We start from the raw sequence: 144,179 nt of genomic DNA, 5'->3' as shown, positions 1-144,179 counted from the left end.
TTGTACACTCTCTCAGGGCTCATTTGTGTATGTACACTCTCTCAGGGCTCATTTGTGTATGTACACTCTCTCAGGGCTCATCTGTGTATGTACACTCTCTCAGGGCTCATTTGTGTATGTACAACCTCTCAGGGCTCATCTGTGTATGTACACTCATTCAGGGCACTTCTGACTATGTACAATATCAGGGCTCATCTGTGTATGTACACTCTCTCATGGCTCATCTGTGTATGTACACTCTCTCAGCGCTCATCTGTGTATGTACACTGTCAGGGCTCATCTGTGTATGTACACTCTCTCAGGGCTCATCTGACTACGTACACCATCTCAGGGCTCTTCTGACTGTACACTATCAGGGCTCATCTGTGTATGTACACTCTCTCAGGGCTCATCTGTGTATGTACACTCTCTCGGGGCTCATCTGTGTATGTACACTCTCGGGGCTCATCTGTGTATGTACACTCTCTGGGCTCATCTGTGTATGTACACTCTCTCAGGGCTCATCTGACTACGTACACCATCTCAGGGCTCTTCTGACTATGTACACTATCAGGGCTCATCTGTGTATGTACACTCTCTCAGGGCTCATCTGTGTATGTACACTCTCTCATGGCTCATCTGTGTATGTACACTCTCTCAGCGCTCATCTGTGTATGTACACTATCAGGGCTCATTTGTGTATGTACACCCTCTCAGGGCTCATCTGTGTATGTACACTCTCTCATGGCTCGTCTGTGTATGTACACTCTCTAAGCGCTCACCTGTGTATGTACACTCTCTCAGCGCTTATCTGTGCATGTACACTCTCTCAGCGCTCATCTGTGCATATACACTCTCTCAGCGCTCATCTGTGTATGTACACTCTCTCGAGACTTATTCTGTGTATGTACACCCTCTCGAGACTTATTCTGTGTATGTACACCCTCTCGAGACTTATTCTGTGTATGTACACCCTCTCGAGACTTATTCTGTATATGTACACTCTCTCTCTCGAGACTTATTCTGTCATAACGTACAGCGCACGCAACAGCAATCAGTTTCTAATTTGGGAAAATAGAAAAATGAAAATGGATAAACTTTTTTTGTCTATTTGTTTTATTTCATTTTTTCCCTTATTTGGCTTTGATTTTTAATTTAATATTTTTGTTGTTGTTGTGTGTGCCCCCGTGTGGGCTTTCATGTTAGCTAACAAACGTATTAATATAAAAAGCTTACAACTAAAGGAAATTATCCATTTTATTGATATCAAAGTATCCTTTAAATTTCTTTTATTTGCTTTATTCAAATATAGATTGTTAAATGCATTGGAGTTGATGATGTATTATACTGACTGTAGGATAACCTACAGACTTTTACATTAACAACCGTTCACTATGATTCCATATATAACAAGCATGAAAATCTCGAGATAAGGCAAATCACAAGTCTCCAAAGTTGACAAATACAATTAATGGTGCATTAATTAATTGTAAGACAATACAATTATAACAATTAATCATTCTGTTTATTAAATATTATTATCTGCCCTGCTAAATTATCTGACATGGAGAAGCATATTGATAAAAAAGATTTGTTGAGAATAAAGATTTTTATCATAACAACTAACAAATAATAATTAAGAAACATTTCTTTGAGTAATGACTGAAAATATAGTAATATAGCTTTACATTAGCTGTATCACACCGGGAAAAGAAAACATTACTGCAACGAAACAGAGAGAGAAAATATCAAACCATGGGGTCAGAAATGGTTTTATAGTGTTTAGTAGCTGACACAGTTCCACAATGGACGGGTCTAGTAGAAATGAAAAATTCGGTAGAAATGTGCTGTATATATTGTTTCGTTGATATAGCCGTCTATTAGAGGACTGTTAGTATGTGTTATTTTATACTCGTGTGTAGAAAGCTTTCGCTCTCAGAAGCTGTTAGAAAATGCGTATTTAAACTGATCATACTTACTACAAACAAAGCTGACAAAGCTTTCGATAACCCGGCTTAGTACCTCACTAGATACCGTTACTTGACACATAAGTCATAAAACACTAGTTGTGTGACCTTCCTTACGCCTACAAAATACGGCCATACCGAAGTCTGTAGTATGTATACACTGTCAGACCAGACGCGTCCCGTCGAAACGTCGCATCCATCACACCATGACGGCTCCCTTGACTAATGAGTGTTTTATTACGTATTTACAGGTTTCCTATTCAAAAGCACCTGAGCAGAATGCAACGGTCAGTCTCTGTGGCGGAAGGCATGCCGATGGAACCTGGAACGAACGGTCGGAACAACCGGCGCTCTTCGTGCCCACCCGTCTCTGGGCAGGAGAGCACGGTTTTCGTCAAACGTCCCCCCTATACCCAGGTGGCTTTCGACAACCTTAATCTGCGAGAGGACGTTCCTAGCAGTACGACATTGGGCCAGAAACTTAGAAACAAATGTGATTGTTCCGCAAAATGTGTATTCAAACAGCTCAGTGCGTTTCTACCAATTATTAAGGTTCTACGATACTACAACTTCAAAGAAAACCTTCTGATTGACATTCTGTCGGGAATTACAATTGGGATCCTCCATATTCCTCAGGCGCTTGCTTTCGGTTTGCTCACATCTGTTAAGGTTGAAAATGGCCTCTACACTTCGGTTTGGCCTGTGATCCTGTATGTGTTTTTCGGAACGTCCGCTCATGTTTCCATGGGAACGAGTGCCGTGATATGCATTGTGACTGCAAGTGTTGTGGATCGGCAAGCGGAAGCCTTCAAGGAAATGAACATGCATCTCATGGTTGGCGGAGGCGGAAATGGCACATCTAATTCTACGATCGAGGTCTGGGAAGATATTCCAGAATTCATGGATTTTAAGGAAAACGTCGCTATAAATGTTGCGTTGTCTGCAGGACTCATTATGATGTTGATGGGGCTTTTCCGGCTTGGATTTGTCACTGCCTACCTGTCCGAGTCGTTCTTTAGTGCCTTTACCTCTGGTGCTGCCGTTCACATCGCAACCAGTCAAATCCCAGCACTCTTGGGAATCAAGACACCCCGTTTTGGCGGCGTGTTCAAAATCATTTATACCTACGAAGCCATCTTTGGAAAGATCACGGAAATGCAGCCAACCACGCCGATAATAGCAGTAATCAGTATTGCGATTTTGTTTCTCGTTAAGGAGTGTATAAACGAACGGTTTAAACACAAACTGTTCATCCCTATCCCTGTAGAACTATTAGTGGTCATCTTGGCGACGGTGTTATCTTTTGCGATCGGGTTTGACGAGGAAGCTGTACCGGACAAGGACAAAACTTTCCACGTGGCGGTAGTCGGTCAACTGACTTCAAGCTTCCCCATGCCAGTATTTCCTGATCTAACAGGTATACAAAATTATATTGTCGACAGCTTTGTTATCGCCATTTTGATTTTTGCCAACACCATTGCTATGGCAAAGATCTGCGCCAAAAAGCACAATTACCAGATAGACGATAGTCAAGAACTTATTGCCTATGGCATGTGTAACTTTCTGAGTGCCTTCATGTTGTGTTTCCCGTCCGCTGTTGCCCCGCCCAGGTCTATGGTGGCTTCCTCCATGAACACCAAGACAACCTTTACCGGAGTATTTGTCACTATCCTGATGTTGCTGGTCATCTTAGTAATAAGTGCTCTGTTCAAACCTCTACCTAAGGCTGCTCTGGCTGCTATCATAGTGGTCGCCCTCAAAGGACTTTTTGTTCAGATGCTGGATTGTAGGAAGTTCTGGAGAGTCAATAAGTTCGATTTTATCATATGGTTTTTCACCATTTTCAGTGTAGTGTTCCTGGATATCGACCTCGGTTTAGGAATCGGTGTTGTAGTATCCCTTGTCACTGTCGTCTTCCAGACTCAGTTCTCGCGAGGATACCGTTTGGCTGTCACTTCAAATGAAGGGTATCATGGTAGAAAACAACAAGTACAAAAACACACGCGAAGTTCCCGGAGTAAAGATCTTCCGTTTCCAATCAAACCTTTACTTTGCCAACGCAGAAATATTCCGGAATACTCTGTACAGTAGGACGGTCAATCCCAGGATATATCTCAAAATGTTGAAAAAGCAGCAAAAACGCGACGAAAAGTCTGGAGACGTAGAGAAAAACGGCAATCTAACAAGCAGTTATGTTAAACCAACGGACGGGAAAATGAAACAGGAATTACCATCAATTAGTCTCGACTCAAACGGAAAGGACCTGAGACAGAAAAAAGAAAGTGTAGTGTCAACCATATCTAACACTAGTGCTGACAATCCAGCTTTCTGTGTATCGGAGGAAAACCTAGTTCCTCAAGAAGGACATGGGAAATTTAATGGCAATAATGGAACTCCGTCTCATAACTTCCTGACAATCAGTAACTACCCGCTATCGAGCCGGCGATTCAGTGTCGCCTCCAGCATAAGTATGATCACAGAGCTGGAAATCGACCCAGCTGACGGAGACGCTGTTGTCAGCGTGGAGTGGTTGGAACGGGCGAAGAAAACTCATCATATTATCATTGACTGCAGTACAATGAACTATTTGGATATTTCAGGTGCAAGTGTTCTCAGTCATATCTACGCCGAATACCAGCATGTGAACATCACCGTTTTCCTTGCCGGTTGCTCGGCAGACATTCGGAACACCATGCAACATGCTGGCGTATTCGATAAAATCCCCAAAGATAACTTTTTTATTGATCTCGAAGACGCCATTTCAATTGCTAAAAATATGGCTGTTCAGACGATACCAATTAATCTGGAAGACTTTTCTGATGATGAAGCAGCTGAAAACTCTTACGTTACCCGGATGTAAAATTCATGCTTACGTTACCCGGATGTAAGATGCGGAATGGTGAATGAGCTGTTACGTGTTGAGGAAATAACTTTTATTTTTGTATGTACATAAATATACATATACCATTATTTGAATCATATTTATCTACATACCATTGTCAGTTCATTCACATTTACGTATCTACAGGTGATTTCATATACTTGTGTACTTTGTTATATGACTGTAGATTTTAGTATATTGTTATGTACAGTGTTTACCCAAGGAACATTATCTACCAAACTGAGAGAGAGACCGAGAGAGGGAATGAGAGAGAGAGAGAAGGAGGGAGAAGAGAAAGAGAGAGAAGAAGAGACAAAGGGTGATGGGGTGCGGGATGGGGTCGGGGAATCTCCTACATTACTCTCCGTTGTTACACAGGCGGTCCTTAAACGCATACAACCTTGAATTTATCATTTGGATAGGGACAAACTGTTGATGCCTATAGGTGAATACTTACATTCTAAATTATCTTTAGGAGTTATCGTCATAATTCATATTTGTGAATTATCGTTAGCCTGGACATCTTAACGCTAGCTAATGATACTATTAATACGTATACCATGACGTCATCACGACGTGCGCGTCGGTAAACACAAATTTCGGGTTTATGTGATAAGATCCCGGGGGTAAAGGTGTAAGGAGAAGGGAGGGACGAATTTCCCGTACTGTCATAGACACAAATAATATCAATGTCATAATGGAAGTTTTGAATTAATTTAAGTGATTTAAAACATGATTAAGGTATACTGCTAATAGATATTAATGACAGCCTAACCTTGTTTGTCTGGGATGGGGGATCAGACATTGCCAAAGTAGAATAGTTCTACCCAAGTGTGCGAAAATAAATACATTGTATGACCGGAGAATTAATTATTTCTTCTTAAAAAAATCGCATTTTGTTACGAATGAAAAGAGAAAATGGTTATAAATTTCACAGCAAAAACTGTATAAGAAAATGTATATACAAGTGATATTTTGTATTAAAGGCCTAGAACTTCCGATGTTTTTTGTTCATTGTCTCTTCAGCGTTCACAAGGCATGTTCCCAGACGTAGTCATAACAACACAGTTCTACTGACAAAGAACACGTTAGTCCTGTTATTACAAAACCGATACCTCAAAATACAACTCCGATAACTCAAAATACAACACATACCTCAAAATACATCACCGATACCTCAAAATACAACTCCGATAACTCAAAATACATCACCGATACCTCAAAATACATCACCGATACCTCAAAATACAACTCCGATAACTCAAAATACAGCACCGATACCTCAAAATACATCACCGATACCTCAAAATACAGCACCGATACCTCAAAATACAACTCCGATAACTCAAAATACAGCACCGATACCTCAAAATACATCACCGATACCTAAAAATACAACTCCGATAACTCAAAATAAAACTCCGATACCTTGAAATACAACTCTGATACCTAAAATACAACTCCGATACCTAAAATACATCACCGATAACTCAAAATACAACTCCGATACCTCAAAATACAACACATATACCTCAAAATACAACACCGATAACTCAAAATACAACTCCGATACCTCAAAATACAATACCGAAACCTCAAAATACAACTCCGATACCTCAAAATACAACCCCGATAACTCAAAATACAACTCCGATACCTCAAAATACAACACATATACCTCAAAATACAACACATACCTCAAAATACAGCACCGATACCTCAAAATACAGCACCGATACCTCAAAATACATCACCGATACCTCAAAATACATCACCGATACCTCAAAATACAATACCGATACCTTAAAATACAACTCCGATACCTCAAAATACATCACCGATACCTCAAATCAACTCCTATACCTCCAAACTAATACACTCCGATACTAAAATACAACTCCTATATAACCTTACAATACAGCACCATACCCTCAAATCAGCACACCGATACCTCAAATACAAATCGATAACTCAACAAACTCGATAACCTCAAAATACAGCTCCGATACCTCAAAATACAATTCCGATACCTCAAAATACATCACCGATACCTCAAAATATAACTCCGATACCTCAAAATACAACTCCGATACCTCAAAATACAACTCCGATAACTCAAAATACAACTCCGATACCTTAAAATACAACTCCGATAACTCAAAATACAACTCCGATAACTCAAAATACAACTCCGATAACTCAAAATACAACTCTGGTACCTCAAAATACAACTCCGATACCTCAAAATACACCACCGATACCTCAAAATACAACTCCGATACCTTAAAATACAATACCGATACCTCAAAATACAACACATATAACTCCAAAAACAACACATATACCTCAAAATACAACATATACCTCAAAATACAGCTCCGATACCTCAAAATACAATTCCGATACCTCAAAATACATCACCGATACCTCAAAATATAACTCCGATACCTCAAAATACAACTCCGATAACTCAAAATACAACTCCGATACCTCAAAATACAACTCCGATAACTCAAAATACAACTCCGATACCTTAAAATACAACTCCGATAACTCAAAATACAACTCCGATAACTCAAAATACAACACCGATAACTCAAAATACAACTCCGGTACCTCAAAATACAACTCCGATACCTCTAAATACAACTCTGATACCTACAGTGTTACAATCCCACCAGACCAACCAAGCACCGACTACTTTACTGTTATAAATAGTGTTGTCCACAGACTGAAAATTAAATATCAATGAAAGAAAAAAAAACTGATGGAAAGTATCATTGTTGTCAATAGTAGGTCGAAATAAGCTTTAAAACAAGTCAAAGACGACGACACCAAGTAAAATCGACTTATCCGGTGGTTCGACTAAACCGTGTTTCTACATACGGATATGGGCAAAGACATAAATGATCCGAATTTATCAAATCCAGTGCAGAATTTAGGTTAAGTGAATACAAATTGATTTTTTATCAGGTGACAAGTATGAATCACATCCGGGCACTGTCTAGAACGTCTACAGTAAGGATTATTTTGGCAATGTTCTGTTATTGAAGTAAACTTTACATATTAATATTTACTTTATTAATTACTGCGTACCTGTATTTCGGACATAAGAAATCGACAGAATGATGACTAATGACCACGGACCTGCAGCAGATCAAACGGCCAAAGGACCGCGACTTCGTTAATGGAAACGTCCAATGGACCTCGATTACGTTAATGTTTTACAACCAATGCCGCCATGTTCGAATGTGTGTCAAAGTATTAGGCCTCTATATTTGGTGTGAATTAAGTATTTGACTGTTTAAATGGGATATGTAATACCTAAACTATAAGTTCACGTTGTTGTCGTCAAGTGTATGTTTATAAATAATGATACAGTGTATTATTGTCTCTTTCTTTCCGGCCGAGTCAATGCGGATCATGCTCAGTGTCAAATAGTGTTCGGTTTCTAAAAGTCAGTTGGCGTCAGAATCCAAAAATAGCCAGAGACTTTCAGCTAGCTGAAGCAGAGACACGTCTCTGGTTGAAGTAGATAATCGACAAATATTTTTTGTGATTGTTCAATATTCTGAAGCCTCTGGAAATCCCCTGTTATCATTGATAACCGAGGTTAACAATTTGTGATGTTCACCTCTCGTAAAAGAATTGGCCAGTTTCAGATTAATATTGCATCTTGTCACGTCCAGTCTGAGATGTATCGACAAAACAGAAAACGGCAAAAATAACAGTCATATAACTATCATTTGATAAACATGTATGAGAAAAGGTGAATAAAGCTAACTCGATCATTGGAATTTACGGAGAACAATAGAATAATATATGAGCCTGGATAGGTTTAAGTTGTTGTACACAACTTTGGTTAGAACACATATCGTATATATGCGAATCAAGTTTGGAACCCTCATCTCGAAAAACACATAGAAATGATACACACGTACCTGGGCTGAAGGACCTACCTTATACCGCAAGATTACAAAAATAAGATCTTAAAAACAAAACAAAAACTACCAACACCAGCATATAGGAGATCACGTGGTCATATGATAGAGGGGCCCGGGACATATGAATGTGAAGTGTTAGTTATTTTTAAAATCAGCACGGGGGCATGGCCTCAAGATCAAACTTCGAGAATAAATGTTAGAAAATATTCGTTTACACAGAGAACTGCTGATGTAATGGTACACAGACTGCAACTACTTCTGAACTACTGTACGTGTGAAGGGGCATAACTCCAACATGTATACACCGCAGAAGATGTTTTTTCATGTAACTTGTCAATTCACGTGTTTATTTATCACGGCATATTTTTATTTACCTTGTTAATTAACGATTTAATAGATTGATTAGCAAAAGATGCAAGCGATATACGTTACAACTGGTTTTTATTATCAAATAGAACTTCTTTTTTAATTTGAAATAAAATAACGTATTACTTTGAATGTCAAACATGTGACCGAGTTGTTGAGGTGTATACCGATACTTAATCATTGGTATTGACCGTAGGCCGTTAATTTTTCTTCGGGTACTCCGCCTTTCCTCTACTTCCAAAACCTAGCAAGTTCTTAAATGACCCTGGCTGTAAATAGGACATCAAACAAAATAAACAAAAACCAAACCAAACCTATTACAATAAAGTATTACCTAGATTTAGATACGTCAGTGCCAAACTTGAGTTATTTTATCCAGTTCACCTGTCCTACTGTATCTATTGCTATAAAGATAAACAACAATTAACAAACAATAACGATAAGGTTTTAGATGGTGTTATGATTGATCACCCTAACCAAAATCACGGAGTCTAGAAATGGAGGACTGCCAAGAATCGCAAACCTTGTAGTAATGTTGTCTGGTATTACCTCGGCAAGCAGATTACAGAACTGATGCTGTAGCACATCCAAATTAACACTATTTGTCCTTATCATGTTTATTTTCAAAAGCATTTAATTGCATAAGAAGTGCTCATCGTTTGATGTTTTACATTTTCAACTTTCAATGAAAGTTATTATTTCTTTGGCACTATATTATACATGCAGTATGGTCATTTGTAGCTAATTTCTAATTGGGTTTTAGATGTGATTCTATTCACCTGAGTCAAGACACTGTGACGAGCATTCGCCTAACCTCGGGTAATTTGTACGGAAACTGTCGAATCTGCCGAGATGTGTCGAGTGCGTGACAAGATGCCGAATCCCAATCGTTGAGAGGCGCGTGCCTGGCCCGTGCCTGGCCCGTGCCCGGTACTTGACAAGAATTTGTGGTTCCGGACACAAATCGGTCTAAAAGAAGGAGATAGTATATTGTACTTCATTTTCATTCGCAATGTATCTTAACAATTCGGAGATTTTCTTATGGAGCAAAATGTTTACTGCTTGATAAAAATCAACCAGTTATGTTGAGATACTATTGGTGTTTTTGTAAAAATGTTTGTTACACTGATTGCTGATGATATAGCCTTATCGTCAGAAACATTTTTTGATTTGATTTAAACATATTTATTGCCCTCAAGTTAGGCAGAGGATTAGGCACAAGTTTTTTCACCTTATCAACGTCAGAAACACCAGATGAGTTACAAAATTTGCTCAATAAGTTCCAAGTATAGTACTGTCAAAATTGGAAACTTGGAAACTAAAAGAAAGAATAAGTCCAGAGGCCAATTTACTCTGTATAACAAGGAACATGATATTCGGGACTCGTTTTCATATTTAGGTGTTCTTTTTAATTAGAAAGGTAGTTTTGCCATGGCAAAAAAAATCAACTTTATTCATTTTACCACAAATTGCGAAACAAGTTATATCAACGTATAAGAATCACGCTTGTTTACCAAGATGGAAGCTTACGAGGGGTCTTACTGTGGGAGGAAACCGGAGTACCCGGGGAAAACCCACGTGGTCAGGGCAGGTTACCCCATACCTTTTCACATCCGATCGGGGAATCAAATCCCGGCAGCCTAGATGAAAGGCAAATATGCTACCAGTTTCCCATCCGACCACGCATTATCACAAAATTAAAGGAATGTTTACCATTTTCCAGAAAAAGAATCGTTATAAAAGCGTCATTACTTCGTTCGGACACTAGAAACATGCACACTTTCTATTGATGAAATACTGTACTGTATATGTATGTGTAGCTCGTGTGTGTAGCTAGTGTGTGCTAGGCAGATAACATAATTGTTGTGTAGTAGGGAAATAGTAGAAATTACATTTTATTTATATTTTGGAGTTATTTTTCAAGTGTTTTGGGATATTTTTGGTTTTGAGGGGTATTTTTGGTTTTGAGGGGTATTTTGGGTTTTGAGGGGTATTTTGGGGGTGTTTTGTGGGCTATCCCGGTAATAGGTTTCCATCATCCCACTGTTGCCATTACTGTGACCTGTTGAGACATTATTGTCAAGGTATCTCTATTTGTATAGTCTCGGACCAGAGTTCTATTTCCGAGTGGTACGATAGTCCTTATTGAGGATATTAATATGGTTATACACTGGGATATTAAAGATGTTACACTGGGGTGATCAAGACGTTACAGTGGGATGTTAGAGACGTTACATTTGGGTGTTAGAGACGTTACTCTGGGGTGTAAGAGATGTTACACTGGGGTGTTAGAAACGTTACACTGGGGTGTTAGAGACGTTTTACTGGGATGTTAGAGACGTTACACTGGGGTGTTAGAGACGTTACACTGGGGTGTTAGAGACGTTACACTGGGGTGTTAGAGACGTTACACTGGGATGTTAGAGACGTTACACTGAGGTGTTAGAGACGTTACACTGGGGTATTAGAGACGTTACACTGGGGTGTTAGAGACGTTACTCTGGGATGTTAGAGACGTTACTCTGGGGTGTTAGAAACTTTACATTTGGGTATTAGAGACGTTACACTGGAGTGATAAAGACGTTACACTGGGGTGTTAGAGACGTTACTCGTGGATGTTAGAGACGTTTTACCGGTGTGTTAGAGACGTTACACTGGGGTGTTAGAGACGTTACACTGGAGTGTTAGAGACGTTACACTGGGGTGTTAGAGACGTTACACTGGGGTGTTAGAGACGTTACACTGGGGTGTTAGAGACGTTACACTGGGGTGTTAGAGACGTTACACTGGGGTGTTAGAGACGTTACACTGGGGTGTTAGAGACGTTACACTGGGATGTTAGAGACGTTACACTGGGGTGTTAGAGACGTTACACTGGGGTGTTAGAGACGTTACACTGGAGTGTTAGAGACGTTACACTGGGTGTTAGAGACGTTACACTGGGATGTTAGAGACGTTACACTGGGATGTTAGAGACGTTACACTGGGGTGTTAGAGACGTTACACTGGGGTGTTAGAGACGTTACACTGGGGTGTTAGAGACGTTACACTGGGGTGTTAGAGACGTTACACTGGGGTGTTAGAGACGTTACACTGGGGTGTTAGAGACGTTACACTGGGGTGTTAGAGACGTTACACTGGGGTGTTAGAGACGTTACACTGGGGTGTTAGAGACGTTACACTGGGGTGTTAGAGACGTTACACTGGGGTGTTAGAGACGTTACACTGGGGTGTTAGAGACGTTACACTGGGGTGTTAGACGTTACACTGGGGTGTTAGAGACGTTACACTGGGGTGTTAGAGACGTTACACTGGGGTGATAGAGACGTTACACTGGGGTGTTAGAGACGTTACACTGGGGTGTTAGAGACGTTACACTGGAGTGATAAAGACGTTACACTGGGGTGTTAGAGACGTTACACTGGGGTGTTAGAGACGTTACACTGGGATGTTAGAGACGTTACACTGAGGTGTTAGAGACGTTACACTGGGGTATTAGAGACGTTACACTGGGGTGTTAGAGACGTTACTCTGGGATGTTAGAGACGTTACTCTGGGTTGTGAGAAACTTTACATTTGGGTATTAGAGACGTTACACTGGAGTGATAAAGACGTTACACTGGGGTGTTAGAGACGTTACTCGTGGATGTTAGAGACGTTTTACTGGTGTGTTAGAGACGTTACACTGGGGTGTTAGAGACGTTACACTGGAGTGTTAGAGACGTTACACTGGGGTGTTAGAGACGTTACACTGGGGTGTTAGAGACGTTACACTGGGATGTTAGAGACGTTACACTGGGATGTTAGAGACGTTACACTGGGGTGTTAGAGACGTTACACTGGGATGTTAGAGACGTTACACTGGGATGTTAGAGACGTTACACTGGGATGTTAGAGACGTTACACTGGGATGTTAGAGACGTTACACTGGGATGTTAGAGACGTTACACTGGGATGTTAGAGACGTTACACTGGGTGTTAGAGACGTTACACTGGGGTGTTAGAGACGTTACACTGGGGTGTTAGACGTTACACTGGGGTGTAAGAGACGTTACACTGGGGTGATAGAGACGTTACACTGGGGTGTTAGAGACGTTACACTGGGGTGTTAGAGACGTTACACTGGAGTGATAAAGACGTTACACTGGGGTGTTAGAGACGTTACTCGTGGATGTTAGAGACGTTTTACTGGGGTGTTAGAGACGTTACACTGGGGTGTTAGAGACGTTACACTGGGGTGTTAGAGACGTTACACTGGGGTGTTAGAGACGTTACACTGGGGTGTTAGAGACGTTACTCTGGGGTGTTAGAGACGTTACACTGGGGTGTTAGAGACGTTACTCGTGGATGTTAGAGACGTTTTACTGGGGTGTTAGAGACGTTACACTGGGGTGTTAGAGACGTTACACTGGGGTGTTAGAGACGTTACACTGGGGTGTTAGAGACGTTACACTGGGGTGTTAGAGACGTTACACTGGGGTGTTAGAGACGTTACACTGGGATGTTAGAGACGTTACACTGGGATGTTAGAGACGTTACACTGAGGTGTTAAAGACGTTACACTGGGGTGTAAGAGACGTTACACTGGAGTGTTAGAGACGTTACACTGGGGTGTAAGAGACGTTACACTGGAGTGTTAGAGACGTTACACTGGGATGTTAGAGACGTTACACTGGGGTGTTAGAGACGTTACACTGGGATGTTAGAGACGTTACACTGGGGTGTTAGAGACGTTACACTGGGGTGTTAGAGACGTTACACTGGGGTGTTAGAGACGTTACACTGGGGTGTTAGAGACGTTACACTGGGGTGTTAGAGACGTTACACTGGGGTGTTAGAGACGTTACACTGGGGTGTTAAAGACGTTACTCTAGGGTGTTAGAAACTTTAAATTTGGGTATTAGAGACGTTACACTGGAGTGATAAAGACGTTACACTGGGGTGTTAGAGTCGTTACTCGTGGATGTTAGAGACGTTTTACTGGGGTGTTAGAGACGTTACACTGGGGTGTTAGAGACGTTACACTGGGGTGTTAGAAACGTTACACTGGGGTGTTAGAGACGTTACACTGGGGTGTTAGAAACTTTACTCTGGGGTGTTAGAGACGTTACACTGGGGTGTAAGATACGTTACACTGGGGTGTTAGAGACGTTACACTGGGATATTAAAGATGTTACACTGGGATGTTAGAGACGTTACACTGGGGTGTTAGAGACGTTACACTGGGGTGTTAGAGACGTTACACTGGGGTGTTAGAGACGTTACTCTGGGATGTTAGAGACGTTACTCTGGGGTGTTAGAACCTTTACATTTGTGTATTAGAGACGTTACACTGGAGTGATAAAGACGTTACACTGGGGTGTTAGAGACGTTACTCGTGGATGTTAGAGACGTTTTACTGGGGTGTTAGAGACGTTACACTGGGGTGTTAGAGACGTTACACTGGGGTGTTAGAACCGTTACACTGGGGTGTTAGAGACGTTACACTGGGGTGTTAGAAACTTTACTCTGGGGTGTTAGAGACGTTACACTGGGATGTTAGAGACGTTACACTGGGGTGTTAGAGACGTTACACTGGGGTGTTAGAGACGTTACATTGGGGTGATAGAGACGTTACACTGGGGTGTTAGAGACGTTACACTGGGGTGTTAGAGACGTTACACTGGGGTGTTAAAGACGTTACTCTAGGGTGTTAGAAACTTTAAATTTGGGTATTAGAGACGTTACACTGGAGTGATAAAGACGTTACACTGGGGTGTTAGAGTCGTTACTCGTGGATGTTAGAGACGTTTTACTGGGGTGTTAGAGACGTTACACTGGTGTGTTAGAGACGTTACACTGGGGTGTTAGAGACGTTACATTGGGGTGATAGAGACGTTACACTGGGGTGTTAGAGACGTTACACTGGGGTGTTAGAGACGTTACACTGGGGTGTTAAAGACGTTACTCTAGGGTGTTAGAGACGTTACACTGGGGTGTTAGAGACGTTACACTGGGGTGTTAGAGACGTTACACTGGGGTGTTAGACGTTACACTGGGGTGTAAGAGACGTTACACTGGGGTGATAGAGACGTTACACTGGGGTGTTAGAGACGTTACACTGGGGTGTTAGAGACGTTACACTGGAGTGATAAAGACGTTACACTGGGGTGTTAGAGACGTTACTCGTGGATGTTAGAGACGTTTTACTGGGGTGTTAGAGACGTTACACTGGGGTGTTAGAGACGTTACACTGGGGTGTTAGAGACGTTACACTGGGGTGTTAGAGACGTTACACTGGGGTGTTAGAGACGTTACACTGGGATGTTAGAGACGTTACACTGGGGTGTTAGAGACGTTACTCGTGGATGTTAGAGACGTTTTACTGGGGTGTTAGAGACGTTACACTGGGGTGTTAGAGACGTTACACTGGAGTGTTAGAGACGTTACACTGGGGTGTTAGAGACGTTACACTGGGGTGTTAGAGACGTTACACTGGGGTGTTAGAGACGTTACACTGGGATGTTAGAGACGTTACACTGGGATGTTAGAGACGTTACACTGAGGTGTTAAAGACGTTACACTGGGGTGTAAGAGACGTTACACTGGAGTGTTAGAGACGTTACACTGGGGTGTAAGAGACGTTACACTGGAGTGTTAGAGACGTTACACTGGGATGTTAGAGACGTTACACTGGGGTGTTAGAGACGTTACACTGGGATGTTAGAGACGTTACACTGGGGTGTTAGAGACGTTACACTGGGGTGTTAGAGACGTTACACTGGGGTGTTAGAGACGTTACATTGGGGTGATAGAGACGTTACACTGGGGTGTTAGAGACGTTACACTGGGGTGTTAGAGACGTTACACTGGGGTGTTAAAGACGTTACTCTAGGGTGTTAGAAACTTTAAATTTGGGTATTAGAGACGTTACACTGGAGTGATAAAGACGTTACACGGGGGTGTTAGAGTCGTTACTCGTGGATGTTAGAGACGTTTTACTGGGGTGTTAGAGACGTTACACTGGGGTGTTAGAGACGTTACACTGGGGTGTTAGAAACGTTACACTGGGGTGTTAGAGACGTTACACTGGGGTGTTAGAAACTTTACTCTGGGGTGTTAGAGACGTTACACTGGGGTGTAAGATACGTTACACTGGGGTGTTAGAGACGTTACACTGGGATATTAAAGATGTTACACTGGGATGTTAGAGACGTTACACTGGGGTGTTAGAGACGTTACACTGGGATGTTAGAGACGTTACACTGGGGTGTTAGAGACGTTACTCTGGGATGTTAGAGACGTTACTCTGGGGTGTTAGAACCTTTACATTTGTGTATTAGAGACGTTACACTGGAGTGATAAAGACGTTACACTGGGGTGTTAGAGACGTTACTCGTGGATGTTAGAGACGTTTTACTGGGGTGTTAGAGACGTTACACTGGGGTGTTAGAGACGTTACACTGGGGTGTTAGAACCGTTACACTGGGGTGTTAGAGACGTTACACTGGGGTGTTAGAAACTTTACTCTGGGGTGTTAGAGACGTTACACTGGGATGTTAGAGACGTTACACTGGGGTGTTAGAGACGTTACACTGGGGTGTTAGAGACGTTACATTGGGGTGATAGAGACGTTACACTGGGGTGTTAGAGACGTTACACTGGGGTGTTAGAGACGTTACACTGGGGTGTTAAAGACGTTACTCTAGGGTGTTAGAAACTTTAAATTTGGGTATTAGAGACGTTACACTGGAGTGATAAAGACGTTACACTGGGGTGTTAGAGTCGTTACTCGTGGATGTTAGAGACGTTTTACTGGGGTGTTAGAGACGTTACACTGGTGTGTTAGAGACGTTACACTGGGGTGTTAGAGACGTTACATTGGGGTGATAGAGACGTTACACTGGGGTGTTAGAGACGTTACACTGGGGTGTTAGAGACGTTACACTGGGGTGTTAAAGACGTTACTCTAGGGTGTTAGAAACTTTAAATTTGGGTATTAGAGACGTTACACTGGAGTGATAAAGACGTTACACTGGGGTGTTAGAGTCGTTACTCGTGGATGTTAGAGACGTTTTACTGGGGTGTTAGAGACGTTACACTGGGGTGTTAGAGACGTTACTCTGGGGTGTTAGAAACGTTACACTGGGGTGTTAGAGACGTTACACTGGGGTGTTAGAAACTTTACTCTGGGGTGTTAGAGACGTTACACTGGGGTGTAAGATACGTTACACTGGGGTGTTAGAGACGTTACACTGGGATATTAAAGATGTTACACTGGGATGTTAGAGACGTTACACTGGGGTGTTAGAGACGTTACACTGGGATGTTAGAGACGTTACACTGGGGTGTTAGAGACGTTACTCTGGGATGTTAGAGACGTTACTCTGGGGTGTTAGAACCTTTACATTTGGGTATTAGAGACGTTACACTGGAGTGATAAAGACGTTACACTGGGGTGTTAGAGACGTTACTCGTGGATGTTAGAGACGTTTTACTGGGGTGTTAGAGACGTTACACTGGGGTGTTAGAGACGTTACACTGGGGTGTTAGAACCGTTACACTGGGGTGTTAGAGACGTTACACTGGGGTGTTAGAAACTTTACTCTGGGGTGTTAGAGACGTTACACTGGGATGTTAGAGACGTTACACTGGGGTGTTAGAGACGTTACACTGGGGTGTTAGAGACGTTACACTGGGGTGTTAGAGACGCTACACTGGGGTGTTAGAAACGTTACACTGGGGTGTTAGAGACGTTACACTGGGGTATTAGAGACGTTACACTAGGGTGTTAGAGACGTTACTCTGGGATGTTAGAGACGTTACTTTGGGGTGTTAGAAACTTTACATTTGGGTATTAGAGACGTTACACTGGAGTGATAAAGACGTGACACTGGGGTGTTAGAGAGTTACTCGTGGATGTTAGAGACGTTTTACTGGGGTGTTAGAGACGTTACACTGGGGTGTTAGAGACGTTACACTGGGGTGTTAGAGACGTTACACTGGGGTGTTAGAGACGTTACACTGGGGTGTTAGAGACGTTACACTGGAGTGTTAGAGACGTTACACTGGGGTGTTAGAGACGTTACACTGGGGTGTTAGAGACGTTACACTGGGATGTTAGAGACGTTACACTGGGATGTTAGAGACGTTACACTGGGGTGTTAGAGACGTTACACTGGGATGTTAGAGACGTTACACTGGGATGTTAGAGACGTTACACTGGGATGTTAGAGACGTTACACTGGGATGTTAGAGACGTTACACTGGGATGTTAGAGACGTTACACTGGGATGTTAGAGACGTTACACTGGGGTGTTAGAGACGTTACACTGGGGTGTTAGAGACGTTACACTGGGGTGTTAGACGTTACACTGGGGTGTAAGAGACGTTACACTGGGGTGATAGAGACGTTACACTGGGGTGTTAGAGACGTTACACTGGGGTGTTAGAGACGTTACACTGGAGTGATAAAGACGTTACACTGGGGTGTTAGAGACGTTACTCGTGGATGTTAGAGACGTTTTACTGGGGTGTTAGAGACGTTACACTGGGGTGTTAGAGACGTTACACTGGGGTGTTAGAGACGTTACACTGGGGTGTTAGAGACGTTACACTGGGGTGTTAGAGACGTTACTCTGGGATGTTAGAGACGTTACACTGGGGTGTTAGAGACGTTACTCGTGGATGTTAGAGACGTTTTACTGGGGTGTTAGAGACGTTACACTGGGGTGTTAGAGACGTTACACTGGGGTGTTAGAGACGTTACACTGGGGTGTTAGAGACGTTACACTGGGGTGTTAGAGACGTTACACTGGGGTGTTAGAGACGTTACACTGGGATGTTAGAGACGTTACACTGGGATGTTAGAGACGTTACACTGAGGTGTTAGAGACGTTACACTGGGGTGTAAGAGACGTTACACTGGAGTGTTAGAGACGTTACACTGGGGTGTAAGAGACGTTACACTGGAGTGTTAGAGACGTTACACTGGGATGTTAGAGACGTTACACTGGGGTGTTAGAGACGTTACACTGGGATGTTAGAGACGTTACACTGGGGTGTTAGAGACGTTACACTGGGGTGTTAGAGACGTTACACTGGGGTGTTAGAGACGTTACACTGGGGTGTTAGAGACGTTACACTGGGGTGTTAGAGACGTTACACTGGGGTGTTAGAGACGTTACACTGGGGTGTTAAAGACGTTACTCTAGGGTGTTAGAAACTTTAAATTTGGGTATTAGAGACGTTACACTGGAGTGATAAAGACGTTACACGGGGGTGTTAGAGTCGTTACTCGTGGATGTTAGAGACGTTTTACTGGGGTGTTAGAGACGTTACACTGGGGTGTTAGAGACGTTACACTGGGGTGTTAGAAACGTTACACTGGGGTGTTAGAGACGTTACACTGGGGTGTTAGAAACTTTACTCTGGGGTGTTAGAGACGTTACACTGGGGTGTAAGATACGTTACACTGGGGTGTTAGAGACGTTACACTGGGATATTAAAGATGTTACACTGGGATGTTAGAGACGTTACACTGGGGTGTTAGAGACGTTACACTGGGGTGTTAGAGACGTTACACTGGGGTGTTAGAGACGTTACTCTGGGATGTTAGAGACGTTACTCTGGGGTGTTAGAACCTTTACATTTGTGTATTAGAGACGTTACACTGGAGTGATAAAGACGTTACACTGGGGTGTTAGAGACGTTACTCGTGGATGTTAGAGACGTTTTACTGGGGTGTTAGAGACGTTACACTGGGGTGTTAGAGACGTTACACTGGGGTGTTAGAACCGTTACACTGGGGTGTTAGAGACGTTACACTGGGGTGTTAGAAACTTTACTCTGGGGTGTTAGAGACGTTACACTGGGATGTTAGAGACGTTACACTGGGGTGTTAGAGACGTTACACTGGGGTGTTAGAGACGTTACATTGGGGTGTTAGAGACGTTACACTGGGGTGTTAGAGACGTTACACTGGGGTGTTAGAGACGTTACACTGGGGTGTTAAAGACGTTACTCTAGGGTGTTAGAAACTTTAAATTTGGGTATTAGAGACGTTACACTGGAGTGATAAAGACGTTACACTGGGGTGTTAGAGTCGTTACTCGTGGATGTTAGAGACGTTTTACTGGGGTGTTAGAGACGTTACACTGGTGTGTTAGAGACGTTACACTGGGGTGTTAGAGACGTTACATTGGGGTGATAGAGACGTTACACTGGGGTGTTAGAGACGTTACACTGGGGTGTTAGAGACGTTACACTGGGGTGTTAAAGACGTTACTCTAGGGTGTTAGAGACGTTACACTGGGGTGTTAGAGACGTTACACTGGGGTGTTAGAGACGTTACACTGGGGTGTTAGACGTTACACTGGGGTGTAAGAGACGTTACACTGGGGTGATAGAGACGTTACACTGGGGTGTTAGAGACGTTACACTGGGGTGTTAGAGACGTTACACTGGAGTGATAAAGACGTTACACTGGGGTGTTAGAGACGTTACTCGTGGATGTTAGAGACGTTTTACTGGGGTGTTAGAGACGTTACACTGGGGTGTTAGAGACGTTACACTGGGGTGTTAGAGACGTTACACTGGGGTGTTAGAGACGTTACACTGGGGTGTTAGAGACGTTACTCTGGGATGTTAGAGACGTTACACTGGGGTGTTAGAGACGTTACTCGTGGATGTTAGAGACGTTTTACTGGGGTGTTAGAGACGTTACACTGGGGTGTTAGAGACGTTACACTGGAGTGTTAGAGACGTTACACTGGGGTGTTAGAGACGTTACACTGGGGTTGTTAGAGACGTTACACTGGGGTGTTAGAGACGTTACACTGGGGTGTTAGAGACGTTACACTGGGATGTTAGAGACGTTACACTGAGGTGTTAGAGACGTTACACTGGGGTGTAAGAGACGTTACACTGGAGTGTTAGAGACGTTACACTGGGGTGTAAGAGACGTTACACTGGAGTGTTAGAGACGTTACACTGGGATGTTAGAGACGTTACACTGGGGTGTTAGAGACGTTACACTGGGGTGTTAGAGACGTTACACTGGGGTGTTAGAGACGTTACACTGGGGTGGTAGAGACGTTACACTGGGGTGTTAGAGGACGTTACATTGGGGTGATAGAGACGTTACACTGGGGTGTTAGAGACGTTACACTGGGGTGTTAGAGACGTTACACTGGGGTGTTAAAGACGTTACTCTAGGGTGTTAGAAACTTTAAATTTGGGTATTAGAGACGTTACACTGGAGTGATAAAGACGTTACACGGGGGTGTTAGAGTCGTTACTCGTGGATGTTAGAGACGTTTTACTGGGGTGTTAGAGACGTTTACATTGGGGTGTTAGAGACGTTACACTGGGGTGTTAGAGACGTTACACTGGGGTGTTAGAGACGTTACACTGGGGTGTTAGAAACTTTACTCTGGGGTGTTAGAGACGTTACACTGGGGTGTAAGATACGTTACACTGGGGTGTTAGAGACGTTACACTGGGATATTAAAGATGTTACACTGGGATGTTAGAGACGTTACACTGGGGTGTTAGAGACGTTACACTGGGGTGTTAGAGACGTTACACTGGGGTGTTAGAGACGTTACACTGGGATGTTAGAGACGTTACTCTGGGGTGTTAGAACCTTTACATTTGTGTATTAGAGACGTTACACTGGAGTGATAAAGACGTTACACTGGGGTGTTAGAGACGTTACTCGTGGATGTTAGAGACGTTTTACTGGGGTGTTAGAGACGTTACACTGGGGTGTTAGAGACGTTACACTGGGGTGTTAGAACCGTTACACTGGGGTGTTAGAGACGTTACACTGGGGTGTTAGAAACTTTACTCTGGGGTGTTAGAGACGTTACACTGGGGTGTTAGAGACGTTACACTGGGGTGTTAGAGACGTTACACTGGGGTGTTAGAGACGTTACATTGGGGTGATAGAGACGTTACACTGGGGTGTTAGAGACGTTACACTGGGGTGTTAGAGACGTTACACTGGGGTGTTAAAGACGTTACTCTAGGGTGTTAGAAACTTTAAATTTGGGTATTAGAGACGTTACACTGGAGTGATAAAGACGTTACACTGGGGTGTTAGAGTCGTTACTCGTGGATGTTAGAGACGTTTTACTGGGGTGTTAGAGACGTTACACTGGTGTGTTAGAGACGTTACACTGGGGTGTTAGAGACGTTACATTGGGGTGTTAGAGACGTTACACTGGGGTGTTAGAGACGTTACACTGGGGTGTTAGAGACGTTACACTGGGGTGTTAAAGACGTTACTCTAGGGTGTTAGAAACTTTAAATTTGGGTATTAGAGACGTTACACTGGAGTGATAAGACGTTACACTGGGGTGTTAGAGTCGTTACTCGTGGATGTTAGAGACGTTTTACTGGGGTGTTAGAGACGTTACACTGGGGTGTTAGAGACGTTACACTGGGGTGTTAGAAACGTTACACTGGGGTGTTAGAGACGTTACACTGGGGTGTTAGAAACTTTACTCTGGGGTGTTAGAGACGTTACACTGGGGTGTAAGATACGTTACACTGGGGTGTTAGAGACGTTACACTGGGATATTAAAGATGTTACACTGGGATGTTAGAGACGTTACACTGGGGTGTTAGAGACGTTACACTGGGGTGTTAGAGACGTTACACTGGGGTGTTAGAGACGTTACTCTGGGATGTTAGAGACGTTACTCTGGGGTGTTAGAAACTTTACATTTGGGTATTAGAGACGTTACACTGGAGTGATAAAGACGTTACACTGGGGTGTTAGAGACGTTACTCGTGGATGTTAGAGACGTTTTACTGGGGTGTTAGAGACGTTACACTGGGGTGTTAGAGACGTTACACTGGGGTGTTAGAGACGTTACACTGGGGTGTTAAAGACGTTACACTGGGGGTGTTAGAACTTTACTCTGGGGTGTTAGAGACGTTACACTGGGTGTAAGATACGTTACACTGGGGTGTTAGAGACGTACATGGGATATTAAAGATGTTACACTGGGATGTTAGAGACGTTACACTGGGGTGTTAGAGACGTTACACTGGGGTGTTAGAGACGTTACACTGGGGTGTTAGAGACGTTACACTGGGGTGTTAGAGACGTTACTCTTGGATGTTAGAGACGTTACTCTGGGGTGTTAGAAACTTTACATTTGGGTATTAGAGACGTTACACTGGAGTGATAAAGACGTTACACTTGGGGTGTAGAGACGTTGCACTGGGATGTTAGAGACGTTACTCGTGGATGTTAGAGACGTTTTACTGGGGTGTTAGAGACGTTACACTGGGGTGTTAGAGACGTTACACTGGGGTGTTAGAACCGTTACACTGGGGTGTTAGAGACGTTACACTGGGGTGTTAGAGACGTTACACTGGGGTGTTAGAGACGTTACTCTGGGATGTTAGAGACGTTACTCTGGGGTGTTAGAAACTTTACATTTGGGTATTAGAGACGTTACACTGGAGTGATAAAGACGTTACACTGGGGTGTTAGAGACGTTGCACTGGGATGTTAGAGACGTTACTCGTGGATGTTAGAGACGTTTTACTGGGGTGTTAGAGACGTTACACTGGAGTGTTAGAGACGTTACACTGGGGTGTTAGAACCGTTACACTGGGGTGTTAGAGACGTTACACTGGGGTGTTAGAAACTTTACTCTGGGGTGTTAGAGACGTTACACTGGGGTGTTAGAGACGTTACACTGGGGTGTTAGAGACGTTACACTGGGGTGTTAGAGACGTTACACTGGGATATTAAAGATGTTACACTGGGGTGTTAGAGACGTTACACTGGAGTGTTAGAGACGTTACACTGGGGTGTAAGATACGTTACACTGGGGTGTTAGAGACGTTACACTGGGGTGTTAGAGACGTTACACTGGGGTGTAAGATACGTTACACTGGGGTGTTAGAGACGTTACACTGGGATATTAAAGATGTTACACTGGGATGTTAGAGACGTTACACTGGGGTGTTAGAGACGTTATATTTGGGTGTTAGAGACGTTACACTGGGGTGTTAGAGACGTTACACTGGGGTGTTAGAGACGTTACACTGGGATATTAAAGATGTTACACTGGGGTGTTAGAGACGTTACACTGGAGTGTTAGAGACGTTTAACTGGGGTGTTAGAGACGTTACACTGGGATGTTAGAGACGTTACACTGGGATGATAGAGACGTTACACTGAGGTGTTAGAGACGTTACACTGTGGTGTAAGAGACGTTACACTGGAGTGTTAGAGACGTTACACTGGGGTGTAAGAGACGTTACACTGGAGTTCAAGAGACGTTACACTGGGATGTTAGAGACGTTACACTGGGATGTTAGAGACGTTACACTGGGGTGTTAGATACGTTACACTGGGATGTTAGAGACGTTACACTGGGGTGTTAGAGACGTTACACTGGGGTGTTAGAGACGTTACACTGGGGTGTTAGAGACGTTACACTGGGATGTTAGAGACGTTACACTGGGGTGATAGAGACGTTACACTGGGGTGTTAGAGACGTTACACTGGGGTGTTAGAGACGTTACTCTGGGGTGTTAGAAACTTTAAATTTGGGTATTAGAGACGTTACACTGGAGTGATAAAGACGTTACACTGGGGTGTTAGAGTCGTTACTCGTGGATGTTAGAGACGTTTTACTGGGGTGTTAGAGACGTTACACTGGGGTGTTAGAGACGTTACACTGGGGTGTTAGAGACGTTACACTGGAGTGTTAGAGACGTTTTACTGGGGTGTTAGAGACGTTACACTGGGATGTTAGAGACGTTACACTGGGATGTTAGAGACGTTACACTGAGGTGTTAGAGACGTTACACTGGGGTGTAAGAGACGTTACACTGGAGTGTTAGAGACGTTACACTGGGGTGTAAGAGACGTTACACTGTAGTGTTAGAGACGTTACACTGGGATGTTAGAGACGTTACACTGGGATGTTAGAGACGTTACACTGGGGTGTTAGAGACGTTACACTGGGATGTTAGAGACGTTACACTGGGGTGTTAGAGACGTTACACTGGGGTGTTAGAGACGTTACACTGGGATGTTAGAGACGTTACACTGGGGTGATAGAGACGTTACACTGGGGTGTTAGAGACGTTACTCGTGGATGTTAGAGACGTTTTACTGGGGTGTTAGAGACGTTACACTGGGGTGTTAGAGACGTTACACTGGGGTGTTAGAACCGTTACACTGGGGTGTTAGAGACGTTACACTGGGGTGTTAGAAACTTTACTCTGGGGTGTTAGAGACGTTACACTGGGATGTTAGAGACGTTACACTGGGGTGTTAGAGACGTTACACTGGGGTGTTAGAGACGTTACACTGGGGTGTTAGAGACGTTACACTGGAGTTCAAGAGACGTTACACTGGGATGTTAGAGACGTTACACTGGGATGTTAGAGACGTTACACTGGGGTGTTAGATACGTTACACTGGGATGTTAGAGACGTTACACTGGGGTGTTAGAGACGTTACACTGGGGTGTTAGAGACGTTACACTGGGGTGTTAGAGACGTTACACTGGGATGTTAGAGACGTTACACTGGGGTGATAGAGACGTTACACTGGGGTGTTAGAGACGTTACACTGGGGTGTTAGAGACGTTACACTGGGGTGTTAGAGACGTTACTCTGGGGTGTTAGAAACTTTAAATTTGGGTATTAGAGACGTTACACTGGAGTGATAAAGACGTTACACTGGGGTGTTAGAGTCGTTACTCGTGGATGTTAGAGACGTTTTACTGGGGTGTTAGAGACGTTACACTGGGGTGTTAGAGACGTTACACTGGGGTGTTAGAGACGTTACACTGGAGTGTTAGAGACGTTTTACTGGGGTGTTAGAGACGTTACACTGGGATGTTAGAGACGTTACACTGGGATGTTAGAGACGTTACACTGAGGTGTTAGAGACGTTACACTGGGGTGTAAGAGACGTTACACTGGAGTGTTAGAGACGTTACACTGGGGTGTAAGAGACGTTACACTGTAGTGTTAGAGACGTTACACTGGGGTGTTAGATACGTTACACTGGGATGTTAGAGACGTTACACTGGGGTGTTAGAGACGTTACACTGGGGTGTTAGAGACGTTACACTGGGGTGTTAGAGACGTTACACTGGGATGTTAGAGACGTTACACTGGGGTGATAGAGACGTTACACTGGGGTGTTAGAGACGTTACACTGGGGTGTTAGAGACGTTACACTGGGGTGTTAGAGACGTTACTCTGGGGTGTTAGAAACTTTAAATTTGGGTATTAGAGACGTTACACTGGAGTGATAAAGACGTTACACTGGGGTGTTAGAGTCGTTACTCGTGGATGTTAGAGACGTTTTACTGGGGTGTTAGAGACGTTACACTGGGGTGTTAGAGACGTTACACTGGGGTGTTAGAGACGTTACACTGGGGTGTTAGAGACGTTACACTGGAGTGTTAGAGACGTTTTACTGGGGTGTTAGAGACGTTACACTGGGATGTTAGAGACGTTACACTGGGATGTTAGAGACGTTACACTGAGGTGTTAGAGACGTTACACTGGGGTGTAAGAGACGTTACACTGGAGTGTTAGAGACGTTACACTGGGGTGTAAGAGACGTTACACTGTAGTGTTAGAGACGTTACACTGGGATGTTAGAGACGTTACACTGGGATGTTAGAGACGTTACACTGGGGTGTTAGAGACGTTACACTGGGATGTTAGAGACGTTACACTGGGGTGTTAGAGACGTTACACTGGGGTGTTAGAGACGTTACACTGGGATGTTAGAGACGTTACACTGGGGTGATAGAGACGTTACACTGGGGTGTTATAGACGTTACTCGTGGATGTTAGAGACGTTTTACTGGGGTGTTAGAGACGTTACACTGGGGTGTTAGAGACGTTACACTGGGGTGTTAGAACCGTTACACTGGGGTGTTAGAGACGTTACACTGGGGTGTTAGAAACTTTACTCTGGGGTGTTAGAGACGTTACACTGGGTGTAAGAGACGTTACTCTGGGGTGTTAGAGACGTTACACTGGGGTGTTAGAGACGTTACTCTGGGATGTTAGAGACGTTACACTGGGGTGTTAGAGACGTTACACTGGGGTGTAAGAGACGTTACTCTGGGGTGTTAGAGACGTTACACTGGGGTGTTAGAGACGTTACACTGGGGTGTTAGAGACGTTACACTGGGGTGTTAGAGACGTTACACTGGGGTGTAAGATACGTTACACTGGGGTGTTAGAGACGTTACACTGGGATATTAAAGATGTTACACTGGGATGTTAGAGACGTTACACTGGGGTGTTAGAGACGTTACATTTGGGTGTTAGAGACGTTACACTGGGGTGTTAGAGACGTTACACTGGGGTGTTAGAGACGTTACACTGGGATATTAAAGATGTTACACTGGGGTGTTAGAGACGTTACACTGGAGTGTTAGAGACGTTACACTGGGGTGTTAGAGACGTTACACTGGGATGTTAGAGACGTTACACTGGGATGTTAGAGACGTTACACTGGGGTGTTAGAGACGTTACACTGGGGTGTTAGAGACGTTACACTGGGGTGTTAGAGACGTTACACTGGGATATTAAAGATGTTACACTGGGGTGTTAGAGACGTTACACTGGAGTGTTAGAGACGTTACACTGGGGTGTTAGAGACGTTACACTGGGATGTTAGAGACGTTACACTGGGATGTTAGAGACGTTACACTGGGGTGTTAGAGACGTTACACTGGGGTGTTAGAGACGTTACACTGGGGTGTAAGAGACGTTACACTGGGGTGTTAGAAACGTTACACTGGGGTGTCAGAGACGTTACACTACGGAGGACAGCTAAACTTGTTCTTGACCTGAAACATCTTTGATACACGGGAGATTAAAAATCCTCTATTTGCCTTCAGTATCATACAGAAGAAAATGGAGTAAATATCAATGAATTGTATTAATTAATTCATGAAATATTAAGATAAAGAAGTCACTTATTTCATGAAATTATGCACAAATATATTTACAGCGATCCGGTAATAAGGGAAACTCGCTAAAATTATGGACGGAGGAACAAGGAGAAATATGGATTAATTCTATAATTTCCATGCAGATACTTGATTTTTTTTATAACATTGTCGTTATATGAAATTAGAATAAATTTATGATATGGCATTAAATCGTGTTCTGTCTTGTCTTACGATTGAGGGGAGGTAACTCGTAAAGAATTACTTGTAACATTTCCGGGAAAGCGGAAGAATTTATTATAACTTCCAGGGTTTTTCCTCTACAATGAAATCACGTACCGAACATATGTTCATACTGGAGACGAGTTGGTGCGATAAACACAGGTATGTTCAACATGCTTTCTCTCAATGTCCGTTTTATATTGTATGTATTAATTTATTTGACGTTTCACTATAAACCTAAATTATATTAATTAATTAACAGAAACTACATATGTATATCACTTGTATTTACACTGTTTCTCCTCATTCGCCAATTGTTGTTGTTGCTGTTGGTTGTTGTTGGTTGTTGTTGTTGTTGTTGATGATGATGATGATGATGATGATGGTGATGATGATGATGATGATGATGATGATGAACACATAGAAAAACAAATTTACCACCATGTGGGATGTACAGGCGAACCACACACGAGAGAAAAATGGCCACACATTATCAAAAGCTACATATTTAACACGCACATATATGTTTAGTTCAGAAGAACCATGCACAAAAGAAGCAAGAAATATTTTTTAAAAAGATAAACGGCATAGTTTTGATGCTGTTGGTTATAATGTAAAACTGCAGGTGAAATAAATTAACGAACTAATTACTAAATGCGTTTCAGCACGGATAACAAAATCATCTAAGTTTGAATCATTTTGAACATATAAGTTTGAAAACATGTGCCAAATCCTCTTATATGTATATTGATACACATAAAATATGTTTAAATCAAATAGATACATCCACTTATTCAGCTTGCATTCAATCTTAATTTTGTTTCGTCTTTAACTGCATATCTGTATTTCGCATTTACCGCTACATTGACCAATCACATACTTAATCTTGACCAGTAACGTCACCTCTCGCGTCATTACCCGGGCAAAAAGAAAATTATACGAGTATGCCGAAAAAGGCCATATATCATCAAAAACATCATCATTAGGCTATATTACGCGAATAGGTTTTTTCCTACACCATTTATTGAGTTTAGTGTATCGTTATATTTTAACAGAAGTTTTCAAGTTTCCAGTCGGTGATCGATAGTTCAGTTTAATAGTCTCTGATCAATAACAGCACCAGATACCGCATTCTTTCCAAGAAAAGAATGAGTAAGCTTCTGGTTTTTCCGGAAATTCCGCTGTCTTGATACAGAGACTCGGATGATGTATTGCTATGGCATCACAACTTATTTAACATTTATTAAAACACTAATGTATATCTTGTTCTTGATTTTTATCAAATTATATCAAAAAGAATTTCTATAAAGCATTAATGTCCATTATATCGTGTATGGAACTGGCGATGATCGGTGCAGTATCACCATACAGTAATCGTGCCAGATACATTGTCGTTCATGCTATAAATATACATGACGCCCACATATTGCGGATTTTCTGTTCCACGAAAAGCGAGTTACATACATATATAACATTTCCCGGAATTTCCTCGTTTTATTGATCGAGGAGACCGTTGTTATAAATGGGCGTAAACTACAGGACTGATTCGGTGTTAATGTATAAATATCAAAGATATTATTCTGTTAACGAAAAAAAATGTTTACATTCCGTATAGTCTAAAAATAGTTCTTTTGTAATAATAAATCTCATCATGCTCACAGCTGTTTAAAGTCTTTACTACTGAAAGTACCCTAACTCTCTAATGTTGATGTTACCCTCACTCTCTAATGTTGATGTTACCCTAACTCCCTACTGTTGATATTACCCTAACTCCCTAATGTTGATGTTACCCTAACTCCCTAATGTTGATGTTACCCTAACTCCCTAATGTTGATGTTACCCTAACTCCCTAATGTTGATGTTACCCTAAGTCCTTACTGTTGATGTTACCCTAACTCCCTAATGTTGATGTTACCCTAACTCCCTAATGTTGATGTTACCCTAAGTCCTTACTGTTGATGTTACCCTAACTCCCTAATGTTGATGTTACCCTAACTCCCTAATGTTGATGTTACCCTAACTCTCTAATGTTGATGTTACCCTAACTCCCTAATGTTGATGTTACCCTAACTCCCTAATGTTGATGTTACCCTAACTCTCTAATGTTGATGTTACCCTAACTCCCTACTGTTGATGTTACCTTAACTCTCTACTGTTGATGTTACCCTAAGTCCTTACTGTTGATGTTACCCTAACTCTCTAATGTTGATGTTACCCTAACTCCCTACTGTTGATGTCACCCTAACTCTCTACTGTTGATGTTACCCTAAGTCCTTACTGTTGATGTTACCCTAACTCCCTAATGTTGATGTTACCCTAACTCTCTAATGTTGATGTTACCCTAACTCTCTAATGTTGATGTTACCCTAACTCCCTACTGTCGATGTTACCCTAAGTCCTTACTGTTGATGTTACCCTAACTCCCTACTGTTGATGTTACCCTAACTCTCTAATGTTGATGTTACCCTAACTCCCTAATGTTGATGTTACCCTAACTCCCTACTGTTGATGTTACCCTAACTCTCTAATGTTGATGTTACCCTAACTCCCTAATGTTGATGTTACCCTAACTCCCTACTGTTGATGTTACCCTAACTCCCTAATGTTGATGTTACCCTAACTCTCTACTGTTGATGTTACCCTAAGTCCTTACTGTTGATGTTACCCTAACTCTCTAATGTTGATGTTACCCTAACTCTCTAATGTTGATGTTACCCTAACTCTCTAATGTTGATGTTACCCTAACTCCCTACTGTTGATTTTACCCTAACTCCCTACTGTTGATGTTACCCTTACTCTCTACTGTTGATGTTACCCTCACTCCCTACTGTCGATGTTACCCTAACTCCCCACTGTTGATGTTACCCTAACTCTCTAATGTTGATGTTACCCTAACTCCCTAATGTTGATGTTACCCTAACTCCCTACTGTTGATGTTACCCTAACTCCCTACTGTTGATGTTACCCTAACTCCCTACTGTTGATGTTACCCTAACTCCCCACTGTTGATGTTACCCTAACTCCCTAATGTTGATGTTACCCTAACTCGTTACTATTGATGTTACCCTAACCCTCTACTGTTGATGTTACCCTAACTCTCTAATGTTGATGTTACCCTAACTCTCTACTGTTGATGTTACCCTAACTCTCTAATGTTGATGTTACCCTAACTCTCTACTGTTGATGTTACCCTAACTCTCTACTGTTGATGTTACCCTAACTCTCTAATGTTGATGTTACCCTAACTCTCTACTGTTGATGTTACCCTAACTCTCTACTGTTGATGTTACCCTAACTCTCTAATGTTGATGTTACCCTAACTCCCTACTGTTGATGTTACCCTAACTCCCCACTGTTGATGTTACCCTAACTCCCTAATGTTGATGTTACCCTAACTCGTTACTATTGATGTTACCCTAACCCTCTACTGTTGATGTTACCCTAACTCTCTACTGTTGATGTTACCCTAACTCCTTACTGTTGATGTTACCCTAACTCTCTAATGTTGATGTTACCCTAACTCTCTACTGTTGATGTTACCCTAACTCTCTACTGTTGATGTTACCCTAACTCTCTACTGTTGATGTTACCCTAACTCCCTACTGTCGATGTTACTCTAACTCCTTACTGTTGATGTTACCCTAACTCTCTAATGTTGATGTTACCCTAACTCTCTAATGTTGATGTTACCCTAACTCCCTAATGTTGATGTTACCCTAACTCTCTAATGTTGATGTTACCCTAACTCCCTACTGTCGATGTTACCCTAAGTCCTTACTGTTGATGTTACCCTAACTCTCTACTGTTGATGTTACCCTAACTCCCTACTGTTGATGTTACCCTAACTCTCTACTGTTGATGTTACCCTAACTCTCTAATGTTGATGTTACCCTAACTCCCCACTGTTAATGTTACCCTAACTCTCTTATGTTGATGTTACCCTAACTCTCTTATGTTGATGTTACCCTAACTCTCTACTGTTGATGTTACCCTAACTCTCTAATGTTGATGTTACCCTAACTCCCCACTGTTGATGTTTCCCTAACTCTCTAATGTTGATGTTACCCTAACTCCCCACTGTTGATGTTACCCTAACTCTCTAATGTTGATGTTACCCTAACTCTCTACTGTTGATGTTACCCTAACTCTCTACTGTCGATGCTACCCTAACTCTCTACTGTTGATGTTACCCTAACTCTCTACTGTTGATGTTACCCTAACTCTCTACTGTCGATGTTACCCTAAGTCCTTACTGTTGATGTTACCCTAACTCCTTACTGTCTATGTTACCCTAACTCTCTAATGTTGATGTTACCCTAACTCCCTAATGTTGATGTTACCCTAACTCTCTAATGTTGATGTTACCCTATCTCCCTACTGTCTATGTTACCCTAAGTCCTTACTGTTGATGTTACCCTAACTCCCCACTGTTGATGTTACCCTAACTCTCTAATGTTGATGTTACCCTAAGTCCTTACTGTTGATGTTACCCTAAGTCCCTACTGTTGATGTTACCCTAACTCCCTAATGTTGATGTTACCCTAACTCCCCACTGTTGATGTTACCCTAACTCTCTAATGTTGATGTTACCCTAACTCCCTACTGTTGATGTTACCCTAACTCGTTACTATTGATGTTACCCTAACTCTCTAATGTTGATGTTACCCTAACTCTCTACTGTTGATGTTACCCTAACTCTCTACTGTTGATGTTACCCTAACTCCCTAATGTTGATGCTACCCTAACTCTCTACTGTTGATGTTACCCTAACTCTCTACTGTTGATGTTACCCTAACTCCTTACTGTTGATGTTACCCTAACTCCTTACTGTTGATGTTACCCTAACTTCCCACTGTTGATGTTACCCTAACTCTCTACTGTTGATGTTACCCTAACTCTCTACTGTTGATGTTACCCTAACTCCCTACTGTTGATGTTACCCTAACTTGCCACTGTTGATGCTACCCTAACTCCCTACTGTTGATGTTACCCTAACTCCCTAATGTTGATGTTACCCTAACTCCCTACTGTTGATGTAACCCTAACTCTCTACTGTTGATGTTACCCTCACTCTCTAATGTTGATGTTACCCTAACTCCCCACTGTTGATGTTACCCTAACTCCCTACTGTTGATGTTACCCTAACTCCCTACTGTTGATGTAACCCTAACTCTCTAATGTTGATGTTACCCTAACTCTCTAATGTTGATGTTACCCTAACTCTCTAATGTTGATGTTACCCTAACTCCCTACTGTTGATGATACCTTAAACCTTACTGTTGATGTTACCCTTACCATTAAGATAGATATTAATAAAATGATAATAATGATCCTCAGCTGACAGCGCGGTCATATCTAATTATAGATTTACCGCCAACAGACGCAGCGGCTGCACACTACCCAGTCATTCGAGAGACGACATCCACAACACAACGTAGATCATCGCCTCGTTAATAAACGTGAGTATAAACTTATCCATTGCTTTAAAGTGTTGTGTGGATCCACAGGGACTTGAGGATTTGTTTCAGCTTACCTTCCCTAGACCTTCCCAAATACACGTAGGCTGTAGCAAATTCTCCAGTCCCTGTGTATGGACTTGGTGGTAATCGTATCAACATTCGGTTAGTCATCATCAATATAATAAAACATGACGTCTATGTTAGGAATGTTAATGGATATTAGGTAGTTGTACTGTACATGACAAGTTGCAAAATGTACATGTACGCATTATGCAATATTGAGTAGTTGTACTGTACATGACAAGTTGCAAAATGTACATGTACGCATTATGCAATATTGAGTAGTTGTACTGTACATGACAAGTTGCAAAATGTACATGTACGCATTTTGCAATATTGAGTAGTTGTACTGTACGCCTAGAAAATGTACATGTACACAAATCTATTACTCTGTAGTTGTTATTTGGCGGCCGCTGTCGGCCATCGTAATACCTTTGTTGTCCAAGTACACAGACACCTATTGTTACCCACGTATGCCAGGATCCCTTTTCAGAGAGAACGTTGCATGTCATACAGATATGTTTGTAGTCTTGTTTTATCACAACAATATTGACATTCACATTTGAAGGTGTGATGTTTGTCCTCTGTACAGCCCGTTGATTCTCTTTTCTAGTCAAAAGTCTACTGTCAAAAGCTACCATAGAGTACAATGCTCCTCAGGTCCAATTACGATTTTTTGCGATAATACAATGGAAATAGAATGCCAGTCCTATTACTAAACCTTGTCATTTATAATACACCCTGTGTCGTGGTCATCGCACGTTACACACCTTTAGCTGGCGTTCCACGAAAAACTTAGTACTAACGAGTTCTCGGAAATTCTGTTTGTAGCATCGATCGAGGTGCGTAGGTCGGTACACACTTCAATCACACACGTGAGGCATGACACACGTGCTGTTAGACAGTGCAGACAGTGGTGTGTGCTCGTTCCCCCGCCGGCCTGACCGGGACATCCCGATCGTGCCGGACATATTTGAGCGGGAACAATCGACACAAAATGGCGCTTTAAAGGTCCTGTGTTTTTAGCTCACCTGGACCGAAGGTCCGGTGAGCTTATGCCATGGTGCAGCGTCCGTCGTCCGTCGTCCGTCCGTCAACATTTGCTTCAAATCGCTACTAGTCAAAAAGTTTTTATTGGATTTTGACCAAATTTGGTCAGAAACATCCTTGGCGAAAAGGGATCAGATTTTGCATAAATGGTGACTCTGACCCCCAAGGGGCCGGAGGGGCGGGGCCCAATAGGGGAAATTGAGGCAATTCCTTTAAATCGCTACTAGTCATAAAGTGATCAATGGATTTAAACCCAATTTGGTCAGAAACATTCTTGGGGGAAGGGAAACAGATTTTGCATAAATGGGGACTCTGACCCCCAAGGGACCAAAGGGGCGGGGCCTAATGGGGAAATAGAGGTAATTCCTTTAAATCGCTACTAGACATAAAGTTATGAAAGGATTTTAACCCAATTTAGTCAGAAACATCATGGGGGAAGGGGAACAGATTTTGCATAAATGGTGACTCTGACCCCCAAGGGGCCAAAGGGGCGGGGTCTAATGGGGAAATAGAGGTAATTCCTTCAAATCGCTACTAGTCATAAAGTTATGAATGGATTTGAACCCAATTTGGTCAGAAACATTCTTGGGGGAAGGGGAACAGATTTTGCATAAATGGTGACTCTGACCCCCAAGGGACAAAAGGTGCAGGGCCTAATGGGGAAATAGAGGTAATTCCTTTAAATCGCTAGTAGTCATAAAGTTATGAAAGGATTTGAACCCAATTTGGTCAGAAACATCATTGGGGGAAGGGGAACAGAATTTGCATAAATGGTGACTCTGACCCCCAAGGGGCCAAAGGGGCGGTGCCTAATGGGGAAATAGAGGTAATTCCTTCAAATTCCTACTAGTCATAAAGTTATGAATAAATTTGAACCCAATTTGGTCAGAAACATTCTTATGTGAAGGGGAACAGATTTTGCATAAATGATGACTCTGACCCCCGAGGGGCCAAAGGGGCAGGGCCCATAGGGGAAATAGAGGTAATTCATCTAAATCGCTACTAGTCATAAAGCTATGAAAGGATTTGAACCCAATTTGGTCAGAAACATCATTGGGGGAAGTGGAACAGATTTTGCATAAATGGTGACTCTGACCCCCGAGGGGCCAAAGGGGCGGGGCCCCATATGGGAAATAGAGGTAATTCCTTTAAATCGCTACTAGTCATAAAGTTATTAATAGATTTGAACCCAATTTAGTAAGAAACATGCTTGGGGGAAGGGGAACAGATTTTGCATAAATGGTGACTCTGACCCCCAAAGGGCAAAAGGGGCGGGGCCCCATATGAGAAGTAGAGGTAATTCCTTTAAATCGCTACTAGTCATAAAGTTATGAATATATTTGAACCCAATTTGGTCAGAAACATCCTTTGGGGAAGGGGAACAGATTTTGCATAAATGGTGAATCTGACCCCCAAGGGGCCAAAGGGGCGGTGCCTAATGGGAAAATAGAGGTAATTCCTTCAAATTCCTACTAGTCATAAAGTTATGAATAAATTTGAACCCAGTTTGGTCAGAAACATTCTTATGTGAAGGGGAACAGATTTTGCATAAATGATGACTCTGACCCCCGAGGGGCCAAAGGGGCAGGGCCCCTAGGGGAAATAGAGGTAATTCATTTAAATTGCTACTAGTCATAAAGCTATGAAAGGATTTGAACCCAATTTGGTCAGAAACATCATTGGGGGAAGTGGAACAGATTTTGCATAAATGGTGACTCTGACCCCCGAGGGGCCAAAGGGACGGGGCCCCATATGGGAAATAGAGGTAATTCCTTTAAATCGCTACTAGTCATAAAGTTATGAATAGATTTGAACCCAATTTAGTAAGAAACATCCTTTGGGGAAGGGGAACAGATTTTGCATAAATGGTGACTCTGACCCCCAAAGGGCAAAAGGGGCGGGGCCCCATATGAGAAATAGAGGTAATTCCTTTAAATCGCTACTAGTCATAAAGTTATGAATAGATTTGAACCCAATTTGGTCAGAAACATCCTTTGGGGAAGGGGAACAGATTTTGCATAAATGGTGAATCTGACCCCCAAGGGGCCAAAGGGGCGGGGCCTAATGGGGAAATAGAGGTAATTCCTTCAAATCGCTACTAGTCATAAAGTTATGAATGGATTTGAACCCAATTTGGTCAGAAACATTCTTGTGGGAAAGGGAACAGATTTTGCATAAATGATGACTCTGACCCCCGAGGGGCCAAAGGGGCGGGGCCCCATAGGGGAAATAGAGATAATTCCTTTAAATTGCTCCTAGTCATAAAGTTATAAATGCATGTTGTAAACTCAGAGAGTCTGGACTTCATTATTTCTTTAAAGCAGTTGGGATCCCCACCCTATAACTATATATAGCATTGTTTGAGGTTAACAAACAAAAGGAATTGAACATGAACATTATTTTGACATTTGGTCAAATCCAACCAGGTGAGCGATACAGGCCCCATGGGCCTCTTGTTTTAGACTTAAATAAATTCTGTAACTAGTCGGCGAGGTGTATACACTAACTAAAACAATCATTTCCTGTACGAGTTCGCATCTCAAGCACCTGGGATCAAAAATGAGGCTACTGTTACTATGGATACATTTTCGACTTCCTCGTTCAGAAAAGGGTGACCGCCTTATATTCCGAATGTGCAATAGTCCGAAGACCCATTCGTCGGAAGGCCCAGAAGTTCGAAGGCCCGATAGTCCGAAGGCCCGATAGTCCGAAAATAGTTGATATTGTAATATGGATAAATGGTTATATACATGTATGAATGGTTTCTCATAGAGTTTAACGTATATATCACGGGTATGACAGAATATATATATATATTTAAAAAAGAAATGAAATTAAAAACTGAAAGAAAAACACGTTTTTGCCAAAAAGTGCAGGGATCAGTAGTGTAAACTTTGACGTCGTGTTCTTACAATCGTTACTATTCATTTTTAATGGACCGGTCAACGCAATTTTAACGTTTTATGATAAAAACAAAAAAAGAATTAAAGTGAACATTGTATAAAAAAAGAATATTGCATTATGTGCGCCAGTTTTTGTTGTTGTTGTGCCTTCTTGTGTTTCCGTGCCAAGAACTCTTTATTTTTGTTGATTTTTCGGCCATGTCTTTCTGTGTGAAAGTGTCCTTTGAAGCGTTTGACATTGAATCTGTAATGAACTAATTACTGCTTTTTGAAAATAAAGTTTAAGAAAAATGAATAAAAAATTAGTAAGAATTTCGAGTAATGCTGACATAGAGTTATATATCAACATTACTATACAGCATGTATTGATATTTACATATTTTCGGACTATCGGCCATTCGGACTATAGGGTCTTCGGACTATTGGGTATTCGGACTATTGGACCTTCAGTCTATTGGGCCTTCAGACTAAACGGCATACGGAATATAAGGTCCAATCGTCCTGAAGTTCTCACACGAGTTCGCGTTTCAACCAACCGGTGTCAAAATGAGGTTTGTCGACCTCCTCGCTCTACCGACTTCGTAAATGGTCCAAACGTCCTGAAACTTTATTCACTTGCATATTGTACTTACAGATACATCTATCATGTCTTTTAAGGAATTGCATTGTAATCAAATGAGGCCACCAGCATGTCTTGTTAAAATTTAAGTTTCACCCACCTGGGGTCAAAATTGAGGCCACTGTTGCTATGCTATAGATGTTTTATGTCCTTGCTCTACCGACTTCAATCATTTTCCCCATAGAACTGGAACTCCATATTATTCACAGCTATGATCTCTTGAACGAATTTGCTTTTCAATCTCCTTCGGTCCAAAGCTAAGCTCACTCTTACTATCAATAGATACTGATATGATAATGTATTTGTCCGGCTAACTGCCCCTTGCTAGCAATGTTATGTATGGACATACTTTTATTTATATCTGAACACGGGCAATGCACGAGATAATGATTAAATGTTTCTATATCCTTTTTTGAAAAGAGCCGGAAGCCCTCGTGGTGTTAAACATTCATATCCCCCTATCTCTGTCTGTCACACTAATATATAGTATAGGCCGCCGGTGTACTCGATTTGAAAGAATGTCGATCACAAATACTGGCTCTCCACAAGTTGATTTTCCTGACACCGACCCCGACACCGGTGATATATATCACATATATATTAATAATCACCTATCAAACATCCGGAGTTTGTCAGTTTGTATGTTAGAGTTTTACGTAATTGGTGTCCGTCACCGGAAACTGTTTGCATGTTAAGTTCAAGGAAATAAAACTGGAGGTTACACCGAAACACATATTGAACATTTCCCCGACTGTAAACCCTTACAATGGGTGACAACATAAGCTCCTCCTCTGTTCGAGAGTCTAGCTAACATCAGTGTTGGGAGACATTGTTATATATAACAGGATATCGCTGTACTATTTACAATGAAACAGCCTCGCCACGTGTTGATGTGTGTTAATCCATACTAAAGTGCCCCTTCCGTCTATTGCAGTATAATCATGGTATGCTGGAAGCTGTATCACAACATAGAGAAATGGATCGGGAACGTCTTCTCAAAATATGGTGTGTTTGTTGGGACGTACCCGGTGATCGTGTTGACGTGTTCTGTCATGTTGTCAGTTTTACTGGGAATAGGTGTCATCAACATGAAGGTTCAAACTAACGTAGAGAAGGTCTACACCCCACCCAACAGCCAGGCCGTACAGGACCGTGAACTACTACGTCACCTCTTCCCAGATAGCTCGGCTACCGACTTCCACCTGTACAGCAGCATTGATGCCAACCTTTTCGGTAGTGTTATTTTCCGAGCGAAGAACTCGTCAAGCCTGCTGAATCTGGACAACATCAGAGAGATTGAAACCATCTTTAACTCAATAACAGTAAACGTTTTAGGGAATGGATTGGACTATTTTCAGCTGTGCGCGAAACAAAATTCACGATGCGCAGTAGACGGGGAAATTATTTTTACTGACAAATTCCGAAAGTTACTTCAAACCGAAAACCTTACTTACCCTGTTTTGGAGAGACAATTAATTGAATCTGTGTTTGGCGATGTTGAAGTTGTCAACGGACTATTAAAGTCTGCTAAGTTGATAAAACTGCAAATGAACTTGCGACAAGATTCCCAGGCGTACAAAGACGTCTCTAAGTCATGGGAAGGGAATTTTGTGACCTTTATGAAGAACGTTAGTTCAGATACATTAGATGTAACGTTTGCCCACTCGACATCTTTAGACGAGGAACTATCAGAAAACATTAAGGGAGACATTCTATTTATATCGGTGACTTTTACATTAATGATAGTTTACGCTACAATTGTGACTACAAGTTGTGACCCAATACTTGACCGTCAGAACCTCGGCCGAGCTGGTGTCCTGGCAACCGGCCTGAGTATCCTGGCATCGTTTGGTCTTGGCAGTGCTTGTGGTGTGGAGTTTGTCAGCATCGCTGGTGTTATGCCATTTCTTATCCTAGGTGAGTAAGGACCAACTTCCTGAAACCAGCCACTTTTACTTGTTCTCAGTCTGTTAGCAGATGGTATTACGTGTTGTTTAACCCCCAATACCCTCACAGTTTTAGAGGGACTCATATTTACCTTATGATCTTTTTGATAGAAAATGACATATACACTGATACAATTATTATCAATATAAACATTTCTTTGTGACCTTACATCTCTACCATAAAGTAAATGTTGACAAGACTTCATTTCACTGTCTGAAGAAGGAGAGAAATATGTGAAGATAATATATCAACATTCTTATTTTTTTGCCAGGCAATCGCCCAATGAGACACTTCTGTAATTATCTGGAATGATAAATATTTGCACATTAAACTCTTATAAACAATACATAGCAAAGTCCCTCATTATAACCGACCAATCATTTGTTGATATCAAAGCATAGTCTCAGTCAGGCATGTATTAAATTATATACTGTATCTATTAAATTAAACATTGAATTTAAAAAAAAAATGACAATACCGTTTCTATTTCAAATATTTGTAATGGAATTATTTTAATTACTTTTAAATTTAATTTTATTGTTCAATATTTTAGTCTTCGAAATAACAGAAGAGACAATAGTCGAGGAAATTAATATATAAATATTATAAAAACTATCGAAAAATGGAGAAACAAATGATTCGTATGAATGCATTACGTCATTGATTCTTTCTCTTTTTCCTTCCAGGTATAGGGATCGACGATATGTTTATTTTACTGGCAGGCCTAGCGAATGCCCCTCTGACAGAGACAGGTCCACAGCGAGTTGGTGACATGATGAGGACCAGTGGAGTATCGGTTACAATAACGTCTCTCACAGACATTTTTGCCATTTGGTATTGGAGCCTCTTCCGTTTTTCCAGGTGTACGCAACTTTTGCATATATACAGGTAATGTATTCCCAACTGATAAAACAGAATATCAAACTTAATTAAACTGCTAAAATTAATACAACTGTCGAAATATTTTGAACAAATATTGGAAGAGTTTTGGGCCGATACCCAAAACATCAAGAATCTGTGAGTTAGAGTAGTTGTCAACTTGTCAGTGATTTGCCAGATGAACTATAGTCGTTCCAATGGTGTATCACCAATGCATACTTTTGCGTGAAAAGTATTTGTTAATCACTGCGTCTTACATAAACGTATTATTCACCGATCGTTATTCAATATAAAAATAAATGTAGTCGCATCGACTTCAGCCTGCATTGCTAGCTTGAGTTTTATATTAAATTATACGTATACAGGGCATCATTTGAAAGTCGGGCCAACGAAATTTAAAGACTTTTGTAGATTTATTAAAATCGCATTTTGGAGTGTCAGAAAAGAACCCACAATATGAAACAATACAAATATGTGGCATTCCTCCTGCCAATGATTTAGTTTTGGGGAAAAAACTATAATTTCAGGTACAATGCTATATAAAATTCACTTTGACGTTGGTATACATAACTGTATATATCAGGCACGCGATCAATCTGATTGAACTCGTCTTGTGGTTTCATTTGTTACGTTTTACTTCAGATGTATGTAGTAATGAACATATAAGATTGGATGGCAATACATTGCACGTTACAGTATATGTTTATTGTTTGTTCCAGGATTGGCCGTCTTCTTTTGTTACATTAACTTCGTAACGTTTTTCGTCGCCTGTGTTGCTATCAATGAAAGACGGATGAAAAGCAAGCGCCATGGCTGTACTTGTCAAAAGATCTACTTTAAGGACGAGATGAAGAACGAGTCAAGTCTAAGACGATTTTGTTGTGGAGGAAGAAAACCTTCGTCTAAGGAAGACCTCGAAAGCTTCATAGAACAATTCCCTGGGAAGTTCCTCTCCAAGTTTGTTACATTGGTTCCGTTTAAGATCACTGCGTTGGTCTGTTTTGCAGCTTATCTAGGCGTGTCAATTTATGGCGTTACCAACTTTAAACAAGGTCTCGACATAGCTAACCTTGTATCCGACGATTCCTACTTCTACGAGTTTAACACACTCAGCCAGCGATATTTCTCTCAAAGGATCCCCGTGTCGTTCGTGTTTACAGAGCCTTTGCAGTATTCTGACTCCCGCGTTATTTCCTCCATTGATACTTTGGTGTCTGAAGTCACCAGCGATAAGTCGATAGAGAGCCAGTTTCAAATAAACTGGTTCAGAAGCTATCGTTCCTCTGTGTCCTACAATAATTCGTCTAAAACAAACTTCGTGACAGGTCTGAAAGAGTTTTTAGCGTTAAATCCGCAATTTAAAACGGACATACTTTTCGACGACACCCAAGAACTTATTAAGGCTTCGCGAATTTATGCCTTTACCAGCGACCTGGAAGATTCAACCGAACAAGGAGAGTTTATGCAGAGAATGAGAGAAATAGCGACTGACTCGGACCTTGCTGTGACGACATTCTCCCCAGCTTTCATATTTTATGAGCAGTATGTTGTTATTGTGGGCTCCACCCTGCAGACCGTCGGAACAGCAGTCCTCGTGATATTCGTCATCACTGCATTGTTCATGCCAAGTCCGTTACTGATCCTCTTCGTCACCGTTACCATGCTCATGATAATGACCGGGATTTTCGGTTTTATGTATTTCTGGAACTTGACTCTCAGTTCAATTACAATGATACACATCATAATGAGTTTAGGATTTTCGGTAGATTTTAGTGCGCATATCTGCCACGCATACATGACAGTGGAAGGCGAAACAAGAAACAGGAAAGTGAAAAACGCCATGCTGCGTGCTGGGGGCCCTATTTTTAATGGGTCAATTTCTTCATTACTCGGAATATTGATGCTAGTATTCTCGAAATCCTACATATTTCAATCCTTCTTTAAGGTAATGCTCCTGGTGATTCTGATCGGAATGAGTCATTCCCTGTTTTTTCTTCCTGTTGTCTTGTCATTGTTCGGTCCATTTCAAGCTAAAAAAACTAATAACATTACAAATACAAGGACATCTATTGTGAGATCGAGCAAGTCGGACCCAGTTGAAGTCGAGGTGTTTCTCGACCGTTAGTCCTGACACTAACAATTACTTACTGATTAGAGACCGTTCCCTGTAACAATCCTCATGTAATGATGGCACTAATTCTGGTATACAGATAGTGGTATTAGTATTATTGTATACGTACACACTACATTTCATTGAACTTAGATAAGATCTTGTAAATTCGACCTGTTCTTATAAAATGCTTATAAAAGGCGTATATTTTTGTTTAAGCAGAAAAAAAACATGAGTTATTTAAGTTTTGATAGTGTCATAGATTATTGTATCGCGGTAAGCTATTACGCTGACGTACATTTGTAGATCAAACAATCATGTAAACAATGACTTAATAAGAAGATATCAGGAATATTTCACGAAGGTGAGAGCCATATTTTTACGATCGATACTCTTGAATTGTATAAAGTATTAATGAAAGCTATATTTACTAATAAAATATATATAAACATAGATAAATGTCACGTTAAAACGTACCCTAATCTGTGCAAAACCAAATAACAAATATACTATAGACAGTGTTATATACTAACAGTAAACGTACCCTCATCTGTCAAAACCAAATAACAAATATACTATAGACAGTGTTATATACTAACAGTAATCATTTAAAATTTGATAGCTATGGAAGCCATATGCAATATTGATATAGTGGAACATAATAATCGGGCGCCATTAATTTTATTTCTCACCTAAATCGCATACATATTGACTGCACACTATCAGGTAAGGGGTCGACTGTTGAATGATGAATCTGAAGACTCACAGTTAATAAAGAGTTTGAACTTTGTAACAGTTTATTGCATAATAAGATACGGGTTTCATGCATGCCGATAACCTTACTCCTCTCCATGTGTTATCGTCGTGTTGATGTATATTGATACTTTCCCTTCTCCTCTCCATGTGTTATCGTCGTGTTGATGTATATTCATACGTTCCCTTCTCCTCTCCATGTGTTATCGTCGTGTTGATGTCGTGTTGATGTATATTGATACTTTCCTTTCTCCTCTCAATGTGTTATCGTCGTGTTGATGTTGTCGTGCTGATGTCGTGTTGATGATTATTGATTCTTTCCTTACTCCTCTCCATGTGTTATCGTCCTGTTGATGTATAGTCATACTTTCCTTTCTCCTCTCCATCTGTTATCGTCGTGTTGATGTGTATTGATTCTTTCCTTTCTCCTCTCCATCTGTTATCGTCGTGTTGATGTCGTGTTGATTCTTTCCTTTCTTCTCTCCATCTGTTATCGTCGTGTTGATGTCGTGTTGATGTATATTAATACTTTCCTTTCTCCACTCCATCTATTATGAGCGTGTTTATGTTATGTTGTTTATTTATAGTTGACAATCAGTAACGTATAACATATAATGGTATATATGTAAATAAAATGAATATTGTTTTGATTAAATATTGAATATTTTTATTTATGGCAAGGTGTTGGTTATTTATGGAGTGTATTTATTCATAACACTATGTTCAGGTATTTGTACATACATGTATATATATATATATATATATATATCTGTTGTGCGTACGTGACATCAGAGATCTGATGTAGGTGAAACAGAAGAAACATAATTTTAAAGAAATAACAATGATTTCTGGATAGGACACATCAAAACGTCATTTTTAGGTAAATATTAATGTTTTTAAGTCAAGTGTTGTTTTCTTTAGAAGCACTGTAATGAAATTGGAAGGTTTTTGTGCGATGAAGTGGTAATGTAACAATTGAAGCAATGAGAAGCTTCAGCAACTCTAGTATGTATATGTTCATAATTCAATGATAGCAGGGTCTCTATACGGGTTAATATAAGATGTATAACGGGTGTAATACAAACACATGAATGGCCATTGTATCCATTACATCTATGTTATAAAGTAAATCTATCATTAAATGCTGTTAATGAAACCTTTTTGCTATTTTGTGTTTTTTCTTGTTACAAACTCTTGGGAAGAAAAAAGTAGCGTTTAGCTTGATTTGAACATGCGTGATAGTGTTGAAATTCTAAAAATCTGCCAAAGGAACTAAGTTACGATGCGGAACGGAAATTTGTGTTTGAGAATGAACTGAATATTTGACCTATTGGCCAGAATTAATCCGAAACAAGCGCTCTCGATAGAGAAATAACGTGTGTGAAGTTGAAGTGTGATCTGTCCAATATTCATTGTACGGAAATCGTTATCTTATTTTTAGTGACAATGACGTGGACCTTTGATTATTTGACCCGTAAGGAACTCCCAATAAGTGGTGTGTGACGTCTAAATGTAGTCGGGTCACTTCAATTTGTGTTATTGTCTGGAAATGGTGATGCGAAAACAGCAGAATGATAGAATTAACCATAATCGGTGATACAGATGTAAAATAATAAATCCCATATTTTAACATAACCCTACATAAAAGGTTCGTTATCCACGCTGTCTACCCAACCCTACATAAAGGGTATGTTATCCACGCTGTCTTCCCAACCCTACATAAAGAGTTTGTTACCCACGCTGTCTACCTAACCCTACATAAAAGGTTTGTTATCCACGCTGTTTACCCAACCCTACATAAAGTGTATGTTACCCACGCTGTCTACCCAACCCTACATAAAAGGTTTGTTATCCACGCTGTTTACCCAACCCTACATAAAGGGTATGTTACCCACGCTGTCTACCCAACCCTACATAAAGGGTATGTTACCTACGTTGTCTACCCAACCCTACATAAAGGGTTGTGTATGTTACCTACGCTGTCTACCTAACCCTACATAAAAGGTTCGTTACCCACGCTGTCTACCCAACCCTACATAAAAGGTTTGTTACCACGCTGTCTACCCAACCCTACATAAAAGGTTTGTTACCTACGTTGTCTACCCAACCCTACATAAAAGGTTTGTTACCCACGCTGTCTACCCAACCCTACATAAAGGGTATGTTACCTACGTTGTCTACCCAACCCTACATAAAGGGTATGTTACCCACGCTGTCTACCCAACCCTACATAAAGGGTTGTGTATGTTACCTACGCTGTCTACCTAACCCTACATAAAAGGTTCGTTATCCACGCTGTCTACCCAACCCTACATAAAAGGTTTGTTACCCACGCTGTCTACCCAACCCTACATAAAAGGTTTGTTACCCACGCTGTCTACCCAACCCTACATAAAAAGTATGTTACCCACGTGGTCTACCCAACCCTACATAAAGGGTTTGTTACCCACGCTGTCTACCCAACCCTACATAAAAGGTTAGTTATCCACGCTGTCTACCCAACCCTACATAAAAGGTTTGTTATCCACGCTGTCTACCTAACCCTACATAAAAGGTTCGTTATCCACGCTGTCTACCCAACCCTACATAAAGGGTATGTTACCTACGTTGTCTACCCAACCCTACATAAAAGGTATGTTACCCACGCTGTCTACCCAACCCTACATAAAGGGTTTGTTACCCACGCTGTCTACCCAACCCTACATAACAGGTTTGTTACCCACGCTGTGTACCCAACCCTACATAAAAGGTTCGTTATCCACGCTGTCTACCCAACCCTACATAAAAGGTTTGTTATCCACGCTGTTTACCCAACCCTACATAAAGTGTATGTTACCCACGCTGTCTACCCAACCCTACATAAAAGGTTTGTTATCCACGCTGTTTACCCAACCCTACATAAAGGGTATGTTACCCACGCTGTCTACCCAACCCTACATAAAGGGTATGTTACCTACGTTGTCTACCCAACCCTACATAAAGGGTATGTTACCACGCTGTCTACCCAACCCTACATAAAAGGGTTGTGTATGTTACCTACGCTGTCTACCTAACCCTACATAAAAGGTTCGTTATCCACGCTGTCTACCCAACCCTACATAAAAGGTTTGTTACCCACGCTGTCTACCCAACCCTACATAAAAGGTTTGTTACCCACGCTGTCTACCCAACCCTACATAAAAGGTTTGTTACCCACGCTGTCTACCCAACCCTACATAAAAAGTATGTTACCCACGTAATATACCCAACCCTACATAAAGGGTTTGTTACCCACGCTGTCTACCCAACCCTTCATAAAATGTTTGTTACCCACGCTGTCTACCCAACCCTACATAAAAGGTTTGTTACCCACGCTGTCTACCCAACCCTACATAAAAGGTTTGTTATCCACGCTGTCCACCAAACCCTACATAAAGGGTTTGTTACCCACGCTGTCTACCCAACCCTACATAAAAGGTTTGTTACCCACGCTGTCTACCCAACCCTACATAAAAGGTTTGTTATCCACGCTGTCCACCAAACCCTACATAAAAGGTTTGTTACCCACGCTGTCTACCCAACCCTACATAATAGGTTTGTTACCTACGTTATCTACCCAACCCAACTGCTGTATATGATATTGTTTTTACTCGGGTTAGTTATTTTCCAAAAGTTACAGAAACACGAGTTTTTTTTTTGCACAATTAAAAAAGGTACCACAAGTATAAATTGACCGGCGTAATGATATGACCTATAGTTTCATGCCGCTAATTAATTACAAATTCTAACGATTCATCTTCAAAGAATTGACTTGATATTAATCAATATATTTCACGTGTCTGCCAATCAAAACGCCATGAATTACATATTAGAAACTAGTCTTGGTCAAAATTCATCGTGCCTACCAATTAAAACGCATTTACAGTCCATATGTGTAATAAACTGCATATTATTCAACAATTATAAAGATTACTTAATGTCTTGCGAGTTAAATAATACCAACCAATTGTGGTAGAAACAAAAACCTGTCACTGATAATTAATTAATACAGTCGTAGTATAGGTTGTCATTATAATTATGGTATGGAGCGATACAGTGTCCCGATTGAAAATATCAGTGTATAAGTTTTGAAACTCATTAAGTAGGTGTTATGCAAGAAAAATGGGGCGTTGAAACATATTTACTAGTTTTCTACTCAAAACGTTCCATATTTTCACCAGAATTTACAACTGATTTGCTTTTAACCCTATGGTACAAAGCCTTATATGAATTATTAACGATGGCACATTTTGCATGTAAATAAAACCTGTATATGCTTTCGAAATTTGGCAATCCTCATACAATAGATTACACACAAAAAAAATGAATTCAACAGATATATGTAGTATATCATGTAGATTGCGTCCTCTTTAATATTCAAGGCAATGCCAACCAAAACACTTGTGAAAGCTAACCTGTGATTCATTAGGTGTATGTGTATAGGTGACGCACGTGTTCCGTTAATCATACCTCGTATCTTACCTAGAATGTCTTAATATAAGTTGTTGCCATTATCAAGCCCTAATATGGGATCGGCGACAGTTTTTGTACTTGGTTAATTTCAGGTTTGACAAAAAGTGATTCGGAAACTGTGCTTCAAATTTTATTCAATAATGAAATAATTATATGTACTAATTAAAGAAAATAAGTGTAATTACTGCGAAAGTGTTGCATACTGTATGGTACATTCGTTTCTTTATTAAGAATTCTGTATGTCAGCTCATTTAAGCTGTGTAGCAGACTCTATCATATATTCGGTGATTGTTCCATCCGGCAGCAACTTTTCCATTACAACCGATTGTTTTAGTTAGGGTCCTCATGCATCATTTTTATTATATTTGTTATTCATAAAAAGAAAAACAAACCATCAAAAACGAATATTTAGAGGCTGTCACTACAGAAGAAAAAAATGGCGTGTGAAGTTTGATTGTTCAGTGCTCGTGAACATGCGTAATAGTGTGGAAATGGTGACCTGAATATTTGACCTATTGGCCAGAATAAATCCCGAAAGAGCACCAACGATAGGAAAGTGTGTGAAGCTAAAGTGTGATATGTCAAATTAATGTTGAGTTATTGTCCGGAAACCACTATTATATTTTTAGTAACAATGACTTGGTTATCCCAAGAAGGAACTCCCGATAAGTGGTTTATGACGTCTGTATGTAGTCAGATCATTTTAATTTGCGTTGTTGTCCGAGAATCGTGATTGAAAAACAGCAGAATGATAGAATTAACAAAATTCGGCGATACAAGTGAAACAATAATAATTCCCATGTATACAATGTATGTAACACAAACATTATGAAAAACAAAACCAAATTTCTTCATACTTTTACCTCATCCTTCAGGAAAGGGTATGTTAGCCAAGCTGTCTACCTCAACCTACAACAAAAAGGTATGCTATTCAAAATCATTTCAGATACTTTAATATGACAAATATGACTTCAATATCGTTAGGATACTCGTTTTATTCTCTCTTCTTAAATATGATACTCATATTAATGCTACCACTGTTATTTAATGTCCCTTATTCATTAACCAATATACAAATAAAATACGTTGAAAAGGTGGTATGCGTCATCTAACTTTTTGTACATATAATACCTGTATTTAAGCCCGAGGAAACAATTTCTTCAACCACGGCGGTATCATATCCCTTCTCATATCATTTAAAGTAGAAATAAAACATATATACTTATTTAGTTATCATTTTGACTCAAGTATTTGACACATTTGTTTAAAATGGAAAATTAGGACCACACCTTTAAAATGGAAAATTAGGACCACACCTTTAAAATGGAAAATTAGGACCACACCGAATTAGAATGACCAGACTTGGAACTGGTTTTGTTTTTCATAATGTTTGTGTTACATATACATGGGATTTATTATTGTTGCAACTGTATTGCCGAATCTTGTTCACAACGCAAATTAAAATGATCTGACTACATACAGACGTCACAAACCACTTATCGGGAGTTCCTTCTTGGGATAACCAAGTCATTGTTACTAAAAATAAAATAGTGGTTTACAGACAATAACTCAACTTTAATTTGACATATCACACTTCAACTTCACACACTATCCTATCGTTGGTGCTCGTTCGGGATTTTGTTCTGGCCAATAGATCAAATATTCGTTTTTTATGGTTTGTTTTTCTTTTTGTGAAAAAAATAGTAATAAAAATGTTGCATGAGGACCCTAACTAAAACAATCGGTTGTAATGGAAAAACGGATGGAACATTCACCGAATAGATGATAGAGTCTGCTACACAGCTTAAATGAGCTGACATAGATAATTCTTAATAAAGAAAAAATGTACCATATAGTATGCAACACTTTCGCAGTAATTAGAATTATTTTCTTTAATTAGTACATATAATTATTTCATTATTAAATAAAATTTAAAGCACAGTTTTCGAATCACTTTTATCAATCCTGAAGTTAACAAAGTACAATTAAACTATGTTTATAACATAAAATTTTCAAATCTTTCGCCGAAATTGACCCCATATTAGGGCTTGATAATGGCAACAACTTATATTTAGACATTCTAAGTAAGATACGAGGTATGATTAACGGAACAAGTGCGTCACCTATACACATACACCTAATGATTCACAGGCTCGCTTACACAAGTGTTTTGGTTGGCATTGCCTTGAATGTTAAAGAGGACGCCATCTACATGATATACTACATTATCTGTTGAATCTATTGTATGAGGATTGCCAAATCTCAAAAGTATATTCAGGTTTTATATGTAAACTGTGCCATCGTTGATTATCCATATAAGATTTAGACCATAGGGTAAATAGCAAATCGGTTGTAAATTATGGTGAAAATATGGAACGTTTTGAGTAGAAAACTAGTAAACATGTTTCAACGCCCCATTTTTCTTGCATAACACCTACTTAATGAGTTTCAATATTTATACACTGATATTTTCAATCGGGACACTGTATCGCTCCATATCATAATTATAATGACAACCTATACTACGACTGTATTAATTAATTATCAGTGACAGGTTTTTGTTTCTACCACAATTGGTTGGTGTTATTCAACTCTCAAGACATCAATTAATCTTTACAATTGTAGAATAACTTGCAGTTTGTACCACACGTGGAATAAGCTGTAAATGCGTTTTTACTGGCTGACGCGATTAAATTTTACCAAGACTAGTTTTTAATTCATGGAGTTTTGAAGATAATAAAATCGTTAATGAATTGTTAGGATTGGCAATAAGTTTTTTTTAATACTTTCCACTTTCTGAATTTCCATGTTTTGCATATTAATTACCGGTATTACACTACAGGTCATTTCATTACGCCAGGTCATTTTATACTTTTGGTGGGTTTTGTAATTGTGTAAAAAAAAAAGTCACGCAAAAAACCGCTCGCTAAAGCTCGTGTTTCTGTACCATTTGAAAAATAACTAACGCGAGTAAAAAAAACAAACTTACAGCAACTTCTCGTTGTTTAACCTCTATTTACTGATGATATTCCACAAAATGAGTATATGACATTATTTTGTTGTTCGTTTACATTTTCAGGTATTTTAACCAAAAAACGAAAATAATTCAGTTAGTTATATATGATTGCTCCAAATTAAAAGTTAATTTGGGGGAATGGGGCCAAACCGTGTTACCTGTGTGGCGCTGATGTGCCATCTATGTATTGGAGAATACAGGCGGTCAGTTTCTGAATTCTTTGGATCCTGCCAGACATCGCTATGGCCTAATATGAAGCAAACGCTGTTAGGTATGGATATGTGGTCAAATGTAAAGGTACTAGTCATGGATCAATTCAGTTAAGAAAATAATAATTTATTGGATTTATAATTTATTGTCTTGTTTTAAGCGTACAGACTAAATGCTAATACAGACTTGCCTAGTCTTCTTGGAGGAGATAAATAGCAAGGCTAATTTAGAAACTGTCTATATAACGATTACTTTTAAGAAATGTTTGATTTCACATCAAGTGGTTTGAAAGAAAGGGAAAAAACAGTTTTTGGTTTTTGCTGTGTTCAATAACAGTAAGAAATTGACGAATGATCTGAAAATCTTTGGGTTAATGGATTATTGAACAAAGCTTTTAACGAATGCAATATAAATTTATTTTTGCGGCAGATTTGCATCTCAGCATAATATGTCATTATACTTGTGGTATGGAGCGATTCAGTGTCCCGATTTTTAATACCAGTGTATATACATGTAGTTTGAATACTCATTTATTAGATATCGTGGAAGAAATGTGGTACGTTGTAACGTATTTAATAGTTTTCGACTCCAACGTTCCATATTTTCACCAGTGTTTATAACTGATTTCCTATTAAACCTATGATCCAGACCTTATATGAAGCATGCGTATCAATGATGGCGCAGTTTACATGTATACCAAACCTGTATATGCTTTTGAAACTGAGTAATCCTCATACAATAGATTACACAAAAAATGTATTTAAATTCAACAGATGTATGTAGTATTCATGTCGATGGCACCCTCTATAACACTCAAGGCATGACAACCAAAGTACTTGTGTAAACAACCGTGTGAAACATAAGGTAAAACCCTACAATGCCATGTGGTGCACTATTCATACGTCGTATCTTATCTGGAATGTCTAAATATAAATTGTTGTTAGAATCCAGCCCTTACACGGGGACAATTTCTGCGAAAGATTGGAAATTTTAGGTTCTAAACATAGCTTAATTGTAGTTTATTCATTTAAGGTTTTTATTTAGGATTCCCTTTGTCACGGCTCATTCATGCTGTTTAACTTTGTCATCTATTCGGTGATCGTTCAATCCCGCAGCAACTTTTCCATTCTAACAGATCATTTGGGTGTGGAGAGTCATGCGTCATGCATTATGATAATTGTTTGTTTACAAATAAAACAAAACATTTTATCCCCCCCCCCCCCCCCCCCCCCCCCCCCATGTAAACATGTAAACTTTGGGAGGCTGCCATGGCCCGGGTCTTTGGGTCAACCTACAATATATATATATGTCCCAACTCACACGGTATTCCTCTTGGTGATGTTAAAAAATGTTCAATATATCTAAAGACAGTTGAATGCATCAGGAAGCGTTTGTTTCTTTTGTCTCAGGTGAATATTATATATTTTTATATTAGTATCATGAAGAAATTATATCTTCTTGAAATGTTAACTTTGTAAACAAAAGTCACTGATATTTAAATGGCATAGTCATAGTATAAGTTGTCATTATAATTGTGGTATGGATCGATACAGTGTCCCGATGGATAACCCACCTGTGAATCATTAGGTATATATGTAAAGATGACGCACGCACTAGTTTTACCGTAAGATATATCCTAAAATGTCACTTGGTGCATTGATCACATGTCTTATCTTACCTGGAATGTCGAAATATAAGTTATAATCCAACTCTGATACGGGGACAGTTTCGGCGAATGTTGGGGATTTTTCGATGTATTTGTTTAGCTTCTTTTAAAACAATGTCAGACACTATATAGTATGGTGATTATAGTTTTATAGTACTTGATAATTTTCAGGTTCGGTAAATGTCATTTGGAACTTGTGCTTGAATATTCATTGAATAAACATTTTATGTAACGATTAAAGAAAATGACTTTAATTACTACGAATTTGTAACATACTGTATTATACATTGTTTTCCTTAATTTGGATTCTCTATGTCACCTCATGTTTGCTGTGGAGCAGTCTCCCTAATCTCTTCGGGGGTCGTTCCATTCGTTCTAACCTACCATTTGGCGTAGGGTCCTCGTGCATTATATTCATATGTATGCATTAATTGGTTTCTTAACAAAGTGTATTCACTTGAGTTATAATCGTAGGGGTAAAACTTGTTGCACGCTCAAACATCTTCTAACAAGGAACAACTCTTGGGACCAGTATACATGTACATGATTCACTTAAACCGAAAGATCTAGAATCATATAATGTGCTATTCAATGTCAGACGGTGAAATGCGGTTAAATTTTATGAAAATAAAAAAGAAATCTTAATGATATAACAATATGTTCATACGCACGTAGTAATCCACTTAAATGTTTGACAGAATCAAATACATTTACATTATGCTATATGCAAGTTGTCTTATCAGGATTTTCGTATAGCAGGATATTGGTATAAAAGATTTGGAATATAGTTTACTGCCGTTGAACCCTATCTGTGGACGATGAAAGTATAACACTATTGCGAACACTATCAATGCTACACTATCCAATACAAATGAACTGCGGCTTCAGAGAGTAAATGTTGACTCATTGGCCAATGCACTTAAAATAGGCGGGGCTTCAAGGACACCGACTTGTTGTGTACGTGTGTCCGGGGTTCCACACGTAGGAAGAATTCGAACTTGCAGTATTTGCTTAAATTACAATAACCCCGCTTCGTCTTTAATAATTCGAGTACGCATGTGTGACAACGTTTAGTAAAATAAACCACCTAGGACTTGCGGGCCCCAGCTATATGTGATCATAGGGATTCGTGCCAATGGATGTGATTGTTTATTGAAATTACATATAAACGCATAACAGAATCAGTATAGTTTGGAAATTACATTTTTTTCTGACCGAAAAGGCAGTGATAATTAACAATGTCCAACAACTGCAATTAACTAATAACGCCAATGAAAAACATATTGGTTGTCTTATTAAAAATACGTTGTGTGTCATACATTTACCACTAAAATAATACATCTATTATACCTGTACCACTGATGTTGTACACTCTCACAATTATTATTTGAAATCATTTCTTAATTTAAAAATAATCACAAGCATTTCCTATATCAAAACTATCAATAAGCGCATTCTTTATATGAAATAATAATTTAAACGAAAAACAAAACAGCATATCATTTTGCTAAATATCATGAATAAATTGAAGTTAAAACGAGCAGTTGTTGCACATTACATTGTTTTCACTCGCGTTAGTATTATTATCATTTTTTTTATTGACCCGGCGTAATGAAATGACCTGTAGTGTAATGCTGCTAATTAAAATACTTAACAGAGAATTTCAGAAAAAGGTAAAAATGCATTATATTTCTTTTACAAATTCTAACAGTTCATGAACAACTGTAGAACCATTAAAACGTCATTGAATCCCATGATAAAAAGTAGTTCTGGCCAAGGTTCGCCTTTTCAGCCAATTAAAACGCATTTATAGTTTAAATCAACATTTGGTATCAGGTGTTATGATTAATCGATGTCTTGTGAATTAAATAACACCCACCAATTGTTGAAGAAAAATAGCAGTCACTGATATTTAATTGGTATGATCATAGTATAAGTTGTCATTTTAATTGCGGTATGGAGCGATACAATATCCCAATAGATAATATCACTATATTTACTTAATTGGTAGTCATAGTATAAACCTTCATTTTGATCTTAGAACGAGGCGATACAGCGTCACAATAGATACTGTCAGTAAACATATATTGAATATTTATTCATTAGGTGTGACGCATAACACGTCGGACGTTGAAAGGTGTTTACTATGTTTCTACCCAGAACTTCCTACAATTTCCGAGAATTTACAACTGATTTCCTATTAAACCTGTGGTCCAAACCTTAAATGGATTATCAACAAAGTCGCAATAATCCTCATACGATTGATTACACATAAAATGCATTCAAATTCAATATATATATATATATATATATATATAGTTTATCATATAGATGGCGCCCTCCTTAACATTCAAGGTCATGACAACCAAGACACTTGTGTAAACCAACCTTAGAACCATTAGATATATTTGTATAGGTGACGCACTCGCTCGTGCTACACTTACATATATTAGGTGCATTGAGCACACGTTGTATCTTACCTGGAATGTCTACATATAAGTTGTTGTTTTAATCCAACCCTTATACGGGGTCAGTTTCGATTTTTCAGAGGTATTTATTTAGGTTAACAGAGTAAGATACTATATGGTGTGGTGATTTTAATTTTCTAGTACTAGATAATTTTCAGGTTTGGTAAATATTTTGTGTGGAACTTGCGCTCCAATTTTCACTGAATAATGAAATTTTATATAATGTTTAAAGAAAATAATTTTAATCATTACGGAAGTGTTACAAACTGCATTGTTCATTCTTTTCTTCAATTTGAATTCTCCATGTCATCATGTTCATTTTTGCTGTAGAGTAGCCTCCCTAATCTCTTCTGTAATTGTTCCATCCGACAGCAAGTTATCAATTCTAACCAATCATTAGGCGTAGGGTTATCGTGCATTATATTCATATTGTGTCCGTTACTTAGTTCCTCAACAAAGTGTATTCGCTTGAGTTACAATCGTAGGGGTCAAATTTGTAAAACACTCAAACAACTTCTAATTAAAAAAACTCATTGAACCATTATCCATGTACATAATTAACTGAAAGTTTTTTTTAAACCAAAACAGCTAAACTAACATAATGCTCTTTTCAATGTCAGAGGGTGAAATGTTGTTAAATCTGATGAGAATAAAAAAAAAAAAAAATCTTAATGATATGAAAATATGTTAATACATGTAGGTACATATTAATTGGAAAGCGGAGCATTACAGATTTAAATACATTCACATTTTACTACATTCAAGATGGCATATCAGGATTTGCATATTGTAGGATATGAACTTAAAAAAGTTGGTATATAGTTTTACTCGCATTTCAGAATAAGTGTTTCAGAATTGTAGTATTTCACTCAAAACGGCAATGATAATTATCAATCATCTACAATTGCAACGTGTTGTAACCAAGGACATGATTACAACTGCCACCGTGGTGTATTGTCGTTATGTGATCATGAACTAAAAATTTCATGTTAATTTATATACAATTTCGTAATAAAACACATTTAAGTCTCGAATCAGGGTCAGTACATTGTGTCATAACTTTGGTATTTTAAAATTAATTAGGGCCCGATTCTCACTCTAGTAGAGGGTAGTCCAATGCCGCCTAGTATTCACCAGAGTAAAATAACTAACTACCAAGATCACGGAATTGTTCATAACTGTTTATATAACATATGAATGTATTCAAGGTATATAAATGTGTGTTTCTTTTAACTCAAACTAGAGAACATAATTTTATCAAGGAAATTAAAAGAAGTTTTCATCTTTGAAATTCTAGGTATGAGTAAACATTTTCTATAAATGTGTTATTGGTGAGTATATACCCACCAAGGGCTACACTAAAATGAATAGTAATATATGACCTGTATTACTCATAGACTGACTAAAATGTAGAGTAATATATGACCTGTATTACTCATAGTCTCACTAAAATGTAGAGTAATATATGACCTGTATTACTCATAGACTGACTAAAATGTATAGTAATATATGACCTGTATTACTCATAGTCTGACTAAAATGTATAGTAATATATGACCTATATTACTCATAGTCTGACTAAAATGTATAGTAATATATGACCTGTATTACTCATAGACTGACTAAAATGTATAGTAATATATGACCTGTATTACTCATAGTCTGACTAAAATGTATAGTAATATATGACCTGTATTACTATGTTTGTCTTTATATTTTTAAAAGTCATATCAGCAACCATGGTCCTTTACGGATCGCTTCGTAAGCACAAGAAATGCCACATTTCAGACAAAAAATATAGTACAGATGGTTATGTCTCAGAATTGGTGTGAGTAACGGAACATGTAACTAAACCGGTCAATATCATTTGTTACTTATACTCTATTTCACGAATTTTGATATGAATATGTTTTTTTCAATTGGTACTTATTGTAACACTGTAGAGTGTATAATAACACTGCCATGATGGAGTGTATGTAAACACTGTAGAGGAGTGTATGATAAACACGTATGAGGAGTGTATAATAAACACCTGTCATGATGAGTGTATGATAAACTGTATGCTAAACACTGTATAAGGAGTGTATGATAAACTGTATGATAACACGTAACGGAGTGGTATGAAACACTGTATGATAACACTGTATGATAACCTGTATGAGGAGTGTATGATAACAATGTATATAACACTGTATGGAGAGTGTATGATAAACACTGCATGATCACCACTGTATGAGGAGTGTATGATAACACTGTATGTGATAACACTGTATGAGGAGTGTATGATAACACTGTATGATAACACTGTATGATAACACTGTATGATAACACTGTATGATAACACTGTATGAGGAGTGTATGATAACACTGTATGAGGAGTGTATGATAACACTGTATGGGGAGTGTATGATAACACTGTATGAGGAGTGTATGATAACACTGTATGAGGAGTGTATGATAACACTGTATGAGGAGTGTATGATAACACTGTATGAGGAGTGTAAGATAACACTGTATGAGGGGTGTATGATAACACTGTATGGGGATTGTATGATTACACTGTATGAGGAGTGTATCGTAACACTTTAGGGGAGTGTATGATAACACTGTATGATAACACTGTATGAGGAGTGTATGATAACACTGTATGAGGAGTGTATGATAACACTGTATGAGGAGTGTGTGATAACACTGTACGAGGAGTGTATGATAACACTATATGAGGAGTGTATGATAACACAGTATGAGTACATTTTCAGTTCCAAAATCCGGTATCTCGATATCTAATTCGGTTAGAACAGCGTTCACATACCAACAAAAATCATAAACAAATGGTGTTAGCACGAACTTCATCAGAAAATTCTTTCCGCGTGAAGGAGGCGATAGCCTACCAGTCATAACACACGAGTCAGAAACCACACACGTACTGGGTGACGGCCCCGTGACCTTTACAGACGTCCAAGTAGTAAGGTTACATGAGGTCGTCTGGAAATCCCTGTAATATTTTGACCTTTTAACAATATTTTCTTAATGATTACCACGTGACATTTAGCGTCATTTATCTACAGAACAGTAACTTTCGTTTCTCAAATTTCCTCGGAAATGTCACTTACAAAGCTAAGAGACACTAATCATCCTTTCCTTGTAAGCTTTAGTTTTGGAGAACTGCAGCAGTAACTAGAATTGTGTATACCTAAGGGATCCAATATTTAACCAAATCCATTTAAGTTGGAGGATATTTACATTTCTTGCAATATTCGACTTTTCATAGTGAAGTAAACATTGAAGTTTTTTTATAACGTGTGTTACGATTTATTTTGGAATGTACCGGATGGCTTCCAATCTTCTTTGTTTACTTAGTGCGGTTTGTATGTTTGACTTCTTGTAACACACATACGTGTGACTTCAATGATAATCAATACTGAGATAAATGTGTAGCACGTACGAAATATCTCTCTTATTGGTGCTTCGACGGGCATTTCACTGTAGTTATTGTATTTAACGCAAATATAAATATAAATGTGTTTTATCAGTTAGTGTTTTGAAAAGCCAAGCATGTTTAAATTGATAGCGTTATTGAACGGACAAAATACGGAAGAATTAGAAATACTGCCGAAATAGATCAAAACAGCTGTTACAGTAAGAACTTGATCGCCTAAATTAAAGTTATGATATCCGAGTGTTTCCTTGTGTATTTATTTTGTTTTGATGTTGTCAATGTAATGTAAATGTGTACAGTGTGTATATGTCTGATACTGATGAGTCGGATGACTCAATGTTGATAAAGAACTTGAATTTACGATGGCCGATATCGGACGGGCAAAACAGTGTTACTAGTAGTACGTTTTTGTCAACGAAAAATGTACGTACATATTGTGTGTCAAAAATATCTACTGCTATAGTAGTAGATAAATTTGTACACAAAAAGTGTACGTACAAATCCTGTGTCAAAAACCTGTTACTAGTAACACATTTTTGACACAAAATATGTACGTACATATTTTGTGTACAAATTTATCTACTACTTCTAAATATCAATTAGCATTCCTTTTATTCTTGATTGATTACCATGCGGTCGTATGCTGATTTTGCCTGATAAGATAATAAAAGCCAGAGCCAAAAGATCTGCTTGATTTTAAAGCCACATACTCCCAAATAACCTAAAACCTCTCCCGCTAAGTTCCATTGAATCATGTCCTATTCATAGGAAATACTCGGGTTTTGCCGATTACAGTCCCTTTGACGTTTCTTTTTGGCAGAATCGGTCTGTATTTTGGCAGTATCGGTCTGTGTTTTGGCAGAATCGGTCTGTATTTTGACAGGCTTAAACATTCGGCGTTCCACCATTTTGTATAGACTGATAACACGCTCGTTGCATTATAGGACTATTTCGCTTAGAAACTTGGTCTGTCGGACCCAGTTATTATTTTTGGGAATAACCCATTTATTTTTATAAATACATATTTTCTTCCAGTTTTTAATTCGCGATAATTAGATATATACTAAGTCTGAAAACTGTTAAGATCTTGAAATGTTAACATTAAAGCATTTGGCTTTACAGTATGACGTTAAGTAAAAACAGAATATCCAGCCAGCGGACGTAATGGAAGAATGGTATCACTCGAAACCGAACTATATCTGGTTTCCTCGTGCGAATGCGACAAAAGTTAATTATTTACTCGTATTTCTATCGGATGCAGTCAACATACTACCACAAGGCGATCAATCAAGATAGGAAAGAATGTTAATTGATATTTAGAAGTAGTAGATAAATTTGTACACAAAATATGTACGTACAAATTTTGTGTCAAAAATGTGTTACTAGTAACAGGTTTTTGACACAGGATTTGTACGTACACTTTTTGTGTACAAATTTATCTACTACTAGCAGTAGATATTTTTGACACACAATATGTACGTACATTTTTCGTTGACAAAAACGTACTACTAGTAACACTGTTTTGTCCGTCCGATATCGGCCATCGTATGAATTTGATCCCGAAATTCATGTACAAATTTCAGTATAACCATGCCTCGTATAGAACTTTATCAGTATGTCTATAGTCGAGTACTGCGTGTGAACATTTCATGGAGACCCACTCACATGAGACAAACTTAACATTACTTATCAATATAGAATATATTTTTTTGTTTGCAAACATGACTTAATAACATCGATTAGACATACAAGAGCCTGTGCTAACGTGATGTACAATGTAGTTTAGTCAATTTTAAGTACATGAAGGCAATTTCTCACATTTAACTACTTTGAACTACAAGTACTGGAATGTATTCTCTCTTCATTACGATTTACGATATTTAATATTATGGTACATACCCTTTCAGAAGGCCAGCTTTCCGAACATAGGTTTTCCCGGGTTCGTCTGGATCTTCGTGGTAAAATGCTTCCAAATTCCATCTGTCCGGAGGAATTTCAATGACGTGATTCTCGCCGTCACTTAACACCCTCCAAAACTCGCCAATATTGTCGGCTCCGGGGAATTTCCCACCTACCCCAACGATCACTATATCATCCTCATCATTCTTCATCGTTTCGATGATATGATGCTTATCTAAAATTAAAGTTGGAAATGCAGTAATTGTATTATGCTCACGCTATTCTCAAAATAACTAAAGTAAAACACATCATCATCATCATCATCATCATCATCATCGTCGTCGTCATCATTAATATTAAATAGTTCATTATCTATTCTAAAAACAATAACCCCTTTTAGCAAAACGTCTCCTACATAAGTAAGATAACCAATTATTAAACGTGGATTAAAGAAAAAAAAACGATGACTATTTCCCTTGAAAAACCAAACGAAGTACAATTTTTTTTTAAATTGTCTAGATCCGTATTTTAGCTAATAATATTCCATTTGATAAATCAGAAAAAGAAAATATTTTTTATCGGATATTCATTTTTAAATGATTCCTTTACATACAAATATATCTGCAACAAGACAATTTTAAAAATCGTAACTATGATAGGTTTTTACCCTCAGATCATGTTTACTTACCCAAATCCAACAAAAACTAGCAATCAATAGCCGTCCTCTATTTGTGTACGAACATTTTATACACTAACCTATGTCACGTGAACACAGTTTCTTCGAAAACCCATTGTAATATAGAGGGAAACCCCTGACGTGTCCCGTTTCACACAGAAGTTGCGTAGGCTACCAAAATATCGACCATATTCGTGGAATTCCATCAAGTTAAAGAAATGATTTGGGGATTTCTGGAAATATTGTATACGTTATATTTATTGAACGATGGCTTGGGGATTTATAGTGACACATTTCCTACATTTTATTTACATAAAGGTATATCGGTAATATTGTTAAAATTTGTTCGTATTTACTGTAAAAAACTATTTTAGTGTTTTTTATATGTATGGTAATTCATGAGTTGAACTTCAAAGATTACGACCGTTAATATATATTTCAAATAATGTGACACGGGGTTTTTCACAAGAATTGTTTTCGATGTAAATATTCGTTAAAAACCCCATTTTTTCAGGTTTCGTTTTGACATACATTGTCGTTCAATGTCGTTTAAATAAATATGTTTTAAAAGTATGCAAACATAAATTAACATTTGGATTTGACTACTGACTTTAATTATATAACCAATATAATTTCCAATCTGTTCTTTATTCACTCCAACGATTTCCACTTTTGTTTCATCATTGTTGAAATAAAATTTGGAGGAGGGGGCTTATATAAGATGCCATAACTTGTGTCAATCCTCTTACTTGTTTTAAAGTAGCAATGAAATATGTTTAAACCAAAAACAAGCCGCATTTGTCCACTTCTTTAATTACAGATAAGTGAGTATCATACGAGGTTATGTCATAGTAAAACAAGTCTTTACACGTGTTCGATACAAACATACAAATGTATGTTTAGCTAAGGTCATTATGAGGCAGTGTATCTTAGTATTTAGTTTAAACATTATTTTATTCAACAAGACACACAATCTGATTAAAATACAGATCCTAATACTATCGTGTTGAGGATCTGACAGCGACCAACGGGAGGTCATGTGCAGATGACCTTTATCATTTCCATAACTCGAAAATCAACAGCCAATCAAAACGTTCCTTTTAAACGCCGGTTGGTTGACGAATGTAAACATGTAAACCCAATTGGTTCTACTCAAATACTAATACTGATAGAGTTAAGATTAAACTCTTTTTATCCCTTTTAATTATTTTTAAATATTTAAAAAAAAATTTTTTAAACAAACGATCCCCAAACCCTTATCACCACAAAGACTATGAACATTGAATGAACTGTGTGTACATATTGTATATAGTTGCCGCAAACTGCAAGGATATCACTACGCCCTGGAAATAGTGCCTTACTCTACGCTCATCGAAGCGGTGCCTCGGAAAGTCATCGAGGGTATCTACGACACAACAACAACATGGCGGCGGAGCGAAGCGAGGAAGATGAAATTCGGGAGGTTTTGAAACTGTTCAACGTAAACAAAATGAAGAAAGAGCAGAGAGAGATTTTGGATACAATTTTGAAAGGCAAAGACTGCATAGCTGTTCTTCCGACAGGTTATGGAAAATCGCTGCCGTATCAGACGTTTTTACCTATCATAAGACGTTTGTAACCATCAAGAGACACGGAGAAAATTTTAGTTTGCTGCCCCTTGGTTTCTTTGATGGAAGATCAAGTGAAACGATTGGCCAATCTGAATTGCATTACCACAGCTTATGCAGGTAAATTTGTTGAATTTTAACAACTATGAATGTAAAACTATTATTTTCGTCACAGCATCAGTTAAACTTCCGTGACTGGAAAATTCAATGTGACATTTTTATATTTTTAGGTCATCTGACCCGAAGGGTCAGGATGACCTATAGTCATCATGCTTCGTCCGTCGTCGTGCGCCGTGCGCCGTCCGCCGTCCGCCGTGCGCCGTGCGTAAACTTTTCACATTTCAAACTTCTTCTCAAGTTCCATCAGTGCTATTGAGTTGAAACTTGCCTGAAATGATGCTGGGATGGTCCTGACCAAGTGTTGTTATTTTTCGGGTCAGTCAGAAATCCAAGATGGCCGCCACAGCCGCCATTTTGAAAACACATTTGAAACTTCTTCTCAAGTTCCACTGGTGAGATTGAGCTGAAACTTGCCTGAAATGATCCTGGGATGGTCCTGAGGAAGTGTTGTTATTTTTCAGGTCGGTCAGAAATCCAAGATGGCCGCCATGGCAACCATCTTGAAAAACACATTTTAAACTTCTTTTCCAGTTCCACTGGTGCCATTGAGCTGGAAATTGGTGAGGATGTTAAGGAAGGAGAGCCAACAAAGTGTTGTTATTTTTTGGCCCCGTAAAAACTTCGACATGGCAGCCATGGCAGCCATTTTGTAAAATGATTGCGCAATCATGGTTCTTTCTAAACAACACCTATTTAAAACTTCTTCTCAAATTCCACCAGTGGGATTCAGCTCTTACTTACCAAAAATGATCCTGAGTTGGTCCTGAGGAAGTGTTGTTATTTTTCGGGTCGGTCAGAAATCCAAGATGGCCGCCATGGCAACCATCTTGAAAAACACATTTTAAACTTCTTCTCCCGTTCCACTGGTGCCATTGAGCTGGAAATTGGTGAGGATGTTAAGGAAGGAGAGCCAACAAAGTGTTGTTATTTTTCGACCCCGTAAAACTTTGACATGGCAGCCATGGTGGCCATTTTGAAAAGTGATTGCGCAATCATGGTTCTTCTAAACAACACCTATTTAAAACTTCTTCTCAAATTCCATCAGTGGGATTGAGCTGCAACTTGCCTGAAATGATGCTGGGATGGTCCTGACCAAGTGTTGTTATTTTTCGGGTCGGTCAGAAATCCAAGATGGCCGCCATGGCAACCATCTTGAAAAACACATTTTAAACTTCTTCTCCAGTTCCACTGGTGCCATTGAGCTGGAAATTGGTGAGGATGTTAAGGAAGGAAAGCCAACAAAGTGTTGTTATTTTTCGACCCCGTAAAAACTTTGACATGGCAGCCATGGTGGCCATTTTGTAAAGTGATCGCGCAATCATGGTTCTTCTAAACAACACCTATTTAAAACTTCTTCTCAAATTCCATCAGTGGGATTGAGCTGCAACTTGCCTGAAATGATGCTGGAATGGTCCTGACCAAGTGTTGTTATTTTTCGGGTCAGTCCGAAATCCAAGATGGCCGCCATAGCCGCCATTTTGAAAACACATTTTAAACTTCTTCTCAAGTTTCACCAGTGCTGTTGGGCTGAAACTTGCCTGAAATGTTCCTGAGATGATCCCAACCAAGTGTTGTTTCTTTTAGATTGGTCTGAAATCCAAGATGGCCGCCATATCCGCCATCTTAAAAAACACATTTTAAACTTCTTCTCCAGTTCCACTGGTGCCATTGAGCTGGAAATTGGTGAGGAAGTTAAGGAAGGAGGGCCAACAAAGTGTTGTTAATTTTTCGGCCTCGTAAAAACTTTGACATGGCAGCAATGGCGGCCATTTTGTAACATGATTGCGCAATCATGGTTTTCCTGAACAACACCTATTTCAAACTTCTTCTCAAATTCCACCGGTGGGATTCAGCTGTAACTTACCAGAAATTATCCTTAGATGGTCCAGACCAAGTGTTATTATTTATTGGGCCGGTCAGAAATCCAAGATGGCCACCATGGCCAACAGTGCCACTATATACTTGCTACAGAGAATGCATACTACAATAATATAAGGGTTTTAATTTAGAGTCAGATGACCGTTAAGGCCCCTGGGCCTCTTGTTAATATTGGAATGAAGTGGTTGTACTTAAAAAAATCTTCCTAACATATGCCAAATTATTATATTATCTCCGTTTTTAACTGTGAACACAATTCATTAGAATACAACATGCAAATATAACGGAATATATGACATTTCAGGAAGTGACCATTGCACAGATTCCCATATCAAAGATGGGAAGATTGATATCATATTCGCTTCACCAGAGACTGCAGTTGGAGATAAGGCCTGGCGGGAAGCAATCCAGCAGCTACAGATATCTCTGATAGTTGTTGATGAGTTTCATACCATAGCAACTTGGTAAGATTTTTTATTTCAATTCCAGTGACATATTAATTGTATTGTCATTTTTGAATCACATATTAAATAAACCTTGCTCAATTATATTAATCTGAAGGAAATGGAGAAATTGGAATCATAAATGTTCAACCACCAATGAATATAATATTGGTAGTGGTGTATAAAATGACTCTAAATGTATTAGATGTTTATAATCAACAAAACTTCCAGGAAACTATTGACATAGCATATAAATTGATCATTATTTTATAGACATAAATAGGTCACATTGAAATAACAGTGTACATTGAGTGTATTTGTATTATGCAGGGGTGGCTTGGAGAAAGATGAAGAAAGAAACACCTTTCGCAAGTGGTTTAGGCATGTTGGTGAACTACGTTCGTTATTCCCCGAAGCAGCAATGCTGGCTTTGAGTGCAACATGCACAAAACAAATACTAACCAGGGTAGTTTCAGTGCTAGGCATGGATGACTGTGAAACATTTATTACTGTGTCGCCAAATAGAGAAAATATCAAATATGTGGTACATCAGGTTGATCCAAGTATTGAATGTGCTATGCTGTGGCTATTGGAAGGCTTAGGTAATTTGATGGAAACATTTCCAAGGACTTTGATATACCGCAATTCAATTAAAGATGTTGGCCACCTGTATCATTTCCTTGTCACCGAGTTACCAGATTTAGTGAAATATGTAGAAATGTTTCATTCTGAGACGATGGAGGATAAGAAGAAAGAAATAGTTTCTAAACTATCTGTTGACAGTGAGTTGCGGGTAGTAATTTCCACAAGTGCTCTGGGAATGGGTGTAGATGTGTCAGCATGTCAAAACATCATCTTGTATGGACCCCCATATTCCATTGTGGATCTTCTCCAGGAAACCGGGAGGGCAGGAAGGGATGGAACTGATTCAGTGGCACTGATAATGTACAACAGGTACCAGACAAGAAACATTGATGATGATGTTAAGCAAGTTATCAGATCAAATTCCTGTAGGAGATTGTCCATAATGGATAAATTTGCATCCGCCAAACACATGCAAAAGATAGAAAAACAGACAAACTTGCACACTTGTTGTGACATTTGTGCTAACTTTTGTAAATGTAACAGCTGCTGTGTATCTCCACTGGAGAAGCTGCTTCATTTCTCACCTTTAGATGACCATGATCAGCAAGAAGAGAGTGACAGTGACACCATCTCTTATGAATACGAGTCGGACCATGCTGATCTGGAGAACTTAGATTTTGATGAAGAGTTAATTGAATTGTAAATACATGTATATGCAGCAAAATTCTGAAGGCTTTGTATTGATAACAAGAGGGTCAAATGACTTAAAAATCTTTGTTTTAAAGATAATTTAAATGAAAACTTTTCACAATATAATATTTATTACTTGCATGCAATAATGACAATGACAGTTTTATGGACCAAAAGTGTTTTATTATACATCATCATTCAAAGGATATATAAAGATCTATGAAAAAAATAGGTCAGAGTGACCCGAGGAAAGTCTAACTCTATACACTGCCAGTGATAATTTGTATTGCAGGTTGGACCATGCACATTTTGATGGTTTAGATGAATTTGAGTTGTAAATGATCAAATTGCGTTGTAATTATATATATAATTAACAAATCTAAAATCTACATCAAAAGATCAGTAAAGCTATATGGACCTAAAGAATTATTTGTTTTATTTTTGTTTGATGTCCTATTATAATTAATAACAATGGTGATTTAATGATTTGAGAGATACCACCGACCTACATCAGTACAGGTATGGGAAGTGCCCCATATTATGACACAAGCTTCCAACTAGTGACCCAGAGGTGAAGGTCTACTTGTGTGATGCTTAGAGATACTAAGTTAATTACTTAGCTCCATTGACATGGACTATTTAAATAGTTTGATTAGTTTTAATTGGTCCGATATTTGTTTTACTCAATATGTCCTATTATATTATGCAGGGAGGGGAAAGCCGGAGTACCCAAGAGAAAAAAAAAAGACCTAAATTCAGTAGATACATGTATATGGCCCTTAGCAATCTAGTAGAGGTGGAGACCTAGGACTAGTGGTCTTGTATGGTGTGGGGCATCTTGATTAAGTTAACAACTCAGTTCCCTGGACTTGAAAGCACTATCTGTATCATAGTTTGATTTTTTCTTATATGTTGTGCTTATAATTACATATAACAAGGGTCATATTATTATAAGTTTACAGGATAACCTGAGCACCTGGTAAAAAACACACCTACAATACATGTATATATGGCAAATGCCCCACATGGCATTTCAACTCGCAAACAAGATTGAGAGGTGGTGGATCATAACACTTTGCCTGCTATAACATTGTAACATCCTTCAAAGATCGGAGTGACCAGTAAATAATCATAACCATAGATCAAACACCAACTAAATTTATGGTATCATTAATATTTCAATAATGAGTATATTGTGACAAAACTAATCAAAAGACTCCTGATCATGTATAATTCTTTAGTATTTTTAACAATAATTGTCAGTACACAATGAAAGACATTTCACAACAGGTTCATCTGTTATACTTAGAATTTGTGCATGTGGTAACAATACCATCATCAATAAGCTATATCAAAGATCTGGTAAAAATGTATGGTCAAATGTGAAATATAAATACAACTACTTCTCTCAAAGTGCATATTTTGGCATTAAACTACATGCCTGTAAAGTCGATGATATATTTTACTGGACTATATCAATCCTCAGCATATCACAGTCTCTTGTTTCGCAATCGCCTGAATGGAAGTGACGGTTTATGACGGTGGATCATGCTCACAAGCTTCCTGTAACTTTCCTTATATGGATTTCTGTTACGAACCAATGAACGACACATAAGGGAACGACCAGGTAAATTATCTAGAGCTTTAATTTCAAGCAAGTCATTTACAACCTTTTTTACATCATTCTTGTATGATGGTAATTTATGGAAACCTTTCCTCTGACGAATTTCGCATATGCTATCGAAGTGTTTCACAGCATCTATAAGATGTGGAAATTCTTTTGAATGAGCAATAATGCTTTCCTTTGTTTGAAAACCAGAGCAAGTGTCCTTAGTTTCTCTGTTTAGAAGTTCTACATATTCGTCTAATGCTATATTGTTGTTCTTTCCTCCTGTGATATTGATGCACCTATTTGCAATAAGGCGTTCACTTTGCTGTTTAGGTAATGTACCAGATACTAATCCAGTCAAGTGAACACTTCCGATCAAGTATTTTGTTTTGTTTGTCAGATTGTAAATGGGTGTTTCGTATTTAGCTGAGCGGACAGCACGCTTTCCATCTCCCATGTCAACTGCTGTGTCCAAATTCTTGTGCAGAGCTATGAGACGAAATTGAAGGAGCATATGGTCATGTAGCTCATCTTGTTCCTCAGATACTGTGTCGTTGACTTTACTGGGGACCTCTTCAACATGTTGATGGACAGACTTTTCATGAGTTTTCAAACTTCCTATAAAGACATAAGTCTTATCACAATAATGACACTTGAAACGGTCTTGTACGACATTTGATGTCCAATAGTTTTCGGGGTGATCTGGATCTGACAGCACGTCTCGAACATTCCTCAGCAAATCTTGGTCATCTATTTGACTGTCGAAGAACCACCTTTTAACCAACCGTTGTGCTATGGAATTCATCCATTCTATTTTTTGATCATTGCTCCATTGTTTCCATGACAGTGGTATTGGAATCTCGCTTTCCATACTGTTGATTTGCATTTCCTTCAGGAAAAGGGCACAACAAATTGCATCAAATATGGAGTAATACAAGAACTTGTATGCTCTGTAGGAATTTTTCACGTCTTTCTTTACATTGCGGGCATTCAAAAGATTTCTGTAGTAATATGCTGTTCCTCTGTCTTTGCCCGAGTTGGTGGAGTAGGTCAGTTTCCATATTGCCTGTAAATAAAATGCGCAGCTTATAACCTTTCCAAACATTTGACACAAAACATAAATTCACAGTAATAAAATCATCATTTAACAAGACATTCCAGATAATTCTTGGCAATCTTTGTTCATAAAATCATTTAGAAGGAATCTGCATCAAAAAATCTAAGAAAGACCCATCCAGTACTTCTCAAGAAATTGCAATCAGAAACTCTTAGTATTGAAATAAGTTGAAAGTTATTATGTTGATATAAAACTGTGGATGACTTGTATAACGTTGCACATCATGCTGATGATTTCAAGTATTTGGTTGTTTTTTTTTTTAAAAGCCCTGAAAGAAACTGTGAAAATATGTATACATTATGAAACACACCTCAAGAAAGTTCATCAGCCTATGAAAATCTTCAATCTTGGAAATAAAGTCTTCTAAACGGTCTGTTGCCTTTTCATTGTTTACCATAGCTTCTTGCGCTGTTTGAATTCTTTCATCAGTCAATCTGTCTCCTGTGATAAAACATATGTATCATATACAAATACAATCAACAAACTAATAGATACAAGTAGCCCAATAAATCTTAAGTACCGGTACTTCACATGCTACTTATCACACATATAAACTTTGAAAAACCTGAAATACAGGTAGAGGAAAACTAAAGGACCAAAAGAACAGAATTGTTAATTTGCTATTAATCTCACACATTCAATCTTACAAAAATGTGTTACAATACAGATACAGGCAAAATGTCAGTGTCTGGGATCAAAATAATACATTGAAAGATTTTAACATATCACAGAGAGTTCAAGGTCATCCACACCAAGACATAGGCTGCAGCTCAGAAAACTTAATGGGTCACACCAATAAATACCAACCACCAAAGAAAACTTCTTCAACAATCTCCTCATCTCGGATAGGAACATACTTTCTGGTCATCTCCTTCAACATCCTTATTACATCTTGGGTCTTTGTTTCATTACAGTCGAATAAACCGAGAGCATGCTGGAAATAGAAAAATAAATGAAAGTCATCATTTAAGATACCTGTCTTAAATAAAAACTGAATTAGCAGGATCTACAATAGCTATACCCAAGTGTGTGCTCATATAATCAATGTACATGTATGTGTCTATAACAAACTGAAAATAAAATACATCAATAACATTTAGCTTTTGTTTAATTAGTTTTGTAAAATACAAATCATTCTTATAAAGCCTTTACATTTTTTACCTGCTGCGTTTTCAATCCTACAAAATCGCTGTGCTCATGTTTAAGGTGTTTGGGGTATATAGCTCCAAGTAAAGTTGTCATCTGATCAATATTTCCAATGATAGATGTTGCCACTATGAAAGTTAGTTCTTCACAAAGTAGTTTTTGATCCTCAACAGATGGTATGAAATCTGTAGCATCACAATCAGAAATGTCTTGTACCTGTGAATCATTAACCACTGCTGGCTGAATCCTATCAAGGACACCAATGATATTGAACAAATGTAAAGAGATTGTTTTCTGTTGGGAGGTTCTGAAAGAAGGTACTATGTTCTTATCCCAATTGTCACCAACCAGCTGATACTTTTTCATACATGCATCTCCCTCAATCCAACCATCCCTCAGTTTGATCAGATCAACATCTAGATGTTCCTCCCATGTTACCATTTTCCTCCTCAGTGTTTCTGCAGTGACAGTTAATCCTATTTTGGCTAGCCTTTCTATGTCCCATGAATAAAACAGAATAATACATTAGATTTCTTTGACATTTGTTTTCTGAAAGAAAAAAAACACACACAAAAAAAAACAACAACAACAATTATCATATTTGGACATGCACAGTATTAGATAGAGAACAGTCAACAACTAATTATTTTGCTATTGTATAAGATGCAAGTTGTACTTAATTATTAACTTCATTTCGCTATTCAATTTTACTCCTGAAAACATATTTGAACTCTTGATCCCTATATTAAAAAATATAAAAGAAAGGTACATTTTGAAATTTCATGAATGATCCAAAAGAAGTTATTGTTATTATTCCCTCACTGCTAGAAGATTGATTATCCTAACTATATTTGCACTATTTTGGAAATTATATATTTACCCTGTGGGTGCATCCTCCATGCAGTAATACCATGCCACAGAGGTACTGTAGAACTGTCATTTCGCGAGATCTTCCATGCAAAGCAATTGCTACAGAATTCAAAACATGGTAAAATGGCTTCCCTTGTACAACATTATGGGGGATATCTGTTACAATAGATGAAACAACTTTCAGTGTATGTGGAGCTCTAATTTGTAACTCTTGGTGAAGTTTATCCCAAGAAAAATTCAATATTCCATCTTTTGATCTGTTCTGTAATACAGTATCATTACTACGCTTGCACAGCTCTTTACATTCTTTTGACACCATGCTTGAAGTTACAGAACTTAACTCTTCTGGACAGGACTGTTTTAACACATCAACAATTCCCCTCTCCACATTGTTTCCTCGAAATATAAATTTACAAATTTTCTTGTGACTTTCATTTGCAATAAATGTTGATCTTTTTCCATCTTGAAATGAAGAGTTATCTGAAAGTGAAAAAAAGATAAACATACAATTAATGAGTTATTTAGCATAAAATAAGAAAGTTAAGTTTTGTTTTGATTAAAACATACAATATGTGCAATGTTTATATAATGAAAAGGGTCCTTTTTCAAATCTGTATTATTGATTTATCTTACAATAACAAATGCATATTGGTATCATTGAAATAACACAAATATTTAAATAAAATTTCCTAGAATATTAACTTTACTTATGTAAGTCTTACACGAAATAGCTGTTAAGAGTATACATCAAACTACCAATCAATAAATACCTTACCTTGCTTTGATTGAAATTATTTAAATTGTTCAGCACTCAATGATGTCCAAACTGGATTAGGCACCAAATGCCATTAACATGTATATTTCTGTTGATGCCTAAAAATTGAAAATTGAAGCAAACAACATAAATAAACAGCATGCAAAAGTTAATATCAAAAGTTTGTAAATGTAAGATCAACATCATGCAATTGCAATTGAATGCATTTTATCATTTGCTAACTATTATAACAATTGTTATTACTAATTAAAAGTCCAATTTGTTGCAGCAATTTTAAATGCATACTTGAAGTTGAAAATAGTACTTTCAAATCTTCTTACCCAATCAGTGAAATTAATAATGTGCAATAATTATCAATTAATTATATAAATAGTCTTACTCATTTTGCATCATGAATACAGAATTACAGAAAATTTGGTCTTCATCAATATAATAAAAATACAGATCCTCATCTGATACTATCATCTAAGATCAACATGGTAATAAGGTGATGATCTGTATTTAAATCAGATTGTGTCATCATTTAACATTATGTTCATTATTTGACAATTTGAGGTACCACTAAAATTGGCTATGCTATGTTCATTCTTGCATTTTATTTCATTTGATGCATTTAAAATCTTGAAATAAAAGTTTCCAATACTTTTTAAAATTTATTGATGTGGTCCATAGTTTTTTTTATAATTCTCATATAACATCCAATTAGCAATTCTAGATCTACTTCTATGTAAACAAATAATCAACAAATAACCACAAGCAAACACTTTTGCACATATCCCAGATGTAGAATTTGACAATTAAGCTGTTTTACAAATGTAATGTCATTAATCAAAACATTACATCACATGTTGCTGTATGTACTTAAGTATTTGTACAATTATAAACAGGGGGCAGTGCATGTAACTAGTTACATGTGTGTATTTATTTATGGAGATGTACAATTTATATTATAAGCCTCATATAAAATACCCCGGATAATTCAATTGCTCCATAAACAAACACAAATGTACATGGCAAAACAAAAATCATTACATGTCTTATTTTGTTCAGACAAAATATGAATGTTTCAGGAAACACCTACAATAGGGTAGGTTTAATTTTTAGATACATGTACTAGTAAATTATTTGATGTATAGAAATCTTAGGTAAAATATAATCAGGTGATAAAACATATATGGTCAGCATTGAACTAGGGTATATATATGTCCACAGATTTAGATACAGGTAGTAGCATTATGTCCGTTGGTTGGTCATAATGAAAATGTGAAAGTACCCGAAACACACATTTTTTGCACCTCCTCCAATTCATTTTCAATAACAAACTAACACTACCTACTGCAACTGAGCATAAAATCAATATACCTCAACTTCGGTTGTTGGTTGGGCATCAAAAGAGTCAAGAGACACTGCCCTGAAAGCTGTATCGAGAGACCGTCTTGTAGGTTTTGGTTGTACGTTTTCTGTCCCTCTCCCAGGATCTGTGATATCATGTACAACTCTGGGTGTGGCAGGTTTCGGCAGTATAGACCTATTCACGAGGTCTGTGAAAGGTTTAAGACTTGTTGTCTTGATTTTAAGTATGCTGAGCTGCGATGATTGCGTAGCAGTTGATATTTTCATTGGCTGATCTGTAAATGGACTGCGTAGCAACCGTTTTGTCCTAGTTTGCTGGAAAGAGGGTCGTTGGGGAGAAGGGATGCATAACGCCTTACTAGAAAATGTCTGCGTTTTCTTCTCATTTAGTGCATCTCCTATAGATTTAACTTCAGACGAAAGTTTTATATGCTTTTGAACTTGTCTGTAGCATTTAATACACACCCCACCTTTTTCAACCCGTTCACACTCAATAACACCAACCACACATTCTATGTCTTTGATTCTTTCTGCCGAAAGTTTCAGTTTCTGATTTGTGAATTTGGTTATTATTTCTTTACCTTCAGCTGATATTTCTTTTTGCACAAACGAAAACCCACATATCAAACAGATATTGTCCAAAAAGAACACCCGCCTTGGCGTAGATGCGCCTGCACTGGGCGCGGCCATCTTTGTATACGGTCGTTCGGGTTTCTCGGTACTTTACAATCGATATATTACAAGTCTAGAAACAAATCGAAATGAGTCTCATCACTTTCAGAATCTGGTAAGCTGTTATTTGATTGGTTAACACAAAGGTCATCTGCACATGACCTCCCGTTGGTCGCTGTCAGATAGTATTAGGATCTGTATTTTAATCAGATTGCAAGACACAATAACATTACATATACAGAAAATTGCAAATGGGATGGGAAAATAAGCTTAAAGCTTATATTAATTCCTTTCCCAATCATAAGAACAAAATAACATTTTACATAGTTATACAAATATACATGTTGGGAATACAATTGACAGACATGATTTATGACACCATTGTATTGTTAGACTATAGATAAATGAGTTACCTTTAAGTACGAAGTACAAATGTAACATTTTACATCATTTTGTAAAAGTACATGTGTTGAATAGAATTGATTATAGATGATTCATGACACCATTATATTGTATGACCGTGGATATATAAATTTACCCTACAGTACGAAGTACAAATATGTATACGATACCATACAAAACATAAATATCAACTAAAGAGTTTACTTAGATGAATAAATTTTTGTACTGCTAAAAATATTTCCTCATTTTTCTGCTTTGTATAAACATCATTACCCCATAAAAGTGTTTTTTCAGTAAGAATAATATCTAACTGTAATAAAGTATTTTGTCTGATCGTGGTGTATTTTTCACATGAGAGTAAATAATGATGAGTACTCTCAACTGATCCACAGGTACATAATGGACTATCTTCCAGATTTCTAATGTACAAATGTTGATTTAGATTACTACATTTTAGTCTTAAACGTGTATGTAAAATTTGAAGATGTCTACTTCAAATGTTAAAATATTTAGGAATGATTACTTTGTCTTTTTGTAAAAAAAAACTTTAATTATATTGGCCGAGGGATTTTCGCGAATATCTAAAGGTAATAGATTCCATAAATGTACTGACGAGGATAAAAAAAGAGTCTTTATAATACTGAGTTCTACAATTAATTGAAAGTAAATTATTTGAATTTCTGGTATTATGTCTGTGGCTTTCTGACACCCGGCATGGGATTAATTCAGATAAATATGATGGAGTTTTTTTTATGATACATTTTGTGAAACTGTAAAATTTTATGATTTTCCCGTCTTTAAGATAGCTTTTCCCACCCAACATCTTTATATAATAAACTTACACTTGATAATTGTGTAGCACCCGTAACTATTCTCGCAGCTTCTATCTGTAAGTTTTGACTTAAATAATTTGGTAAATTATCAAATAATAATAAAGTTCGCCAGTGTATGTATTCTGGATAAATCATTTTTGATAGTGTTAATAGCAATTGTAGGATTTTCAACTAAAATGTACAATGCAGTATCATCTGCAAACAATTTTATTTTACAGTTAATACAGTTTAATTAATAATATATAATTAAACAAATTTATTTTGGATTTTCGATCAATAGATTTGAGTAAAGGGCGAGTGTAAAGAGTGAAATAATGACCCGGATATCAAAGGTTAATTTAATGGCTGTTCAGTTATCTCTCAATTATAGATGGTCTTGCCATTAGTCGGTGCAGGGGGATATAAATTTTATAGCTGTCAGGGCACCGGTCTCGGTGGCCGTCTGTAGATGTCAGATAAGGTTAACTGATGACCCCTCCGGGGTAAGGGAGGCACAACTTAGCCTCATGCCTATTGCATCTGATAATTGTTTAATTAATCCCGTAGCACTTGACACGCACTTTTGATGTAAAGGTATATCGGGAGTATCCTGCATGAAGCTGATCAGTTCTCAGTAGACCCCGTAGCACTTGACACGTTCATGAGCAGCACTCTTATAACAACCGGTTTTTAGTATTAATTGTTAAACTGTGTCATACTGGAAATATTGTTAAACTGTGTTATTTTAGAGACAGTGTAAAACTGTGTTATATTGGACATATTGTTAAACTGTGTTATATTGGAAATATTGTGTTAATTCGGGATATCTTCCGTGGTATTGGAACATTGTATCAGTGCTAAGTACGGCTAGTGGGAACATTGTATTACTAAATTGAACAAATTATGCCAGTGTATAACAAATCGTCAGCCAAGAAGAGGCCTGCAGGGACTCCCTCTAGAGCGTTGGGTCGGAGAAAGAGAAGGAGGCCAGCACGTCTCCAGACGGAAGGAAACACAGAGCCGGAGCCGGAACCTCAGCAGGAGACAGGGCTGGAGCCGGACCCAGAGTCGGACAATGTCCCGGGGGAACAGGCACGAGCGCCCGTTGAGACTGGTAGGCCACCAATTGATTTAAATCCGGTGAATATTAGGCGGCAAAATGACTTGTCTAACGTTTGGAGGGTGGCTTTGGGTGAAAATAATGTTGGTAAGGTATACCTACATGTAGCAGGCCTATTTTACCACTACGTGGAGGGTTGACAGGTAGTTTATGTCAGGGGGGGGTTTCACCTTTTGATTCTTCGCTACCGGATTTAATCAACTGTGTTGATGACAACGTAGCGGCTCATGTACCATTACAATTACGTCAGAAAATATGGGCAAATCAATACGTTAATTTAGCGTTGTTGCTAAAAGGTAGCGCGGAACTCCATGATTTTTATGCGGGGAGTAATCTATGTATTAATGAACAGGGCGTTCTGGAATCAAGGCCTAGAGTTCTCAAGGATAGGATCCCGAGCATAGAGAATGGTCAGATGCCTTCCTGATTTACATGCACATTTATGTGCGGAAATTTACTGAAAAAACTCTAGAACTTATCCAATACATGATAATTATTAGGGACGCAGCCAGTAGGTGCCAGGGGGTGGGTTGGAGGATCTATGACGAGCAATTTAGGCTACGTCAGGCGATCTGCCCTCAATCATGGGCTAAACTGAATTCAGACCTGTGGTTAAGATTGCTGTCAGTACCACGTAATAGGGTGGTTCGAATGCTAACACATACGCAAGTAGCGCTGCTGGTTCAAATTATCAGAATATCAGAATAGGTGTGTGCAACGCATACAATGACGTAGGGAAATGTAAATACAATCCATGCCGTTTTAAGCATGTTTGTAGGAAATGTAATGGTGGACACTCACAAATGAATTGTAATTCCTTTCGTGCCAAACAGGAATCACAACAGTTGGGTACCCAAAGAAATAACAGAAAGGGGAAAACACAGCTTGGGGGCCACGCCAATACAAGCTGATGTGTTAGAAGCTTTACTTAGGGATAATTCGAACAGAGTTTTAGCGTCAGAGTTAGTAAACGGTTTCAAACATGGCTTCCCACTACATTATACCGGCCCTCGAGAAACAACACATGCAAATAATTTAAAGTATATTCGCGAAAATAATCATGCTGCTAGGGAGAAAAGTAGGAAAGAGATCGAGTTAGGAAGAATAGAAGGTCCATTTAAAGTACAACCTTTGCCTAATTTGAGAATTTCACCATTGGGCTTAGTTCCTAAGAAAACCACCGGGCAATTTAGGCTAATTCATCACTTGTCGTACCCTCAAAATGCTTCTGTTAATGACTTCATTGATCCAAAATTATGCTCAGTGTCGTACACAAAATTTGATGAAGCAGTTAGAATGGTCCAAAGGCTTGGAAGGGGGGCGTTATTAGCTAAGGCAGATATCAAAGCTGCATTTAGGATAATCCCAGTGTGGCCTGGTGACTTTGATCTGTTAGGCTTTAAGCTTGACAGTATGTATTTTTTTTGACAAATGTTTACCAATGGGTTGTTCTATCTCCTGTTCTATTTTTGAGAAGTTTTCCACAGTCATAGAGGAAAACGTACGTGCGTAAGCGATTGGACAAGGGGGAGTTACTGCATTATTTAGATGATTTTTTATTTGGAGGTGTAAACAACACGAACCATTGTTTCCTTGCTTTAAAAGAATTTGAGATTTTATGTAGTGAGTTGGGCGTTACTATAGCGCCGGAAAAAACGGAAGGGCCTTGTACTGTTCTATGTTTTCTTGGATTAGAGAACGATACAATAAATATGTGTATCCGGGTTCCCATGGCAAAGGTGCAAGATATAATCCAGAAAATTAACACTTCGCTCAATAAAGGTCGCACGACATTAAAACAAATGCAGTCCCTGTTAGGAGCTTTAAATTTTGCTTGTAGAGCTATCCCACCAGCGAGAACTTTTTGTAGGCGCCTTATTAACGCTACCATGGGGACAACCAAACCTTATCATCATATAAGGATCACACATGCACTACGACAAGATCTAAAACTATTAGTATAAAAAAAAAAAAAAAACATCATTCTTTTAATGGCGTGTCTGTGTTTTGTGATCAATTTTGGATCACCAATTCAGATTTACAGTTATTTACTGATAGCTCGACCAGGAAGGGTATTGGATTGGGTGCATATTTTGAAGGACGGTGGGCATTTGGCACATGGCCCGAATCCTGGTTTCAAGCAGGCTACACTGATGACATAACGGTATTGGAGTTTTTCCCAATTCTAGTTGCAGTGTACATTTGGGGGGATAGACTTAAGAACAAGAAAGTACTATTCCGGTGCGACAATCAATCTGTTGTTGCAATTCTCAATTCCATGACAACCAAATCCGTTACTGTCCTGATATTGCTTAAATATATATATTTAGAGCAGTGTTTTACTTAGCATTTTTTGGTCTATTCCGGGTTGGGGAGCTTGTGTATACATCTGCGAAATTGGCACATAGACCTTTGTTAAGGTCTGATATTCAAATAAATAAAGATCTTACAGAGATGGTCATTATATTAAGGCAATCAAAGACAGACCAGCTTGCTAAAGCATTTACTGTGGTAATCCCATGTATCCCTGAAAATGTCGTCTGCCCTATTAAAAACTTGCATGCCTTCCTTCAAGTACGAAATTGCTGCTCGGGATATCTATTTTTACATTTAAACGGTACACCTCTAAATGGATATCAGTTTGGTGAGGTGCTGAAAAAATGCATTGTTTCGTTAGGCCTTCCTCAAGGAAATTTTAAGTCACACTCATTTAGAATTGGCGGGGCAACAACGCTAGCAATGAAAGGCGTGCCTTACGATAAAATCAGACAACAGACAACTAGGCCGGTGGCAGTCATCGGCCTACAAAACCTACATCCGCTTTTGATTGATATATGAATACATGTTAGAGAGATGCCCCCCCCCCCCCCCCCCCCCCCCCCCCCCCCCCCCCCCTTTGCATATAAGGCTAGTAATCGGCGCAAGTTCTTTCAGTGTGTCCTAGGCTCGGTTATAACCGGAACAAGGACGTTAAGCCCCATCAATCAATCAATCAATCAGTTCTTTCAGACGTATGGATAGTTGGTTCATCGATAATATACTGGGCACAACGGATGTCTGTGAAGCTGCTGGACAGCCATTTGAAGCTAAGACACAGAGGCGTTTTGGTGTGATGGTCGGGGCACAGGGGAATGTCTTGGTTTCAGCTATTTGATGTTATTACGGACCAGCTGTAACTAAGGCCTCCACCAGATTTTCTAATACTTCATACTGGAGGTAATGACCTGGTGTCCGTCCCCACTGGCGACCTGTGTGCCCGTATTAGGCACGATGTCGAACTTATACACGAAATGTTGCCTGGGCGCACTATTATATGGTCTGATATTTTACCAAGGATTACCTATCGGGGTTGTGACAAAGTACAATCTATTGAAAGGAAAAGAAAGAGAATAAATAGGTCTTAGATGTTGGGGGGTAGGGTGATTAAGCACCCAGATATAAGTCACACGTGTAAAGGACTGTTTAGGCATGACACGGTTCATTCCTAAACACGTTGCAGGAAGCAATAGAATGTTTTGTAACATTAACTGATCATTGTGTTTATAATCAATGATACTGTATACAACCTCATGTGTTTTTGTATGGATTACGGAACTGTATAGACAGTTCCGAGTGGCAGGATATGGCGGGCAGGCATATAATTATAATTTTTTGTGTCATATTATTTAATTCTGGTGGTATTAATTATACTAGACTGTGCTCTGTTCGGCCAATAGTCTTGCTATGGTTTACCCTGGGGGACTAAATCTTGCTACGGAGGTATCCTAGGAGTTTCTGGCAGGACAGTGCTAAGTCTAAATATAATAATCCTGATCTTGTAATGCTTGCCACGTGATATCCTGGGAGCTAAAGGCAGGATTATGGTTTTCTCCAGGATGGAGATGTTGGTTCCTCTTGCGAGAGGTGGTTTCGGTTTTTTACAAGTGCAGGCAAAATCTGCTAGGTCAGAGGGCAAGGGGCTTTATGTCCGGGTACCTGCGGGTAGACATTTAGCATGGGTCCTTGCTTTGCATGCACTTGTAATAATAAGTTTTGGCTGCGGCCATTGTCATACTAAATTCATAAATTGATAAGCCTGCTCGCCATATTCTGAGGTTGTATACGTTTTATATTAAATGAGACTGCGGTCATTTAAATCCAAATTCATTGTTTGTTTTTTGTTATAAAGAAGAAAAGTATACTAAAATAATACAGTTTAATTAATAATATATAATTAAACAAATTTATTTTGGATTTTCGATCAATAGATTTGAGTAAAGGGCGAGTGTAAAGAGTGAAATAATGACCCGGATATCAAAGGTTAATTTAATGGCTGTTCAGTTATCTCTCAATTATAGATGGTCTTGCCATTAGTCGGTGCAGGGGGATATAAATTTTATAGCTGTCAGGGCACCGGTCTCGGTGGCCGTCTGTATATGTCAGATAAGGTTAACTGATGACCCCTCCGGGGTAAGGGAGGCACAACTTAGCTTCATGCCTATTGCATCTGATAATTGTTTAATTAATCCCGTAGCACTTGACACGCACTTTTGATGTAAAGGTATATCGGGAGTATCCTGCATGAAGCTGATCAGTTCTCAGTAGACCCCGTAGCACTTGACACGTTCATGAGCAGCACTCTTATAACAACCGGTTTTTAGTATTAAAATTTCCCACCATCCTCCCCTTTCACACCGCCCTATTTCAAATAATTAAGTATTTTGATTATAAAGTAAAGATTACATATATGCAAAATAAGGTCTCATATGTTGTATTAATAAATGTGTTTACCGATGACGGTGTATACGTATCGGTGTCTGATGTACAGATATAAAGCTATACTCATACATTCAAAGTTGATATTGAATTATTACTTAATGCATTTGAAAGTTTAACGCTTTTATGTTTTATAACCACTTTTCTGCTGTCGAGTTTAACTCTTTCAGTACTTGATTATTGTGGACACATCATCAGGTTGACATGGGCCTTGAGTGTAACAACATTTTCTGTGAATTGTCTCCAATCATCAACCATATGAGATCTGTGTATCTTGAGTGACTTTGAATTTTGGTGAAAGGAGGCAATTACATTACGGCATAAGGACTGGAACGCGGGTCAGCGGTTTTGGAATACTGTGTATTGGACTACGATCGCGAGTGCTATACTTTTATGCTGCAGTCTTTATTTCAGGGCAGGATATGGCGGGCAGGCATATAATTATAATTTTTTGTGTCATATTATTTAATTCTGGTGGTATTAATTATACTAGACTGTGCTCTGTTCGGCCAATAGTCTTGCTATGGTTTACCCTGGGGGACTAAATCTTGCTACGGAGGTATCCTAGGAGTTTCTGGCAGGACAGTGCTAAGTCTAAATATAATAATCCTGATCTTGTAATGCTTGCCACGTGATATCCTGGGAGCTAAAGGCAGGATTATGGTTTTCTCCAGGATGGAGATGTTGGTTCCTCTTGCGAGAGGTGGTTTCGGTTTTTTACAAGTGCAGGCAAAATCTGCTAGGTCAGAGGGCAAGGGGCTTTATGTCCGGGTACCTGCGGGTAGACATTTAGCATGGGTCCTTGCCTTTGCATGCACTTGTAATAATAAGTTTTGGCTGCGGCCATTGTCATACTAAATTCATAAATTGATAAGCCTGCTCGCCATATTCTGAGGTTGTATACGTTTTATATTAAATGAGACTGCGGTCATTTAAATCCAAATTCATTGTTTGTTTTTTGTTATAAAGAAGAAAAGTATACTAAAATAATACAGTTTAATTAATAATATATAATTAAACAAATTTATTTTGGATTTTCGATCAATAGATTTGAGTAAAGGGCGAGTGTAAAGAGTGAAATAATGACCCGGATATCAAAGGTTAATTTAATGGCTGTTCAGTTATCTCTCAATTATAGATGGTCTTGCCATTAGTCGGTGCAGGGGGATATAAATTTTATAGCTGTCAGGGCACCGGTCTCGGTGGCCGTCTGTATATGTCAGATAAGGTTAACTGATGACCCCTCCGGGGTAAGGGAGGCACAACTTAGCCTCATGCCTATTGCATCTGATAATTGTTTAATTAATCCCGTAGCACTTGACACGCACTTTTGATGTAAAGGTATATCGGGAGTATCCTGCATGAAGCTGATCAGTTCTCAGTAGACCCCGTAGCACTTGACACGTTCATGAGCAGCACTCTTATAACAACCGGTTTTTAGTATTAAAATTTTCCCACCATCCTCCCCTTTCACACCGCCCTATTTCAAATAATTAAGTATTTTGATTATAAAGTAAAGATTACATATATGCAAAATAAGGTCTCATATGTTGTATTAATAAATGTGTTTACCGATGACGGTGTATACGTATCGGTGTCTGATGTACAGATATAAAGCTATACTCATACATTCAAAGTTGATATTGAATTATTACTTAATGCATTTGAAAGTTTAACGCTTTTATGTTTTATAACCACTTTTCTGCTGTCGAGTTTAACTCTTTCAGTACTTGATTATTGTGGACACATCATCAGGTTGACATGGGCCTTGAGTGTAACAACATTTTCTGTGAATTGTCTCCAATCATCAACCATATGAGATCTGTGTATCTTGAGTGACTTTGAATTTTGGTGAAAGGAGGCACTTACATTACGGCATAAGGACTGGAACGCGGGTCAGCGGTTTTGGAATACTGTGTATTGGACTACGATCGCGAGTGCTATACTTTTATGCTGCAGTCTTTATTTCAGGGCAGGATATGGCGGGCAGGCATATAATTATAATTTTTTGTGTCATATTATTTAATTCTGGTGGTATTAATTATACTAGACTGTGCTCTGTTCGGCCAATAGTCTTGCTATGGTTTACCCTGGGGGACTAAATCTTGCTACGGAGGTATCCTAGGAGTTTCTGGCAGGACAGTGCTAAGTCTAAATATAATAATCCTGATCTTGTAATGCTTGCTACGTGATATCCTGGGAGCTAAAGGCAGGATTATGGTTTTCTCCAGGATGGAGATGTTGGTTCCTCTTGCGAGAGGTGGTTTCGGTTTTTTACAAGTGCAGGCAAAATCTGCTAGGTCAGAGGGCAAGGGGCTTTATGTCCGGGTACCTGCGGGTAGACATTTAGCATGGGTCCTTGCTTTTGCATGCACTTGTAATAATAAGTTTTGGCTGCGGCCATTGTCATACTAAATTCATAAATTGATAAGCCTGCTCGCCATATTCTGAGGTTGTATACGTTTTATATTAAATGAGACTGCGGTCATTTAAATCCAAATTCATTGTTTGTTTTTTGTTATAAAGAAGAAAAGTATACTAAAATAATACAGTTTAATTAATAATATATAATTAAACAAATTTATTTTGGATTTTCGATCAATAGATTTGAGTAAAGGGCGAGTGTAAAGAGTGAAATAATGACCCGGATATCAAAGGTTAATTTAATGGCTGTTCAGTTATCTCTCAATTATAGATGGTCTTGCCATTAGTCGGTGCAGGGGGATATAAATTTTATAGCTGTCAGGGCACCGGTCTCGGTGGCCGTCTGTATATGTCAGATAAGGTTAACTGATGACCCCTCCGGGGTAAGGGAGGCACAACTTAGCCTCATGCCTATTGCATCTGATAATTGTTTAATTAATCCCGTAGCACTTGACACGCACTTTTGATGTAAAGGTATATCGGGAGTATCCTGCATGAAGCTGATCAGTTCTCAGTAGACCCCGTAGCACTTGACACGTTCATGAGCAGCACTCTTATAACAACCGGTTTTTAGTATTAAAATTTTCCCACCATCCCCTCCTTTCACACCGCCCTATTTCAAATAATTAAGTATTTTGATTATAAAGTAAAGATTACATATATGCAAAATAAGGTCTCATATGTTGTATTAATAAATGTGTTTACCGATGACGGTGTATACGTATCGGTGTCTGATGTACAGATATAAAGCTATACTCATACATTCAAAGTTGATATTGAATTATTACTTAATGCATTTGAAAGTTTAACGCTTTTATGTTTTATAACCACTTTTCTGCTGTCGAGTTTAACTCTTTCAGTACTTGATTATTGTGGACACATCATCAGGTTGACATGGGCCTTGAGTGTAACAACATTTTCTGTGAATTGTCTCCAATCATCAACCATATGAGATCTGTGTATCTTGAGTGACTTTGAATTTTGGTGAAAGGAGGCACTTACATTACGGCATAAGGACTGGAACGCGGGTCAGCGGTTTTGGAATACTGTGTATTGGACTACGATCGCGAGTGCTATACTTTTATGCTGCAGTCTTTATTTCAGGGCAGGATATGGCGGGCAGGCATATAATTATAATTTTTTGTGTCATATTATTTAATTCTGGTGGTATTAATTATACTAGACTGTGCTCTGTTCGGCCAATAGTCTTGCTATGGTTTACCCTGGGGGACTAAATCTTGCTACGGAGGTATCCTAGGAGTTTCTGGCAGGACAGTGCTAAGTCTAAATATAATAATCCTGATCTTGTAATGCTTGCTACGTGATATCCTGGGAGCTAAAGGCAGGATTATGGTTTTCTCCAGGATGGAGATGTTGGTTCCTCTTGCGAGAGGTGGTTTCGGTTTTTTACAAGTGCAGGCAAAATCTGCTAGGTCAGAGGGCAAGGGGCTTTATGTCCGGGTACCTGCGGGTAGACATTTAGCATGGGTCCTTGCTTTTGCATGCACTTGTAATAATAAGTTTTGGCTGCGGCCATTGTCATACTAAATTCATAAATTGATAAGCCTGCTCGCCATATTCTGAGGTTGTATACGTTTTATATTAAATGAGACTGCGGTCATTTAAATCCAAATTCATTGTTTGTTTTTTGTTATAAAGAAGAAAAGTATACTAAAATAATACAGTTTAATTAATAATATATAATTAAACAAATTTATTTTGGATTTTCGATCAATAGATTTGAGTAAAGGGCGAGTGTAAAGAGTGAAATAATGACCCGGATATCAAAGGTTAATTTAATGGCTGTTCAGTTATCTCTCAATTATAGATGGTCTTGCCATTAGTCGGTGCAGGGGGATATAAATTTTATAGCTGTCAGGGCACCGGTCTCGGTGGCCGTCTGTATATGTCAGATAAGGTTAACTGATGACCCATCCGGGGTAAGGGAGGCACAACTTAGCCTCATGCCTATTGCATCTGATAATTGTTTAATTAATCCCGTAGCACTTGACACGCACTTTTGATGTAAAGGTATATCGGGAGTATCCTGCATGAAGCTGATCAGTTCTCAGTAGACCCCGTAGCACTTGACACGTTCATGAGCAGCACTCTTATAACAACCGGTTTTTAGTATTAAAATTTTCCCACCATCCTCCCCTTTCACACCGCCCTATTTCAAATAATTAAGTATTTTGATTATAAAGTAAAGATTACATATATGCAAAATAAGGTCTCATATGTTGTATTAATAAATGTGTTTATCGATGACGGTGTATACGTATCGGTGTCTGATGTACAGATATAAAGCTATACTCATACATTCAAAGTTGATATTGAATTATTACTTAATGCATTTGAAAGTTTAACGCTTTTATGTTTTATAACCACTTTTCTGCTGTCGAGTTTAACTCTTTCAGTACTTGATTATTGTGGACACATCATCAGGTTGACATGGGCCTTGAGTGTAACAACATTTTCTGTGAATTGTCTCCAATCATCAACCATATGAGATCTGTGTATCTTGAGTGACTTTGAATTTTGGTGAAAGGAGGCAATTACATTACGGCATAAGGACTGGAACGCGGGTCAGCGGTTTTGGAATACTGTGTATTGTCACGAGTGCTATACTTTTATGCTGCAGTCTTTATTTCAGGGCAGGATATGGCGGGCAGGCATATAATTATAATTTTTTGTGTCATATTATTTAATTCTGGTGGTATTAATTATACTAGACTGCTCTGTTCGGCAAATAGTCTTGCTATGGTTTACCCTGGGGGACTAAATCCTGCTACGGAGGTATCCTAGGAGTTTCTGGCAGGACAGTGCTAAGTCTAAATATAATAATCCTGATCTTGTAATGCTTGCCACGTGATATCCTGGGAGCTAAAGGCAGGATTATGGTTTTCTCCAGGATGGAGATGTTGGTTCCTCTTGCGAGAGGTGGTTTCGGTTTTTTACAAGTGCAGGCAAAATCTGCTAGGTCAGAGGGCAAGGGGCTTTATGTCCGGGTACCTGCGGGTAGACATTTAGCATGGGTCCTTGCCTTTGCATGCACTTGTAATAATAAGTTTTGGCTGCGGCCATTGTCATACTAAATTCATAAATTGATAAGCCTGCTCGCCATATTCTGAGGTTGTATACGTTTTATATTAAATGAGACTGCGGTCATTTAAATCCAAATTCATTGTTTGTTTTTTGTTATAAAGAAGAAAAGTATACTAAAATAATATCATTTACTATATCGTTTATATATACCAGGAAGAAAAGAGGACCTAAAATTGAGCCTTGAGGTACGTCTGCAGTAATATTTTGAGTTTCAGAAGAAATTCCATTAAGTACAACTCTTTGACATCTGTCAGATAAATAGTTTTTACACCAAGACAAAAGTTTCCCAGAGATAACCGATTTTTGCAGTTTGTGTATAAGACCCCTATGCCTCTATCGAAAGCTTTACTAATGTCACAAAATACAGCTATAATTTCTTTACCCGCATTTAAAGCCCTCCCGATATCATCTGTAATACTTAATAACTGGTTACTTGAAGAATCCCCCGGTGTAAATCCTGACTGACATTTTGTAAAAAAAATTGTATCTATATAGAAATTATAAATATGTTTAAAAATACACCTTTCCATTAGTTTACCTACGATACTTATCAAAGATATAGGTCTGTTATTTGATACAATACATTTATTGCCTTTCTTAAAGACTGGCGTGACATTTGCTTCTTTCCATATAGAAGGATATGTACCACAATCGATAGATTTATTAAAAGAAACTTGGAAAGAATTGAAATTATTGAATTAGTTTTTGCTTCTTTAATGATTTTAGGACTGATACTATCAGGACCTTATGCTTTAGAAGTATCTAACATACATATTGCATCTTTAACATCTTGTTCAAATATGAAAATGTTTTCCATTTTATTTTCTGGAGTAACTATATTACTCGGAAGTGTTACATGGGAGTCATCAATTGTAGACTGGCTTATAAAGTAATTATTAAAAATATTTGCCTTTTGTTTATCATCCCCATAATTTATATCGTTATTTAATAATGTAGGTATACGAGATTGTTTTGTTGAAAACTTTGTAAAAGTATTAATTAATTTCCACCAGTCTCGTGTCGAAGTAGACATAATTTTTATTTTACCCGTTAACTTTAAAACATATTCACTTTTGGCTTTCCTTATAGCATCTATACATTTATTTCTTGCATGTTTAAATTGCTGCCAATGATATGGAGTTTGTGTGTTTTTAGCTTATCTTAGTATTTCAATGTTCAATGTTTATTTTACTCTAATTATACGGCTTATACGAATTCTAAAGGCTACACAATACAGACAACAATCCTTTATATGTAAACAAATTAACGGAAAATGGATAAAATTAGATAGATCGCCTCTGGCGAAAAGACGAGAATTAAGGTTTGTTAAATTTCGTCTTTTCGGGGCGATATTGATTGAATTTAATCAAATTTAATCAGAAACATTCTGAGGGAAGAGGAATAGATTTTGCATAAATGGTGACTCTGACCCCAAAGGGGCCAGAGGGGCGAGGTCAAATGGGGGAAATAGTGTTTATTCCTTTAAATCGCTACTAGTCATTAATTTATCAATGGATTTAGCATAAATGCATAAATGGTGGCACCGACCCCAATGGGGCCAGAGGGACTGGGCTTAATAGGGAATGGAATAGAATTCCTTTAATTCGCTACTAGTCATAAAGTTATGAATAAACTTGAACCCTATTTGGTCAAAAACATCCTTGGTGATAGCTTTTGCATAAATGATGACTCTGACCTCCAGGGGCCAGAGGGGCGGGCCCAATAGGAGAAATTGAGGTTAATTCTTTAAATCCCAAGTAGTCCTAAATTACTTAATATATTTTAATGAAATTTAGTCTGAAGTATTATTTGGCTAAGGTGATCTAATGTTGTATAAATGGAGATTATTGGTCCCTTAGGGCTTGAGAGAGGACCTAATAGACACATGTTCCTAGTATTGTTCTTTTGTTGTATATATGTTGTTGGTAAATGTATTATAATGTATTGCGATTTGTATGGTGATATAAAAAATGAATAATGAAAAATTGCAATTTGAAAAATCAAAATTTCTATATACGCAGCTATTGTTACGGTACAACAAAATAACAATAGCTATTCAACTCGATAATTGATATTGATAATCACGTGACTCATTGATTATGTAGCTCCATAATACTGTAACTCGGTAATTATGTGTTTTGATAATAATGTAACTCGATAACTATGTGTCTTGTTGATAATGTAACTCCATAGGTATGCAACTAGATAATTATGTAACTAGATAATTATGTAACTAGATAATTATGTAACTTGATAATTATGTAACTTGATAATTACAATAATAACTCAATAATTATGAGACTTGATTGGTGCTTTCCATGTAATATAAAACCAAAGGCAATTGAATTAGTTATGAAGTGTATATAAGTATCAACAAGGTGGCGAGCATCCCTCTAGAAATCCCCAAACGACCGAGTTAAAAATAACCGTCTATTTATATATCCGAGGTAAGCTGGGATTTGACCTTACACTCGGGAATTTGGAATCCCTATATATAGACTGTTATGACCTTACTGTGAACTATGTCCAGTATGAAGTATCTACACACAAATAGGTGCTTTTGACACAATTCGTTCTAGGTACTGTGAATCAGAAGTGATTGGGAAGACAGCGTTATCATCAAACCAAAACGTCAGGTCCATCCCGATCTATCAGAGTAATGGGGCTGCTCGTTTCGACACATGCCGACTCAACTTCGGGAGAGCCGGTCATGTGACCGGCACATTTTCCAATCGAGTGTACCGGCTGTATTGCAAGATGGCGGCCGATGCAATAGCGTTGGCAATGTTGGATATGTTTATGGAAAGTGATAGTGAAGGGGAAGAAATGGAATGCTTGATGGAGGCGACTCAAACACCTCACAACGCAGTAAGTACAAATTTTGTATGAAAAATAAAATAATTGTACATGGGGGGGACGTTGTAAGTGTATTTTCAAGACCATCTGGTTGTTATCACTGTAATCACTGTTAGACATCGAACTAAGCCTTTTGGCTTTTTTGATGTATTATTGTAATAACTACATGTATACTTAAAAAACGCGACTTCCTTCAGGTTGCGCACATTGGATACACTATTGTCCTTTTCCATACAGTATTTACAGGATCCTAGGCAATATTTAACACTACCTAGGGTCCAAATAGGGGTTTCAGATTTCAGATAACAGAAGCGATGAAATAATCTTGTTAGGTTTATTCTTTTGACGGTTATGTAGGCTGTAGCTTTTCATTTGATAATTTATTGTTTGACTTGCAGTTTACGAGAAGATCGAACAAAAACAGAAGGGTATTTTGAAGAAACAATCCCGAACTACTTACCAGATGACTTCACAAGGTTTTTTAAAATGAATCGTGAAACATTTGATGTCCTTTGTCAAAACCTTAGTGAATGTGAACAGTTAAAACAACGTGTATGTGCAGGAGGTAGAGAACCGATTCCGATGGAGAAGAAGGTACTGATGACCATTCGTTATTTGTCGTCAATGGATACAATACGTAGTTTAAGTGACAGATTTGGTGTAACCGATTCTTCGTTTTTGAAGTGTAGGGAACAAGTAATTAATGCAATTAACTCTTCATTGAAGAAATTCATCAAATGGCCAACGACTGGTGATTATTTGTCAATATCAGAACGCTTCAATGATACAGGTTCATATGAATTCCCAAATATCATTGGAGCAATAGATGGGTCACACATCCCAATCGAAGCTCCAGCAGAGGATGCTAATGCATATTACAACAGGAAAGGATTCCACTCCATTCTTTTGCAGGGCATCTGCACACATGACTTGATCGTCAGTTCATGAACATTTACCTCCTAGATAAGCTTGTCTCCACACCTTATATGTACATGTAAAGGCAATTATCATGAAACTGTCATTTCCATTTTTGATTTGTTGTCAGCTTCTTTCGAACTGATATGAGGTAATTGCTGAAGTGCACATTGACATATATATCATCTTAAATCCATGGTTGAAGCGATTGTTAGTGGCAAGATAAACTTAGTAAATATTAAACATGTACGACTACTGTTCTTTTTTCTGTTGATTAATTTGACCAGTTGTCAATTTACCAAACAAAACTGAATTCCATATTGTACAAATATGCGGCCCAATATGTGCTTCAAAACAGGTACATGTACATAACACATATCCTTAACTTTGTTCATAGCGAGTGGAAATACAAGATTAAGATACATGTAAATTGAAAACATTTATTTAAAAAAAGAAAATAGTAATAACAGTAACAACATGTATTCTTCCTTAAGAAATACAGCTAACAAAAGTAGCAAACTGAAAAACTGATCAGCTCATGATATTCAGTTTTTTTTAACAATTTTTAAGTAAAATGAGTATGTAACTATATAATTATTCTTGATCACTAGCACAAAGTTAGCAAATTAAAAAACGTAATGATAATCATATTTAACAACAAACATTTGTCGGTAATTATTGTATGCAATAATGAAGTGGTCATATTGCCATTAGTACATTTATGGAGCACCAAATAAGTGTTTTCTATCATAAAATAATTCATGTAATTAAAACTATATTTGTTTTGGAGATGGATTTACTTGAAAAAAAAAACATGTTTGCTTCTTTTTCACACCAGGTATTATTAATATATCTGTAAAGTTGGGTTACTAGATTTAAAGAGAAGTTCAACCACACATACTATGTATAAATTAAATCTACAAATTAAATGAATTCAATTTAAATCTAATTGATTATGTGTACACATTTTTATCATGTTAAAATGTATTCAGGATTATCGCAATGTATTAATTTGGTGCTCCATATATGCAGTTACAAGCATAGATATTTTGTAACTAGAAATAATTGCATGAAAATTACCTTAACTACATAAACAACATTTCATTTAACTTTTACAAAAAGAAATTGCACTTTCCTCTTTCAATACATATATTGAAACAAACAGAATACAGAGCAAATACGCTGTCGTTCACTTTTCATTGATCATAAAAAACAATTTCGGGCAAACAACTAATTGTCAGTAATTTTATATATAGTTACAATTACATCTTGCACCTAGCCCAAATATTTGAAGTTACATTTATTTAATATAATTGAAAAAGTAATAAGATTGAAACAAGCAAAAAAACCAACATTTTTAAGAAAAATTTGATTTGAGACGCACTGGGTTGTGAACCTCACTTTCTTCTCTAAATACATGTAAACACATTTAACAGTATAATATGATCATAAAACAAGAATTAACACAATTTCAAGACATTTAAGAAATAAACTTGGCACCTGGCACAGATAATAGACTATAAAAAAGAATCTTCAGGCAGAACAGGGATAAGATAATAAAATATATATCGTCATTTAATCATCATCAGAAGACGCACTTGGGGAATTGGAATGAGCTGCAGAGGAATCTTGTTTTCCTCTTAAAACATCAATGAAGGATTTCATTATGTTCATTTTTTCCTTGTGCCGCTTTGCAGTTTGCATTTCTCGTTTTTCAAAGAGACCGGTTAAGGTTTCTGTAACTGTGTCAACTGTCCTTTTCCTTTTTTTCATTTTCCCCTTGCCTTTCCAGCCTCTGTCTTTATCGAGTGAATTTCCAGCCAAAGTACCACCACTCATGCTCTTTTCTGCTTCATTCTCATTCTTTTCTCTTCCATTTTTTGTTTCAACTACATGTTCTAAATTTCCAGAATCAACCAAATATGATGGATTGTTGTCAACTCTGGAGTCCATCATGTCATAGAGTTCATCCTCTGAAGCAGGAGACTCACCTGAAGTATTATTCTTCTTTTTTTTCCTTGCATACCTCTCTCTTAAGTGTCTGTACTTTAATCGGCATTGTTCTGAACTAAAGGTTGCGCCATATGTTGCCATTTTTCTAGCAACATTTCCCCATTTGTTTTTTACTGGTTTCCCAAGGTCAAAGTCATTGACGACTTGTACTAAAAGTTTTTCTTCATTAGTACCCCAAACTTTGTCTGTAAAGAAAAACAAATGGTGTGCCAATTTTGCTTTTAAGGTTTTCAGATTTATGTAATATCTGTATATTTAATTAAGTGATAAAAGTGACATATCTTGTATTTGAATATCAAACCTGCTTTTTCAAAAGTGATATCTGATATTCATTTGCATTCATGAATACCTGATATCTGCAATTCAATTACCAGACTTGAATATTTGATAACAGGTATTCAAAAGTCTGTTATCATTATCAGGTATTCAGCTACTAGTATACATCCAATACAACCTAGAACTATAAGCAAAAGCCTTTTGTTATAAGAAACAGAATCTTAAACATAAAAAACTTAAACATCGAGTTAGGCATATTTATACTAAATATTCTATATGTACATGACTTTGTGTTATCGAGTATGTCATCACAAATGCAGAGCGCTAGCACTGCTTACAAACAAACCAATCCCTATACTAACCATTTGTGGAAAAAGCAGAAGAGGATCCGTCAGTCCCTTTCTCCTGACACACTGGTGCTGACAGAGAAGGTGATGGGGATGGTGAGGGGGGTGAATGGTTGCTTGAGGATGGCTGGTTGCTTGAGGATGGTTGTTTGCTTGGGGATGGCTGGTTTCTTGAGGATGGCTGGTTGCTTGCAGATGATCTTTTTACCTTTGCCATAATTTGATCAATCATTAGACGAACTGCAGCTGCAACTGCAGACGTCATGTTCTACAAGAAAAAAAAGTTGCATATACCAAATGTGTATACATTTTAAACAGAAGAAACAATGTGTTAATAGTCAAGATTCTGCATACATAATTACATTGTAATTATAACTACACTACTAAATTTTCAAGTAATCAATTTTATTCTGATCTGTGGTGATTGTAGGTATGTTGACAAGCTACATTAAAATATCTGTTAATATGGTACTATTCCAGTGCCAATTTAAATTAGTCATTACATAAGTCAGAAAAAATATACCTCCTGTTGCACACGGATCACAAAAAGTCCCTTTCACTTCCTTTGTTAAATGTAGCTCTAATTCGTAAGTGTCGCAGCAGCTTGGATGAAAACACCTCCTGCAGGACGGGCAGCGCAAATAAATCCTGTGATCAGGAACATTCTCGTTAAAAGATGCTGCTATGTATGTTATGTAATCGATAATTTTGAATACTAATACATGTACTACTGTATATATTGTTCCCACTAAGAAGACATACCATCGTCCCATAGTATATAGAACATCAAATACAGACCGATAACAAAATCGTAATTACAGTATATAATTAAACTTATATGTCTTTTATAATTAATTCTCCTCTGTTTCACAGCCTTGTGTCAAATGTTTAACATAACTCACAAGATTTTCTTTGTAATTATACTCACTTGTAATCACCGTCTATATATATATCTGTGTTTCCAGATTTTTCCTGCGCTTCTAGTGAAGCAAGAGAGCGGAATGGAGCTGGCTGGGCACACAAAAAGCAGGTCCACTTTGGTGTTACGTCCATCTATGAATTACAACAAATTCACTTGTAGGCCTATCATAGGGGTTCGTTACAAATGTCTAATACACACATGCTATACTGATATGGGTCTTGAACAGCACACCTGTGTATGGTTAGGTACCGGATACCTATATGGGTCGCAACACACGTTTAGCTGCCATAATTTCAAAGTTTTGAAAGTACACTTTATCTTCTGATATTCTTTTAAGAAATCAGCAATATCAAATATATCTCCTACATTGTCCGTATGCACAGATAAACCAAAAGTAAACCTATGTAGTAGCGCTAATAAATTGTACCACATGAGATTGACAATAATATAATGTTATAAGCTTGGCCTAATAACCTGTATTTTTATGGGTTATTATATATATATATATATATATATTAGGAGCAATAAGAATATTTAATAACCTATATGTTAAAAAAAAATACCCTGTATACTACAGTATACATGGTATTTTATATGAGTTATATACCTACTGTATTCTTATTGACAGAACGTAAAGTTCCTGTTGTTATACTAATAATAAACACGTGTTGTACATGGGATGATTGCAACAACGTTTATATACAGTATCATACTTGCTATATATAAGACAAAATCTCCTTAATTGCTTCAACTTCACTTCATATCGCTTATCGACGCAATAATTTGCTTCGACTTCACACCTAATATTGCTCAATTGATGAAATTCACAAATACGAAACCTCTCCTCACCTTTCAAGCCGCCATCTTGTCCCGATTGTCCCGCTGAAATTTTTTCGGCAAGATCGGCAGGTCCCGGTTAAGCCGACGGGACGGCGGGATGGCCAATCGAGCGAGTTGCCGATTAGAAACGGCTAAATCGGCTAGACCGGGAAAGCAAAACGAGCAGCACCAATGACTCAGACAACAAAAACAAGCTGTTCAACCATAACAACTGTTCATCAATAAATATTTATCCAGTATAACCAGCTGCCCACCATTAATAATTGTTCATCAAAGAAGTTTTTCAACATAATTATCTGTTCACCATAACTAGTTCTTAACATATCTAGTTATCAACCATAACACGGTGTCCACTATACCTAGCTATCCACCATATATAACACAATGTCCACCATAACTACTGTAGCTATACACCATAACTAGCTATCAACCATAACACGATGTCAACCATAACTAGCTATCCACCATAACTATATCTCCACCATAACTAGCTATCAACCATAACACAATGTCCACCATAACTAGCTATACACGTACTATAACTAGCTTTACACCATTCCACGATGTCTACAATAACTACAAAAATGTAGCTATCAACCATAGCAAGATGTCTACCATAACTAACAAGGAAATATATACTTTTGTGTAAGATTGCCTTTTCTTTTTGTTGTTCTATTTTTTTTTAAATTAAAATTGCATGTAAATGGTTATGTACCCATCAGATTAAATACTGAGACTGGCTCCAGTCATTGAGACAAAGAGGTTACTTTGAGCTTATGTTAGATATCACGTGTTACTGAACAAGTATGTGTTATCCCTTCATGATTATCTCACGTGATCAGTGCATGAGGTCAGCATGATATTTGATGTTAGAGCCCTGATAAATAAGCTTTAAAATGTGTTTTCATGATAGTGGTTATCTTGGATTCCGGACCGACCGGAAAAATAACAACAATTGGTCAGAATCATCTTAGGATCACGCTATCCTAGTTCTCACTAGCGGAACTTGAAAATAAGTTACATGTAAAAATATGAAAGGTTGACGGAGGGCGTACGACGGAGGACGACAGATGAAGCACGGTAGCAATAGCTAGGCTACCCTGGCTGCTCGGGTCAGATGACCTAAAAACTAATCTGTTATTCCTCAAGAAAAAAAGAATAAATTTGAAGATTACACCTATTTACCAATTGACGCTTCGCAGTCCAATCAACGGTAAAATACGGTAAAATTCAGAATCTGAAATGTGTGTTTAGATGCCCATATCAATCAACTCAATCTCCAGCTAAACGAAAAAATGAACACTAAACAGGTGATTAACAAAGTTCGATTGATCGTCAATTTAAAATGGAAACCATGTGACGAGATGAACAGGTTTGGTGTGAAGGTTGTGTAGGAAGCACAGAGTAATGTCCCTTTACTAAGTATTATAAAAGTCTGCAACCGTTTTAGAATTATATAACAATAATTTTCCAATATAAACAGTTAAATGCTTTTAAAATTACGTAGACTGAAAAGAGGATACGGATAGATATAGCTGGACTGTATAATAGAGGTCACGGATAGATATAGCTGGACTGTGTAATACAGGATACGGATAGAAATAGCTGGACTGTGTAATAGAGGTTACGGATAGATATAGCTGGACTGTATAATAGAGGATACGGATAGATATAGCTTGACTGTATAATAGAGGATACGGACAGATATAGCTGGACTGTATAATAGAGGATACGGATAGATATAGCTGGACTGTATAATAGAGGCTACGGATAGATATAGCTTGACTGTATAATAGAGGTTACGGATAAATATAGCTGGACTGTATAATAGAGGATACGGATAGATATAGCTGGACTGTATAATAGAGGATGCGGATAGATATAGCTTGACTGTATAATACAGGATACAGACAGATATAGCTGGACTGTATAATAGAGGGTACTGATATATATAGCTGGACTGTGTAATACAGGATACGGATAGATATAGCTGGACTGTATAATAGAGGATACGGATAGATATAGCTGGACTGTATAATAGAGGATGCGGATAGATATAGCTGGACTGTATAATACAGGATACGGACAGATATAGCTGGACTGTATAATAGAGGATACGGATAGATATAGCTGGACTGTATAATAGAGGCTACGGATAGATATAGCTTGACTGTATAATAGAGGTTACGGATAGATATAGCTGAACTGTATAATAGAGGGAACTGATATCTATAGCTTGACTTTGTAATACAGGATACGGATAAATATAGCTGGACTGTATAATAGAGGATGCGGATAGATATAGCTGGACTGTATAGTAGAGGATACGGATAGATATAGCTTGACTGTATATTAGAGGTTACGGATATATATAGCTGGACTGTATAATAGAGGTAACGGATAGATATAGCTGGACTGTATAATAGAGGCTACGGATAGATATAGCTTGACTGTATAATAGAGGTTACGGATAGATATAGCTGGACTGTATAATAGAGGATACGGATAGATATAGCTGGACTGTATAATAGAGGATACGGATAAATATAGCTGGACTGTATAATAGAGGATACGGATAGATATAGCTGGACTGTATAATAGAGGATGCGGATAGATATAGCTGGACTGTATAATAGAGGTTACGGATATATATAGCTGGACTGTATAATAGAGGATACGGATAGATATAGCTGGACTGTATAATAGAGGATACGGATAGATATAGCTGGACTGTGTAATACAGGATACGGATAGATATAGCTGGACTGTATAATAGAGGCTTCGGATAGATATAGCTTGACTGTATAATAGAGGCTACGGATAGATATAGCTTGACTGTATAATAGAGGTTACGGATAGATATAGCTGGACTGTATAATAGAGGTTACGGATGGATATAGCTGGACTGTATAATAGAGGATACGGATAGATATAGCTGGACTGTATAATAGAGGATACGGATAGATATAGCTGGACTGTATAATAGAGGCTACGGATAGATATAGCTGGACTGTATGATAGAGGTTACGGATAGATATAGCTTGACTGTGTAATAGAGGCTACGGATAGATATAGCTGGACTGTATAATAGAGGTTACGGATATATATAGGTGGACTGTATAATAGAGGTTACGGATAGATATAGCTGGACTGTATAATAGAGGATGCGGATAGATATAGCTGGACTGTATAATACAGGATACGGACAGATATAGCTGGACTGTATAATAGAGGATACGGATAGATATAGCTGGACTGTATAATAGAGGCTATGGATAGATATAGCTTGACTGTATAATAGAGGTTACGGATAGATATAGCTGAACTGTATAATAGAGGGTACTGATATATATAGCTGGACTGTGTAATACAGGATACGGATAAATATAGCTGGACTGTATAATAGAGGATACGGATAGATATAGCTGGACTGTATAATAGAGGATGCGGATAGATATAGCTGGACTGTATAGTAGAGGATACGGATATATATAGCTTGACTGTATATTAGAGGTTACGGATATATATAGCTGGACTGTATAATAGAGGTAACGGATAGATATAGCTGGACTGTATAATAGAGGCTACGGATAGATATAGCTTGACTGTATAATAGAGGTTACGGATAGATATAGCTGGACTGTATAATAGAGGATACGGATAGATATAGCTGGACTGTATAATAGAGGATACGGATAAATATAGCTGGACTGTATAATAGAGGATACGGATAGATATAGCTGGACTGTATAACAGAGGATGCGGATAGATATAGCTGGACTGTATAGTAGAGGATACGGATAGATATAGCTTGACTGTATATTAGAGGTTACGGATAGATATAGCTGGACTGTATAATAGAGGCTACGGATAGATATAGCTTGACTGTATAATAGAGGTTACGGATAGACATAGCTGGACTGTATAATAGAGGATACGGATAGATATAGCTGGACTGTATAATACAGGATACGGATAAATATAGCTGGACTGTATAATAGAGGATACGGATAGATATAGCTGGACTGTGTAATACAGGATACGGATAGATATAGCTGGACTGTATAATAGAGGCTTCGGATAGATATAGCTTGACTGTATAATAGAGGTTACGGATAGATATAGCTGGACTGTATAATAGGGGTTACGGATAGATATAGCTTGACTGTATAATAGAGGTTACGGATAGATATAGCTGGACTGTATAATACAGGATACGGATAAATATAGCTGGACTGTATAATAGAGGTTACGGATAGATATAGCTAGACTGTATAATAGAGGATACGGATAGATATAGCTGGACTGTATAATAGAGGATACGGATAGATATAGCTGGACTGTATAATAGAGGTTACGGATAGATATAGCTGGACTGTATAATAGAGGTTACGGATAGATATAGCTGGACTGTATAATAGAGGATACGGATAGATATAGCTGGACTGTATAATAGAGGATACGGATAGATATAGCTGGACTGTATAATAGAGGCTACGGATAGATATAGCTGGACTGTATGATAGAGGTTACGGATAGATATAGCTGGACTGTGTAATATAGGATACGGATAGATATAGCTGGACTGTATGATAGAGGTTACGGATAGATATAGCTGGACTGTATAATACTGGATACGGATAAATATAGCTGGACTGTGTAATACAGGATACGGGTAGATATAGCCGGACTGTATAATAGAGGATGCGGATAGATATAGCTGGACTGTATAGTAGAGGATACGGATAGATATAGCTTGACTGTATATTAGAGGTTACGGATATATATAGCTGAACTGTATAATAGAGGTAACGGATAGATATAGCTGGACTGTATAATAGAGGCTACGGATAGATATAGCTTGACTGTATAATAGAGGTTACGGATAGATATAGCTGGACTGTATAATAGAGGATACGGATAGATATAGCTGGACTGTATAATAGAGGATACGGATAGATATAGCTGGACTGTATAATAGAGGCTACGGATAGATATAGCTTGACTGTATAATAGAGGTTACGGATATATATAGCTGGACTGTATAATAGAGGTTACGGATAGATATAGCTGGACTGTATAATAGAGGATACGGATAGATATAGCTGGACTGTATAATAGAGGCTACGGATAGATATAGTTTGACTGTATAATAGAGGTTACGGATAGATATAGCTGGACTGTATAATAGAGGATACGGATAGATATAGCTTGACTGTATAATAGAGGTTACGGATAGATATAGCTGGACTGTATAATAGAGGATACGGATAGATATAGCTTGACTGTATAATAGAGGTTACGGATAGATATAGCTGGACTGTATAATAGAGGATACGGATAGATATAGCTGGACTGTATAATAGAGGATACGGATAAATATAGCTGGACTGTATAATAGAGGTAACGGATAGATACAGCTGGACTGTATAATAGAGGCTACGGATAGATATAGCTGGACTGTATAATAGAGGCTACGGATAGATATAGCTTGACTGTATAATAGAGGTTACGGATAGATATAGCTGGACTGTATAATAGAGGATACGGATAGATATAGCTGGACTGTATAATAGAGGATACGCATCAATATCGCTGGACTGTATAATAGAGGATACGGATAGATATAGCTGGACTGTGTAATACAGGATACGGATAGATATAGCTGGACTGTATAATAGAGGCTTCGGATAGATATAGCTTGACTGTATAATAGAGGCTACGGATAGATATAGCTTGACTGTATAATAGAGGTTACGGATAGATATAGCTGGACTGTATAATAGAGGTTACGGATAGATATAGCTGGACTGTATAATAGAGGATACGGATAGATATAGCTGGACTGTATAATAGAGGATACGGATAGATATAGCTGGACTGTATAATAGAGGCTACGGATAGATATAGCTGGACTGTATTATAGGGGTTACGGATATATATAGCTGGACTGTGTAATACAGGATACGGATAGATATAGCTGGACTGTATGATAGAGGTTACGGATAGATATAGCTGGACTGTATAATACTGGATACGGATAAATATAGCTGGACTGTATAATACAGGATACGGGTAGATATAGCTGGACTGTATAATAGAGGATACGGATAGATATAGCTTGACTGTATATTAGAGGTTACGGATATATATAGCTGGACTGTATAATAGAGGTAACGGATAGATATAGCTGGACTGTATAATAGAGGCTACGGATAGATATAGCTTGACTGTATAATAGAGGTTACGGATAGATGTAGCTGGACTGTATAATAGAGGATACGGATAGATATAGCTGGACTGTATAATAGAGGATACGGATAGATATAGCTGGACTGTATAATAGAGGATACGGATAGATATAGCTGGACTGTATAATAGAGGCTACGGATAGATATAGCTTGACTGTATAATAGAGGTTACGGATATATATAGGTGGACTGTATAATAGAGGTTACGGATAGATATAGCTGGACTGTATAATAGAGGATGCGGATAGATATAGCTGGACTGTATAATACAGGATACGGACAGATATAGCTGGACTGTATAATAGAGGATACGGATAGATATAGCTTGACTGTATAATAGAGGTTACGGATATATATAGGTGGACTGTATAATAGAGGTTACGGATAGATATAGCTGGACTGTATAATAGAGGATGCGGATAGATATAGCTGGACTGTATAATACAGGATACGGACAGATATAGCTGGACTGTATAATAGAGGATACGGATAGATATAGCTGGACTGTATAATAGAGGCTATGGATAGATATAGCTTGACTGTATAATAGAGGTTACGGATAGATATAGCTGAACTGTATAATAGAGGGTACTGATATATATATAGCTGGACTGTGTAATACAGGATACGGATAAATATAGCTGGACTGTATAATAGAGGATACGGATAGATATAGCTGGACTGTATAATAGAGGATGCGGATAGATATAGCTGGACTGTATAGTAGAGGATACGGATAGATATAGCTGGACTGTATAATAGAGGCTACGGATAGATATAGCTGGACTGTATGATAGAGGTTACGGATAGATATAGCTGGACTGTGTAATATAGGATACGGATAGATATAGCTGGAATGTATGATAGAGGTTACGGATAGATATAGCTTGACTGTATAATAGAGGTTACGGATAGATATAGCTGAACTGTATAATAGAGGGTACTGATATATATATAGCTGGACTGTGTAATACAGGATACGGATAAATATAGCTGGACTGTATAATAGAGGATACGGATAGATATAGCTGGACTGTATAATAGAGGATGCGGATAGATATAGCTGGACTGTATAGTAGAGGATACGGATAGATATAGCTGGACTGTATAATAGAGGCTACGGATAGATATAGCTGGACTGTGTAATATAGGATACGGATAGATATAGCTGGACTGTATGATAGAGGTTACGGATAGATATAGCTGGACTGTATAATACTGGATACGGATGAATATAGCTGGACTGTGTAATACAGGATACGGATAGATATAGCTGGACTGTATAATACAGGATACGGGTAGATATAGCTGGACTGTATAATAGAGGATGCGGATAGATATAGCTGGACTGTATAGTAGAGGATACGGATAGATATAGCTTTACTGTATATTAGAGGTTACGGATATATATAGCTGGACTGTATAATAGAGGTAACGGATAGATATAGCTGGACTGTATAATAGAGGCTACGGATAGATATAGCTTGACTGTATAATAGAGGTTACGGATAGATATAGCTGGACTGTATAATAGAGGATACGGATAGATATAGCTGGACTGTATAATAGAGGATACGGATAGATATAGCTGGACTGTATAATAGAGGCTACGGATAGATATAGCTTGACTGTATAATAGAGGTTACGGATATATATAGCTGGACTGTATAATAGAGGTTACGGATAAATATAGCTGGACTGTATAATAGAGGATACGGATAGATATAGCTGGACTGTATAATAGAGGCTACGGATAGATATAGTTTGACTGTATAATAGAGGTTACGGATAGATATAGCTGGACTGTATAATAGAGGATACGGATAGATATAGCTTGACTGTATAATAGAGGTTACGGATAGATATAGCTGGACTGTATAATAGAGGATACGGATAGATATAGCTGGACTGTATAATAGAGGATACGGATAGATATAGCTGGACTGTATAATAGAGGTTACGGATAGATATAGCTGGACTGTATAATACAGGATACGGATAAATATAGCTGGACTGTATAATACAGGATACGGACAGATATAGCTGGACTGTATAATAGAGGCTACGGATAGATATAGCTGGACAGTATGATAGAGGTTACGGATAGATATAGCTGGACTGTATAGTAGAGGTTACGGATAGATATAGCTGAACTGTGTAATACAGGATACGGATAGATATAGCTGGACTGTATGATAGAGGTTACGGATAGATATAGCTGGACTGTTTAATAGAGGTTACGGATAGATATAGCTGGACAGTATAATACTGGATACGGATAAATATAGCTGGACTGTGTAATACAGGATACGGATAGATATAGCTAGACTGTATAATACAGGATACGGGTAGATATAGCTGGACTGTATAATAGAGGATACGGATAGATATAGCTGGACTGTATAATAGAGGCTACGGATAGATATAGCTTGACTGTATAATAGAGGTTACGGATAGATATAGCTGGACTGTATAATAGAGGTTACGGATAGATATAGCTGGACTGTGTAATACAGGATAGGGATAGATATAGCTGGACTGTATAATAGAGGTTACGGATATATATAGCTGGACTGTGTAATAGAGGGTACTGATATATATGTATAGCTGGACTGTATAATAGAGGATACGGATAGGTATAGCTGGACTATATAATAGAGGATACGGATAGGTATAGCTGGACTATCTAATAGAGGATACGGATAGATATAGCTGGACTGTATAATAGAGGATACGGATAGATATAGCTGGACTGTTTAATACAGGATACGGATAGATATAACTGGACTGTATAATAGAGGATACTGATAGATATAGCTGGACTGTATAATAGAGGCTACGGATAGATATAGCTTGACTGTATAATAGAGGTTACGGATAGATATAGCTGGACTGTATAATAGAGGATACGGATAGATATAGCTGGACTGTATAATAGAGGATACGGATAGATATAGCTGGACTGTATAATAGAGGCTACGGATAGATATAGCTTGACTGTATAATAGAGGTTACGGATATATATAGCTGGACTGTATAATAGAGGTTACGGATAAATATAGCTGGACTGTATAATAGAGGATACGGATAGATATAGCTGGACTGTATAATAGAGGCTACGGATAGATATAGTTTGACTGTATAATAGAGGTTACGGATAGATATAGCTGGACTGTATAATAGAGGATACGGATAGATATAGCTTGACTGTATAATAGAGGTTACGGATAGATATAGCTGGACTGTATAATAGAGGATACGGATAGATATAGCTGGACTGTATAATAGAGGATACGGATAGATATAGCTGGACTGTATAATAGAGGATACGGATAGATATAGCTGGACTGTATAATACAGGATACGGATAGATATAGCTGGACTGTATAATACAGGATACGGACAGATATAGCTGGACTGTATAATAGAGGCTACGGATAGATATAGCTGGACAGTATGATAGAGGTTACGGATAGATATAGCTGGACTGTATAGTAGAGGTTACGGATAGATATAGCTGAACTGTGTAATACAGGATACGGATAGATATAGCTGGACTGTATGATAGAGGTTACGGATAGATATAGCTGGACTGTTTAATAGAGGTTACGGATAGATATAGCTGGACAGTATAATACTGGATACGGATAAATATAGCTGGACTGTGTAATACAGGATCCGGATAGATATAGCTAGACTGTATAATACAGGATACGGGTAGATATAGCTGGACTGTATAATAGAGGATACGGATAGATATAGCTGGACTGTATAATAGAGGCTACGGATAGATATAGCTTGACTGTATAATAGAGGTTACGGATAGATATAGCTGGACTGTATAATAGAGGTTACGGATAGATATAGCTGGACTGTGTAATACAGGATAGGGATAAATATAGCTGGACTGTATAATAGAGGTTACGGATATATATAGCTGGACTGTGTAATAGAGGGTACTGATATATATGTATAGCTGGACTGTATAATAGAGGATACGGATAGGTATAGCTGGACTATATAATAGAGGATACGGATAGGTATAGCTGGACTATCTAATAGAGGATACGGATAGATATAGCTGGACTGTATAATAGAGGATACGGATAGATATAACTGGACTGTATAATAGAGGATACGGATAGATATAGCTGGACTGTATAATAGAGGATACTGATAGATATAGCTGAACTGTATAATAGAGGTTACGGATAGATATAGCTGGACTGTATAATAGAGGATACGGATAAATATAGCTGGACTGTATAATAGAGGTTACGGATAGATATAGCTGGACTATATAATAGAGGATACGGATAGATATAGCTGGACTGTATAATAGAGGATACGGATAGATATAGCTTGACTGTATATTAGAGGTTACGGATATATATAGCTGGACTGTATAATAGAGGATACGGATAGATATAGCTGGACTGTATAATAGAGGATACGGATAGATATAGCTTGACTGTATAATAGAGGTTACGGATATATATATAGCTGGACTGTATAATAGATGTTACGGATAGATATAGCTGGACTGTATAATAGAGGTTACGGATAGATATAGCTGGACTGTATAATAGATGTTACGGATAGATATAGCTGGACTGTATAATAGAGGATGCGGATAGATATAGCTGGACTGTATAATACAGGATACGGATAGATATAGCTGGACTGTTTACTGGGGATACGGATAGATATAGCTGGACTGTATAATACAGGATACGGACAGATATAGCTGGACTGTATAATAGAGGATACGGATATATATAGCTGGACTGTTTACTGGGGATACGGACAGATATAGCTGGAGTGTAAATTTCATTCTGGTGTTGGTACACTGTAGGAGCTACAGATTCCACGATCCGAGAGTTAATGTAGCTGAATGTAAAATCAATTAGGACAAAACAGCTGAATTTGTTAGATGTATTTCCATGTGAAAGATTTAAAGCAAAATATATCGATAATAAAAGCCCTGTATGTTGTATCAAAGACTATGTCTATATATCGATAATAAAAGCCCCGTATGTTGTATCAAAGACTATGTCTATATATCGATAATAAAAGCTCTGTATGTTGTATCAAAGACTATGTCTATATATCGATAATAAAAGCTGTGTATGTTGTAGCAAAGACTATGTCTATATATCGATAATAAAAGCTGTGTATGTTGTATCAAAGACTATGTCTATATATCGATAATAAAAGCTGTGTATGTTGTAGCAAAGACTATGTCTATATATCGATAATAAAAGCCCCGTATGTTGTATCAAAGACTATGTCTATATATCGATAATAAAAGCTGTGTATGTTGTATCAAAGACTATGTCTATATATCGATAATAAAAGCCCCGTATGTTGTATCAAAGACTATGTCTATATATCGATAATAAAAGCTGTGTATGTTGTATCAAAGACTATGTCTATATATCGATAATAAAAGCTGTGTATGTTGTATCAAAGACTATGTCTATATATCGATAATAAAAGCTGTGTATGTTGTATCAAAGACTATGTCTATATATCGATAATAAAAGCCCCGTATGTTGTATCAAAGACTATGTCTATATATCGATAATAAAAGCTCTGTATGTTATTCGACGTAGAGATGTATCGGATATCAAGTCTATATCAAGAAATAAAATATCGTGTGCACTTTTGTAAACATCCTAATTTCAATTCACTATAAATATAAAATGGTTTTAGTCTTATTCGGCTGTGAATTGTCGTGCTTTTCTTTTCGAATAACATCGAATTATACAAGGTTTCGACACTCGTTCTCTGAACGCAGAAACCATGGCCGTTTCTTTTTTGCGATCCAAATGGTTGGACTAGTTAGACCGGTATTGTTCGTTTATGAAACAAAGACAAACCTAGTGATTTTATATTGTTTTCAGACGAGCCTTGACAAAGACTTCCAAGGCCTGTATTAACATTTGCAGGTCCGTCAAGATATATGTGTGAAATAACATATTTAAAAACTGACGAACCGGTTTGTCCACATAAACAAACAGGCCCCATATCATCATTAGGCCTTCGTGAGATTAACACGGAAATTCAACAGTCCAAGTTCTTCCCTTCGAATACGTAAGTTATGTACAAGGAGGAAGTATTTATGTGAAAACAAATATTTGATAAAAGATTGATAATAAATTTGACCGACAACAAGTGTTCCTTGGGATTGATACCGGACGTACCTTAGATAATGGAAAAGTACAATATCGAGGCATTCTTAAAAATATGCAACCCTGATGATGACATTCCATTTAAAGGTCTGTGGGAAAACATTTATCAAAAGAGTATTACAGACGTATGAAGAGAAAAAAAATGGAGAGAATTATTGGCTGGAAAGTTGGCTAACCTATTTTTGCCAGTGTTCACGTTAAACTAGATATGCATCCCTTCTTGAAAATATCTAAACTTAGTGTTAGAGAAACATGTCAGTTTGGCGAACTAAAACAGCTGTCATTTGTTTCGGAAGCCGATCACGTTGCCTGTAAGCTATGAGGTAAAACGGGTCCTGACATAGGGGTCCATTGCCTTTTAGAATGCCATATTCTCTTCGCAGGAAGGGACTTCATCCTGGAGACCATTGTCAATTTCCTCCCTGTTACCGACCACGTGAAGTTCATGGAGAGTAGTAAAACAGACCAAACAAAATTCATTCTTGGCAGACGGTCGGCAGAGGTAAATTTATCGGAAAGTGTGTGGGTAGAAATGATGAAATGCATATCAAAATTGTTACCATAATGAACTTGAAAATTGACGAAATATTCTAAGAGATAATTGAAACATAACTATTTCTATATAGTATTCGACATAAAGATGTATCTGATATCAAGTCTATATCAAATAATAAAACATGTTGTGCACTTTCGTAAACATCTAGATTTCAATTAATTAAAAATATAAAATGGTTTCAGTCTTAATCACTAATTTGATTTCTATTAATCGGCGAGTTGGAGTGAGTTGACCTTTGATCCCTGAACTTATCATGTCGCCATTCCCTCTCATTATTTTCAATGTTGTCTTGGGATGAGCATTATGTAACTTGTCCTTGGGAACAGACTCTGTAATTATTGTATTACTGCATAGTAAGTAATAACGTACATCTATATCGCGAAACCCATCTTAAACTCTTTTTGATCCGTTTAAAGTGTACATAGGTCTGTCGTGGATGAAGCAGACGTTTACCCTTTAGAAACGCCTGATCTAATTCTCCACATACAGTCAAACCTGTCATGTGTGACCTTCCAAGGGAGTCAATAAAAAAGGTTACATAATTGACAGGTGGTCTCTAAATCCAGGTTCAAGGAAAATGACCAATATAATGTATTTTTTAAATTGTATCCATGCAAATCTATATTTATTATCGTATTTTGCGCTCGCGTTGTCGATTTTAAGATAAATGTATTTGATTTAATGTCAATTGTCTCTGTTATACTTGACCATATGTGGAGTAGTAACGAGTAATTGTTTGCTACTGTTTAAATCCTATCTTTTTTATTACGTGAAAGTGGCGAAATTAGTTTAACGAGCATGTCACAACTGATCCTTACACCACGAATTACTACATAAACAGCCTGTCCACTAAAACTCTGGTCCCATGCTATGCTGGCTGCTTGTAGTTTTGTTAAATACAATTTTCTTGATTGTCAATGCTTCAGAAGCCGTCGTAGAAAGGGTAATATTTGTGGCTTGATACTCTGAAATAATAAAAAAACATACACTATTGTGTTATAATACAGGGATGTACAAGTAAGTATAGCAATAGGTATCCTAAACACGAGGACGAGCAATACTACAATACGTTAGTATTACAATACTACAATACGTTAATATTACAATACTACAATACTGTACGTTAATATTACAATACTACAATACGTTAGTATTACAATACTACAATACGTTAATATTACAATACTACAATATTACAAAACTACAATATTACAATGTAATAATACTACACTATTACACTATTACAATATTACAATATTACAATCCTACAATACTACAATATTACAAAACTACAATATTACAATGCTACAAAACTACAATACTACAATATTACAATATTACATTTGTACATACAGAAATCTCATAAATGAACTGACATTATCAATTGACTATCTACTTACTTCGCAATATAAATTAATACTTAATACATTATACAAGTGTTTGCTTTGTTTTAGGTTTATTCACCGAGGTCGAAGGTCTCCAATTCTTAGAACGAATATCCATACTCTACCTACACTACTCTCCGCCAGGGTATGCTCTGTCCAATTGTCAGAAATCGACCGTCCGTCCGTCGTCCAGAGCTACGTTATCACCACCGAACAATTCATAATACTAACCTAACCAACGTCTGTTTTGCTATATGAAACAATATCTTAATTACCTTTTTTTCAATATCAATCAACGAAATGCTGGATACATATGAAATATGTTGTGCTGATAATTCTGGGGTTTCATCTACATTCTATTTTAACTAGTAGTAGTACCTCATTATACACTTGTAATGTTTGACAGCTATCCATAATCATATAATCATATTTTGTTATATAACGCCACATATACTCACTTATCTTCCTTAACGATCCGGAAATTTCCACTTAATCCAGCTATTTGCTTCATTTCAGACTCGGACAAATCAAAGTCGTATAACTGAAACAAACAGAAAAGAAAAAAGAAAAAAGGTGCAATAGTGAAAACCTTTCCTCACCGGAGATTGTAATAAAGTAACCTTCAACCCCAGAGATAGTTTGGTTGTCTAACCAGAGACTCTGCAGACGGTAGGTATAAGAATATCACCACGAGAGTTGAAAACTCTGTCATGTCCTCAAAGTAGCGATCGAATGTTGATTATGTTTCCCATCAGACATTATTTAAGCAAGGGTCCAGATGTTAAAATATTTATATTTGCATCTCTCCCTTATTCAGCTTAGTAAACTCTGACCGTGGATAAATTAGTATATCCTTAGTGAAAAGAGACTCAGCGGATAAGCGCTGGAATCTGTAACATAGCAATCTTGAAGTCGTCTCTGTGACGTTATGAAACGTAAAAAAAGACGGCGCCATTTTGAAAGGACTGATCAACGCAATTTTAACGTTTTTTCCTGTTACCTGATGATCTCTGTACAAAAAGCTAACGTCACGTGACTTTGTCAAACACTAGACTGAATGTTGCGGAAATGCATGATTTAACTTAAATAACGAGGTAGGCTACATTCGACCACGTTACTACTAAATCAGTGTTAATACACGCTGTGTTTGACAACCATAGTTAATCCGAGACGGAAATTGTGGATTGTAAATATACCAATTAATCAATAACGTAAAAGATATCAAACAAAAATGTGGAGTTGATTCTTTTAATTTTGTTAACTTTACTGGTGTATTGACGTAGATTCATTGAAACTATATTATATTAGCACATCTTCGTAGTCACAAGCGTCACAACATATCCCAACTTTTATTTTCTTTGTACTTTATTTCAACACTTTGTCTGATGTACATTTGTAAATGTAAGAATCGTACCTCATTTTGACTGCGTTTATAGTAGCATGCCCGCAGTTGGCAACGTATATATTCTATGGAGCGCTAACCATAGAAATTGTTCGTGGCCTACTGCGGGAATTCTTACATATTCGCAGTGAACATGGGGTACAATTCTTTATTACATTTTTACCAGTGAAATATCGAAAATTTCTTATCTTATAACTGTGATATCCCTTTTTTTCTTCTATTTTTCACTAGAAATCGCTTTTTTTCTGATTTGACCAATTAAAACACTCCTTAACGACGATTAAGAAAATTACAAGCTGACCCGGTATATTTTGCTTTAAAAATGTACTAACACAATATATAACAGTATCTTCGGTTATACCAAATATATTTCACTCGTGTGGCAAATATTTTGATTTTTTTTTCACTCGTGCTTGGCACTCGAGATAAATATCAAAATATTAGCCACACTCTGAAATATATTTGATATTACCCAAGACACTGTTATATATCCTCTATTAATTATAATGCAACACAATATTGAAGTGGCGTGATTAAATTGTCAATGTGACGTCATTGTATTCTTGTCGTGACGTCATTGCATTGTTATCAGCACGTGCTGTCTGTTATACCATATGGGTTGACAGAGAAATCTTGAACAGGTTAAACGGGAGACTAATATAATCTTCCCCTTCCTTGAGGTTGTGATAGAGAAATCTCCAACCAGAGGGATGACAATCAAGAATATCATCCAAATGGTGGGGGATTTCTCTGTAACGTCCTCAAGGGAGGGAGGTTGATTTTTCTCCCATCAGACAATTTTATATATGTATGATCCAGTTGTGAAAAAAATGCAATAGAACAAAATATTGACATGATGTGTTTGAAATGTCACCTTATCAGAAAAATGGGTAATGAAAGGATTTAAAAAAGGAAAACAGATAACTTTTAAGACGCTGTTAATTAGGCATATTTCTATAACGCGGGTGACATTTCAGACATTTTGTGACAAGTATTGTATACGATGTCGGAACCGTAACATGTAAGTGTACGGTACGTCAATATCACCACTAACTGAAATGCCTACCTGTAAGTTTTCCTTGATCCTGGTTGGAGTTATACTCTTAGGGATAACAACGATACCTCTTTGTAGGAGGAACCTCAACACAACCTGGAAATACATCATATAAGTCAAAGCAGCACGAGACCGTCAATTTCTTTAGTATTACTTGATCGTTTGATCAATGTGTCACACGGCCCAGACAGGATCTCCATCCACAATTCAGATCTGGGGAAAATATCAGTATTTTTATATCGGTTTGAAATATGGGGTGTTGCTATAAAATTCATCAACATTGAAAAATTATAAATCATGTATTTACATAATAATAAATAAATTACTTTTACATATGAAAGCATAGATTAAACGACACACAAAAAAGGAGAAAATTCTGAACAAGGGGAGGTAACTCAAATTTCATTATAGATACAAATGTATTGTACCTGAGCTATCGACTTTTCCTTAGCAGATGAAATATCTTTCAAAAGTTGTTCATCAAATATTACTGGTTCACCTTCAATCTTCCTGTAATAGCAAGGTCTAATATGAGACTCATAGACACAAAGAACGTTTACCTGACGTAAAAACAACGAATTTAGAATGTTTACAGTCAAAAAGGAAGAAATCAACAACAGTATCTCGACAACCCGTGTAATACTCGTTAAATCCCAACTCTTCATTTAAATTATTTTAGTAATATATACAGTCATAGCGTTCTGATGAAGTCAGCATATAGTTTCGTTAACCCGAGAATAAAATCAACCGAGGACGAAGTCCGATGTTGACATTTTTAAGTTAATAAAACCATGTATCGAACGCAATTAAAAGACTACATTCTGTTGATGAAATGGTTATCTAAAATCTTGAGCGGTTGCAAATAAATGTTCACCGGGGACTATGTATGTCCCTGATGGTCACTGAATGAGACTACACCATGACAAATTACAGATACTACTTAACATTTTTTAACTCTGCATAATCCAAACAATGAACATATACCTCGAAATTCATTTACAAAAACTAATTTATAAATGTTTGTTATATAATCGCTCTCAAAGTTTCAGACACATTACTTATAGGAAAGTTAATAGTTATAATGTTACATTATGTCCAAGGGAAGTAATTCATACCTTTTTTGGAAACCCCCAGTCGAATATCTTTCCTAGTAAACATTTTCTAGCACCAGATGTTAATATCGTTAATATCATCAATATTGGAAGTTATTTGACTTTTTCTTTTTACAGCGAATCCAATTTTGCTAAAATATTATTTTCTTTGTAACGTTAATAATGATGGATAAATTATGATCAAACGTTCATACCGAACGATCATAGAGATTCACTTGTCTACTAAGATAAACTTCGATTTGTGTTAAAAGTTTATTATATCTTCTGCGTTTTTAAACAATCCCTCAAAAACTGGAATTCGTTATCATAGTGGATTTGGTTGATATACGTTTTTAATAAAGATGGTGCCATAGTAAAAACTCATTTCATACAAAAATCTTACAAATGTGTAGCCACACTTAACATCATTTAAACTGCATGATAATATCAATCCCCATCTGTAAACGTACCCTACACCGTCTGATAGAGTAACCGTAGGAAGGAAAGTTACTCTAGGCGATCAGAAATGAAATCAGACGTACCGTGATGTACTGGGATGCGCCAAGGGACAGTACGCTGTGACGGTCATCTTATTCTGTCTACAGAAATTAACCAGTGTCTCGTTCAGCAAATACGGATGGATTTCTATCTAAAAAAAACATAAAAGATAAAAAAAAATCCATACTAATATTCAAGATAAATACCTAGTATTCTTTATTGGACAATAAGTGATTATGTCATGTTTTGATTAACAGAAGTAACATATAAAATATCAACACACATTTGCTGTCTGCTCTATTTTGCTTTTCGTGGTGACATAAACCTGGTCTTGTCATAACTTTTATGATTTGTCCATATCTTGTATGATAGCAATTGTTTTTGCATTCAAAATCTGAATTAATTATATAATTAGCATAACTATAAAAATAAAGATTGTTTTAGGCATATTTAACAACAAACCTGTATATTTGATGGGCGTATCGTTGCTACTTCTAACAGTCTCTCTATCTGTCTCTTGTTAAAGTTGGAAATTCCTATGGCCCTAGCTAATCCAGCTCCAACCAGTTTCTCCATCGCCTGAAAAAATGTAATTTGAGGTTTGGTAACGGTTTCATTATTATGCATAAATAATGCTACATTCGGATGATTGAAGAATTAAAAAGAGTTAAAACAGATTAAAAAATCTATATCTTTGTTATTTTTTTGCAGTCTTTTAATCAATTTTGAGTTTGCATTAGGGTTCGGCTGTATTGTCAGTATTTTTTTGTTATTCTTAAAACATGTACATGTATATTGGTTCACCATATTAAAATTGTGTTTATTGGTAAACTTTGTATTCATATATTCTTTATCGTAAAGCAGTATACATGTATTCTGTATAGTTAAATCAAGCTGCGTTCAAAGGCTACGTCAAAGAACATCTACATGTCTACCTACCTTCCAGGTATCTATATAATCGTGGTCAGCGAAAACAAAGTTACCGTCACTGTCTCTTGGAAATAGATCATCTCCGTCCTTTAATTGATATGAAATATTGTTTATTGTTATTATTCTAAATCTCTTTCCTTCTTCGGTATTTTACTTCAGTTGATAATTTGTATTCAATTAGAAAATATTGTTTACCAATGAAATATAAAAAAAAAAGATATATAGCAATTGATTGAAATATTTTTCGATTTTTGTTTTTTGTTTTTGTTTTTGTTTTACTATATTTTGTCGCGAAAGATCGTCTAGATAGGCCTAGTAAACATACAGTTTTCGTTGAAAGAAAATGTAATAAACAGCATATCTAACCGTTTCTTCAGTAATATATAAAAAAAATAGTTCACAACTCGTAAATATATTTGGTATTACTGACGACACTGTTAGCTATCCTCTATACATTTTTTCGTAGCGTTAGAGTCTGGATATTTGTCAGTACATAAGCTTCCAATTTCCTATATTCTAGATTACCTTGAACGCGAACGGCCAGTGCATAAGGTACAGGTCAACATAATCGGTCTGGAGATTGCGCAATGACTTTTTCAGAGCCTTTTCGACGTGGTCGGGGTTGTGGTGTGTGTTCCAAAGCTACAAGATATAGGAAGTCGCAAAACCTTATATAAATAGTTCACAAATGTCAAAAAAAAAAAAAAAAAAATGAGTTGATGAATTTCAACTTCAACAGGAATATCTATTTTTGATCGGTCAATGTTATCAACGTCAAAGCCACTAATTTTCTGTTCATTTAGCTGATAGTATAGTTATGTCGAGAAGCTGTCAGTACGGGATATATGTATATGAAGGCGACGATCAAATTCAAGATTCCAACGTTTCCGTTGATGTATTGACTCATTAATCATCTCTGTATCACTTAATAGTTCTATTGTCTTTCAAACCAGTGATCAATTTACATATTTGCTGTCGCCCTTAGCTTTGTTAAAATCATATATCCTTTCTAGAAAAAAGAAATAATTCCAGCAAAACATTTCGCGTCAAAGAACCTGAGCTCGCACGTAGATCTATCACTGCAAGCAATTAAGATATCACACTAATGTAAAACTAATGTATAGATCCACGCGGGTGGTGTACTGGATTATCACATAACAAAGGACAGCTCCTAGGTATTGTCCTGACACGCTATGATTTATGCCCAAAACATACTTGCAGGGATGTTATAAATTTTGTCACGGCATTTCTCGACGGATATACACCGAGACGTCTCATACAAGTAGCCAACAAGTGGTCTCACTTTAATTAATTTATACATAAAATGATGAATCTAAAACCATATACTTCATCATTGCAGATAACGCAAGCATGTATACATAATATTATTACAGATCTAAAACAGTCATTTCAACCATTTGGCTAGCAGCGCAAACCTGTAGCATAGTAAAGGTTGCGCAGACAGTCTATCCGTTATTGTGGAGTATCTTACCAACACGACACAGAAATCTTAACATAAATAACCGGACCTACTGCTATGTACAATACCTTTGTGGTTATATAGATGTCGTTCCGGGTAATGGTTCCGTCGTCGATTTTCGCCTTTATAGCATCCCCCACCGCTTTTTCGTTACCATAAGCAAGCGCGCAGTCTACGTGTCGGTAACCTTCCGAAATGGCGATCTTGACCGCATTGCACAATTCTTCTGCGGAACCCTTTCAAACCAGGAAATATCATCTTATCAGGGAACCATCCACTTTGAAAATCAATTAATATCTTACAATGTAGAATTGTCAGAGTTCTGGTAAAATGTAGTAATTCCTCATATGCGTTAGGAGATACTGAAAACTTAATCCCAATCTCTACTGAATTATTATGCAATTGCCATAAGATTTGTATTCAAACATTGCCATTATTTTTAAGCATTTCGTGAAAAAAACCGTCATTTATTGTGAACAAATGACATTCTAAATGTCTTCCATAACCAGTCCATTCAAAATTGTTTAGCGTATAGAGATCTTTATTACTTAGCCTAATCCTGCCCATTATCAAACATTGCCATTTGTGCAACGTGTTGAATTTTGGCTTTGTTGTTTGCTACCCAAATGACTTGATGGACGATACTGGACATAACAGACCACCTTGTAATACTCAACGCGGTAATGAACACATGTGCCTTTCCTAATATATATGATCCGTAACACGCATTCAAGTAATGTCGACATGTGTCCTTAATTGACCATCTCTGTTGATTATAATTAGGTAATCAAGTAAAAAGCTTCTACGTCCATGATTTGAAATATTATATCAAAGCGCTTCTATCATATTTACAAAAGCGCATCTGACGGAGACTTAAACTACCTAGTACAGTATCGTTCTTACAATGAGAGAAAGGTGGTTATCTTTAGGAGAGACATTAAAATCAAGAAATCTTATAGAAAAATAAGACTTCCCCGGCACAATTGGTTGCTTAATATTCTAAAAGCAGATGACATTAACTTTACTGATGATCAAGAGATTGACATGTGTGCGAAGTGTTTCAAGAATTATCAGAAACGAAGGCATCACCACGAAGATCAAAACATTAGTGTCGATGATGGTTACTGGTAGAACATCCCATTATTATGCATAGAAGATATGTGTTATGGCAATTTTTCGCATGCCAACTCATCCTTCATCTCAATCTGAGGTGTCCTTTGTCCTTTCATATTTGTTCACATAATCTCATAGGGAAAGATCTTCACTCTAACGTTGAAATTCGCACAGATGAGAGAGAAATGTTGACTTCTTGGCTACTTACCTTCCAGATCAAAGGATATCATCAATGATCTTTTAGAGAAACTACATATACTATTAATGTAAGGGTTGTTCTTTACTCTGCGTTTCCCCCCTCTGAATGGTACAGATTGTAAAGCTTGGACAGGCTGAGCAAGAACCCCCTTTTTAGAAATTCTTTCACATTGTTCATCCTGTATTGAAACAAGTACTTAGACTCTAAACAACGAGGATACACTGCTGTTGTTCTGGGTAAAAGTGAAAACGAACATATCCTGGAAACAGTGTTCAAATCCTTTTAACATGTCAGTTTCCAGTAGACCGAAAACATTTCATTCCATAGTAAAAACATTAGACATAACTATTGCTCTACTGTACCTTGGACGTGAAATCTTACAAGAGAAAACATTCTTACCACAACACATTGTTACCCGAAACATTATTTGGCAAGCTAGCGACTGTCATAATTGAGGGTATATACATCTTTATTCCTGTGCTCAGACCAAAGCTCCAGGGAATGTGAAGTTCATAAACATAGCCCGGCCTAATGTTTACACTGGATCAGTAGGACCTTTTACTGGACGCCATTATGATGCGAAGATTACAAAAGCCATCATGTCTCACCTGGTCGGAGAAAGATGACAACGTCCTTGTTGATCGAGGGTTTAGTGATGTTTTGACAGATTTGAAATCACAAGGTTTGAAAACAAAAACTCCATCTTACCTAAAGTATAACTAAATCTAGACGGGCAGTGGAGTCATATCGTTGACACTTCAAGCAGTGTCTGCTTTTCAAAACACAACTTGCCTCCTACTATTTCATTGAGGTCATCGAGGCACTCGTTAGAATAGTAACAACCTGTTAGTAACAGAATTCGAAGACACATATATGTCAGAACACCAGAATGAGACGCAACACAACACAACACCTTAGCTCAGCTTTTCGAAAAATGAGCAAGATCCTACCAGAAGGACAAAGTCACTATTTGTCAAACTAAATGAACTGTGGATAATTTTGACTTTCCAAAATTAGACATGGAATACCCTCGGCTACACCAGTGAGTACCTCGGTGACGATGGTGACTATGAGATCCGGATCAATCGGCACTCACGGCACATTTTACGACGTCAGCTCCACTTGAAGCATAAGAGGAGTGTAAAGTACAATGGATCCAGCATGACAGCTTCGACACCATTATCCCATAAATGATTATTATTGCCAGTGTCCAACCGGACAGAGAACCATGGGGGTATGTGTCATATGTTATTTAAGATACTACATGCATTTGGAAACCAGTAAGTCAAGTTGCATTTAAAGTCAAAAGGCTTAAGACAAATGCTACCAACCGTCATCTTGCAGGTTTTAGATATATTTCGACATGGGCAATTATAACTACGATGTAGACTAACACTGACATGGCCATTCATATCTTGGGCGACGAAGCAATATTGGATACAAGATTAGGTAGTTAAATGCACAAGCGCCTGCTTCTGGTTAGTATTAATAGAAAGAAAAGCTATTGTACCCTACCCCTACTATAGCAACAAGGTGTAACACTTGAAGATCTACGATGCATCAAATGTGGAACGGAAGTAGACTTGATTGGCCGACAATTTATAGCAAGAATTGTTTATATAGTTGTCGACCAATCAGATTGTCCCCTGCATACCACTCTGAAATATATAAACTACTTCCGTTCCACAGTAGATGCATCATTGGCTATCACGATCGCTTTTGATCCATCTTCTTATCTTTAAATCATTATCATACGACAAAGAATAACATGCATTGGTATTTGATGATCCTAAACCAATGTACGTTACTGAAGTGTACGTGTATTTAAATTAAATTCAAAGTGAATCGAAGCTCACACCCCACTTCCAGGTTTTCGAGTGTTACACCTTGTTAACATAGTATGAGTAGTGTCAATTTTTTTCTATTAATATTGACTAGAAGCAGACACCTGTGTTTAATGTTTGTAAACTAACATAAATCGATCATGTAGCATTCTTGTCAGAAAATTGATTCAGCAGTTTGGAAATGGAAATTTCACTTAAGTTGGTTATTAGTTTAGGTTGGAACAATTTCCCGCAAAAAATACTATTTTTCATTTTTGGCACAAGAAGAGCGCTAGTCTTGCGTATGTACATGTTTGGACTTAAATGCCTATTTGTAAGCGTAGGACTACGTAGGCTATTAACAGCGCATACATGCTATCGTATTTGCTTCTTAGCCAATTTTGATACTCCACCTTTAAAGGTATACGGATATAAAAAAAAAATGTCTAAAAATGTCTGTTACACATGTCTTCACAGGTCTCTTGCCTGTGAGACATTCCGAGAGGACTACGTCCACTCCGTAAAACTTATTTCATATGACAAATATACGTACGGTTTCATCAAAGAAAGTAAAGGTGCCGAGCCCTACAGTCGGGTAAGGCTTCCCTGGCATGGGAACAGTTAGCGGAACTCCAGACGACATATCAGCTATTTCAATACTAGCCCACTGTCCATATCCAACACGTGCTTGTCTGACAACGTCTGAATTCCTATGTGTGTTTTAGGATAACATAGACGTGGCGAATTAAACGTCGTTGTGTCATCACCCGTTATCACCAGCTGATAAAGCTGGATATGTGCTGTCTGTGTAAATACTGTGCAATGTATAGATACACAAATATTCTTTCAACGTCCATCATTACTAGACACAATAAGAAAATACTTACCAACAGGAACAGCATACAACTAAGCCGACGTTTCAATTTCCCAATTGTAAATCTTCCATTTCTACTAACAACCCTGCTTCCCAATCATGAGGTGTTTACATGGCAAGGTAGATTATATACCCAAGGAATCTCATTGTTCACATTATTACGACTTCCTTAACAGATGTCAACTGCTGATGGAAATATCTAAAACACAAGGTTCCGGGAGATAAAGGTTGATGGAGATCATGGCCGACATCATGATCTCATCTGGATTTGTTCTATTTCCCTGTGCGACATGGAGTCGGGTGTGGGTAGCTCTTGTGTTAAAATTCATTGTTTCCTCCCACAGTAAGACCCCTCACGCTCTTCACTCTTGTCCAACAGGCGTGATTGATATAAATTGATATAATTTGTCTCGCAGTTGTAAAAGAAAAAAACTTTTATGTATGCCTTGAACGCAAACGGCGTTTGCATGAGATACAGTTCAATTTAATCGGTCTTGAAATTGCGAATGGCTTCTTCAGAACATCCGTCACGTTGCCAGGGTGATAGTATGTGCTCCATAACAACAATTTAGTAAACAATTTTCTTTCAAAATTGGTTTAATCACATGTGAAAATATCACTGTGTCCCTGTTTTAATGACTGATATTCCAAGCGGTGAATTTTCTATTTTGATATATGTACATATATTGATGATTTTGTGTTGTTAACCGCAATCTATCTACTATATTTTTACTTTATTTATTATAACAACAGAAACGACAACATTATATTAAGCATTGAGCATAATGACAATGACATGCAGCTTTTTTTTTTGTAAAACGTGACGTCATTTGAATATGTTATAACCCCAACTTTTCATCGGTCTCGGCCCTCATCAGCTGCGAAGCTATCGCTATACCCAGTACAGTCGGAGTGAAAGATAAAGGAAGAAACTGTGATAGATCAGATTGAAATTAGCCATGCACGTTCGATATCAGAACATACCAAAGTTGACAACGAACCAGAATGTATTGAGTGGTCAGGTCATCTATTATATCACTGAAAAGTGAATGCCAATCACTACTAAAACCAGTACACAAAAAGGATCTTTTGAGAAAATAGGTAATGAAGGTAGTGCCTATATTTTGTTTTATTTTATTATGTTTTTATCATTTTTAGAGAATATAATGTATAATGTGTGTATGCTTTCTGTATATATACCAATCGTATTAAAAAGACACATCTTTATGGAAAAAGTGTTCTAGCAATGGTTTACATACATACCATCCACAATTTCGACTGCTTGCATGAACTCTCTTAGTTGATGAGAAAGTATATCTTTTTTTCAAAATAACAAATGATACGAGCCAAATAGGGCCCATAGACACACACTTACACCTTCAATGATGTAACATACCTTTGTAGTGGTATAAATATCGTTCTCGATAGGATCATAACTGCCTTTTCGTTACTATAAGCAAACGCAAAGTCCAGTCCCGGTAATAATCCGGATTGGCGATCTCGATCGCCTTGCACACTTCCTCTGATGAAACATATCATATTTAGGGAAATGGCCAAGTGGAAACTAAAGGTACGTTCGTAATATGTTCTTAGTTAATGAAGTAAACTGTATGCTTTCTGTACAACTCACTCTCAAAGTTGTGAAAATAACTCCCTTACCATGGTAACATTATGACAATTCAGATATTGTGACATTGGCCGTATTAGACAATAAACAATGATAACAACCCCTTTATTACAATTTCACGTGCAATTATTAGTATGTATATTCAGTTAATGATATTGCCCCTAAAGTAACGTTGTAATGATACACGCATGCATTTTTAATGATTAAAATGATTATTTTAGATATGAGTTACTCATAGTATACCAGACAAAACTCCAACAGCCGTAGCTTAGACTTTACAAAATTCACAGAAAATCATATTAACTTATTGTATGCATTTATCAGTCATACTGGTGAGAATATCATTGACGTTGCACAGATTGATACAATGAATCTCTGATTTAGGACATGATCTGATACTATAACAAGGACTTTTGTGATAGTAGATGGATTAAGAAATCAAGAAGTAGAAACAATATGGGGCCTTTTAGAAGCAATAACTACACAATTGAACATAATGCTTTAGAATTTAAATTACATATGTATTTCTAATCCCTTTTTTCATGAATATAAAGATCAAAAATTAAATTATTTAGTATAATTCGGCAATTAAGACAATTTACCTTCATTTTGTAAAAATGCACATGTATTTTATCCAAATCCTTGGAAACAAACAGTTCAGTTTAACCCTTATTGGTCTAGCGGATGTTGTGAGAGAATAAGGACGAGCTTAGAGTCATAAAGGTATTCTATTACAGCTGATCTCGAACGGCCTTACGATACTTAAGGTTTCTCCAGTTTAGTAAACCTCCTAGCCCTACAGTCGGTATGGCTTTTCTGGTTTGGAAACAGTTAGTGGAACTGTGAACGACATTTCAGTTGTTTCATTACCACTACGGCGTGTGTCCATTACGTGTCTGATGGTGATAATCTGAGGCCCTTTGATGTAGACATCCCTTTTAGGATGTTGTGTCCGTGTACATTGTAGATAGATACATGCTGTCTATGAGTTCGCTTTGTGATGTCGAGTTGCGAATATGTTAGTAAAAGGTCTTTAATGTTGGAAACTTCTGTCATTTTTATACGAATTGTGGCGGGAAAATTATGACTGGGTATTACTGTAAAGGCTGTTGCCCTTTAAGGGTTGGCAAAGTCATACATCTTTTTTCGCCGTTGAATGCCAATACTTTTTTTTTACCTTTTCCTTAGATACAACTGACTTGCACAGTGAGGTTATGCATTGTTATATACCGATATTCCTTCAACTGTCTAAATCTGACAACGAAAATTTCATCATTAAAATAAAATAATTCTATCAGATACATTTTTGTTAGTGTGAAAGTACCGAAGGCAGCATGAATTCACTTTGACCTAAAATAATACTATTACAAGTATTTCAAACCTATTAATGATTAAATATTAGATATAAGGAAGACATTCCGTTTTTTATATTCTGTATACGGATATGCAATATAGAATAGATTGACTGATTATTGACCATGGGGAATGCTTATTTTGAAATGTTCTTTTTCCTTATGTGATATGAAGTCAGGCGTGCTCGTCCTCGTTAACATTCCTGGTCAATTGACAATATCTTTGTTTTCATTTTGAGAATGTGACATTATCCGGATTTGGCTTAGATTTGCCTTGTGGGTGTCGTCGATGAATAAAAGACACTCACCCTTCCGGAACAGAACATCAAAGAAAACGAACAATAAAAGTATACATGACGTTTTTTCTGAAAGACAATCATTCGGTAAGTTTTTTAGTAGAAATTCTGAGCGCAAAAATGTACTAGTAGGATTTTCGGATTCTTCACCTGCGCCAAGCAAATATCAAACTAGATTTATCCGGAACAACTAATATCAGTTGTAGTGGCATTATGTCCTTTTTTTGTTTTGAATTGTACGGTTTATTATTGATATGTTGTTTTGTAAACGTCATATGGTGATATTGCATTAACACTGAGTCGAGTAATCGAGGACATTTAAGAATTCAAAGTATGAATTTTTATTTAGACTTACAGTACATTTGTAGTTTCAACGAAGTATTTTGTTTTCTGTGGAAGAAATAGATGTTTGTCGAGTTTGTTACATTATAGCGAATTATACTTCTTCATTAATGTTTGAGATGAGATAGAAACTGGCAATCTTTACATCTCCAGGAATGAATAATATTAACAATAAATAGAAAATATCAGCCAGCCTGCTTTCTGAAATTGTATATATTTTTATTCATGTAACAGAAAGCAAATACATGTCCATTCACGAGAAAAAGTAAAATCTTGTCCTTAAAGTCAGTATCCTTGACGACAGAAACTACAAAATGTTGCTGATACAATCAACACGACAGTTGTCAGCATGGTATTTCAATGGAAGGTTTATTATGATCTTTACTAGAAGGCTTGCTTGGTCTCTGTTTCTTCAGAACTCAGTACTCGTCGTTGAAAGGATAGTATTTGTGACCTTTACCACTACAATAAGACGCAGCATATTAACAAAGAACTCATAAACCGTAGTAAGAGGCAGCACATACATAGAGGTTCCCCAAGAAGTGACAATTGGGTATCGTGTTTATCTGTTACTTTATTTTCAATAGAAAAGACACTTTAGTTGAAAATTAACTGACGAGTATGAGTGTAAGATAAATTATAAGCAATTGTTACTCGTTGGGAACATGTTTATCCCATAACTTCTTTACCTACAAATACACAGAGTTCAATTTCTCAACGTATCAACTAAACTATGTGAGCTGAATCAGTACGCGACAAATTATAGTTTGTAATGAATAAGAATGTATTGTAGGGTAAGACTAATAGGCCAGAGGTCCCTACGTGGACGCCAATGTAACAGAGCATATGATTGATTAAATTTTAATCACTGCCTCCGCTAAGGATCGACCCCGGGACCTCTGGCTTACTAATCTTACGCTCATCCGATCGAGCTAAAGAGACGATAACTCTAGCCGAGCGGTATATTGCAGCTAGTATTTACCAGGGTTACACATTTTTTTAGCTGAGCGGCTTAAGTATATAGTAATATAATTGTAAAATATGTAACTTCACAATGTGAAATATCAGCATGACACTGATTATCTTTGTGTTTTTATCGAAACAACACTTGTTTAAATGACAATCAAATATTCAAAGATGAAACCGAGAAAGTAATCTCTGTTCAATTATCCGAAATATAATACGAAGTCTCCGCTCTTAGTCGTTATACAATACCTGCGCTCACATGGACTTTTTATTAGACCGATATTATATAGTTAGATGATATTATCATACTTACATTGATAAGATACTAACATAGATGAATTTGACAAAATACTTTTATTAAAGAAATACTTACGTTAATATAATTATTACATAGATGACATACTTACATTGATATAATACTTTCTTTCATGAAATACTTACATTGATGAAATACTTACATTGATGAATACTTACATTGATGAATACTCTCATTGATGAAACACTTACTTTGATGAAATACTTACATTTATATAATTCTTACTTTGATATGCTTACTTTCATGAAATATTTACATTAATGTAATACTTACATGTCTTCCCAGAATAACCGCAGATTTCTATCTAATCCAGCAATTTGCTTCATTTCCGTCTCGGACAGGTCAAAGTCGTATAACTGTTAACATTGAAAAATAAAAAAAAAATCATTTGTCAGATCCTAACAATTCATTTCTTTATTGTATTTGTCCTTTTAAGTGCAATTTCCATTGATTACAGGTTAAGTGAGAGAAAATGTCCAGTACTATATGTAGCGATTCGCCTCAGGAAATAGAGCTGGTCTCGGTAAACCACATACAAAATGTACTTGCTTTATTTCTCTCAACCACATACTTTGACTGTAAACCTACCACTGACTGGGATATATTTACCTGTATGTTTTCCTTAATCCTGGCCGGAGTAACACTCTTGGGATAATGACGAAACCTCGCTGTAGGAGGAACCTCATCACCACCTGTAATGAAGTCATTGATAGTTTTACATCATGTGACCTATCACGTGATCACGCTGTTTCATTTTCCGAAACCCCGAATTGTCTGCTAGGTTTTTGTTTGAAACATACCAGTCTAATATAAGCAATACATCACAAAGTTGTCAATTATAAAAGAATTGTAGTCTTTAAAAGATTGAAAGGAGTGAGCAACTCCTTCCATTAATATGTATTCAACCTTGGAATTATCGATCCATTGTATAAATATACATCACCTATCTGATATATATTATATATTTAGGTAATTATATCATGTTTCATATTTCATGCTTACAACCTATCATTGCAGCTTAGATTTCTACTCTCAACCTCCCAACCTTAGATTTTAACCACTTAAAAAACATGCTTTTCGCATGCTTTGAGAAAAAAAAACTTGTTTTAGTTAGGATACAAACTTGTTATTACCTGGGCAACCGATTTTCCCTTCGAAGCAGAAATATCTTTTAAAACCTTTTCTTCAAACAGGACAGGATCGTCTGCTGTCTTCCTGTAGGATAAATGACAATAAGAAATATGTCTGTTGGTTACACAATGTAAAAATAAATATATCTATTATCCTTTTGATAATCTATTTTAAGAAGCTGAAAATCGTATCTCTTTAACTAGAAAATTAATTTTTACACTAATGAGTCATTGATTTTATAATTGGAGTTCTTTATAACCTCAATATGTTCAGTATAGTTTTGTACTAAAATATAAGTTCTGTTATCAATGAGTATAAACCCTATACAAACCGGGTAGCATCATTATATTCATGTGAAATACATGTACCATGTTCTGCCAGGGTTCGCCAAGGGGGCGTAAGCTGTGACGGTCATCCCGTTTTGTTTACAGAAAGCAACCAGCTTCTCATTCAGGAAATACGGATGGATTTCTATCTGAATAAAGAAATTTTAGTTTAGATAAGTCAATACGTATGGATTTCTATCTAAATGAAGAAATTCCAGTTTAGATAAGTCGCGAATAATTATTGACTTTTGAAAACATTTTAACACTCCATATATGTAACAAATGTGATATTGTTAAGAAGATAGTCGACAATTAAGAGCAAGAACCGATATCAATATACATGTTAGAATATGTACATGCTTTCAGAGGATTTAAAACAAAACCTACATGATAATTGGTATTGTCATCATTTTTGAAAATATATTAATACATAGAAGCTAGAGCTTACGGACTTATAAATCACCAATACATTATTTGTTGAGGAAATAATATTTTAAAATCCATACCTGTATATTAGCTGGTTTTATCGAAGCTCCACTTAACAGCCTTTCTACCTGTTTCTTATTGAAGTTTGAAATACCTATGGTCTTCGTTAGTCCTGCTCCAACCATTTTCTCCATCGCCTGGAAAAGAAAAGATTCAATATCAAAAAGTTTTAATAACATTTGGTGAGTTATTTGGATATTGTGGAGTTAAACAAAAAAGAAGATTGCAATATAATCTTATGATATTCGTTGAAAAATCTTTACACACTATCATATTATTCACTAAAACCGCGGTTAAACCACGTATATGTGCATTGTAATATAAAGATTTACATATTAACATACCTTCCAAGTATCAATATAATCGTGGTCAGCGAAGGCATTGTTACCTTCAGCGTCCTTTGGAAATAGGTCATCTCCATCCTGAAAACAAAATTTCTAATTATTCCTTGTCCTTTTATCGTTTCATTATGATATGTGTGTTATAAAAGGTCAAATGTATACGAACAGAGTAAACGATTATAATAATGGAATAATGCAAGTTGTAAACATTCCCTCCATTTCACAGTGATTTGTGTGTAACTCCTAGCTATATACAATTCTCTTAAAAGTAACGGCAGAATAATTATCACATTTATACATTTATACTCTTTTAAATTGGAAATTTGATGTTCGAAACTCAATTAAATTATGTCTTGCGTCATAATTTAATCTAAATATTTATCTTTCAATAATTGTTTTTTATCTAATTGGTTTGTCTGCCCTCGGGAAGAAGTCCCAATATCGATAAACCCTATATGTATCTCACAGCCTTTTTAATGTTCTTATTTTAACTTTGCTTTTTGATTATTTGCAAGGTTTTTTTATATGTCCATAGGTTGCCAATTCCAATCATTGAAAAACACAGTTGAATATAAATTAACTATTTAAAATGTAATAAAAGTGTTATCTTGAATCTTAAATATCAAGTTATAAACAGACTAGATTGTACCAACACATGGAGTTTGGAGTAATACTTCGAACCGCTACATTTCTACAATATTCCCTATGAGTTTGGAGGTCTCGAATCGACATATTTCACATGCTTTGTTATATAGTTGATACAATCCTATCAATCTATCAAATACTTTCAGTCGCAAATCAAGTGAATTGTTTTTCGATTTGACATACAGAGTGCATACATTTTACATAGATTTTAGCATCATCGATTATTCCAGCTTCTTTGGTTTTTTCCAGTTAAAAAATCTAAATTTAAGTATAATTTTCCTGCCATATTGTTTCATTATTAAGAAAACAATTATATTTCTTATAATGTATCTTTTTGCAGAGTTTTCTTTTTAATATTAACCACAATTTTCCATCCTTCATAATACGTATGGAATCCATGAGAGCTTTTTGAAACCGTCTCGATTTTCCGACATGAGCAACGTTTCATCGGCGTACAAAAACTACAAATACTTCTCAGTTCTGCTCACTTAACCTTGATCCTTATTGGAATTTTTTTCTAGTTTATTTCTGTAATATCTAAAGGAAATTCCAGTGTCATCAAATTCTAATCATATTTCCAGGGTGGATATGTAGACACTTAATCTGATTAACACGGTGTTTCGCTTGTTTAACAGTTTACATTCGTGTTTTTTTCTCACTACATTATTTCTACTTTACCTTTAACGCAAATGGCTTGTGCATGAGGTACAGGTCAATATAATCTGTCTGGAGATTGCGCAATGACTGTTTCAGAGCACCCTCTACGTGGTCAGGGTTGTGGTGTGTATCCCATAGCTACAATTTAAAGTACATGTTTAAAACCTTTTAGCAGCAGGATCATTGAATTACATGTATATATATATAACAAATCATTCTTATAAAATGTGCAACATAGCCAGTGCTTAAGTTAAAGATTTTTTTTATTATTTGACGGCATTATTGTACAAACAATAATGTGTTAAATACTCTACTAGAACAGGCCTATATATATACACAATGACATACCTTTGTGGTTATATAAATGTCATCCCGGGTAATGGTTCCGTCGTTGATTTTCGCCTTTATAGCATCCCCAACTGCCTTCTCAGTACCGTACACCAACGCACAGTCCACGTGTCGGTAACCTTCTGATATGGCGATCTTGACCGCATTGTATACTTCATCCGGGGTACCCTTTTAGCAAAGAACGTTTTCGTGATAAAGAAATGTCCAGATTGTAACGATTTGCTTAATATCAAACTACATTGTAGTTCTATTTATTCACATATCACATATATATATGTGTGTGTGTTTTATATATTCATTTGTCTGTTTTGATCTTAAAAGTTCTCACTATTCGGGCTCACATCACTCCAGTACAGGCGGAAAAGATATGACATGATTCAGGTATTCAGAATCCTTAATGGGATGGATGTGACTTCAGAGGATCTATTACAGATAACTGGAGAAGGCAGGACAAGAGGACATAATAAGAAACTGGCAAAACCACACACAAGGCTAAGCATCAGAAAAAAATCATTCCCAGCCAGAGTTGTTGATGACTGGAACAGTTTACCATCAACAAAAAAGCAACCTCAACAAGCACTGGACTAACAAGGAGATCAAGTTCCACCCATCCTGCTATGTGTACTAGTTAAACAACGACCCGCCAAATATTCTGTATAACACCTACTACCTATACAGTCTATACATGTATATAAAGATAGTGACCCTAGATACAGATGGTGTGTTAATAGTCTAAATATGAAACTGAGCACCAATTCGTCTTTTATGAATGATATTTGATGATCGTATTGAGGAAATTTGAACTACCATATTTTAAATGAGGAATATACTATACTTGACACATGATTGAACATGCGTACTGTAAATAGATAGATAAAAACAGGTGGTCAAGAAGCGGACACGCTTATATGAAGACCGATGACTGCTATTGCTATTGCTATACCGTCAAATATCCCAACTGATATAGATTTACAAATGCTAGACAATATCCTCTGGAATGATATATAGAGGATATTGAATGGTTTTTCGTTAAATATAACATATATTTCGCGAGTATGACAGAATATCGAAATTTTCACGAGTGCTAAGCAGGTGAAACGAAAACGGTACAGACATGCGACCACAGGCCTTGTTGGCTCATTTTCAGGTTTCGATATATGAGTAAAAATGACTGCCATCCACTGTGTAGAGTATATTTAAGCAGGGCGATAGCCTGAATCATTCAAAATACTGCTACAATGAAGAATAGAACTTTGTTAACACAGCATAATTATCACAGATACAGAATGTCACATAGATGCATAGACTCCTAACTTAACATACAGCAACTAACAACATACATGCAAAATGTGCCGGTTATACAATCATGTAATAGTCAGCTAATAAAACAATATGCCTCATCATAATTATGATGCGATACCTCTATTTTTAACATTGTTTTGCTGTTTGGTATTTTAGCCTTCATCTAGTTCATAATCAAATTGTTTAACTGCCAATGAGAGCACTGCGTACGATGGAATGCCATTCCACGTATCGACACTTCGTTTCGTGAAGGAACTTTTTAAAACATTTTAAGCGTAACTGTTCTTTACATATTTTAAGGCCATGGCCTCCTGTGTTTGAACTTTCTTTAATTTTGAATATGTCTTCGAACTTAATTGTCATATTTACCAGGACTAATTTTGCAAACCTCTGCCATATTAACCGCGTGATTTTGTGCTATGTGTCACACGGCAAATTGGTGAGACATTATCACAAACCTAGCATCAATACATCTATCTCAAATCCGGCAGTGATACTTGATAGTATGCCACTTTTAAGGAATCCGAAAAACCGCGACATATGACCTAGATACGGTGATAACACATGAAACCCGATTTACTGATAAACTCGCGGTGACGTTATGAAGAAATTAATATGTAACACCAGACAAAGACCATGATCAACTATCAATGATCACAAGTAAACTCGACAGACAGTGACCGTTTATAACAATGATCATATGTAGTAAACTCGGCAGACAGTCACCTTATATTATGATGAGCATATGTAGTATATTTGGTGGAGAGGAGAGCGACCTTGCAAACTGATATACACATGTACTTTGTAGTCAGTGACGGCATACAGAATCCACGGCCAATGGTGACCTTGTATAGCGATATACATCGTAGATAGAGACATCATACAGAATCAACAGTCAATTATGACCTTGCATAACGATATACATTGTAGACAGAGGCGCCATACAGAATCCACGGCCAATGGTGTCCTTGTATAGCGACATGCATTGTAGATATACACGCCATACAGAATCAACAACCAACAGTGACCTTGTATAACAATATACATTGTAGACTGACGCCACGCATAATTTAAGCCAATGGTGACCTTGTATAATGGCATACATTTTAGCCAGAGACGCTATGTAGAATCCATGGCCAATAATAACCTTGTATGATTCAACTGATTCTGGGACAATTGTATCAAATTTAGCTGATGCATTTTCCCCTGTATGTCATTTCCCCCTCAATGTCATCCTGTGATCAATATATATATATTTAATTACATTTTTGAAAAAATATTATGACTTCCAACTTAATTGTTGCAGGTTTGAAAATGTTTAGATGTCTTATAGCAGTGTTAGCTGCAGATACACTTTAACCTTACATGTCAGGACGCCAGACAGGCATTGCAAGAAGAGGATCAGATGGACTTTCAAGCATGTCCCTTACTGCATATTTGCTATGATCAATTTACTTACGGTTTTTCCCAATATGGTAAATGTTCCAAACCCAACAGTAGGGTACGGCTTCCCTGGCATGGGAACAGTAAGAGGAACTCCAGACGACATGTTTACAGTTTCAATACCGCTGTGGTGTGTTAGTCTGACACTTGTGTGTCTAACAGTGAGAAATCCCTGTACTGTTGCATAGGATTTAGGATCAAGTGTGTGCCTCCTCTTGTGTACTTAGTAATTTTAAAACCTGGTAAGACAATCTTTTATCAATAGACTAGCTGATAAAACCGGATGTACGTTGGTCCATAGGCACAGTGAGGAATATGTAAAGCTATTGATAAATAGCGTGATTATGCATTTCAAATTGTTTTAAAGTCCCCTTAGTTGTCACCTGATGGAAATGTTTACTCACAATCTAAACGCAAACTTGCAGACGTTTTTTGAAACCTTAGAGAATTTGTTTATATTATTTCTGCGGTATCACAGAATAACCTGGCAGATTATGTTTACCGACTCAGAGAAAATCGTAAAGTTACTTCTCCAGTAAGGTAGGGGGGATGGGGTGTATAAGTTAGATATAACAGTTTTATACGGATGGTTTTAACCGCCGAGGAAAGATTCATCAGAAACGACACAACAGATACTCTATTTTTATTCTAATAACTTACATCGCGTGACCCATTTTCGTCCTCAATTTGAACGAGCAGACAATTAAAATTCGTAGATGACTATCAATTGGCGACAAAATATTCAAAAACCAGATATCATGACGCCATTTGCAACGTCCCAAATTATATAGGACAAGTATATACATATTAATATCATCATGGAAATCAGTATTTAAGTGTGCGAAAAGATAGCGCCGACGACGAAAAGTATAGCTCTAACTCTCACATCCAGTGCATTTTCTTTTTATCTTGTCTTTGTCGCATTTTCACAAAATGGGGAAAGAGCGCGGGTGAACCAGCGAAAGCAGATTTTTTTCCATTAGGATTCTTGAATCGAAAATGTAAACGAAGTTATTTATTGTAATTTACATGTACTCATTAACAACTACGTAGGTGAAGCAGAATACGCTTACCCTTCCGGACCTCGTGGTCGTATTATACTAGTACTCTTCAAGTGTGTCCATGCTCGTCCATATTATGTTGATAATTTGTCCTAATTTTATTAAATTTTAATTTGAATAGTGATTTCATGTCTGTATTCTCTGTCCTTATCAAAGTTTCAAACCAGATATTAACACTAGTCATCTAAACATTCTAATTATACCCGATACCTTGTCAGCCACATTTCAAAAAATCACAAAATCTGACTCGTCTTCAGCATTTATTTAAGCATGGACCTGATGTATTATAAACCTATTTTAAAAGTGATGTCAATGCACAAAAGTTTTCGACATGTTAAAATATATTCTACCCTATAATATTAGGTTATCGATACCTTACGTTTAGCCATTTGTGATCTTATGTCTGCTTCGCCATTTCTACCTTGATTCCTCGTTATGTTTATTTTCTTTCATGTTTTATCTGCGATTCAACAGTTATTGCTGCCTGCTGATGGCCCTCGTCATACTGATGGCCCTCGTCATGCTGATGACCCTCGTCATGCCGATGGCCCTCGTCATGCCGATGAAGCTGTTATATTTACGTATCCTTGGTTGGTTGGTTTAAAGGTTTCACGGTGATTGCTGTGAGGCGACGTGAGGGGCCTGGTGGTCGAGTGTCTCCGGTGTCCGTGTCCCACACAGGTGAGTATTGTCCTATCTATCCGGTACGTCCACAGGGCCGGGTCCTTCTCGGTCGGGTCTCTCGGTCGGGTCCTTCTCGGTCGGGTCCTTCTCGATCCGATATTGAACTCCATTATGGTATTTCCCTCTTTATAAGTGAATCTGTTCAGTTTTTGATGTTCTTTGTTCTTAAAACTTTCATATTGATATCCCGTACGTAATTGTTTTGCGTTTTTTTTCTCTTGCACACATGTTACAGTGCAAATATTCACGTTTTAAAAATCAAGGAACACGTCACAATAAGTTTTACTAAATTTGCCGACTGACTTAATTTCAAACACTGCTTTTTTAACATTATATAGAGGGTCCCCAACGAGTGGAGATTGTTTATCATTTTTCTAATTTTGAAAAGATACGAGCTTTAGCGAATTAGAAAATTAACTAACGAGAGTTGGATAAAAATGATAAACAGTCATCACGAGTTGGGAAACTTGTTTATCCAATAACTTCTTTACTTGCAAATGTAAGCTGGTCAAGTTCAAATTCTCCCAACGTAGCAACTAAATACTGTGAACCAAATCATTACGCGACAATATATAGTTCGTTATGAACGAAAGCTTATCATCTATTTTAGATGTACGACTCAAAACGAAATATAAGTTAAACAATCCTTGCGTCTGTATGATTTATTAACAGGGAACTTGTTTAAATGACTCCGCTCAAATATATTCGAAGACGACACCGTCGTCGTGAAGTCGAACGTCACCGCTGAATATTAGACTAATCATTGTCAGATTCAAGTATCTGTCCTTTCCTGGATTTCGTAGGTATGCTATTACTAGTGATTGTGATGTTAAATTTCATTGTGAGATTTATCTACTCAAGACACCATGCATTTCAATAAACATTTCGGAAACCGAGCTGGAGTGCTGAGCAATATGTATTTCACGTTTGTCAGTGTGTTTACCCGAAATCTCATCAGTTTACTGACACGAGACAGATGTTCCAAAATGATTTTTACATTTTTGTGTTTGGGATATATATTCGTAATAAAGGTAAGTGGAATGATAAGAAAGAGTTTATTCGTTGATTTTTTTTCTGTTGGTAAAATACCCGTACCGAATGACACCGAACTATATATAGAGCTACTACTGTACCAGGAAAACAGAAGCTCTAGGCTTAGGCCTACGTTAGATGCCGCGACCGTTTCATTCAAATGACTACGATTAAAGACAGCCATTTACCATTTTGTATTACACTTGTTCATTGTTTTGATAATTCATTAATGGCTATCGGGGTCCACTGCATATCGAGAATCAAAGGGGGAGGTGGGGTGTCAGTTTTGGTTCGCTATAATCGATGCAATATCTCGCTTCCGTGCGTCGTATATTTTACCATCATCAAATTATATTTCTTACGGCTCAAATCCCAGATTAATCGTCATTTCCATGAGGACCTCTCACCCAGTTATGCTAATGTTGACCATCGGCAAATCCACAAAACGTGTCCATGGACACGTTTTGTGGATTTGCTTCTTTGAAGACAGACGACAAAAAAGTATAAGTGAGAGTAGTAAAAATAGTCCGTGGTCAAAAGTCAGAGGTTAGCCAATCGAATTTGTTGGGGGTCACAAATGACCAATCGGAAGCTTAGAAAGTGGTTACACACGCGATGTGTAAATAAAAATAATAGCACACTGCTACGAATTTTATCACGTACCATATCAATTGTGAAACTAGCGTAGTCTATGGGATAAATGAAACTGATTGACTGTAAAATCATTTGTGGAGATTTGATATGTAATGCATTTGATATATAAACACGTACACAGCAGTACACAGCATATATTAAAATATGTCATTACTATAAATATGTGGGCATGTTTGTAGATGTGTACAGTCAGTCCATGTTGTAAAGAAAAACACAGAAAAATAAACTCTGTACATATGTATTGTATGTTTATTAGATGTGTAACAAACTGTGAAACATACACCGTTCGAGATGAAACCGTTCCTGTTTCTAAAGTGATTAAGTCTACTCTACACGAATGGAATGGTTCAGCTATCAATGACGTAAACAAAATGTAATCGAAATGACGTCATCGACTTGTAAACGAATCAACATATCACACAAACTCTGTATCGTGATGCTTGTGTGCATTGGCATCTGTTTTACCGAGAGTGTTTCAGTACTCGTCGTGGAAAGCGTAGTATTTGTGGCTGCTTGCTCTGAAATAAAGCACACATATGACAAGTCAACTACATAAATACAACGATGTTCTACCTATCATTAAAATGTTCTATCAAACACGTCATTCTGATAAACGTGTGTTACAAAATGGCATTTTTAAAAATGATTTTATACTTCTCTTTTAAACAAGGTCGAGTTTTACTGAATGAACTTGAAGGATGAAGTTATGAATTAACGTTTTAGCTGGATTTCAAATATGCTAAATAATTTCGTAATAAAGATTAAGACATCAACCATGTCAAAATCCATATTATGATATCTTCTTAAAATAGTAAATATTTTTTTCTGCTTTAACGAATTACGGGACTGTGTGTTCTACGAGGCTACTTACATCCCTTCTTGGTAAAAACGCAAATCTCTATTTAATCCAGCTATTAGCTGCATTTCGGATTCAGACAGATCAAAGTCATAGAGCTGAAAAGATACATGACATTCCAATACATTTACAGCAAAATTAAATATCTGCAAATATAATATAGATATAGATAGCAATTGAAAGGGACAACAGATCATAGAAGGGAACATATGTGTGTGTATATAGGATTGAAATATTCCACCCGAGGGTGGAATATCCATGTCATATATACACATATAATGAAACATTTCTCTCATACCGCAACAAAATTTCTGTTAAAAATGTTTCTAAACCATGCATTTTCTTCACTTGTTTAGTTTCTCTATTTTGGGGTTTTCCCTAAAACATTTTCAAATGTACATGTTTAATCATATTTGTTCAGTCACTTTTTCATAAATACTACACCAGGAATTTCAGACCCAGTTCTGACGAAAACGAAACCACATCACAGTTTTTGGTGTTTGACAAATAAAAACATTTATTTATGGCTTCAGGTCAGTGTTTTATTATTGACCGATTGCGTGATGTATTTGTATTGTTCTTTTAATGTCGGATGACAAGCATGCAGGGCCAGCCTACTATACTGTTACAGTTAATAGGATTGCGCAGTACTGAAATCAGATAATTGTCGGTACGATGCATGTATCTACTGGATGCATATGTATATATTAGTTATAATCCAGCTTTTAAACCCCGACACCTTTAATGACGACTGACAAATCTTCAGATGTGGAAACAAGTAGAAGGCTTATAAGAGTTGTCTCCTTTTAAGTAGTTTCTTGTATAGCTATCTTGACATTGGCAAACTCTATCCAATATGGCGAGATATGAGAGAAATAATGTTGCTATGATAATCTAAAATGTATTCTTATCCAAATTATATATAGTAACATCTGACAGGAATATTACCTGTAAGTTTTCCTTGATTCTGGCCGGAGTTATACTCTTGGGTATCACAACGATACCTCTCTGTAAGTGAAACCTTAGCACCACCTACAATGAATGTACAAAAGATATAAGATAGTATCGCCAACATAAACAGATTGTTATATTAATAATATAGAGTATGGCCAGAAAACAATTAAACTGCATCATACAGCTGTTTCGTCCTTCAAAACTCGTCAGTGATGCCAAGACCATAAATTGTGTTTACATAGGAAGGGACCTTAAAAAGCTCAAAACAGGTCCAGAGATATGACAGCTCCAGCAATGTAGATATAAAAGCCTCATAAATGAATTTTATAATTTACATAATTTGATTTCAAAGAACGCGAAGTACATATGTATGTTCTGGTCTGCGTCACTTAACAAAATTAATTAAGTCTGGCTTTCAGGTAAAAGCAAACCGCGGGTGAGTACTGTCCACCAGCAGTTTCTAAATTTACCTGCAAGCTCAAACGGTTGTACATACGTCATTTACAGTACAGGCGACTTAACTTAGGAGCACTTTAAGATTAAATGAATTCGATAACATTACGAGTGGAAATACAGATTACTTATGATAATTTTCATAATGCTATCTAGAAGACATAACTAAGGAAATATTCGGGTAAGGGCAGTGAGTTGAACTTCCTAAAGGTTAAGATTGAGATCACACACGTGTAGTACGCGGTTTTGATGTAATATCTCCCTGTAGCTGAAAACAAGATTTTTTAGGAAATTATAGACACCACTACTTGAATTTGTTACCCCAAAGACAAGAATGATGTTAAAGTTAAGTCGATATATATATATATATAGTTGGGTTTTTTTATTTTACTTATATATATATATATTTATATATATATATGTAAGTAAAATAAAAAAAAAAAACTCTCCGTTAGCGCTTTCGTCGCGTCATGGCGACTCTAAGAGTCGCCATGACGCGACGAAAGCGCTAGAGTCGCCATGACGCGACGAAAGCGCTAACGGAGAGTTGTTTTTTTTTTATTTTACTTTTATAATTCGTCCGTAAGGATAAAAACAATTTATTATCTATTATATATATATATGTACCTGAGCGATAGATTTTCCTTTCTTGGATGCAATGTCTTTCAGAACCTGCTCGTCAAATACTATGGGCTCGTCGGCGCTCTTCCTGTAACAGTAATGATAGTATGATAAAAAAATAAAGATGACCATCCAGACAATAGAACTTGACTAAAAATAATGTTTAACTTCAGAAAAATTCCAGTTGACGGTGAAAATAAACCTAATAGAAAACAGTAGAGTATAATCCATTTTAAAATCATCGTCTTAGCACAAACCCTATTATCGACCGACGGAAACATAATTTTCTCTTAATGATAAAAAGGATGGTACAAAAGACAAACGGGAAGATACTACCTTTTAATACAAACCTATTAATATATACATTATACAGTTGTCTCGACCTTCTAAGTATAGCCAGTAAGCGGCCAAACGTTTGGGAATCCAGGGGGAAATTTGAAACGATCATAATCAGTCTTAAACAACGCTACACTATCGAAAGAGGCAATAACCACACAATTCAATTTTAATAAAACTGATATTAGATATTTTTTTAATCAATACCAAATATAAACATGTCCATGTTCTATTACATAGCTTTCAAAATGAATTTGTCGATTTATCTAGTGTTAGAACACACCAAATAAAATACTCATTCAAGTTGCACACAAGTATACATGTACCATGTTCTGCTAGGGTTCGCCAAGGGGGCGTAAGCTGTGACGGTCATCCCGTTTTGTTTACAGAAAGCAACCAGCTTCTCATTCAGGAAATACGGGTGGATTTCAATCTGAATATATAAACATTAAAGCATTATTCAGTTGTCTTGGCCAGCCTTGATCATAAAATTATCATGCTGACCTTTCTGTTTGAAAAATCACATACATTTTCCATATACATATATTCAAATGTTGGCATAATTAAACAATTGAGAAGTAATGTTTTATATGCTTAATTTTAAAACCAAAAAGCACAACTCACTGTAGTGCAAAATGAAATATTGCTATCTGAAATATTGTTTTTCAAGCAAGCTTATTTTGAACTGAATGTATAGAAAAATAGCATGCCCTAATTTAAAACTTACCTGTATATTTGTTGGCTTTACCGTAGCTACCTCTAACACCCTCTCTATCTGTTTTTTGTTAAAGTTGGAGATTCCTATGGCCTTAGTTAGTCCAGCTCCAACCAGTTTCTCCATCGCCTGAAATATTTTCTCATATTTTAAGATTTTGAAAGAGTAAATACTTAATTTAGGCATCATTTTGAATTATCTAATAAGCTCTTTGACAATGTCCTTGTGAACTATTTTATTAATCAAACGAATTAGTTACTGTCTTTACAAAATAACCAAATTCAATTCTATTTTTCAAGTAGTGTCAATACGCTATTAATTAATTGCTTTATCAAGTGTTCTCGTGTGGACATCACAATTAAACACAACATATGTCAGTAATACTAATGTGGTACTGTAAATCACTTATAATTCGCGTGGAGTCATCATTCACGATTATCTATACGAAAATAACACCTCTGGATGGCGGCCAAGACATCAGTAATCGATATAGGAGTCATGAATTGTCCATAACGTTAAAACCTCATCATTAGCGAAGTTAAAGTCATGTCTACATCGGCATTGAAAATCATTTATTCGCGAATATATCTGAAAAGTAACGTTCGCGAAATAAAGTATTCGCGAAATCTAAATGATTTACAGTATCACGCTATAATCAAACTCGTTACATTTTGTGCATTGTTCTGAATAATGGCATATCTACTAAATCTGCAAACAACCAAGATGACACCCGAGCCATCCTCGATCATTGATAATTATATACATACCTTCCAGGTATCAACATAATCGTGGTCAGCGAAGACAACGTTTCCATCAGTGTCTTTTGGAAATAGGTCATCTCCATCCTAAAATAATTAAAATATTGCTTTTGTTTTTTTAATTAATTACAGTGTACTTCCTCATAACCTGACTTTTCCTACGGCCCATTCTAGGGTCGATCGGAGATAGTGTTTATTCCTTTTTGGGTTTTGATATATTAAAATTATATATAAGTCATCACAAGGTGTTGTATAGGAATTTAAAAACTACTTGACATTATTTAGTAAATAATCCAACATAGACATTACGTAATGATGAAAACGACAATACGTTGTAATCACTTATTAGCTTCCCCAATCATGTTAGTAACAACCTTATTCCTCACGACTGATGAATGGATTTGCATTGCATTTACAACACCTTGTGCATTGTATCTGATATTACCTTGAACGCAAATGGCCAGTGGACGAGGTACAGGTCAACATAGTCAGTCTGGAGATCGCGCAATGACTTCTTCAGAGCACCCTCCACGTGGTCGGGGTTGTGGTGTGTATCCCATAGCTACAATGTAACACATACCATTATGTATTGTTGTAAATTACATTTTGCTAGTCGCGAGAACAAAGACATGGTCAAACAAGTTTTTTGTTTGTAAGGATAATACATCATCGATATATCTATATGTTAGATTGAGGGAGTTTACAAGGTCTGTGTTAGCTGTTCTGATAGCTAATCAACATCATATCAACTTCTTATGAAAACAAAAACAGGTCAAGCGATGTTGGAAGGTCTTGTCACCAAACTTAACAACGATGCTTTCAATAAGAACTTTCTTCTATGACCTTGTCGTATGCTTAACAAAATACGTTCCGTGTTCACAGATATGTACATAAAGCCTAATGAGAAAACACGTTATGTGCCCAACCCAAAACAGCGAGTACATGTGTCACCTTGAAGGAGTTCTGATTAAAAGGTACTGTTCAAAATCACGGAACAGTGTTACTGAACAAAACAATACAAATCGTAAGAAGCAAATACTGTGGTGATCCCTGAAAAAAACTGAGGATTGCATTTTGTGTTTTCACCTTCAAGAAACGAAGCCGAGTAAAAGAAATCTAAAATAAGTGTTACGATCAAATTATCTATAATTTTCAGATACCAGTAGAATTTGTTTCTCACGAGTGGAGTGAATATAGTAAAGAAGGTTTATGTGGTCTATTGAATGACGAGAAAACCAAAATGCGTGAAATGGGCATTCACCGATCACTGCTTGGTGTAAGCTGTATTCTGACGGCGGAAAACTAAAACCCTCCGCCCCTGTGGTGAGACACGGAAATCTCAGCTAAGGTCTGGTTCGCCTTCAGAAGACGCTGTTTTGTAATATGACCAAAAAGTTCAAATAAATAAAGAAATACCAAGGCTCCTGTCCAAATCATATTGACTAAGTTTTCAAAGTTGGCATTTAGACTAACATCATTGCCGGAATAGTTTTGTAATTTCTCTTCGTTTATTGTATCGAAACGTTATTTGGTTATCTCGTCTGGTATATTGTAAATAAAGTGATGCCAAACAATCGTTTGTTCCCAGCATTCTGATTGGCTGTTGTCCAAAGAAACACGTTGCGTGATTGGAGGCACGAACAGGACCGCAATGCCTTGGAATTTCCCACCTGAGTTATTTTTAGCACGATCATGTCTACTCACTGATAGGTACTTGTGAGGAAAACAGGAAATTGGCCAATGAAAATTAAGTGTATACCAGTCGCATACAAAGTCATGATTACTTTCTGTTTTGAGGTAAAGCATATAGTCACTGACCAAAGTATATCCGTTATTGTGTAATATTTTACATGCACGGTGACATTGCAATTTTCACAAGACATGTGTTTTGTCAGAAACAACCCGGACCTTATCTGACATACCTTTGTGGTAATATAAATGTCGTTCCGGGTAATGGTTCCGTCGTCGATTTTCGCCTTTATACCATCCCCCACTGCCTTCTCGTTACCGTAAACGTACGCACAGTCCACGTGTCGGTAACCTTCTGAAATGGCGACCTTGACCGCATTGCACACTTCGTCGCCGTAACCCTATAACCAAGAAAATATGTCGTGATAGTTGTGGTAATATCTACAAAAGCGTTTGTCATTTCAAATATCATTAATTAGTCTTACACTCGGTTATCGTTATATTTTGATTTCAAAATGTTTTTTCTATCGAAAGAAAAAATACCATTTCAATTATCATTTTCTGAATATATCATGCAAAATGATTTATATAATATCTATAAAATCTTGTATTGGTATCTTACTCAAGGTTTCCAAAGTTTACATTTTTAAAGAATGACTAATAATATATAGTGTAACAAAACCTCACTATTGTAAGCTCGTCAGATAATATATATCTGTCTTTTTGCTTTGACCAGGTCTCAGCCGATAAATGTTTTGTGAAACGGGAGGTACTGAACACGTAATTCCCGTTTGGGAGGACTTACCCCGGGGACTTTTGTATTAAAGAATATCAAATTGTCTTACATTCTTATCCAGTAATTGAAAAATTACGGCTTTATGACGGTTTTCTCTCTCTCTCAATCTGTGTTATATTCGTATTAACCTGATCTAGCGTTTGACCTAAACATGGCGATAATTTACTGATCTAGTGTTTGACCCAAACGTGCCGTTAATTTACTGACCTTGTGTTTGACCTGAACATGGCGATAATTTACTGATCTAGTGTTTGACCTAAACATGACGTTATAAAGCATGTGATCACCGAGACAATGATTACATGTAAACTAGTGTCACATGGTCGGCCAGGTGACACAGTAGTAGAACATTCGCCTTTCACTCAAGCCCTGGTAGCCTGGGTTCGATCCCAGGTCGAACGTGGAAGGGAATCGAGGTCCACTTGACCTGAGAAGGTTAGCATTAAAATATCATAACATACCATGGGTATTAAATTTAACTTCTGGATGGCACGACGCTTCGATAGTCATGTTTTAGGAGAAACAGGGAAATAAGGGGAGCTATGATTAAGAGTATAATAAATAGTTACTATACGGACTTCAAGACTACACGGCGTGGGTCTGTACCCCGAGCTTGTGGACCAGACCACGGCGTGGGTCTGTACCCCGAGCGTGTGGGCCAGAGATTATGATATCTAAGGCCTGCATGGTGTATGCATGTGTTATCTGGTATGTACGTGGGTAAATGTGTCCAAATTCAGCCCGTTTAACACCAGAGAGGGATGTCATTTTCGCTATACTTATCTGAATTAACCAGCGTATGATAATCGGGTACCAAATTTTGTTTTTTCAAAGTTATGGCAATCATATACTGTCAGGTAAATCATACACATCTTATTGATATCCCCAATGTGGAGGGAGGGTGTTACCGATTTCTCACTCACTGAGCAGTAATTGTCATTCTTACAATGATCATACTTACAGTTTTCTCAAATATAGTAAAGGTGCCCAGCCCTACAGTCGGGTAAGGCTTTCCTGGCATGGGAACAGTTTGTGTTACTCCGGACGACATGTTAGCAGTTTCAATCCACCGCGGTGTGTGTGCGCCGACCTACAAGTGTGTTTGTGTGTGCTGTGTTAGATAGCAGTGAAGTTTTAGTGTACATAGTACCGAGAAGCGGCTATCCCTTATCAAGGAACTCACTGATAAACCCGGATACGTATCCGTGAATGTAAATAAAGCATTAAAATTCCGTCGTTAGTATAATTAATATATCCCCGTAGTTTTAATACAACGTCTTTTAATGTAAATTACAAATTGTATGTATAGAAGTGTAGTAGTTTTACATCCCGTGAATCCGTCATAGTCATTAGCCCCAATCTCCATTTAACACGTGACCGTCATCAAAATTCACTAGTCATATACAGGTTTATATTTGACGAGGAACAGTTCCATATCGACGTTTTGAGAACGTCTGTTTAGAACATGATATTAATGTGTGTTTTAGTAGATGCGATCAGCATTACATTAACAGAACTACAAGGCATTTTCATACTGCTTTTTGC

The 144,179-nt window shown here is 37.5% G+C and overlaps 8 protein-coding genes and 1 long non-coding RNA gene across 10 annotated transcripts in view; 4 read left to right on the top strand and 5 right to left on the bottom strand.

The window, feature by feature from the left end:
* Positions 1 to 5,826, top strand: part of LOC117335819 (prestin-like) — a 6,374-nt gene extending 548 nt beyond the window's left edge. Inside the window, 2 exon segments of the mRNA XM_033896028.1 lie at positions 2,198 to 3,911; positions 3,913 to 5,826. Of these exon segments, the coding sequence (XP_033751919.1) occupies positions 2,198 to 3,911; positions 3,913 to 4,806 (2,608 nt within the window). The 3' untranslated portion in view covers positions 4,807 to 5,826.
* Positions 5,827 to 28,374: 22,548 nt separating this feature from the next.
* LOC117336528 (patched domain-containing protein 3-like) lies at positions 28,375 to 45,240 on the top strand. The gene is made up of 6 exons (XM_033897140.1): positions 28,375 to 28,462; positions 33,666 to 33,759; positions 39,326 to 40,308; positions 41,025 to 41,226; positions 41,583 to 41,596; positions 41,937 to 45,240. The coding sequence occupies exons 3-6, from the start codon at positions 39,333 to 39,335 to the stop codon at positions 43,340 to 43,342; spliced, it is 2,598 nt and encodes an 865-aa protein (XP_033753031.1). The 5' UTR covers positions 28,375 to 28,462; positions 33,666 to 33,759; positions 39,326 to 39,332; the 3' UTR covers positions 43,343 to 45,240.
* Positions 45,241 to 63,112: 17,872 nt separating this feature from the next.
* Positions 63,113 to 68,044, top strand: LOC117336116 (ATP-dependent DNA helicase Q1-like). Its single transcript, XM_033896494.1, has 3 exons — positions 63,113 to 63,672; positions 65,855 to 66,014; positions 66,324 to 68,044. Exons 1-3 carry the CDS (start codon positions 63,615 to 63,617, stop codon positions 67,279 to 67,281), a joined length of 1,176 nt encoding a protein of 391 aa, XP_033752385.1. The 5' UTR covers positions 63,113 to 63,614; the 3' UTR covers positions 67,282 to 68,044.
* A 714-nt stretch (positions 68,045 to 68,758) lies between these two features.
* Positions 68,759 to 74,965, bottom strand: LOC117336527. The gene is made up of 7 exons (XM_033897138.1): positions 74,148 to 74,965; positions 72,786 to 72,883; positions 72,021 to 72,490; positions 71,156 to 71,641; positions 70,802 to 70,928; positions 70,305 to 70,435; positions 68,759 to 69,943 (listed from the first exon to the last, which is right to left on the bottom strand). The coding sequence occupies exons 3-7, from the start codon at positions 72,327 to 72,329 to the stop codon at positions 68,759 to 68,761; spliced, it is 2,238 nt and encodes a 745-aa protein (XP_033753029.1). The 5' UTR covers positions 72,330 to 72,490; positions 72,786 to 72,883; positions 74,148 to 74,965.
* Positions 74,966 to 89,996: 15,031 nt separating this feature from the next.
* On the top strand, positions 89,997 to 91,455 carry LOC117336402. Its single transcript, XR_004534600.1, has 2 exons — positions 89,997 to 90,296; positions 90,683 to 91,455. It is a non-coding gene; the product is annotated as an uncharacterized LOC117336402 (long non-coding RNA).
* A 263-nt stretch (positions 91,456 to 91,718) lies between these two features.
* On the bottom strand, positions 91,719 to 95,215 carry LOC117336401. 2 transcript variants are annotated; one of them, XM_033896911.1, is made up of 4 exons: positions 94,764 to 95,215; positions 94,359 to 94,483; positions 93,851 to 94,103; positions 91,719 to 93,397 (listed from the first exon to the last, which is right to left on the bottom strand). In XM_033896911.1, exons 3-4 carry the CDS (start codon positions 94,098 to 94,100, stop codon positions 92,775 to 92,777), a joined length of 873 nt encoding a protein of 290 aa, XP_033752802.1. In that variant the 5' UTR covers positions 94,101 to 94,103; positions 94,359 to 94,483; positions 94,764 to 95,215; the 3' UTR covers positions 91,719 to 92,774. The 2 variants fall into 2 exon arrangements, with proteins under 2 accessions (XP_033752802.1, XP_033752801.1); XM_033896910.1 differs by having other exon boundaries at positions 94,359 to 95,215.
* Positions 95,216 to 109,117: 13,902 nt separating this feature from the next.
* Positions 109,118 to 120,229, bottom strand: LOC117336526 (aldo-keto reductase family 1 member A1-like). The gene is made up of 10 exons (XM_033897137.1): positions 120,127 to 120,229; positions 116,507 to 116,674; positions 115,484 to 115,600; positions 114,968 to 115,045; positions 114,491 to 114,607; positions 114,073 to 114,179; positions 112,868 to 112,949; positions 112,452 to 112,535; positions 110,442 to 110,524; positions 109,118 to 109,563 (listed from the first exon to the last, which is right to left on the bottom strand). The coding sequence occupies exons 1-10, from the start codon at positions 120,214 to 120,216 to the stop codon at positions 109,521 to 109,523; spliced, it is 969 nt and encodes a 322-aa protein (XP_033753028.1). The 5' UTR covers positions 120,217 to 120,229; the 3' UTR covers positions 109,118 to 109,520.
* Positions 120,230 to 124,105: 3,876 nt separating this feature from the next.
* On the bottom strand, positions 124,106 to 132,224 carry LOC117336504 (aldo-keto reductase family 1 member A1-like). The gene is given in 11 exon segments (XM_033897097.1): positions 124,106 to 124,526; positions 125,620 to 125,702; positions 125,956 to 125,999; positions 126,002 to 126,038; positions 126,480 to 126,561; positions 126,846 to 126,952; positions 127,310 to 127,426; positions 127,634 to 127,711; positions 128,954 to 129,070; positions 129,281 to 129,448; positions 132,042 to 132,224. Coding segments are annotated over 11 exon segments (966 nt in total). The 5' UTR covers positions 132,132 to 132,224; the 3' UTR covers positions 124,106 to 124,483.
* Positions 132,225 to 135,682: 3,458 nt separating this feature from the next.
* LOC117336177 (aldo-keto reductase family 1 member A1-like) lies at positions 135,683 to 143,807 on the bottom strand. The gene is made up of 10 exons (XM_033896572.1): positions 143,596 to 143,807; positions 142,072 to 142,239; positions 140,595 to 140,711; positions 140,159 to 140,236; positions 139,404 to 139,520; positions 139,003 to 139,109; positions 138,347 to 138,428; positions 137,261 to 137,344; positions 136,328 to 136,410; positions 135,683 to 135,974 (listed from the first exon to the last, which is right to left on the bottom strand). Exons 1-10 carry the CDS (start codon positions 143,683 to 143,685, stop codon positions 135,932 to 135,934), a joined length of 969 nt encoding a protein of 322 aa, XP_033752463.1. The 5' UTR covers positions 143,686 to 143,807; the 3' UTR covers positions 135,683 to 135,931.
* Between the last annotated feature and the right edge of the window lie 372 nt (positions 143,808 to 144,179).

The sequence above is a fragment of the Pecten maximus genome, chromosome 10 (genome assembly GCF_902652985.1).
Source record: "Pecten maximus chromosome 10, xPecMax1.1, whole genome shotgun sequence".
Lineage (NCBI taxonomy): Eukaryota > Metazoa > Mollusca > Bivalvia > Pectinida > Pectinidae > Pecten > Pecten maximus.
This window is presented reverse-complemented; position numbering and strand designations above follow the sequence as displayed.

What these genes read in the sequence shown, in the direction of transcription:
- LOC117336528 (XM_033897140.1), top strand. Translation starts at nt 39,333, where the DNA reads ATGGTATGCTGGAAGCTGTATCACAACATAGAGAAATGGATCGGGAAC. An exon ending in TATGCCATTTCTTATCCTAG is followed by an intron (nt 40,309 to 41,024) that starts GTGAGTAAGGAC and finishes TTTTCCTTCCAG; the next exon opens with GTATAGGGATCGACGATATG.
- LOC117336116 (XM_033896494.1), top strand. Translation starts at nt 63,615, where the DNA reads ATGGAAGATCAAGTGAAACGATTGGCCAATCTGAATTGCATTACCACA. An exon ending in CATTACCACAGCTTATGCAG is followed by an intron (nt 63,673 to 65,854) that starts GTAAATTTGTTG and finishes ATGACATTTCAG; the next exon opens with GAAGTGACCATTGCACAGAT. An exon ending in TTTCATACCATAGCAACTTG is followed by an intron (nt 66,015 to 66,323) that starts GTAAGATTTTTT and finishes TGTATTATGCAG; the next exon opens with GGGTGGCTTGGAGAAAGATG.
- LOC117336527 (XM_033897138.1), bottom strand. Translation starts at nt 72,329, where the DNA reads ATGGTGTCAAAAGAATGTAAAGAGCTGTGCAAGCGTAGTAATGATACT. An exon ending in TAGGATTGAAAACGCAGCAG is followed by an intron (nt 70,929 to 71,155) that starts GTAAAAAATGTA and finishes TTCTATTTCCAG; the next exon opens with CATGCTCTCGGTTTATTCGA. An exon ending in TGAAGAAGTTTTCTTTGGTG is followed by an intron (nt 70,436 to 70,801) that starts GTTGGTATTTAT and finishes GTTTTATCACAG; the next exon opens with GAGACAGATTGACTGATGAA.
- LOC117336401 (XM_033896910.1), bottom strand. Translation starts at nt 94,100, where the DNA reads ATGACGTCTGCAGTTGCAGCTGCAGTTCGTCTAATGATTGATCAAATT. An exon ending in TTCTGCTTTTTCCACAAATG is followed by an intron (nt 93,398 to 93,850) that starts GTTAGTATAGGG and finishes TTTTCTTTACAG; the next exon opens with ACAAAGTTTGGGGTACTAAT.
- LOC117336526 (XM_033897137.1), bottom strand. Translation starts at nt 120,216, where the DNA reads ATGTCGTCTGGAGTTCCGCTAACTGTTCCCATGCCAGGGAAGCCTTAC. An exon ending in ACTGGCCGTTCGCGTTCAAG is followed by an intron (nt 115,046 to 115,483) that starts GTAATCTAGAAT and finishes TATCAATTAAAG; the next exon opens with GACGGAGATGATCTATTTCC. An exon ending in GGATCAAGGAAAACTTACAG is followed by an intron (nt 110,525 to 112,451) that starts GTAGGCATTTCA and finishes TGTTTGTTTCAG; the next exon opens with TTATACGACTTTGATTTGTC.
- LOC117336177 (XM_033896572.1), bottom strand. Translation starts at nt 143,685, where the DNA reads ATGTCGTCCGGAGTAACACAAACTGTTCCCATGCCAGGAAAGCCTTAC. An exon ending in ACATTTATATTACCACAAAG is followed by an intron (nt 140,712 to 142,071) that starts GTATGTCAGATA and finishes GTTACATTGTAG; the next exon opens with CTATGGGATACACACCACAA. An exon ending in TAAAGCCAACAAATATACAG is followed by an intron (nt 139,110 to 139,403) that starts GTAAGTTTTAAA and finishes TTATATATTCAG; the next exon opens with ATTGAAATCCACCCGTATTT.